Genomic DNA, 144,179 nt, shown 5'->3' with positions numbered 1-144,179 from the left:
TACCAGGTAAAAACCATTGATGGCAGCTGGTAGCATTTGGCATCTACCTGTAAAAATACATAGACAAGGGCTTCTCCTCATATCTCTGGCAGATGCTGGAAGTCATAAAACAATTGCATTCCTTAAGTAATTAATTCACCCTAAAAACAATACAGAATGTTTTCTAGTACAGACATTCTCTCGCTCTCTCTTGCTGCACTGAAAACTGAAAGATACCATCTTTTATGGCCTAGGCATAAAGTAATTTCAGTTATTTTTCCTGAAGTTTGGTGGATTGAAGTTAACCTCCTGTATCCCAGTTTCCACGGTTGAAATATAAAACATTTAAACCGTTACAATAGTGCGTGTATATTTCTGTTCTCTTCCAGTAGGGCACACTGTGGATCCATTTTAAACATAAGCATTTTACAAATACCTTTGCAATACACACAAGTCTGTACAAGCAGTTTGATATACACATGACATACAGCTCCAATACATTTGTAACTCAACATTCTTATATAAATCATTTAGATATTCACCAATGACATATAATTATTTACAAAATTCCAGCTAGCTGTGCTGGCAGTATCTCCTTTCATCACAGTTATTATACACTTCTGAGCAATGAATTTCAGGCCATGACTCTGGCTCCAGGTATTAGTTTGTATCAGGCTGTCTTGGAGAGTATCTGTGTTTTTGGGAGATTATATGAATGTGTCTAGTTTGCAACTGCCTGTTGGTCATCCAGAAGCCAGTGACATTAGAATTTACTTCAGAGAAGATGTCAAAAAGGAGCTGCCCCAGCACCAAGCACTTGCTGACTCTGCAAGTGACTTAACTTTTTGAGACTTCTTGGGACTTATCTGTAAGTCGGTTGATTGTCTAGTGGGTGACGTAGTTAACATCTAATCTAGAGGCAGACTAAAAAATTAAGATGTCAGACCCCGTGTGGGCAGACTCTGGAATTAAATATAAAACAAAAGGATACAGAGTCTAGAAGTGGTGTTAAAATGTAGGAAACATCAAGACATGATGAAATAAACATTTTTTTCAGTCTGTGGGTGCAGTTCTCCTTTAGGTCTAAAGGTTAATGTTTTCTGAAAGGATACAAGGTGTTTTTCACATCTGGGAGAAGAATGAAGACAAGACAAGGATATAAATTAGTGTTAGTAGCAGCACAGGCTAAATCGTGCATCTTAGCATGTTTAACCTTAATGTTAGGTTAAGTTATGCCTGTCTGTGCAGCTGACAATTTGGGACCATTGTTTCTACCATGAGTTGAACTTTATTTGAAGATGTACATAGCTGTGTGTGTTGTTTTAAGTGAAAGGGTTATGGGGTTGTTCTTGGGGAAATTTTTTTTTCAACAGTTTTCATTTAAACAGAAAGTCTTGTAAAACGTGACACAGGTTCACATGGAGATGAGAGCAAACAACTATATAAGATAAACCTGCTAAACATTAGTGGGTGCATGTAACACAAACTGGAAACAGACATTAAAAAAAAGCTGTCATATACAACAGGCGGGAATAATAACTTATGATGACTGCACTAAACATTAATTTTGGAAGGCGAATGGCCTCACAGGTATAGACAAAAAGTACTGAATTATAATAAGAAAAACAGAGTACAAATATCAATGCTACAGGAGACACATCTGGAAGAAGAAAGCATGAAAATTTGAAGTATTTCAGGACATATATTAAGCAGAAAGTACAGTTGTGTAAAATCTTACCATAACAGTAGATGTCCTTGCCTTCACTGCTGCAGTATTCTTAAGTATATGGGATTCCCTGCCACAGAAGCCAGACATCCAGCCAGACTTTCAAAGACTTCTGAATTTAAAAGGTATGCCGAATGTCAGCATACGCACACTGCGTAACATAGGGCATAAAGGTGACATTCAGGCTTACCAAAAATAGAACTGATTGCCCCAGGAGGAACACCAGTCCAAGGAACCCAAGAGGCAATGTGTACATCCTTGAAGGTAAAGAACTAGGGGAATGGAGGGAAGGAGCAAATACTGCAGCAGTGAATGCAAGGACATCTACCATTACAGTAAGACTTTACACAACTTACATTCCCTGATGCAGTATTCTCGACTATATGGGAGAGTGCCAAAGCTAGGGAGGAGGAAGGGGCAGAAGCATCCTGTAAAAAATATGAAGAACTGAACTAGCAAAACCAGCTCTAGTTCTAGAGATACCATCCATCTCGTAGTGCTTGTTAAAGGTATGCACAGAAGTCAAGGTAGCTGCTTCAAGACTAAAACTGGTATCCAACCTTTGAAAAAAAAGCACCAGAAGAAGCCACAACTCTAGAAGAATGAGCCTTAATTGAAAAAGAAGGCTTCTGCCGTAACAAAAATAAATAGCCTTAGTAATCCAAGAAGAAATAGTCTGCTTGGATACAGCAAGCCCCAAAGATCTAGGATGAAAAGAAACAAATAACTGATCAGATTTTCTGATGGAGTTTATTTTCACATGATCAAGGCTAAGTTGCCTATGCATGTCCAAAGTATGCAGCACCTTCTTACGGTCAGTTTGCAGATAGAGGAAAAAAGAAGGCAGATTAATAGACTGATTAAGAGATGGCTCATTAACCACCTCTGGCATAAGAGAAGAGTTAGTATGCAAGGACACTCAAGTCATGAAAATCAAAAAAGGAGGACAAGCCTTAATGGCCTGCAACTCAGAAAACCGTCCGGCAGAAGTAAGTGCTACACAAAAGAATAGTCTTCCAGGAACAATGTTGCAAAAGGAAGCTAAAGCAGCAGGCTCAAAGGCAGCCAAAGTAAACTTTTCAAACAAAATTAAGATTCCAGGGAGGAGTAACAGGATTCCTGGGAAGTCTAATATTAAGAACACCTTTAGGAAATGGTTTCACTTCAAATCTAGCAGCTAAAGGAGGAGAAAAAGGCAGACAAGCAGAGATAGCTGATAGGTGGGCCTCAACAGAAGAGGCCAAACCAGCACTGAGCAACTCACACACAAATAAGACAGAACTAAAGCAGCATCCACTGTAAGTGGGTCCAGGTCAGGACAGAGACACCAAAAATTAAACCTTTTCCACTTAAGTAGGATTTCAGTCGTAGGTCTCCTGGCCTCCTGCAGGACTTGCAGCACATCCTCAGAAAAAAGGTGTATATGAGGAATCAAAATCCTATCACCCACAGTGTCAGCTGAAGCATGGACAGAAGGAGATGGATAAGAGATCCCTTGTCTTGTGTGATTAGATCCATAAAAGGAGGATGGGATTTCCACACCATGAAGTGCCCTTGACAAATAATTGAGAAAACCCAAGAATCCTAAGTGATCTGAAGCCAAACCAGAAGAGAAAGAGAAAGGCAAAGAGAAAGAAGAATGTGGCTGGGAAGGGATAGATAGTCACACAGTGCCTGGTTTGTCCAGAAATAAGAAGTTATGTACTCACCATAACATTCCATATTTGCTGACCATCTCACCTTCATTTATTGCTTGTTGGGTTCGGAACCGAGAATCGGTTCCGACTCGGCCTATACAAAAGCTCAAGTGCTTCCACTGGCTCAAGGCTGTACCCTAGCCCATCATGCTCTGGGAAGAATACTCGGATCTTGTTTGCAAATACTATAACTAGTAGTATCAACATATAACTATGTCCCAATAAAAAAAGAACTAAGGAAGAGATTCAGAGAAACAAAGCCCAATTGGCAACTAACCTCTCGATCCTCCAGGAGCAAAGGCTGTGCGAAGGAGGGTGGGACACCAGAATGAAGGTGAGATGGACAACAAACATGGAACATTATGGTGAGTACATAACTTCTTAATCTTATGTTGTCCTATCTCACCTTTATTCATTGCTGGTTAGGACAGTGCCCCTAGCTCCTTCTTTCTTGGGTGGCTCAAGGGAAAATACTCTTCAGAACAGTGGACCCAAAAGGAGGCCCTGTTCCTGGAGGCCAAATCAACTTTGTAACGAGTAATATAGGTATGAGGCCTTAGCATGTTGCTGCAGCACAAACCGAATCCATGGATAGCCGTGCCCGAAAGGCAGACAAGGTTGCCATCGCTCTTGTGGAATGGCCTTTCATCTTTCCTGGAAGTTCTCTATTCTGAGATGTATATGTGAAGGTTATACAACCACTAAGCCACTTGGAAAGCGTGACCTTCGATACTGGGATGCCCTTCTTTTTATCTGAAAAAAAGATACAAACAGTCGGTCTGATTTCAGGAATTCCTTTGTTTTGTATAGGTAGAAACATAATTGTCTGTGTACATCTATTTGGTGTAGTTTGTACTCTGCCTTGTTGCCATATTTTGGGAAAAAAACAGGCAAGTCAATGGACTGATTCAAATTTGCTTTGGAACATACCATGGGGAGGAATGAAGGGTTAGTTCTCAGGGATACTCTATCTTTGTGGAAAATCAAGTAAGGGGGACATACTGACAAAGCTTGGAGTTCTAATACCAGTCTAGCAGATGGGATGGCTATCAAGAAGGGTGTTTTCCACGTTAGAAACTTTAGTTGACAAGATAATGCAGGTTCAAAGGGAGGAAGGATCAAGGTGGACAACACAAAGTTAAGGTCCCAAGGGGCTGGTGGGTTCTTTCACTGGAGGCCTTAGTAAAAAGATATCTTGCAAAAAAGCTTTACAAAGCCTGTGGGACATTATGTTTAATCCCATTTCTCCAATATGATAGTTTAATATAGTAGCTAACCAAATTCGAATGGTAGCCACTGCTGCATCTTCATCAAAAAGTTTCATTAAGAAGTCTAAGACTGTTGTTACAGGGGCAGTGAAAGGATCAATGTGATTGTTGAGCACCAAACAGAAGAACCTTTTCCATTTACTAGCATACAGTTTTCTGATTGTAGCCTTACGGGACAAAATCAAAATATGTTTCACTGCATGGGAAATATCTGGAAGTCTGGCTAGGAGTGTAAGTGGAGCAGCCAAGCTGTCAGTTTGAGGGTTTGAATTGATGGATGGAGCTTCCTGATGGATGAGTCAGAAAGTCTGGAACTGGGTCCAGAATCCACGGCTCCTCCTGGAGATGGGACCATAGAAAAGGGAACCAAATCTGATGAGGTCAGTATGGGGCAATGAGTATCAAACTGCTCCTCAACATGCTGGCTTTCTGAACGACTTTGGGAATCAAGGGAAAAGGCAGAAAGGCATAGAGAAGGCCCAGGGGGCCAATCGTGTACGAGTGCATCTCTCGGTGACTCCCCTGGCAGGGGGATCAGGGCAAAGTAGCTGCTGCATCTGGCATTCATGGACATGGCAAAGAGGTCGCAGCAAGGCTGGCCCCACTTGTGGAAAATCTGCTATGCAACTTCCTGTTTTAGGGACCACGCACGAGGCATGCATTGCTATCAGAAAACATTGGGAAGAAATTACTCTTTGGGCCTCTCGACATAGGGAATAAGACTTAGTTCCTCCTTGTTTGTTTATATACTACATCACTGACATGTCTGTCTGGATTGCAACTGTTCCTAGTGGAAGGGAGTTCTGGAATGCCTGGAACACCAGATGCACCACTCTCCTCTGTAGGACATTGATATGCAAGTGGTTGTTGCATTCCTGCCAAACACCCTTGGACCGTCTTCCCCAGATAATGCTCCCCACCCCATCTGGGAAGAGTCAGTGGTCGCTGTTGGTTGTGGAAAAATGAACGGTCTGCCTAAATCCACCCGAGTAGAGTGAAGCCATCAGCGTAGATCCCTTTTGCCGGAGTCCATTATGATAATCTTGTCAGACATGAGCAGCTCCGGCATGGACCAATGGGTGAAAAGTAGCCACTGTAGAATCCTCACTTGTAGATGAGCCAAGGGTACAAAGATAATTGCTGCCACCATGGTAACTAAAACTTTCAAAACATTGGCTTGTACTTTTTTCTTCGTTAAGAAGTTTATGACTTGCTGACATAAGGTTTGAACCCTCTCGGGAGGAAGTTTGGCTAACATTTGCCTTGTATTTAAGTCTGCCACTATGAAGACAATATGCTGTGATGGCAACAAGGCAGATTTTTTGAGGTTTATCGTAAGGCCTAGCTGAAAGCAAAGATGAATGGTGGTGCCTCTCGCTGTTAGCAGATGCTCAGTGGTGGCGGTTAGGAGCCAGTCATCTTAAGTACGGAAACACCTGGAATCCTAGACACCTCAAGTGAGCTGTGACTACTGCCATGCATTTGGTGAACACTCTGGGGGCTCTATTGAGACCAAAGGGCAAAGCTTGAAACTGGTAGCGACTGGCTCCTAACCGAAAGCGTAAATGACTCCTGGATCCCATGTCCATCTTTATGTGGTAGTACACATCCTGGAGATCTATCGAGCACATCCAATTGTCCTTCCCCAGAAAGGGGAGTATCGCCTGCAGTGTCACCATCCGGAACTTTGACTTCTGATAGATTTCTTTAATCTGATGAAATCCAGAATGGGCCTCCAGTCCCCTGTCTTTTTTGGAACTAAAAAGAACCTCGAGTAAGTTCCGAATCAAATTTGGTCGGTGGGGACGTCTTGGATAACTCTTTCTAGCAACCTTTGTACTTCTAGGATTGCATGGTCCCTTTGACTGGGTGGAACATCTGGAACTGATTTCTTTTCTAAAGAGGGAGAAGAAAAGTGTATGTAGTAACCTCTGGATATGGTCGCTTGTACCAACTTGTCTCTTATTTTTAGCCAATGACAAGGGCCCATCAAGGAAGGAATCCCCGTTGTCCTGGTTTTGCTGACCCCCCTCTGCCACGTGGTTGGCTTCTTCCATTGTTACTTTCCCCTCTGCCCCTGAGGGAAGAATCACCACGTGCATCCAGGAAGGCTCTCTGGGACTTACGGAACCACACCCCCCCTTCTGGCCTTTGGGATATGGCCTGGGAGGGAGAAACCGACTCAAACAGCTGAAGCCCTGAAAGGTAGATTCAGGTCAGAAAACTGCCCAGCCCAACTCTCCTCCCCGGACCAGACAAGAATGTCGGCTACTAGGCCCCTCAACTGCTGATGGAGCAGAAGAGGTCAGAGCAGTAGTTGGGCCCAATGATCCTGGAGTAGGTCTCCGCAATGATGATTCCGCTACAAAGCGGGTCCAAGTACTCCAGCTCCGAAGCCCCAGAATGGGTTGGAGGAGGAATCTACCAAGGGGAAGAGATGCTAGTCGGCTCCGAATCCCTCTGGGTCGGAGTAGACAACATCTTGGCCAGCGCCAGCCTCCGTAAAAGCCTCTTCATCACTTGCTCCACATCATCGTCTGATAGGCTTCTGGAGGATTGAGAGGATAGAGTCGGAGACCTCACAGGCGGGATCTTAAGACTGGGGAGACCGGTTTCAGTACTGGGGAACGGCTCCAAAACTGAAACTTTGTCAGATCCTACATCACAATTGGAACCGACGAAGTAGATTTCTTGGGCCCGAAAGCCTTCGGGTCCAAAGAAGAGTCCTTAGCCTGTTTTTCTCCCGGCTCAGACATTGAAGGAGCAGTAGAGGTCCTCTTACTTGACTTTTCAGATTGTGGAGGACAGAGATTTCTCAGAAGTTTTTGAGGTACTCAGAGTCTCTTCCAAAGCCTCAGAAAAAGTTTTTTTTAACAAACATCTGACTATGAGCTTGTTCTTTCTTTCCATCAATACCCTAGAACTAAAGGCATGACAGAATTAACAAGACTCCTGAAGGTGGACAGCACCCACGCAATACACACAGCTGGTGTGTCCCATCAGCTATTGAAATTTTTTGAAACCCAAAGGTTTAGTTTCTTTAGGATCCTAGATATCTGTATCAGTATAACACACTAACAGAAAAAACAACCACAAGAAAAAAACTTTTTTTTGTTTTTATATCTAGATACAGTTAACAGGAAACTGACCTTATAACACAAATAAAGAAATAGAGCTACCTTTTAGTTATGTACTTACCATAACTTTAGATGTTTGGGATCCATCTCGCCTACATTCTGTACTGATGGGTTCGGAGCCGATCCTCGGCTCCGACTCGGCACGCTATGCTATAGAGCGAAGTCTCTTATTGGCTGAGCTATTCTATATCCCAGGATGCACCACCACTACTTCCCCAGATCTTGTTTGTCCGCACTCATGCACACACACATAACTGTTTATATAACATTGCCAGATGTTTCAAGATGAAACGATAGTACTCGGACCGTCCGGTCTCTTCTGATCTCCAAGGCAGGGGGAAGGAGGGTGGGTTATTAGGAATGTGAGATGGATCCCAAACATCTAAAGTTATGGTAAGTACATAACTAAAAGATGTTATGTGATCCTATCTCGCCTACATTCTGTACTGATGGGACAGCGTCCCTAGCATCTGATTCCTGGGTGGCTCACTGGAAAACACTCCTGAGAACTGTGGAACCAAATGAAGCTCGCCCCCGAGATGCCACATCCAATTTGTAGTGGGAAATGAAGGTGTGCGGAGAAGACCACGTAGCCACAGCACAAATGTCGCTAATGGCAAGCTTAGAATGGAATGCTATTGAAGTAGCCATAGCTCTTGTAGAGTGAGCTTTGACAGAGGTTGTAAGCTCTTTATTAGAAGAGGAATAAGCCTGACTAATACAGTCCCTGATCCACTTGGCAATAGTGACCTTTGTGATGGCTTTGCCCAATTTATTGTCCGAAAAGGACACAAACAATTGATCTGTTTTCCGTGTTTGTTGGGTCCTATCTAAATAAAAGCGCAATTGCCTGTGAACATCCAATGTGTGGAAGATGTATTCCGCTTTGTTTGAGTACTTTGGGAAGAAAACTGGAAGTTCTAATGACTGTTGTAGGCAAAAACTGGAACAAACTTTAGGGACAAAGGATGGGTTAGGCCTGAGGGATACTCTATCTTTGTGAAAAACCAGGTACGGTGGTTTGACAGATAGAGCTTGAAGCTCTGAAACCCTTCTGGCTGAAGTAATCGTGACCAGAAAGGCAGTTTTCCAAGAAAGAAATTTCAAATCACAGGTTGCTGCTGGTTCGAAGGGGGAGGAGGTTAAGGCACGTAATACCACATCGAGATCCCATGGAGGAGCAGGATGAGAAATCGGAGGTCGTAAAAGCGCAGCACCTTTTATGAAGGTTTTACACAATCTGTTGCTCATCAAAGGTGGGTTTATAGATTCATGAAAATTGGAAATAGCTGCCAATTGGACCTTGATGGTAGAGACTGAAGAACCTTGATTAAATAGGGAAGTTAGAAACTTCAGGACTTCTGACACCGGGACAGTGATGGGATCTAGACCCCGGAGTTGAGCCCAAATAGCAAATCTCTTCCATTTGCTAGTATACAATTTTCTAGTGGCAGACTTGTGGGCCGAGGATAAGATACGTATGACTTCCGGGTCTAAAGTATAATTCCTGACTATAGTCGGAAGAGGAGGAGCCAAGCTGTTAACTTCAAAGAGTGAAGAGACTGATGGAGTTGTCCCGACTGATGAATTAATAGGTCCGAGATCTGACCCAGGAACCATGGACTGTCCAGTGCACATTTCCGAAGATAGGGAAACCATACCTGACAAGGCCAGTAAGGGGCAACTAAAATCATTTTGCTCCCTAAGTGAGTCGCCTTTTGGATCACTCTGGGAAGGAGGGGAACCGGAGGGAAGGCGTATAGCAAGCCGGTGGGCCAAGGATGGGCTAAGGCGTCCATGGGAATCTCCCCCGGAGCTGGAGTGAGAGAGAAGAATTTTCTGCACTTCGCGTTCAGCGAGGTTGCGAAAAGGTCGCAACAAGGAGTTCCCCATCTGCTGAAGATCTGAGTTGCCACTGCATCGTTCAGAGACCACTCATGAGGAGAGAGAATTGTTCTGCTTAGTCTGTCGGCTATCACGTTGGATCTCCCAGGGATACGAGTCGCTACCAGAAAACATCTGGTCGCCACTGCCCATTCCCAAACTCTCATGGCCTCTCTGCAAAGGGGGTAGGATCTGGTCCCTCCTGGCTTGTTCAGATAACAGACTACTGACATGTTGTCGGACTGAATGGCAATTACGCCCTGAGGGAGGTAATCGTGGAGGGCTTGTAGAGATAGAAGCACCGCCCTCATTTCTAGAATGTTGATGTGAAGGAGACTCTCGTCGGAATGCCAATTGCCTTGGACTGACCTGCCCAGGTAATGCCCCCCCACCCCCACCCCGTCTGGGAGGCGTCCATCGTCAATGTGGCCATAGGAGGAGGTGGAACGAAGGGTCGTCCCTGATCCAGATTGGAGGACACCAGCCACCAGCGAAGGTCCCGCTTGCAGGTTTCCGTGATCCGTATGAGGTGACTGAGAGGGAGATCCTGAAAGGACCACTGGGTCGATAGGAGCCACTGGAGAATTCTCATATGCAATCTTGCTAAGGGGACTAGGAGAACAGTGGCCGACATGGAGCCTAATAGCTGCAGGACCATCCTGGCTGGGGCTTTGGATTTGAGAAGCAAGGCTCGGACTTGAGCCTGTATAGTCTGTATCCTTTCTGTAGGAAGATAGACCCGCATTTGGTTTGAGTCTATCTCTACTCTGATGAACCTTATGCGCTGAGATGGCAGCAACACAGACTTTGGCCAATTGAAGGTGATTCCAAGGGAAGTGCCTAGTGATATGGTGGCTGCTAGGTTCTGCAATAGTAGACGCCTGGAGGTGGCAGTTAGGAGCCAGTCGTCCAGATACGGAAACACCTGGAATCCTAGACTCCTCAGGTGAGCAGTCACGACCGCCAAACATTTGGTGAACACCCTGGGGGCTGTGGTGAGACCAAAGGGCAGTGCACAGAACTGAAAATGACCGTCTCCCAGGCTGAAGCGCAAATGTCTCCTGGACGCCTGATCTATCAGGATGTGATAATAGGCGTCCTTGAGATCTATGGAGCACATCCAAACACCTTTCTCCAGCAGTGGGAGAATGGATTGTAAGGTGACCATTCGGAACTTGGACTTCTTGACTGATCGATTTAGGTTGCTGAGATCCAAAATGGGCCTCAAGTCCCCGGTCTTTTTTGGCACCAAAAAGAATCTTGAGTAAGTCCCTAATCCGATCTGGTCTGCGGGGACCGGTTGGATGACTCCTTTTTGAAGCAGCTTTGAGATTTCGAAGGCTGCGATTTCCCGTTGACTGGGTGGCGGGTCCGGGATTTTCCTGGACGGCGGAGGGGGGTGTGAAAAGGGGATGGCGTAACCTCCGGCGATGATTCGAAGCACCCATCGGTCCTGAGTGATACCCTCCCAGGCTTTTAGGTGCCTCGAATGACCCCGACTGGCTCCGGAGCTGCACAGTCGGGCAATCCTTCAGGGATTGTGGAAGGCTGAAGAGCCACGAAAGGACTCGTGGTCTCCAGTGTTGCGGGGGCCTCTGCCGCCTCTGGGACGGCGTCTTCCAGAAAAATTTCCCCTCCTCTGCCTCTAGAAGGGGGATCGTCCTGCTGCGAGGGATAAGACTTCTGGGATTTACGGAACCACATTTTCCCTCCTCTTTTAGCCTTGGGGTAAGGCCGAAGGGAGTGGAAAACCGTGCCCACGGCAGTCAAAGTCTTACCTTCTTGCTCACAGCGGGTCAATGTGTCCTTTACCTTGGGTCCAAACAAAGAGGACCCATCAAAGGGAGCGTCGGCAAAGGAAGACTTAAAGGCTTCCGCAAAATGACACAGGCGGAGCCAGGCTTGCCTCCATAGAGCAACACCCGTACCCGCCGCTTACCGCCCCTCAGCTGCATATGAAATGAGCCTCATGGACGAGTTTGATATCGATGACAGAGTAGCCAACTGAGAGCCAACCGTCTGGGCCAGCTGCTCAGGTAGGTTACCAAAGAGGGTATCTGAAAGCTCCTTGATCAGATCCCTCTGAAGTCTAGTGAAGTGCGTCAAATAGTTCAGGGACCTTAAGGTAAAGGCCGCTGAACTGAGGGTGCGCCTGCATCGGGTCCATGCTCCTAGACTCCTTATTAGGAGGATGGACGGACGTCAAAGCCTCTGCTACATCTTGTTGGGTAGCAGATGCCACCACCAGGGCATCTACAGCCACACCTTTGGTCAGAAACTCCTTCTCTGGGGGTGCTGATAAGAATTTATTTGGGCGAGCCGGCACCGGTTCCACAGAGTCTGGATGCTCCCACGCCCTTCGACAGATCAAATCTAGGAGCTCGAAGGGCGGAGACACCCAGGAGGCAGAGGGCTGAGCCCCGAAGGCCTTGAGGAACACCGACTCGTCAGCGGAAGGGGGTTTGGAATGCCAGCCCCCTCGTTGTTTGAGGGCTTCCAAGATGTCTGCAAAGGAGACATCATCAGAGGACGACTTAGGGGACCCCTTCGCATCATCAAGATCGGTGTCCGACGTGAGAGACTCATCGGGGGAGTCAACGTGCTTCCTCTTGCACAGTCTTTTCCTTGGGGGTTCCTCCGAAGAAGCTTCAGAGGGACCTCCAGGAGGGGGGGGGGGAACACCCCACTGGGGGTGACCTCAGGCCCCGGGGCTCCACTGTCTAGCGACAGGGGGACTACAAAAGACCCAGTCTCCGTGTGTAGGGAAGGTGCCGGTGAGACCGTGGAGGTAGCCAAAGAAGATTTGGCCAAAGCACTCCTCATGGCCCTGAAGGCCGGACCGCCAGAGTCCTGGAAAGGTCCAACCCCCAGGGCCACAACAGTAGACGGCACCCCCGCAGCCGACGCACCGAGAGGAAGGCTCGGAACCGAAAACAATCGGTCCCAAAGCGTCACCCCCAGGGCCGACCGAGGAGGTCCGTGTACCGAACTCCGACCCGAAAGCCGGGGTTGGAGTAAGGGTCGGAGCCGACCCGAAAACCTCCATCGGCTCCACCAGCACCAGCTCCAATGGTGCCGAGGCTGTTGGAGGAGGAACCAGAACTACAGGGTGGGCCATCGGCTCCGAAGCCGATTGGGCTGGAGCTGAAACCAAGATTAAAGAAATTTCTGACAGAAAAAACTCTCAGAAAAAAGCACTTAGCTCAGCCAAGTTCGAGACCACGTCCTAGCTTGTAAGCGGCAAACGAGATCTGGGGAAGTAGTGGTGGTGCATCCTGGGATATAGAATAGCTCAGCCAATAACAGACTTCGCTCTATAGCATAGCGTGCCGAGTCGGAGCCGAGGATCGGCTCTGAACCCATCAGTACAGAATATAGGCGAGATAGGATCACATAACATATAATATTATTATACTAATATAGAAGGAGGTAAGGGGAAAAAAGCCCTCTAAGTTAAACGGGCAGAAAAGAGCCCTCTAACTTAAACGGGCCCAAGGGAGCCCTGTAACTCAGACTACCTGAGGAAGACAAGAAAAAGGAAACTATTTCAAACTCTCTAACTTAAACAAGTTTGCCGGGATAGGGGATAGAAAAAAAAAAAAAAAACAGGTCAAACAGGCCTAGCGGTAGGCAACGGCCACCGGAAAAACAAACAGCAACAATGAGCACCAGATACCAGTCCTAATGGCTAAATATGTTAACTACAATAACAACTATTTTTAAACTAGTTTTTTGATCAACTTAGCAAAAAATATAGAAAAGATGTTTCCACTTAGCCAAGAGCCTGCTTGGAGCACCCTATCTTGTTTAGTGGCAAACGAGATCAGAGTATTCTTCCCAGAGCATGATGGGATACGGTATAGCCTACAGCCTTTGGAAGCTCTCAAGCTTTTATATATGCTAAATCAGAACAGATTCTCAGTTCCAAACCTAACCAGCAATGAAGGCAAGATAGGACAATATAACATGGAAGGTTTTGGAGTCTCCGAAAACTGAGTAGCTTTAGCAGTAGGAGTCCATTTGCCACTCTTCTTACTTTTAGTAGAAGGACGTGACACCCTACGAACAAAGGCAGACTTAGCAGGGTAGTTTCTCTGAAATTTAGGCAAAGGAGAAACAAACAAGGTTAAGTTCCCATAAGGCCTTACCCATGAAGGGACAAACAAACCAGCAGCAGCTTCCCCAAACAAGTTTAGAATCCAGGGGCACATCTATCAATTTAGCTTTAATATCAGGTAGAGGCTGAAGCCTAAGCCAAGAATACTTCCTCATAACTGAACCAAAAACAGCAGCCCTAGAAAAGGCATGCACCACATCACAACTACATTTAATAGAAAAACAACTTAACAGGAAGTCCTTAGCAAGGAAAGAACAAAAGTTTTACCCTCAGAGTCTGAAAAATCAGAAATAAGAAGTTGACAGGCGTTAGAAGAGCCAACATATACCTAGACATATGGGTCTGATAATTAATAGCCCTAAAAGCTAGGATAGCAGAAGTATAAACCTTTTTGCCCAGCCTGTCCATAGTTCTGTTGTCCTTGTCAGAAGGCAATAACTTGGGCAAAGGTAGCAACTGAAACAGCTTATCAGGGGCTACGGACACTGCCAAAGGGTTGGAGCATGGGCATTTATATAAAAAAAGAACAATCCTCAGGAACCCTATAAAACATATCAGGCTTCTTGGGAGCAGGCAGGAGGAGAATCAGGCGTCTGAGAAGCATTGAAGAAAGCATCCAGTAAAGCAGCCATGACAGCAGGAATAGCCACAGGTTTAGGGGAGTCCAACTGCAACAACTCATAGTACCTTTTATAAAGGGACCAGAGTATAAGTTCACCTAACATCCATCATCCTAGAGACAGTGTCCCCAAAGAAAATTTCCTCCAAAGAAACATCAGGACTAATAGATTCCTCCTCCTCTGACCCATAGTCCAAACAAGAAGGAATTTGAGTAGAGTAAGTTAGGGATTCATCAGCAGAATCTGATTCCTCCTCAGAAGAATCCTGGTCTCTAGGCCTTTTAAGAGGAGTAGAGGACCAAGGACGTGCAGGAACCGAAACTCCATTAGGAGGCCTTAAAAATATTAAGGCAGAAAATAACCCCAGAGTTAAAGCCTGCCACTCACTTTGTGGATTCCTAGAAGCAGAAGAAATTTCTTTAATTCTTGTTTTTTTTAAGGGAATGTCCTGAGAAGGCTCAGATCCAGGATGACAGTCGAGAACTGTTGCAGGAACTTCTTCCCCAAATAGAAGTTGAGGAACTGCGTTAGGCCCCTCAGAAAAAATAAATAAATAAATGTGGTTCCCTCTGAATGTCCAAGATGGGTGCCTGCAAATCCTCCAGCTGTCCTGCCAGCTGGATACTCACCGGCCTCCAACACAGTCATGGCAGAGAAACCTGACAACACAGCAGGGCAAGCATCTGGGTTCATAACGGCCTCAGCAGAAACATGCAGAAGCTGGACAGGGAAAGATTCTGATCATACCTTTTTCACCTTTGTCACCAACGGTTGACCCTCAGGGCAGGAGATTCCTTCCATAGTATCTTTAGCAAGATGGTGGTTCACAAGATACAAGGAAAGGGAAGAGACTCTACTGCAAAGGGTTTTCGGAACAAATGCCTGGGAAATAGAACAAGACGTATGGTCATGAGAAGCACCTAAGCAAAAAAAAAAAAAAAAAAAAAAAAAAAAAAAAAGATACTTATTGTGGCGGTCTCTATGGGGAATCTGTCTCCCACACTGGTAGTCACCCTTCCCAGATGACCACCTCAAAAATCACAAACAGAATCCTCAACAGGGAACATATCTTGTAAAAACAACAGGAGTAGGAAGTCTCCGGAGAACAAAAATGCGTTCAACTGACAGAAAACGGATGCAGGTAAACAGACCAATGGTTTAAAAGATACATTCAGACTGGCAACAAAAGTTGTTCTGTTTTTGGTAAGCCTGAACATCACCTTTATGCCATACATTATGCAGGGTGTGTATGGTGATGTTTTGTTGCCATACCTCTTAAATTCAGAGCTCTTTGGAAGACTGGCTGGACGTCAGGCTTCCATGGCAGGGAATCCCATATAGTCATGAGTACTGCAGCAGTGAATGTAAAGATATTAATGACAAATGAAAACAAGAGTACTAATTGCTACAGGAGCTCACAGTGATAGTAATAGTAGATTTGAGGTAGTAATGGACTACTGGCAAGGGAGGTCAATTACACTGGCATGTATTTCTATTCCTGTCATTATGGAGCTTAAGAATTTTTGCAACAGTGAGGATGTAACTGGGGGACCCAGAAGGGAAACTAACAAAAGAGGGTAGATTTCTGAATAAATTTATGAAACTATTTGGTATGAAGGATGTACTTCAGTAGTAGGAACTCAAAATAATTTTCATATTATTCCACAAGGTACAATAACTGTGCTAGACTAGGCAGAAATTATATTATTTCACAGGAATATGTGCATTTACTTGAAAGCTTTGATGTACATCCAACAACTATTGCAGATCATGCACCAATAACAACAAACACAAAAATACATGGTAATGGAGTACAAATGAGACATAGACACCTTCCCCATCTACCTGTTAAAAATAGAAGAATTTAAGGAATTGGTAGTGGAAATTATTACAGCATTATTCAGGAAGATAGAAATGTCTATAGAAGTTATAGCTGGTGAGTGGGATAAGATGAAAATGGAGTTTAAACAGACTATAAATACAAGAAAACGATACAGTTAGGAAGTAACAAGAATTATTTAGAGGGGTCGACAAAGGTTAAAGTATTGCACAATAAGGGGAAACTCACATAACAAGAACAGGCAACAGTGCTAAAGAGAAAATAAGTATATAAACAACATGACTGATTAGAAAGACTGCTGTTAAGAAACTTTTTTGATAACTCCAAAGCACAAAAAAACTCTTGGCACAGTGAGTTGGGCAACAAAGTAGAAGGGGTTGTTGGGAAACCTTGGGAGCCTAGAACAAGAAAAATAACCAGAGATTTGTAAAGGTATTAGAGATATTTTGGAAATGTTAAGAACATTTGTATAAAACAGAGAAAGGTGGAAATAAAGAAAAAATACAAATGGAAATATTTATAAAAGATTCAAGTATGCCAAGGTGAGAAGTAGATGAGGCACAAGAATTAACAGTTAAGAGAGGAAAAGACAAGATAAAGATGGTGATGTATAATCAACCTACAAAGTCTCCAGGAATAGACAATACTCCTGTGGAAGTTTGGAAGCAAGGAGGGAAGAAAGTGAAAGGTCTGGAAGGTTTTGGTTAACAGTATTTTAAAAGGGGAAGCACCATCATCCTGGAAGAAAGCTGTGGTGGCTGTAATACCGACAGACTGTAAAGACACATCAGACCCAGATTCATATAGGCTCATTTCAAGCTTAAACCATGACTATAAAGTGCTTATGTCTATAATAGCTAAAAGAATGACAAAGATATTGCCAAAAATTGATAGATTTGAATCAATGTGGTTCTGTGGAAGGGAAACATACTTGACTACACTAAGTGACCAATGATGATCCAGAGAGAAGCAGAATGTTAAGAAAATTCTGCTGTTGGTAGGTTTTGCTACAGAGAAGGCATTCAGCAGAGTAAGCTGGGATTTTACGAGTAGGGCAATGGAAGCATTTGCATTCCTTGGTGCAATAATAAGGTTAATTATGAGGATATATGGGGGATTGGAGTCAAAACTTAAAGTGGGAGGGTTCTTCTCTGATAAGTTGTGTCTGAACAGAGGAACAAGGTAAAAGTGTCTTTTCCTGTTAACTGCATTGTATTTAGAGCCACTGGCAAAGAAAATAGGAGACTCAAATTCAAAGATGTAATTGGTATGGTTATCAAGAAAAGTTGGTTCTACTTGCAGATGATATTTTATCCCTGATAAAACCAGAAAAGGACATCTCAGTGTTGTGGAACATTCCAATACTGTTTCAAAAATGTTTTGGTATATAAAAGTAATGCAGACAAAACAACAGCTATAGCTGTAAACTATGTACCCCCACACAAATTGGTTCCGCAATACCCATATTTATGGGGACAGGATAAAGTATTTAGGATTATGGCTTAAAAGGATATTGCTAAAGTTGTGTGAAGAGTCTAAACAAAAGACAATACAAAAACTGAGAAACTGGAAACTCTTGTTTAAGGACATGAATAGCAAGATAGAAGCAGTGAAAATGTTTTTAGTCTCTCTAGATTTCTATACAGGTCAGGCATATCTTTATCAACCAGAAGCGGTGGGCAGTAATTAAGAGTTAAAGGATTTTATCTGAGAGAAGAGGGCTGACCCTTCGAACAGAACACTGTGGTTTAAGATTACCTGATTTGAATGGATGTTTTAGAGCTACACACAGTTGAGGCTTATATACATAACATGAGCAGAAAGCTACAATTGAAAGTGGAAATAGATGATGAAGCAAGAGGAAAATTCAAGAAATAAAGAGAGAATGGGATTTTGGATGCAGATCCTTAAGGAAAACAACAGCCATACAAAATAGTATATTCAGAAAGTATTCCAAGAACTAAAACATTGCAAGAATTGAGAATGGAGAGTAAGCCAATAGGGATGACAGCAACTTGGAGTACAGAGAATAGGCAAGAGGGGGCGGAATTTACTGAAGAAAACTGGGAAAGGAACCAAGGTATTGGGAACAAATAACTGAAGATGGAAGGGTAAGAGAATGGGAAAAAGCCAAAAAGATATTCACGACTGCAATTTAGAGAGGACCTTTCCTGGAGTACAGACAAATGAGAAAGAGACAGGGGAATCCTAAGTGAAAGACCTGCTCTGGTAGAGTTTTAGTTGAATGTAGAACAGACGGTGTAAAAAAGGGATAATTAGTAGGGCATATAAAATACTACAGAGTAACTGATGGAATCAGAAGTGGTTAGAAAAGACTGGAAAGAGATTGGATAAGCAATTCACAAGAAAACAATGGTAGGACATATGACTCCCAAATATGCAACAAATTCTGGACGATTTAGAATTTTTGCTTGGAAGTGTTTGCATTGGTATTTTTATATGCAAAGCAGACTCCAAACAATTTTTCCTCAGACTGATGGCAAATGTTAGAGGTATGATAGGGAAGAAAGAGGTAACTGGGAACATGTGCTTTGAGAGTTGTCAGACTTTACATATCCCCCACAGAGTACTCTGCCAGCAATAATGGGTGAGCAAATAGGTATACCCAAGAAACATTTTTTTAGCTGAAATAGAGAATCTGGACTGCCTAGAAAGAGTAACACCTTGCTAAGTTTAATTCTGTTGGCTGCCAAAAAGCAATTACCAAGAAATGTAAATCAAAGTCTAAACCAAATGTATTTGAAGCACTGAATATTACAATAGAGATAAAAGAACTGGAAGTGGGATCTTTAGAAAGGGGTCGGAGCAAACTACATGGAAAAGAGGAAATGTTGGGAAAAATATATGCAAAATAAACCCGCAAAACATTACAGTATGTGTGCAACACAAACGCTGAAACCAGACATTTAAAAAAAAAAAGCTGTTACACATGACAGGTATAATAACACGTTCCATATTATCCTTAAATGTGAATGGTCTCACAAACATACATAAAAAAAGTAGTGAACTATATTAAAAATGCAGAGTGCAAATAGCTGTGACACAGAAGACACATTTGGAGAGAAGATAGTATGTGAATTTGATAAAGAAAGGATTTCAGGGTGGTTATTCATAAGAATATCTGGGACAAAGGGAAGTACTAATTGAGAGAGGAGCTACAGTAGTGATAGAACAGGGGAAAAAAGATGATGGCAGATATGCCATCCTAAGGGGCTACTGGCAAGGGAGGTGGATTACACTGGTATGCATTTATTATTCCACCTAAAACTGCTATAATGGAGTTTAAGAAAATTCTAGCAGAAATAATCAGCTTTCATCAAGTAATATTAACTTATAGGCGGGGACTGGAATTTGATTTGTAACAGTAAAAAAATGAACATCTGGGGGCCCAAGTGGAAATATGTAACAAAAGAAGATAGATTTTTGAAGAAATGTATGAAAATATTTGTCATGGAATATGCAAATTCAGTAGTAGGAGTTTGGAATGAATTTACATATTATTCCCCAAGGTACAAAAACTGGGCTAGGCTAGAGAGAAGTTATATTTCACAGGAACATTTTGCATTTAATTGAAAATCCTGCTATACATCCAATAACCATTTCAGATCACACACCAACAACAACCAAAATAAAAACGCAGGTTAAATGAAATAAAATGTGGCACTGGCACTTCTCCACCTATCTATTAAACACAGTGGAATTTAAGGACCGGTAGTGGAAATTATTTGGGAGTTGCTGGGAAAGATGGACTTTTTTTAATTTAAAAAAGGGAGTGGGACAAAATTAAAATGGAGTTTAAAAATAGGGTTGAAGTAAAAGAGAGAGATATGGTGAAGTAGTAACAAGAATTATTCAGAAGGTCTAACAAATGCAGAATAAGGGAAATCTCAAAGAACAAGACGACAAGCACTTGCAGAGTGCTAAACAGAAAATAACGAAGTACCTTGATAATATGCAGGAGTTTAGAAAGCCTGCTGTTAAGCAACTGTTATTTGATAAAAAAAAAAAATCCAGAGCACAAAAACTTTTAGCACAACTCAGGCAACAGAAAGTCAAAAGGGTTGTCGCCAAGCTTAAGGAGCCTATAACAAGGAAAATAACTAGGGATCATGTAGAAGTACTAGAAATATTTTGGAAATGTTATGAAAATCCGTAAAAAAGCAGAGAAATATGGCAATTAAAAAAAGGTACAAATGAAAATGTTTAGGGAATAATTAAATATGCCAAAGTTACTAACTGAACCTCATCTACCTCTAACAAATTGGTATAGAGGGAGAAGAGATAAAAATGGTGATGTATAACCCAAACTACAGAAAATTCCCCAGGAATAGAAGGTATTCCTGCAGAAACCAGGAGGGAAGAAATGGACAAAGATCTGGAAGGTTATGCTTAACAGTATTTCAAAAAGAAAAGAAGCAATAACAAAAGATAAAAGTGGTGGCTGCAATACCTAAAAATGGTAAAGACCCATTGGATCCAGCTTCATATAGGCCCATTTTGATTCTAAACCATGACTATAAAGTGTTTAAGTCTATAATGGCTAAAGAATGGCAAAGGTGATGCCAACATTGATAGCTATGGATCAATGTGGTTTTGTGGGGCAGAGGCAAACATCTGACAATAACAGAACAGTGATAATCCAGAGGGAGGCAGAATGTAAGACAATGTTAGGTCTTGATGCATTCGACAAAGTAAGTTAGGATTTTATGAGTAATGCAATGGAAGCATTTGTATTCCCTGATAAATTTATAAGGTTCATTAGGAGGATATATGAGGGATCACAACAAAATTTTAACTGGGTGGGTTCCCCCCTCTAATAAATTCGGTCTAAGCAGAGAAACCAGACAGGGGTGTCCAGTTTCCCTTTTGTTATTTGCATTATATTTAGAGCCATTAGCAAAGAAAATAAGGGACTCAAAAATGCAAGGATATAATTGGTATGGTGGTCAAGAAAACATCTGCAAATACACAGTCATCTTTATTTTATACATGATAAAGACAGAAAAGGGCATTTCAGCATCATGGAACATTCTGAGACAGTTTCAAGTCTTTACAGGATACAAAGTTAATGCAGATAAAACAAAGGTAATAGCTGCCAACTATGTACCCACACACAAACTGGTTCAACAATACCCATATTTATGGGGACGTGAAAAAATGGAAATACTTAGGAGTATGGATTGAAAAGTATTCCATTATGGCATCTAAGGATATGTGGGATGAGACTAAACAGAAAACATTGTAAAAATAGAGAAACTGAAAATTCCGTTTTATGGATGTGGGTAGCAAAGAAACAAGCAGAGAAAAAAAAATTTGTTCCTTTGGTTTTATACACAGGTCAGGCATATTTTTCTCAACCAGAGGAGAAGTTCTGGACAGCAATTAATAAACACTTGCAGGATTTTGAGGAGGACATGGCAAGAGTCCTTGCAATAGAACAAGGTGGTTTGGGATTACCTGATTTAAATGGGTATTTCAGAGCTACACAGTTAAGGCTGCTAAAGTGGAAAGGGATGATGATGAAACGGGGAGGAAGTTCAATAAATAAGGAGACACTGGAATTTTGGAAGCAGAATTTTGGCATCAGATCCTTAAGGAGAATAAAACAGTAACCATACAGATTATATTCATAAAGTAGCAGAAATTATATTTTAAGAATTTGGCCAACATCAAGATGGAGAAAGGAGATTCTTTCGATAGGGATGACTGCAATTAAGGATACAGACAAAGGAAAGGTTTATATTATAAGCATGAAAACTGAATCGCGCAAACACGTATAGAGCGAAAACCCAAAACATCGAATTCCAAACATGACAGAACCAACAAACAAATACTGTCACCAACTGTTGTATGCAGGGGGGAAAGCCTCCCTGCACCCCCCACACCCCTCCTACTTAAATATACCAACTCCGAGATCACACTCCACTGAAGCAAAGGGAAGAATTCCCTACGGTGGTTTCCATTCATACCTTCGATATTTTGAAAATTCACTCTATGTGTCGCTCAATACGTGTTCGTGCAAATAATACAGACCCACAAAGGTATTGGGAGCAAATAATTAGAAAGAGAAAGGTAAGAGAATGGGAATGGGCCAAGAATTTACTTGGAGTGCATGCTAGAGACTGCCTTCCCTATCATAAACCGATATCAAAGAACTGATAGAGTATAGGCAAAGTAAAAGAAATATGAGAATTCTAAGTGAAGGACCAGCATTGGTATAGTTTTAATAGAATCTAGAACAAAAGCTGCTGTTAAAAATGGATAATTAATACAACATACAAAATATTGCATGATAACTATAAGAAATCAGAGGAGATTAAAAGGACTGGGAAGACAGAATTGATAAGCAATTCACAAATAAACAATTGGGGGGGGGGGGGCATGCACCAAACTCTAGGAGATTTAGGATCGTTGTTTGGAAGTGTTTGTAAAAGGTATTTTTATACCCCAACTAGACTCCAAAAAATTTTCCCCAGTTATACAGCAAATGCTGGGGGTACGATGGGGAAGAAAGGAGTAAATGGAAACATTTTTTTGGGATGCAATGAGATGGCAATCTTTAACTTAAAAACTCCCTGTAGACTACTCCATCAGAAATACTGGGTCAGCACATTGAAGTAACTAAGGAAATGATTTTTTGAGCTAGGATACAGAATCAAATTGCCTAGACATAGTAAGGCCTTGCTGAGTCTTCTTATGGTGGTTGCCAAAGAAAACAAATACTAGAAAATGGTTATCAAAGTCTAAAACAGTACTAGAAGTAGTGAATATAGTAAGAGATAAAACTGGAAATGGGATTTTTAGAAGAGGGTAGACACAAATTACAGAGAAAAAAATGGGGATTGTGGGAACAATAAATGCAGAATAATGTTTTGGAGGAGTGAGGGTTTAAAGAAGGCAGGATTTGAATGAGCTTTTTAATGTTTAACTGACAAGGACTGGCTAAATTATAAATTATTAATAATGTTTGCTACTAAAATATGTAATATGGTTTGCTTTCACTTATACAAATGGATGATTGCCTACATCATAAGTGATTACAATGTTACTTGGAAAAAAAATACATGCAGAATAATGTTTTGAAGGAGGAATGAGGTTTAAGGGAAGGCAGGAATTGAGCAATTCATGTAACAGTGGATTTATGATAAACGCACATATATTTATATTTGAACATGTTAATGTGGTTGTTTTCTTTTATATAAATGTACGTTTGCCTACATCTTAGGAATAATTCAATTAAGGTGTTTTTAAAAAAAAAAAAGGGCTTCATGTCGACCTCGACGTGCTAACTACACGATTTTCTACCGAGCGGGCATGGTGATCAGACTCAGTAGGCAGGCAGGATCATCATGCACTCAAATTCTGAGTGATACAAATTATTTTAATCACTAGGAAAGTAATCAAATCAGGTTCTCCTATCAGACTGCCCCACAGCAGTCGGTACCAAATTCTATTCCGGTTTCCCTTTATTAAGCAGCCGCCTTATTTTCCCAGTCGCAATTTTCTATCTACCAAATTCACAAATCCCGATGCTTGCAGACACCCATAAAGGGTGTCTGGCACTTCAAACCAGAACAACCCTCACTCTGACTTCAATAAAACTGAGAGAAGGTTCACCACAACATCCTTGTTATGAATACGGAAATTCATCTGCATGGTATTTTGGTACTTCACAGAGGCTCTAAAGTGCAGCTCTGTTACACCTCCACCCTTCTCTCAGGTACTGCTTCATAGACATACAGCACTCTGGTCTGACCCCTTGCTTTATTCAAAGGATCATGCTGAGTCCACAGATTACAAAGCATGAAAGCAATTCAACTACCACTACAAAGTTTCCAATATTTGAATGCAGAACAGCAAGCAGTATCAGCCTTCTAATCCTTAAATTAGAATACACACTCCCAGCGAACTTCTTTAATTCTACTCACAAAACTAATAATGTTGAGATGGCTGTTGATAAAGCATGAAGATTCTTTTCTCAAGGCACTGTAAACAGAGACTATGTACCACTAAGCAGGACTGATATGCAGCAGAAAGACATACCAAAGTCAAATGTAATTAGTTTACACAGGGCCAAAATGGGCTCAAGGCACTGTATGCAGTCCCCTACCCTACTGTGTAGCCACAGTACTCAAGACAAGAGTATAAATGCAAGTGACCCTCTCCCTACTCGTACTGTTCTTAACACTGCAGTGATCCCTTTCATCTGTTAATATGCAGCATAGCTCAAAGAGTTCACAGAACTGAGTAACACATTAGCACTGTTAAAAAATTATTTTGTACAGCAAGAAACCTTTACTGACAATGCAGCTCTCTGTGGTGTAGGTACAACCGCACTTTACATCACCCCGACTCCGTGGACTTTGCACCCACCCATTGGAGATGGCACATCAGATCTCTTCTGTACCATACCAGCACCTAGCTCTGCAATCATGCCTAACAAGTGAAACATTTCCAGGCATGACAGCAGAATACAATGTAGCAGGGAACATCTAGTTAACAAGTTATACAAACTATACCATACTAAACATCTGCAACACAGCAGAGTACAGCAGCATATGGTTGCAAACAGAACTGGGGATGAATTAGGTAGAGATTAGAGAAGCACTTGATATACCAGTGTACAAAGAAAACTCTCATTTGCACAATTCATAAAGAATGGGGATGTTTTATACATTAAAGGCCAGGATCCGTGTCAGAGTCCTGATCCTGAAAGGAGGCATACTGAACAGTGTGCAGACTGCTTTTATTCCTCTGTGCACTACAGTTAGAAATGCTAGGGCACTTCCCATTAGTTCAAATAACAAGGTATTGAAAAGACAACTACCGGGTTACCTGTTACTGCCCTACACTCTTTGCAACAGTTAAACATAAAAGAGAGGCCATCAGATTAATGCCTACCACCCCCCCCCCCCAATTATCTTATAAGCTATTAAATCCTTTAACTACTCCTTTTGCTTGCAAAACTAGTTACTTTGGAAACAGAAGTCATTACTTAAAAAAAAAAAAAAATTGACGTTAAATGGAAATCTACTTTCCTAAGAGGCTCATAATGACACAAATTACAAGAAATTCAAATCCAAGCTCCAATCACACCTAGCTAACACAAGCTAATATGTACAATTTTCACTGCTATGAGGATAATGGCTGAATTTATTATAAAAAAAGTGTAGCGACACTTGCAAATACCATCAACTGTGTACAACAAGAATAGTCAACATATGCAGAGTCAACTTTCAGGGTCTACAGGAGAATAGCGATGTTATTCATTTGTTAAAGTAAAACCACCTTAGAACTTAAAAAAAAAAAACATTTTTCACTCTGTTTTCTGAGCAATTTAAACACTTCAAAATCAATGAGTACTTCTTATAGAATCATAATACTTTTTTCATAAAATGGCTGCCAATGGGGCTTGACACATCAATGTGATCTTGCCTTTCACCCTTCTTCAAGCCTCTCTTTACCATAATCCATTTCAAATTGTTTTATAGGAGTCGTGCTAGGGAAAAGTAAGTAGTGATGTATTCCCATGCTATTGACATGTACGGGATTAGTGGCAGTCATTGTCATCTTGTATACCCTCTGTAACAGGACTGCTTCTTTTATTTTCTGAATGGCTGTCATTTGTGTGCGTCTCAGAAATTGTTTTACAGCACAAGTTATACAGCTGCAACTAAAAATAGCTAAACTGCAGGCCTTCATTCAAAGCATCTTTTTGTAGTCCAAGATGAACTGACAGCCCCGTGCACACACTTTTCCTAAGGTGTGAAAACTGTCACAGCAATGAAGGATCCTTGCAGTTTCATGTGCAAGTGACAGACAGGATTTGAAAGTAATTTGCTCTTTTGATATTAGTCTACTTATCAACTGATTTGTTAATGTATAATGCAATCATTCTAAAGCAAAACTGACTCATTTATAATGACAAAAGTACTACTTATGCTCTGAGCTCTGTACTTAGAGGTTACTCTTTGGACTTTAGCAGGAAACCACACTCCTGATGGTTGCAACCATTAGTGAACTGAGGGATGCAGCAGCTTATTCCAGTTCCATTAATTGAACTTGTGATGTCAAGTAAGCACAGAGGAAATTTGGCTCCCAATGTAGGAGTACATGGTTTGAATCTCATTTCCCTGTTATGTGACCTTGAGCAAGTCACTTAACCAGACAGTGCTCTGCGACTAGTGGGAAATTTGCCAGTGGTTTCCTTTTATTAAGTACACATCACAACTATTACAGTACTGTTTCTATGTTGGACTTCTGCTGTCTGTTATTAGCTGTGGGTTTCAATAAATGTCCAAAGAAATTCATAGCTTTTCACTGCATGTTAACTTTTTCTGTAATGCTACGTTTTCCCCAGTCATTACTGCAGTGGTGATGTGTTTAATGCATCAAACAGTCCTTTCTGCAATGTGTTTTCCTGCTTCATTTTCAACTCACTTCCCACAGTTGACTATACCACATTATATTATCTAGGATAGTCTCTTGCTAAGGTATTCTTTTCCATTTGTCATCAGTGTATGTTTTGTCTTTTGCATCGTTTTCCCCAGGTTACTATCTGCCAAGCAGTTCTGTAATCACCACATGAGAAATTCTGTGCACAGCTACTTTAGCAATGCTTACTGCTGTTTAAGAAGGCACTTACCACTCATCAATACATCACTCTACCCCTGGCAAACTCAACAACTGTCACTATATAATGCTTATGTATTTTATGACCCATTACATGGTTTCTTTCACTTTGACACATCTTGACATGTGCTGCAAGTATTTCTTACCTCAATCGGTGCAAGTTGATAAAAAAATAAGGTTGGCCATAATTTGATGAATAATAGATGGCTGTCCTTACTTTAATGTAAGTGCATTATTTTTCTCAAATAACATGGCTGACTCATACTTTCTTCAAAAACATATGCTAGAACTGCCGCACAACCATTTTCAGTACAATGGTTCAGTGACCAATATGAGCACAGAAAATGCCAATAAGACAAGCACAACATGGCTGTCAAATAAAGATGCTCCACTCAATAGGTTACACACATCTGCATTTTCCCTTGTACAATGTTAAAAAGGAATGACATAAATGTAAGAATGTCTACTCATCATCTATTTCTCTCCATCCATTGCACAGCCTCAGGAAGTATGGTGTGTTAATAATGCACTTAATATTTGCAAAAAGCATTGTAGTATACTTTGGCACCCCATTTTCTCCCATTTTTCCCCAGTGTTGCACAGGAACTGTGGTTATCACCTTGACCCCCGTCTTTTACTCACTTCAGCCACATCTTGTCTGCTCTTTGTGTTGTGCTTTTAGTCTTCCCGTTCGTTTCATATGTTAATTGTTTTCCATATACAGCACTGCTTACCATATTTACATACATAATGCATGGATGCCACAATCAATGGCCCTAAGGTTAATAAACTGATTAAAGAAAAAATATGGAGCATATGAGACTTGGGAGACAAAAAATTGAAAGGTGAATATTTAATACAGCACACAGTGATTTAAACTGTAGACTCATTTAAGGAACTAGGTATATGGGTAGGTCCAACTAAGATTTTTTTTAATCATATCAACCAACTGATTAATGAGTTATAGAACTATATATTGTATAAAAATATTTATAAAGTGTAGGAAACAAAAAATGATGAAGCCACTGTTGGTTAGTTACATTAGACCCAAGCTTGAGTATGGGATAACACTATGGAAGCCCTATAAGAAAACGAGCAAGAGAAAACAGCGGAAATATACCAAGGGCATCCATGGATGCGAAAATTTACGTTATTATTAAATACTACAACATCTCAACTTGTACAGTGTCTCTTATAGATATCTAAAAGGAGATCTTATTCAGGTATACATTAAAGCAATAGTTTAGATATTTTTAAGAACAGCCTGGACACTCATTATCAGAACAAGTGTTTTGGCAATCTAGAAGTGCATTAAATGCCCATTCTTGAAATATTTGTATGTATGTATATATGATTTACCTTTGTCAGTATTTCACTCTCTCTTTGCTTGGTAGTTAAGCTACACTCTACCTCACCTGTTCTGATTATGTGTATATTGTACATGGAGCTGAAAATAAGTGACCTATTTAGTGTTTCAATAACATATGATTTCAGACTAAAGTGGAAACAGAACTAGCAGGACCTATTTCATACATGTGTGCCTGAAACTTCAGACCATCACTCCCATTGTTTATTTACCAGGAAAGTCTGACCAGAAGGAGGTCACATGAAGCCATAAAATAACTTGTTATAAACTGTATCAGTATACTGAGTTAATAGGGTTGCCATCTGTCTCACTTCCTGCGGAGAATTCCAGATTTGGACAGTTCTATACTCGGGGGGGGGGGGGGCATGAAAATGGTAAATGTGCTGATACTTTACATGAATTACAAGAAAAGTATTTTCTAATTTGGCTCTAAATATCACAAATATCTTTGATGTAACATTTAAGTCATCTTAATATATAAGCAACCAAACATTTAAAGTTTAAAGCTTAGCATTTCAGTATTGTGATGCCCACTATGCAAGTGTGTCAGAAGACGTGATAAAGTACAGTTTTGTACCTACCATAAATGTAGATGTTCGAGGATTCCATTGCTGCAGTCCTGACTATTGGGGTATAGTCCGCGTCCAGTCGGCCCGAATACCAGAGTATAAGGCTGACGTCGGTCAGGGCGCATTAGACTGACGTCAGTACGTCAGGGTACTAATGCGCATGACCGACGTCATATCCTCAGTCTTTTCTTGCCCCAGATGTCAGAAGACCCTAAAAAGACAAGTCCCAAAACAACCTGCACCAAAAACATGCACAATATATACAACCATATATATACAAAAATATAAGCATGTAAACTCACCTACACAACCACCCCTAAATACAGAGGGAAGGAGGGAGGTAAATTGGACTGCAGCAATGGAATCCTCGAACATCTACATTTATGGTAGGTACAAAACTGTACTATGTTCTTCGTCTTCCATTGCTGCAGTCCTGACTATTGGGTAGAATCCCAAAGCAGAGGTAAGGGAGGCTGGCAAATTATAAAGCAGTAGGAGCTGACAACATGCCTTGTAAAACAGCTGTGGCAAAACCAGCCCTAGACTTAGAGTAGATAGGAAGGTGATAATGCCTAGAGAAAGTATGCACTGAACTCCAAGTAGCTGCTTCCAGAATATCCTTAGTTGCCACCCCTTAGAAATGCTGTTGAAGTGGCAGTAGCCCTAGTGGAATGAGGCCTAATCCCAGCTGGAATCTCCTTGCCATGATGGGAATAACAAAATGCAATGCAAAAGCCAATCCACCTAGAAATAGTTTGTTTTGACACAGGCTTGCCCTGAGAACTCAAAGCAAAAGAAACAAACAACTGCTGAGACTGCCTAAAATCCTTAGTCCTGCTTAAATAATAACGCAATTGCCTGTGTACATCTAAAGTGTGCAAAATCTTTTCCCCTTTATTTTGAGGATCTGCAAACAACGTAGGCAAATGAATAGTTTGGTTTAAAGCCACACTAGAAACCACCTTAGGCATAAAAGAAGGATTAGTGCGTAATGATACCCTATCCTTATGGAAAATCAAAAGGGCTCTACTGCCATAAGGGCCTGCAACTCAGACACCCTTCTTGCAGAAGTAATAGCCAACAGAAAAGCAGTCTTCCATGACAAATATTTCAATTCAGCAGTAGCTGCAGGCTCAAAAGGTTGTAGAGTAAGTTTTTCCAACACAAAATTGAGATCCCAAGCAGGAGTAGGAGCTCTACGTGGGGGTCTGATATTCTTTGCCCCTCTAAGAAACTGCTTGAACAAAGGATGCGAAAACAAAGGTGGGTCACAATCATAGTGAGCTGAAATTGCTGCAGCATGAATCTTTATGGAAGAGAAGGACAAACCTTTGTCCAATAATTCAGTAAGATATTGAAGAGCCACACTCAAATTAGGCTCTGAAATCTCCAAATTCTTTGCTGTACTCCAAAATAAAAATCTCTTCCATTTTTCTGCGTACACTCTCCTTGTACTAGGTCTTCTAGCTTCCATAATCACATTTAAAACTTGCTGAGGAAGTTGAGACCTGCTGTGTTTCAACACAGAATATGCCAGGCTGTTAGATGAAGAGAGTGAAGCTTGACATTGAGCAGATGACCGTCCTGCTGAGATAACAGATGAGGAATCAGAGGTAAAGGCCATGGAGGCTTCTTTACCAGACTCCGTAGTAGTGGGTACCAGTGTTGCCGAGGCCAATCTGGAGCTATCAAAATCATCCTTGGCCTGTCTTGTCTGACCTTTAATAGTACCTTTGGAAGAAGAGGTAGAGGTGGAAAGGCATACACATGAAGGTTTTTCCAACTGAAAGACAGAGCATCCACTTTCCAAGCTGTGTGATGAAACCCCTTTGTGCAATACTTTGGCAGCTGGTGGTTTAGTGGAGAAGCGAACAGATCTATGTCTGGAGTTCCCCATGACACTGTCAGTTTCTGAAATACATGAAGATCCAGTTTCCACTCGTGGGGATCCATGATTTGTCTGCTTAACACATCTGCTAAGGAGTTCTGTGCTCCTGGCAGAAACCTTGCCTGAAGAGTTAGTTGCAAGCTTAGCGCAGTCTCCCATAAAATCATTGCTTGCCTGCATAGAGGATAAGAATGTGTTCCCCCTTGCTTGTTGATGTACCACATGACAGTTGTGTTGTCTGTTAGAATCAACACCTGCCCTGGAAGAAGTAACTCCTTGAAAGCCATTAATGCAAACTGGACTGCTAACATCTCCTTCATGTTGATATGTAGATGCTGTAGTCTGGCAGGCCACTTGTCTTGTATCCACTTTCCATTTAGATGAGCTCCCCAAGCAATGTCCGAGGCATCTGTCGTTAGAATCTGACTTGCCTCTGGCCGGGTCACAGAGAGTCCCTTGTTTAGGTGACATTCCTGAGCCCACCACAAAAATTCCTTTTGAATGCAAGGTATTATTTGAATGACAGTGTCCAAATCCTGGCAGTGCTGTGTCCATACATTTTGAGATACCATTGTAGCTTCCTCATATGCAGTTTGGCATTGGGAAGCACCAGAATACAAGATGCCATGAACCCTAATGCTTGAAGGACTGTCCTTGCAGTCAGCACGGACTGATGAGATAGTTGATGGAAGTAAAGTGACAGACTCTTTTGTTTGTCCGGGGTTAAAAAGGCCATCTGGGCTGCTGTATTCAGTCTTACACCCAGAAAGCACATGTCTTGAGAGGGTACTAGACTGGACTTTATTTCGTTCACAGAATACCCTAGGCATCTTAGCACTGCTATAACATATTCCAGATGCTGTAGAAGATCCTCCTTTTCTTGAACCAGAATCAGGCAGTCGTCCAAGTAAGGATAGATTTGAATTCCTTGAAGCCTGAAGTAAGCTATCACTGGAGCCAGAACCTTTGTGAATACTCTGGGCGCAGTAGATAAGCCAAAGGGCAATGCAGAGAACTGATAATGAGAATTCCTAGCTCGAAACCGCAGATACTTTCTGCAACTTAGCCTTATAGGCACATGAAGGTAAGCTTCCTTGAGATCTAAAGTTACCATCCAGTGATCTTTGCCCAGCAGAGGTAAAAGCTGTTGTAACGTCAACATCTTGAACTTGGGAATGTCCAAAAACGTGTTGAGGAGAGATAAATCCAAAATTGGTCTCCACGTGTTCCCCTTCTTTGGTACAAGGAACAGGCGAGAATAAAATCCTAGGCCCCTCTCTGACACAGGGACTGGCTGAATGGCCCCTATGTGAAGTAACTGTAAAACTTGCTTGTGAGCCTCTTTTCTTTGTAGAGGAGGAACGTCTGGCATGCCTTTGAAAGGGGCATTGTATGGAAATAAAATCTGTAACCGTGGTGAATGATATCCAGCACCCATTTGTCTTGAGTAATTAAATCCCAATTTTCTTTGAAAAGAGACAGTCTTCCCCCCAAAGGAGCTGCCAGACGTGAATCTGCTGGCAGCTGAAGAAACAGGTCATTGGGTCTGTTTACGAAAGGACTGACCCCTGCCCTCACCAGAAGTCTGAGCAGGTGAACTCCCTGTTCTAGGCCTAAAAGAACTTTGAGCCCTGCCCCTACCACGTCTAGACCTACCCCTAGACTGAGAATCATAAGCAGGATATGTCCACCCCTTAGCAGGCCAATTTCTACTAAACTTCGGTGGCTGCACCTGCAAAAAATCTTTAACAGTTTGCATAGACTTAGCTTTGTCCTCCATTTTCTTTAAAACAGCTTCCACAGGCGAACCAAACAACACATCAGACTGTAAAGGAGCATCCAAAATCCTTGTCTTAACATGCTCAGCTAAATTCTGATCCTTCAACCAGGCATGCCTGCGAAGAACAGAGCTGGTAGCAGCCACCCTCGAGGAGGCCTGTACAGCATCAAAACCACATTGCAAAGAATGCTTACCCACTTGTTCGGACACATGAACCAAATCCAGCAACTCTTTACACTCAATACCTTCCGCCAAAGCATCCACCTTAGATTTCAATTGTGAAAGAAGGTAATTCTGATATTTTAACATGTGAAACTGACAATTCAAAGCTCTCATGGCTAGAGTGGAAGAAGTATACACTTTCTTTCCCCACCTATCCAAAGCCCTAGCCTCTTTATCAGTGGGGACAGGATTTTTAACCACAGAAGCTTTTACACCCTTAGGCCCCTGGGAAATAGTTTCTGGGTCCGCCCTAGGACTCCTAAACAAATATTTATGAGCTTGGGCACCCTATAATACCTATCAGGCTTAACAGGAGCAGGAGGCAAAGAGTCAGGGTTCAGGGAAGCCTCTGCAAAACATCTTCCACCACATTCAACACAGGAGGAATAGCTAAAGGCCTATGCTGGGGTAAAACAAGAACTCCCTAAGCCTTTTCCTGGAGTCAGAGTAATCCTGGCCTTCCCATTTAAAGTGCTCCCTCATGGAATGCAAAGTCTCTGAAAATGAGAAATCCTCAGGTGGAGACACTGTAGGAGTGGAATCATCCACATCAGAATCAGAATAGGTAGGATACTCCTGCAAATCTTCCACAGAAGATTCTGAAGCCTCAGAACACTGTTCAAAACTCTCAAACTCAGATTCCACCCTAGGCCTCTTATCAGGCGGGGGCATAGAACCCCTAATCATAGTAATCAAATCTTCTGCCATCTTAAGCATATGTTTCTTAGGTACAGAACCAGAAATGGTAGGAGAAGCCCCCACTGAAGCTGAAGTAGGCCTACCTCTCATAGAAGTTTTGGTAACAGAAGGAGAGGCCCTAACTACCTTGGGAAGAGAGGGAAGAACAGTCACCTGAGAAGCCCCTCAGCCTGGCCTACCTCCTGAGAAGGCACATCCTGTAAGAGTATAGTTTCTGCCTGGGACTCCATGGAAACTCCTGGCAAAACCTCCGGCTCCACTGAGCCTTCCAAAGAACCGACGTCCGGGACTGCCGGTTCCTCACCCCTAGGCTTCACTGTTTTATCCTTGCGCTTCTTGGATGAAGCGGGCGTCGGAGCATCCGACGGCATATTATAATTGCAACGCTTTCAAACACTAACCTAGCACAATCTAGCCTCCTCTTAATAGTGCGCTTGTTAAATCTAGCACAAGAGCGGCAACCAACAACGACGTGCTCAGGCCCTAAACAAGGTATACACAATGTATGATAATCCCTATGCGGTATCTGTTTGCCACAAGAAATACAGTTATTCACTTTTTCTGACATCCGGTTAAATACTGAGGCAAGCAAAACCAAAATGTTCCCCAACGGGGTTACTTAGCCAACTCTGTTTCGGTCTGAAACTCCGGTTTCGGAAAATCTCAGAACGCCAACCTGCACTCGCAAAATTGCTTCTGCATCGGACCATGCGGCAAAAAAGACTGAGGATATGACGTCGGTCATGCGCATTAGTACCCTGACGTACTGACGTCAGTCTAATGCGCCCTGACCGACGTCAGCCTTATACTCTGGTATTCGGGCCGACTGGACGTGGACTATACCCCAATAGTCAGGACTGCAGCAATGGAAGACGAAGAACATCTGCTTTTGAATAATTGAGTGATCCAATTGCTTTGTTTAGCTATGAAGAGCATGGCTACAATGGATGCAGCTGTGAATCACTGTAAGTTTTCTTTGTCTCTGCAATAAAGAGAGTGGAAAACACATTCCTACTTCTGTCTTTTTTTATAACACTTGCTGAGCTCCTGACATCAGCAGGACTAATTACCCATATAGAAAGATTATCAGCAGTACCCGACAGTGTAAACTACAGATTTCTTTGTGTCGGTAGTATGTCATGCAGGCAGAGACAAATTCCTGTGCAAGACATGTGAGAATTTAAGCTTAAAAAAATGTGGGTGGCTTTGCCTTCCTTTGATTTCAAGGCAAAAAAAAAAAAAATGAAATAAAAAGTGCAGGCAGGTTTCTGGAACCTGCACAATAGTGGAACCATACTGTACAGAGAAAAACAACCTAAGGAGTGAGTTAAACTGCGAGAGAAGGTGGAGTTTTCCTTTAACCAAGAAAGACAACAGGACACAAGTGCGACTTTTCAGGAGCAATGGTTATTATACTTCCTAAAAGTCGCACAGTTTGCAAATGAAAATTGGGTGAGGGGGTGATCAAACCCAGGACTATAGAATTAAACTCATTATCCACTCATAGCCTTACCCCTCTAGGCTAAACTGCCAGATAAGTACTTTTGTATGATGTTTAATGATAACTAACCTATCACCTTCTCGGGATTTCTTTTATAAATAGTGCTGTTGGATTGGCATAGCAAATAGCATTGTTGCCTCACAGCAAGAAGTTCCCTGGTTCAATTGTCAATGGGGTGCCTTCTGTGTGGTCTACATGTCCTCCTTGTGTTCACATGGATTTCCTCTGGGTGCTCTGGTTTCCTCCCACATTCCAAAGGCATGCAGTAGGTGGGCTGGACACACTAAATTTGCCACAAGTGTGAATGTGTGTGCAAATGTGGTGTGGAAGAACTACCGTGGCAGGGCTAGCCACCCAATGGTGTAAACCCTGGCTCTAGATTATTGTTACTGGTAAAGTGGTACACTGACCCATGTGGAAAAATGGGAAAAGGTAGTTGTGGATAGATGGAGTCTTGACAATGCTGTCCAATGTAGATTTGATATCTGCCAAACTGGTTTATATATCCAAATTATAAATGACACCTTGCAAATGTCTTAACTGTTTTTTTCTAGCCCTTGCTCCTAGTTCATGGTAGAAAAGGGCCTTTAGACCAGTTTATTTATTCAGCTAATCAAACAAGCAAGTATGCATGCAAATAAGGTCAACAGTCATATCCTCCTCACAAAGAAGAAAATCAAGTTCACAAAATGTGAAATCAGATGGCACACTGAATTTTAGATTAGTTTTGCCCCTTTATCCTCTGTGTGTCCACGTGTTCATTTCACCAGTCTGAATTACCACAGTATCTTTATATTCAATAGCAAGTTTTAAACACGAGGACTATTTGGCAGTGTGGGAGGACACTTAAATCCTATTGTTTTGCCAAGGAGGATCTGCACTTGTTCCCTCTAGACTTTTCAAATATTTGCTAAAACACTGTTCTCCCCATAGAGTTATTTTATTTTTAGGCTATGCCAAATTGACAAACCTTCCAATATAGCAAAATCTACCCAAGAAAATCTAAAGGTGTTATTGCTCAATGGCAGGAGTCTGAACAAGGAGCTCCACTCCCTCCAGGCTCTACTTGCCTTGGATAACGTGGACATCTGTGCAGCTGCAGTTACAGGAACACTGTTTAAAGCCACAGACAGTACTACATATTTAGACCAGCAACTATACAGAGACTGAATGTGAAGGTGTCAATCTACATCAATAACAAGCACACCTAACAGGATAATGCACTGGAGCCCCTCTACATCCAGATTATCATAGAAAAAGTCCCATACCATATCTCAGCAAGCTACAGGTCAACCTCTATGTCTCATGAAAACCATTGCTCATACTTAGACCTACTAGAGACACTCACCATTCAACCATAAGCCATACTCATCTGGGACTTTAATTATTCCTCTATAAAGCAGGAATCCTACAGAACTGCAAATTTGCAGGCACAGAGATTGCTATACTTTATCAACACAAACATCCTAGACCAGTTTGTACCTCTAGTAGACATATGCACTAACACACTGGACACAACACTCAAATACAGAAGAAAGCCCCCCCTCGCCCACTCCCAGTGTTCTGGCATTTCAGGTAAGGTCAATCTCCTTCAAAATAAGAGTCAATTGTGTAACTGCAGCACACCTTGTAACAGCTAGAAACAACTACAAGGCAAACTACCTTTTATTAAGTGATAACTTGTAAAAAGTTCATGCCAATCCAAACCCAGAGAACAGCAGCCTATACAGAATCATTCACAGAAGCTCTGTAAAACTATGTCAATAATTGCGCAGAGGCTGCTGTACCTACAAGAAGTAACCCCAAAACTAACAAAAAAACAAACTACCCTGGCGGAATCAAAAATTAAACAGGTTGTACATCAAAAGAAAAAGTCATTGCTAAAATTAGGAAGTGTAACACCAAAAAAAAGGTAAAACCTCTCTCAAACTGAATAGACCACTAATTAAGTCCAACAAAGCAAATTTTAAGATATGGACAATCTTCCAGGCCAAGGGAAACTGTGAGGTCTTAATTAGCCAAGTCCAAAATCTCAAAGGTAGTACACAACAGTGTGCCAAACCAATGGCAAATAGAGCAATGTTCACAGAACTGGAAGATACAGAATAGTCTGGCTGCAAAATTCAGCTCCAACTTTAACCCCCTTGAAAAGGCTTAACAGCATGCAAATGGAAGACTGCAACAGCCATCCCTCTGCACAACAGCTGATCATCAATAGATCCTAAAAATTACAGACCCATTAGTCTGACTAGTCTCACATGTAAAGCCATGGAAATGATTAACAATGACATGGGAAACCTTCCGACACAGGACCCAACCCACTTTGGTTTCATTCAAGTTATGCCTACTGAACCTGGTGGACTTGAGGTCACCAAGGCAATGAATGAGGACAAAATGGTGCATACTGCCTACCTTGACTTATCGAAGGTACTTGATACAATACCCTACGTGGGCAATGTAAACAACCTCACAGAATTAGGAACAGATCCCCAAGTAACTCACTGGATAGCCAGCTGGCTCACAGACAGGACCCAAATAGATAGGATTGGACAGACCACATCCACAAAGGGGCCAGTCACCAGTGGAGTCTCCCAGGTATCTGTGTTGGGTTCAGTCTTCTTTGGCATCTAGGTTTCAGAAATCAAGGCATAAATCAAGAGCCTCTGGCTTACCAAATTTACAGAGGATTGCCTGCTAGGAGCAAATCATACAAACTCCCCAAGATACTAACATTTTACATGAGGTCTAACACAGACAAATGACAAGTGCCAAAGCCATGGCTTAAATCCAATGCCAAGAAATGCATAACAGTACCTTTTGGGAAGTCAGCCTACCAGAGAAACTACCTCATTGAAAAACACCCCATATAATTTGGCTTTCAACCAGCATGTTTCCAAGGTTGTAAAAAATCATTCTATGTCACTCAACTTACAAGTAAAGGCATGGCATCAAGGTCCAGGTAAGTCATCATGCCACTGTATTCAGCACTCACACCCTTCATTGAGTGCAACTCCCCCTTTGGTATGCACCCGATCAGGCAATATGCAACAGGAGCATCCACAGAGGTTACCTACAAAAAGAATAGAGAGAGTGAAAACACTATGTTTCTATGCAGATCACCTCAAAGCACTAACTCTACACTCAGTTTCCTACATGCTGCTGAGAGGAGGAGATTTATGTCTGGCTTGCAAGGTATCCTTTGATCCTGCTCTGATGGACCTTTTGGATATCCACAAAATAAATAATGCCAAAACTACCAGTTCTAATGATTGAAACTTTGCTTGCAACTTAAAAATGGCATGTTGGAAGGACAAGTATATATCTCAAAGAATCCCCATTCTCCGGAATAGGCTTCCCATCCACGGGAAGCAGAGCCCTTCCCTAACCCTATTCAAGTGCAATCTAGATCAGTGGATGGGAATCAGAAATCCACCACTGGTATGACACCTATAACTCTGATAGACACAGGCTGTGATTAAAGTATGGCCTAACATACACCCCTTAAAATAATTTGTAAGGAGCAATAACTTGTAAGATGCATTTTGGTTGCATGACTAGGCTTAGAAAGGCACCAGTGGTCGTTAGCCTAATATACACCTATGAAATCAGAAAAGACAGCCTAGAACCTGAACAGTAGGTGGAAGGGCAGGTGAGGACTGTACTGCCAGGTGATGATGGGGAGGGAGAACAAAAGTTAGCTATGCAGGAGACAATACTACAAGAAGACAGACAATAAGGAAAGCAGACAATGAGGGTTTAAATGGGGGGGGGGGCTGGACAGAACAGGTAAAAGAGCTTGAAGAAGAGTATGTAAGGGATGGGAATGCATTCAATATATCAGAAGGAATGAGGCAGACAGGACCAAAAGTCAGGAGGACTGGGAGTAGCAAAGATGGAAAAGGCATACAGGAAGAGTAGACAAGTGGGACAGGAACTGAAGTAGGCAAGAGTCAGTATGGGGAGTGAGAAGAGGTTTTTGGTGACCACAGATTCAATCAACAAAGGGATTAACAGTCTTTGCAATGGAAAGAGCGGATACTAAATTATAATGAAACCAGTTTCAGGACTCGGACTTAATATATGATAAGGCGATAAAGGTGGATGATGCATACTGTGGTGCATTTGGGAACTAGTGACCTATCCAATAAGATAGTTGATGTGGTAGCAAACAGGGCCAGGGAAGTGGCAGAAAGATGCCAACAATGGGGTGGGAAAGAAAATTCTCAGAAGCATTACCTGAGCCAGCATCTTAAGAGAGAGGTTTATGGAGTATAATGACTAGCTGTGGCACAGGACAAGGGTTTGGGACCAGTATAGGAAGATAGAGCAATCTGGTACACAGACCACCCTTGCATCAGGAACAGTCTCGATCTTTGGACAGTGATGCTCAGAGCTAGGTTAGAAAAGGTGCATCACAATGATTGCAGCTTTAAAATAAGATGAAAGGGGAAGGAAGTCATGGATTCAAAAAAGGAGATCAGATTCCCTAGTAGAAAGAATGGAAAAAGGGACACAGAAAAGAATAGAAGAGCAACTAAGAGCACGAGTGGAAAGTATTACTATACCATGTATAAAGCATGTATGGAAAGATGGCAGAACCATAGGCAAAGATGCAAGAAGTCTGGCAAATATTGCTAGTACCAGAACAAAATGGGTCACTGAAAGGAGGACAGAACATGAAGATGCCATGGAGGAATGACAGAGAAGTCCACTATGAAAGTGAAGTAGCTACCTATATAAAGGAGAATGTTAATGAAGAGGCAAGGGAACAGATAGTGTCAGAAACCAAGTTAACTGCCTTGGCAGTTGCACAGGAAGGGGAGGAATACTGGATGACAGCTAGGGTGCACGAAACTGGACAGAGAATAAAGGAGTGGCATTGGAAGATGATGGTAACAGTCATGGAGGAGGATCTGAAGCTTCCAGAAGTATGCCAGCAGAGTCAAAGCTCCACGGAAAGCAAGCAGTGGGGTTAACGGACGTCTTAGACCTTGAGTGATTTAACAGTTGGCACAGGACTGTCCAAAAAAATAAAATAAAATTTGGACCCGGAACTAAGTGGAGAGGGTAAGGCACATCCAGGTAAAGATGCAGGTTATATCAGAAGTCTACATGATAAATAGACAAAGTGTATTTATGTAAGATCTATATTCTGAAAGAATTTTCTAGAAGCAAGTTTTTATAAGACAAGATGCCAATAACTGTAGCCAAGTAATTAGCTTTAAAACTATACAATCATATACAACACAATCTACAATTCATTTTTGTTGAATGTTTATTTGTAAAATGGAATGAAGTGTGGTTTAGTTTACTGAAAAGTCCATTTTAATAAACATCCATTTTTGTTAGTGATTTGCCAAACAGGCAAGTGAGGTTTGTATTAGGGACGAGTATGGGAGTAAGTGTATTTGCAAATAAGGTTTAGAGTAGGGGTTAGGTAAGGGGATAGATACGACTGTAAGAGTACATCTGGGTTAGAGTAAGGGCTGGATAAGGGAATAGATGATGTGTTGTGTGTGACAGAACCTATCTTGTGCGGTGGTAGTGTTACAGAAAGGGTTATTTTAAGAAGCTGTGGGGTCAGAACTTGGCACACACACATTAAGGTTGTGCAGGGTGAGAAAGACAACTTGCCTTCCATAACAAATCAGGTCTGAATTTTGTGCTAGGGACTTAAAGATGGCAAAATAAAATGGTTTTCTTTTTGCAACTTTTTTGTAAGTGGAGTGTTTTGGGTAGTCAATAATGTAAATGATGACAGGCTTGTTCTTATTTGCACTGATCCTTCGCTCTATACTCATTTTCATGTTGACCAAAAGTAGTTCAGAATAATGTCACTAGACTCCAATCTAGACATGTTCTCTCACACGTGGTAGCATGTGTCGAGCTACACCAATTTCTTAAAATTAGCCATATTACTATAAACTGCACATTTCCTGTGCTATTTACATCACATTTACTTTTTGTATATTTTTAAAGACACACTCAATAGTGTAACTTTTTCAGTCCTTAGAATCATATTCAGTTTTGGAAAAGTCGATACAACTGTCTATACAGACAACTAAACATAACTTTTTATACTGGACGTTTGTGGTCTTGCTTTTTAGGACACTTCTTGCTTCACTATTCAATAATGTCACTTAGACTAACAGCAGCAGCAGAACTGTTTCTGCAACTCAAACCATAAATGGTTAAAAAAAAAACTGTTCCCTTTTTTCTTGTTTGTGGGGGGGATAAAATCTGGCTGTGACACTTCTGGTTACTCTTCCTCCTGAAACTTTTACTTGAATGCATTTGTCTTTACTTCAAAGTTTTAATTTTGGAGACAGTACGATAAATTACTTCAACCACATGAATTGCTTACTTTACTATAAACTAAACACAAAAAATTCATTTACAGAAACGTTTAAATCAAAACTATTTAAATAAAACAATCAAACTACAAGAAAACATTTGTAGTAAATATTATACACTGCTAATAAAGATTAATGAATTATCAGAAAGGAGGAGACTCTGCTTTCTTCCAGTTCTTTGTGATGACGATTTCTTGCTACAAAAAAAACACACCATAAAAGGATGCCTCCGAGATGTACACAATCTCTGCATCCTTCAGAATTTTAAGAAGTGACTTGTAGCTTGCATCCTCTGACCCAGTCACTGATGGATTTACCTTATGCCAGAGAGTCAAACAGCATCAGAAATACTCTATCTGGGGAGCTAAACTTCAACAACAACAACATAATGGTTTGGAGGGACAGGTATATCTCACACACCCAATCCACATAAAACAAAGTTAATTCCTGTCCATTTTCAATGGCAACTTAAACCTGTAGATAGGAGACAAAAAATTTACCCCAGGACTGCCCCCTATACTACTAATATACAGAGGTAGCTCCTAAATGCTTTATCCCGCGTATGGTTCTCCCAAATGATATATGTTCCCAGTTATTCTTGTTAGGGGTTTTGACCATGGGCTGTGTAAGACCAGTATATAGTTATTTCATGCATAAAAAAAGGAAACTGGCTAGGCTTAAAATAGCCCACAAAGGTAGCTACCATAGGACTTAACTCTGAATCTATAAAATTCAGTACACATAAAGTTAACCTCCATTTATCCCATGGTCTTACATTTGTAAAGCAATTCTAGGCTTAATATAAGATTCCATTAGTTAGATTTACATAATGTTCTGGGATGAGCAAAGAAACAGTTTAATTTTACTACCCAAGGTATATATTTTCTCATTGTGATGAAAAATAGCCTACCTTCACAATTGTCAGTGGTGCAACAGGTTAACACACTTGCCTTTGGTGCAGAAAACTGTGGGTTCTATTCCCACACTAGGCAGACTGACTGCAGAGCAGTATATACAGGAGGCACTCCACTAGTGAGTGTGTCTTTCAGATAGGACATTACACCAAAGCGTCATCTGCCCAAGTTGGTAGTAGCTCAAATGGATGCAAAAGATGTCATGGCACCTATCAGAGAGGAAGTTCCCTGATGGCCTGGTCAAATCTCCCCCAACAGTACAAATACCACCTCGGGTTTCCCATGAAAGTGTCTGCTAGCCTACTAGGATTATCCAGTTAACAAAAGATAAATATTTAAAAAAAAAAAAAAAAAAGTAAAAAAATCAATTAGAAAACAAATTTGTAAACTATATACTGGGATTATTTATAGTTATGAATTGCGAATCTGAATTATGCCTCGATATACCATCTGGTTGCTTCCTGTTTATGCCAACATTTATTTATTTAGTATAGCTAGCTTTTCTTCAACTATTAGTTTAAATTTCTATTAAATCTTAAATTATGAATTATCACCACTGAAATAGTAGAGAGAAGATCACCTGGAAATGTTAAGTATTTTTCTTCAGAGATTAAAAATCCAAGTTTATATAAAAAAAAACACAAACTCAAGACTACACAACGTCCACTGGTCATTATAAATTATAGAGTGAATCATGGCCTTGATCCTGGCTACAGACCTGATGATATGATCGTACAGGCCTGTATCTCTGTTAAAAAGTATAGAACTACAATCAGCAGGGTCTTTTAATCTTGTTTTAAAACAGAACATTTGTGCAACTGAGGAGCAATTTGTTATTTAATAATATTCTACAAGATGTGTTTAGCTATATTAAGGATTTTCCAAGGTAGAAATTTATATTTTTCTGAGACCATGCAATCTACCCACAACAGTCGTATTATATTTTAGATTTTTTATTCGTTCTCTAATTTGAAGCATTGTGATGCAGCTGCTCAAAAGAGTACTGTTATTCTCAGTAAGTATTTATTAATATTACTATCAATAAAAGTATCTCATGTTCATTTAGGTCAGGTGATTTTATTTTATAGACAATTTCAAAATTACATTTAAATTACACTATTCCCGGATTTAATATGTTTTTGCTTACAATTTGGATATTTTTACTAGCATTTTAATGCTTAGGGAGATACAAAAATAGAAAAAAAACACAACATAAAAGAGCTTGTTTATCACTATGGCCTTATTATGACCATTAATTTGATTAAACATTTTTTGTTTAATAATGAATATTTAAATTTACTTGAATTGCCTAAATGCACTTTAGCTTTTACTAAAATTATTTTTTCAAAATTTCTACAAGACCTACCATTTGCGTTTAAACTATACAAATAGTATTTTAAAGACTCCCATAAACATAATATATTAATTCCCAACTCATCATGTAAGAGAATTTTTGTTAAGAATCAATTCCTAGAAGTCAAATGTTTTACTGAAGAGCATATACCAAGCAAAATTATTACTTGCATTAAATTTTAAAACTTAAAAGTGTTATGGCTAGAAATGAGACAATAATGTTAAATAAGTCAACTTTATACATCAAACTTAAGGAGAAAAAAAATACTTTTTTAGTACCCTAATGTAAATGAGAAAAAAATAGATTTTTCATCCTTGCATTCTAGAATGCATTTAACAGTTTTTTTTTTACTCAATCTTTGCTACCATTCACAAATTCCAACATTGGCTAACAAGTACATTTTATTTTTAATTCTAAAACATTCAATGAAAGTAGACCGTGATTAAGTATATAACAATTGTGACATAATACAGCCTTCCTTTTCTATAAAGCCTATTCTTTTTAGGAAGACAATTATAACATGTCATACCTCAAACTAGTTTACCTAATCAAAATGTTCTTCCATTAAGGGGGTTCTTGTAAAACATCACATTATGTATCTTGAAATATTTAAAAAGTCTACTTTTCTGGTCAATATTTAAGGATACAAATGACAGGGAAGTAAACATGATTAAAATAGAAAATTGTGTTCTGAACAACTGCATACAACACTCAAAAGAATAAAATATAGCACATATTAACAAGTAACTCACTGATGCAAATGCAAGAAATGAAAGAAGTGCAAGAGATATTACATACAGTGGATATAAAAAGTTTACACACCCCTGTTAAAATGCCAGGTTTTTGTGATAAAAAAAAAAAAAGACCACAATAAATCATTTCAAAACTTTTCCCATCTTTAATGTCACCTATAACCTGTACAATTCAACTGAAAAATAAATCTGTTAGGGGAAAAATATAAAAAATAAATGTACAATAAGCTGGTTGCATAAGTGTGCACACCCTTAAAAGAATACTTTCTTGAAGCACCTTCTGATTTAATTACAACATTCAGTCTTCTTGGGTACACATCTGACATCAATTAAAGAGACTCTGATTAACCCCAAATAAAATTCAGCTTTCCTAGTAGGATTTTCCTGACATTTACACAGTTGCTTGCTACAGCAAAAGTCATGGTTTGCAGAGAGCTTGCAAAGCATCAAAAGGATCTCATTGTTGAAAGGTATCAGTCAGGAGAAGGGGTGCAAATGAATTTCCACAGCAAACACAGTGAAGACTGTCATCAAAAAGTGGAGAAAATATGGGATAACAGTGACATTACAAAGAACTGGACGTCCCTCCAAAATTGATGAAAAGCAAGACGAAAACTGGTCAGGGAGGCTGCCAAGAGACCTACAACACTGAAGGAGATGCAGAAATTTCTGGCAAGTACTGGTCGTGTACTACATGTGGCAACAATCTTCTGTATTCTCCATATGTCTGGGCTATGGGGTAGGATTGCAAGACAGAAGCCTTTTCTTACAGAGAAAAACATCCAGGCCTGACTAAAATTTGCAAAATACACATCTCCTAAAAGCATGTGGGAAAATGTGTTACGGTCTGATGACACCAAGGTTGAACATATTGGCCACAATTCCAAAAGGTACATTTGAAGCAAAAACACTTCACATCATCAGAAGACCACCATCCTCATGTTGAAGCATGGTGGTGGTAGCATCATGCTTTGGGGTTGCTTTTCTTCAGCTGGAACTGGGGCTTTAGTCAAGGTGGAGGGAATTATGAACATTCCCAAATACCAGTCACTTTTGGCCCAAAACCTTCAGGCATCTGCTAGAAAGATGGAGAAGAGGAGAAATGTCACCTTTCAACACAACAATGACCCCAAGCATACATCCAAATCAACAAAAGGATGGCTTCACCAGAAGAAAATTAAAAGTTTTGGAATGGCCCAGCCAGAGCCTAGACCTAAATCAAATACAAAATCTGTGGGATGACCTGAAGAGGGCTGTGCGCAAGAGAAGCCCTCACAATCTGACACATCTGGAGCGCTTTTGCAAGGAAGAGTGGGCAAATATTGCCAATCAAGACGTGCCATGCCAAGAAGACTGAATACAACAAAGTACTAGTTTAAGGGTATGCACACTTGTGCAACCAGCTTACTGTACATTTTTTATATTTTTCCCAAACAGATTTGTTTTTCAATTGAATTGCATAGGTTATAGGTCACATTAAAGGTGGGAAAAGTGTGGTCTCATTTTTTATAAAAATATCACAAAAACCTGGCATTTTAACAGGGGTGTGTAAACTTTTTATATCCACTGTAAATGTGAATTTTGATTAAGTAAAACACAGTTGTATGAGTAAACTGACCACTGCTGCAGTAGCCTTAGCTACATATGTTATATCCTGCTAAGGATATAACAGCCAGCCAGCTTCCAAAGCTTCAGGGAAATTTCTATGCTCTCAAGCAAGATGAGTTGACTAAAGGACAAGTTTGGCCACCAAGCCATTCAGACCTTTCTGCCACAGGGAGAGAGAGAGGCTGAGCCCTGAAATGACAATGCTAGGAAGAACAGAACACAAAGAACCACATCCTGACACAAACACCAAAGATTCTGGGGGATGGAAGGAGGAAGTGGCTACTGCAGCAGTAATCATTCGAACAGCTACTGTTACAGTAAGTTTACTTACATAACTGTACTATGTTCATTACACTGATCACTATTAAAGTAGCCTTAAGCTACATCGGTACAGTACCCTAGCTTACTACATTTGGGAGGTAGGAGAACAATAATCCAGGAGCCCCTGGAAAATTGACCTTGCAAAGCCTGATTCAGACCTACAGAAGGAATACAGCTTTTAGTGTTTTGTAAAAATATGTACAGAGGACCAAGTTGCATCTTCTAAAACACTTCTAGAATCCAACCCTTTCTAAAAAGCCACAGCTGAAGCTAAGACCCTGGTTGGGTGGATCTTTTTGTAAGGTAATAACCCTAGACAATCATTTGGAAATAGTGTGTATTGATACACAATTTCTTTCTTATTAACTTCACAAGAAAAGAAGGGCAGAATACCCAAAGATCTAAAAGATTTAGTACTGTTAAGATAGTAACAGAGTTGGTCAGTGGACATCCAAGGTATGCAGTTTCCTTCCTTGTTTTTAAGATCAGAACAAATAATGGGAGATTGGGCAGTCTGCCTTCAAGTAAATTTAGATACCACTTTAGGCTCAAGATAGATTAGCTCTGGAAAAAAAAAAAAAAAACTCTGGAAAATGAGATAGGGTTGACTCACTACAAGAGGTTGCAACTTAGATGTTTTTGCACAGGTCACAGCAATCAGTACAACGGTTTTCCATGATAAGAACTTAAAGTCAGCCAGACTAGCTGGTTCAGATGGAGCTAGTGTTAGCTTCTCCAGCACAAAATTAAAGATGCTAAGATGAGGCCACTGCTTTTTCTTGGGGACATCATAAGTAAAATCCCTTTCAGAAACGTTTTTACATGAGAGAAAGGCTCAACAGAGAAAGATCCATGGGTAGACATACTGAAATGGCCAATAAACTAACCTTAATGGAAGAATAAGAAAGGCCACAGAAAAGTAACACACAAATATTGTGAAACCAGAGAACCAGCCTTGAATGGGTGCTGGTTATGCTGCTGTTGGCACCAACTAATAAACTTTTTCATTTACTAATATGATTTTCTAGTAGCAGGCTTTGTCCCCATTAGTACCTGCTGCACATCCTCAATAAGCAGGTGCTTAAAGGAAAATAAGACTATATCATCCAGGCAGTCAGTTGAAGTTTATTGGGGTTGGAGTGTTTGTCAAAAAGTCACTGATCTTGTGTGAGTAGATCCATTCCATGAGAAAGCTTGTGGTAACTGCCCCTGGCCATTTCCAAAATAAAGAAGGGAGAACCACTGCAGCCTGGACCAGAAAGGGAGTCACAACAACAATCTTAGTGGATTCCTTTTGAATCTTCAGAAGTATCCTGGATGTCATGGAAAGGGTAGAAAAGCATACAGGAATATATTTTTTTAACAAAAAGAAAAGACATCTGCCTTCAATGCCTTCTAGCATGGAGTTCTGGAGATAATCTTGCTAGCCGATTATTTAAACAGGAGGCATACGAGTCTACTAGGGAGCACCACACTGATGGATTAAATCTTGGAATCCCGCAACCTACTTTGCAAAAGCCAAACAAAGTAAACACACCTTGGAGCACTAAAGGCAGCTTTTACCACTATAAAAGTACTGTATGTAAACAAAGTAAAGCTGTGCCACCACAGTGAAGGTTTAAAAGTTAGTTTAATAGACTCAAACAAAATCTACAAAAGCTGCAAAAACTCAGAGTGAAAATACAAGAGGATAAGCGCCTTCAGCAGTTACCTTCTTCAGATCCTGTTTTGTTAGCAGAAACATCCTGTTTTAAAGATAACGATCTGTCAACCTCACAGTCATCTCAAAAGTCTCTGTCCCTTGAACAAAGGCTTTAAAATGGAATATGCCGTTCAAGGCAGGCAACTTGTCAGCTTTTAAGTCCGCAATCCATCCAGTCTCAACTTCTGTTCTGTTGAATAGATGCCCTCCTCCTAAACTTTTTTCAGTTACTTCCAAAGCCATGAAAAGAAAACTTGTGATCAGGGTATTTGGCAATATGTTGAGACAAAGCATTAGTTCTGTTGTGTAATCTAATGTCACTCAAGTGACGCAGATTTCATTCCTTGAAGGGTCTGTTGGTCTTCCAACAAACTCCATTACACAAACAGCAGGTGGCAACATGTATAACATTTTTAGTGTTAAAATCCACATACATTCTGAGCCTCTATGTTTACAAGGTAATTGAATCCTTGAATAAATTGCTGCAATTTATGGAGGCGCAAGCTCTGCATTTCCTACAGGGAAATGTACCATATCTTGGAAAACAGCTCTGCTCCTAACAATAACTTCTGCAAGACTAGTTTCAGAGCTACAAGCACTCATGGCTGTGGAACCTTTTATCATTTTTTATCCGGACAGTCTCTCCCTGAGGACAAACCCAACATTTATGCTCTTACCCAAACCATTCATCTGCCAACTTTTTATCCGAATCCACAGAACAAGGGGGAAAGAATTCTGCATTCGTTGGATGTACACAGACAGCTTAGATTCTACTTGGACAGAACCAAAGTTTTCAGAAAGAGCAATTACTAGTGGCATATGCTGCAGGATCACAAGGAAAGGCCATCTCAAAGCAGACCATTTCAAAGTGGATAGGCCAGTGCATTTGTTTCTGCTACTTGTACCATGGCAAGCCAGTGCCTAAGGGCATTAGGTCACATTCCACCAGAGCTGCAGCCACTTCAGCAGCCTCTCTCAGGAGAGTACCAACCAAGGACATTTTAGAGGCAGCTACTTGGAGTTCAATTTTCTTTATAGATATAAATTTTGGCTACCCTTTTTAGGGGGCACCTGATATCTGGGGCAAGAAAAACTGAAGAAAATGGCGTCGGCTGCTTCTTTTATACCCCTGGCGACCTGACGTCAGGGAAGGGGCGACAGCAGCCGACGCAGGACCCAAGACTTTGGAATTCAGGCCGACTGAGGGCAACCTGCCAGCAGGATTCCTGGATGAAGTAGGTCCTTGAAGGCTGTCAGGGCATTTGGAACAGCTAGCATCTCTTTTTGATTGATATGTAGATGCATTTGGTTTGAGGTCCATGTGCAATGAATGCATCTTCCTGCCATGTGGGCCCCCCAGGCATAATCTGATGCATCCGTTGTTGGTGTCTGCCTGGCTGGGGGTAATGTGGATGGCTGTCCCTTATTTTGGTGACAAGCCTTTGCCCATCGAAACTTCCGGAGTTCACAAAAAGCACTGCAACAGTAGTCGGATGGCTATCCAACAACATTATATAATTAAATCTGCGTCCAAAATAGCTTAATGCAAAATTGTTCCGACACTTAATACTGCATTGGTTAAATCTAGCACAAAACCGACAACTTGAAACGTCATGGTCAGGGCCTAGGCAAGGAATACAGTAAGAATGAAAGTCCTTATGAGGTATTTACTTCCCATAACAAATACAATTATTAACTTTTTCCGACATCGGTCTGGAGCAAGAAAAAAAGTTTCCCCAATGGGGTACTTAGCTTTTAATGAAGACTTCGGATCTGAAACTCGAACACGAAAATCTCAGGAGTCAGCCGACCAGCACTTGCTAACTGCTTCTGCTTCGGGCACCGCGCGGCAAGAAAGACTAAAGAAAATGGCATCGGCTGCTTCTTTTATACCCCTGACGTCATGGAAGGGGCGACAGCAGCCGACGCAGGACCCAAGACTTTGGAATTCAGGCCGACTGAGGGCAACCTGCCAGAAGGATTACCCAAATGTAATGACTGCAACAGTGAAACACGAAGAACATCTTCCAGGTCCTCCCAAAAACCTCACATACCTGTTGATAACAATTACTGAATGTAAGCAAGCATCTCAGCCCCCCAGTTTCACTAATTCCTTGGGGGTTCAGTTCAGTTCATCCTCCTCATCTCTCTCTCCATCCAAAAATAAGGCTGAAATCTCATATTTCTTAAACACTTGTTGTCCAGAACTCTTTCTAGATTTCCCTCTTTTTATATCCACATTTGTGGAAACGTTAAATCAAGTAGTTCATCTCTTCCTTGTATGTGTTCTCACTGGTACAAAGTCTAGATGTTCTAAAAGCTGACCTTAAATGACGTGGATAAACACATCTAGGGTGCATGTTAGTCCTATGTAACAAATGATTTTTCCAGCAATCATTCCAATGCATTTCAGCAACGAGATTGCCATCCATTCCATACTGTAATGCAACATCTAGAAAATATATCTTCTGTCTAGAACTATGAACTTTAAACTCAAGAAAGGATGCAGTTTTGCCAAGATATTCAATAAAATTAGAAAGTTGTTGTTCATTCCCTGATCATGTATAATGCCCGATATCTGGATGAAAAGTAATGATATGATAAAGCAACTTTAAATGAGGAGGAAGTAGTAATAGATTGTGAAGGGACATCATTTTGAAATTAGGCACCATCAGAAACCGGTCTAAGAAGAAAGATCCAGAACTGGTGTCCAAGCATAATTTTTGTTTGGCACTAAAAGCCACCCTTAAAACAAAAACTATTCTAGCACTCCCTGGAACAGCATATAATGGGCAGGTGGAAATAAGAGTCTGTTATGGTGAATGAGGAATAATCTCCTAGCAAGGAGGAATATCCTCTTGCTGTCATCTACAACCTTGATAATCTTCAGAACATATCTGTCTGAGACTATCACTTGCCAAAGAGGAAAAAATGGATGCACGCACACAGACAGACACACATGCACACAGACAAACACCAGGAAATTCCTTCTGTAACAGCTCAAAATTTTCTGAGGGACTGAGAAACCTTAATGTACTCCCACTGATAACACTGGCACATTCTGGAAATAGTCTCAGAGAGACAGGCACTCCAAAGGCAGAAACAGATCTCCTCAGAGTCGGTCAGAAAATGCAGAAAAAAAAAGTTTATCCATCTTTCTGTCCATATTCAGAATCATGAATCTCTTCAGGAAAGGAGATATCCTTCATTATTTTACCAGAAAGGAATAAAGAAGGATCAAACATCTGAATACAACCCCATGCCAGACCAAGTAAACTACTCCTGTCTAAGGAAATATAAGTAGAAGTTGATAAACGTTTAGTTTTCTGTTCCTTTTTGACAGAAAAAAATGGGGTCAACAGTGTTCTAAATGGCAGCACTAGCTTCCCCAGTGGCACAACATTCTGGCAAAACAGGGAAGCCTTACCTGTTCCTCTCCTAGGACCAACAAGAGTGTCGCTCTCTCTTGTCCACTGAGGGCACCCCAACAGCTGCAAAGGATGTAGCTAACCCCTATTCCATAGTAGCTGTAGGTGCCACAGCAGTGGGATCAGAGATAAGAGATTAGTGGTCTGAGATGCAACAAAATGGCTACAACAGTCACCAACATGCAGCTGAGGCAAAAGGTTAGCCTGCTGTGGTGGCAAAAGCTGTATATTTAAACTTTCTTTTTGTGGTCGAAAGGAGAACAAACCTTGGGACAGATGGTTGTTCAATGGTCAAGCCAAAAATGCTGCCTCTTTCCCAGGAACAAAAAAGGCAGCAAAAGCCAGTAAAAATCCAACGTCTTTAAAAAAAGAAGTTATGCACTCACCATAACGTTCCATCCGAGTAGTTCTACTTCATTTTTCTGCAACCTATGGGTATACGGATCCGTATCGGATCAGAGCCGGCAACTTTTTTTCTAGCATCTGCTCCAAGCTCCGAGCTCCTCCCCTTACCCATAATGCCCTACCATCTCCTATCTTCCCTCAGATAGAGTTTGCTGCAACTAGAAACATAAGCAACTCAACCCAATAAACCAAACCTGAAAAGACAGGACACAGTCCGGGGGACAGAGGGAGGGATGTTGCCGAAAAATGAAGTATAACTACTCAGATGGAACGTTATGGTGAGTACATAAAATGAAGTTAACTACTTTATAAGAAGTTATCTGCAACCTGTGGGACAGTCCCCAGCTACTCCAATCCTAGGAGGCCCTTATGGAAGGATATTCCTGAGCACTGCAGAGCCAAAGGATATTCTACCCCTCAAAATCAGATCTAATTTGTAATGGGAAATGAAGGTATGTGAACTGGCCCAAGTCGCTGCTGCACAAATATCATCCAAAGGCACCCTAGACCAAAAGGCAGCAGAAATCGCCATGGACCTGGTAGAGTGAGCCTTAACAATACCAGGAGGAGATAAACCTTTTGCTTTGTAGGCATGTGAAATACAAAGAGTGATCCATCTGGCCAAAGAAACTTTAGAAATGGCTTTTCCCATAAATGCTTTGGAAAAGGAAACAAACAATTGGTCAGTCTTGCGGAAAGACTGCATTCTATGAAGATAAAAACAAAGCGGTCTATGAACATCTAACAAATGGAGTTTGTATTCACCTTTATTTTGGAAGTTAGGAAAGAAAACGGGCAGATTAATGGACTGGTTTATGTTTGCTTCAGATGCCACTTTAGGTAAGAAGGAAGGGTTAGTACGGAGGGAGACCCTATCCTTATAGAAGACCAAATACGGAGGCATGGCAGACCGAGCTTGAAACTCAGAAACCATCCTAGCAGATGTAATGGCGACTAGGAAAGCGGTCTTCCAAGACAAAAATTTCAAGTCCACCGAAGCTGCAGGTTCAAAAGGAGGAGCCACCAATGCCTGTAAAACAAAAGTAAGGTCCCAAGGAGGCACGGAATCCTTGACAGGTGGACATAACAGAAAAGTACCTTTAAAAAAAGCCTTACACAGCCTAGAGGAGGCTAAGGCCATGTTGTCTTCACCAATGTGAAAACTGGAAATGGCTGCCAATTGTACTTTCACTGTGGAGGAACTAGCTCCTTGCTGAAAGATACCAGACAGGAAATCCAACACCGCTGGAACGGGGGCTGTAAAGGGATCTATTTTTCTCTGTGAGGCCCAAATGGAAAAGCGCTTCCATTTACTGCAATAAAGTTTCCTAGTGAAGTCTTTAAGAGAAGCCACCAGAATGGATTTTACTGGGGATGAAAGACCGGGAGTCCTGGCAATTAACAGAACTGGAGCAACCAGGGTGTCAGCTTGAGGCTGCCCAGATCGGGCGGACATGCCCCCGACAAATGGGAGATAAAATCCGGGCAGGGATCCAAAACCCACGGGGGAGCTAAGAGATGAGACCAAAGGAATGGGAACCAAACCAGACGAGGCCAGAACAGGACAATGAGGATCACTTTGCACCGTATTCAGCAAGCTTACTGAAGAAACTTCAGAATGAGTGGCAATGGTGGATAAGCATATAGAAGCCCGGGGAGCCAAGCATGGACTAGAGCATCTCTGGGGACTTTCCCTGGTGAGGGAATCAGAGCGAAGAACTCGCTGCACTTCGCGTTGGAAGGAGATGCGAAGAGATCGCAGCAAGGCTGACCCCATGCAAGGAAGATCTCCTTCACTACTGACTGTTTCAGAGACCACTCGTATGGCATCAGAATGGCCCGACTCAATCTGTCCGCTAAAATGCTGCAGCACCCCGGGATGTGCATTGCTATCAGAAACTGACCGGTGGAAATCACCCATTCCCACACTCTCATGGCCTCGCGACATAGGGGGTAGGAACTGGTTCACCCCTGCTTGTTGACATACCAGACAACCGACATGTTGTCTGACTGAATTGCAATCAATCCAAGAGGGAGGACTGTGTGAAAGGCTTCCAATGCTAAAAGCACTGCTCTCATCTCTAGAACATTTATGTGCGACTTGGTCTCTGACTGGGACCATGTGCCTTGGACTGTCCTTCCCAAACAGTGCCCCCCCCCCCACCTGGGTTGGGAGGCGTCTGTGGTCACTGTGGCTTGGAGTGGAGATGACGCGAAGGGGCGTCCTTTTGATATCTCCGGTGAACTGAAACACCAAAGAAGAGACGTCCTGCAGATGTGACTGATCTTGATCGGAAATTCCATGGGTAGGTCTAGCCAACACCACTGAACAGCCAGAGTCCATTGAAGAACCCGCATGTGAAGGCGCTCACAATGGAGAATCAATATGGCGGCAGCCATGGAGCTCAGAGCCCAGAGTACCTCGCTCGCCTTTGGAGACTTGGAGTTCGCTATCTGAGCTATGTGGCACCTGAGGTGTAGGATCCTGTCTGGAGTTAGGAATACCTTCATCTGTAAAGTGTTTAGCCGTGCCCCAATGAAGTCTATAACTTTTACTGGTTGCAATTGGGATTTGTGAACACTGACTAATTCACAGTAGATCTGCCAACCAAATGAAATAATCTTGGGCCAGACACAAAGCGATGCTTGCTGGGCGCAGCAAAGAGCCAGTCGTCCAGGTATGGAAACACGTGAATACCCTGAAGCCTCAGGTGAGCCGCTACAACTGCCATTACCTTGGTGAACACCCTGGGGGCTGTGGTGAGACCAAAGGGTAGGGCTCTGAAGTGAAAATGACTGGCTCCCAGCTGGAAGTGCAGAAACCTCCAGGAGCTTCTGTGTATTTTGATGTGGTAGTAAGCTTCCTGGAGGTCTAACGAGCACATGCAGTCGCACTCTCAGAGATAAGGTAGAATGACTGTAGGGTGACCACCCGGAATTTCTGTTTGGCTATCGATAAGTTTAATGTTGACAGGTCTAGAATAGGCCTGAGGTCCTCTGTCTTTTTTGGCACCAAAAAGAACCTTGAGTAGACGCCTAATCCAGACTGATCGGGGGGGGCTGTTCGATGGCTCATTTGAGAAGCAGCTTTGAAACCTCTAGAGCGGCGGCCTCCCTGTGAGCAGGTGGAACATCCGGGAGATGTTCTGTAATATTTGGAGGGGCAACAAATGGGATAGAGTAACCTCTAGATATTATCTGTAAAACCCAGCGATCTAACGTAATGGACTCCCATGCCGCTGGGTGCAAGGACAATTGTCCCCCCGACTGCCTCCAGACAGTCAGGCAACCCCTCAGGGCTGCTGACTGGGTCTATCAGAAAAAGGTTCCTTACACCCAAAATTCCTGGGACCCCCTCTACCTCTGAGTCGGCATCAATCCTGTCCCCCTCTGCCTCTGTGGGAATAGTTGTCCTGAGAATCCCAGGAAAACTGAGATTTTCAGAACCACATCTTCTTCTGCCCTCGGATTCCTAGAGAAGGACCGCTAATAGTTAGAGAAGCAGACTCCAATGGCAGACAAAGTCTTCCCGTCCTTTTCGCTCTGGACAAGTGTGTCACGTACCGTCTTCCCAAAAAGGGAAGAACCATCGTAGGAAGAGTTGATAAATGACACCTTGAAAGGGTCCGCGAACTGACACAACCTAAGCCAGGCATGACGCCTCATGGCTATGCCTGCCCTAGATGCTCCTTCCATGGCATGGGAAAGGAGTCGCATCAACATGTTTGAGACAGACTTCAGAGTAGACATTCTCGCCGAGAACAACTGTCTGTCCTGCGGCGATAAAGACTCTGGGGGGGGGGGGCGACTCAGTGAATTCCGAAGTAAGGTCTCGCAGAAGCCGAAATCACATGTGCCAAATAATTCAGCGCACGGATGAAAAAGGTCGCTGAGGAATAGACGCGCTTCCCAAACATATCCACCGACCTGGACTCCTTGTCTGGAGGGTGGACTGAGGAACTCTCCTGTGCCAGTTCCGTCTTTGTGGCTGCTGCAACCAAAATAGCATCAACTGGGCCTCCTTTCGACCAAGGTTGTCTGTCGGAAGGGGGAGATAAAACCTTGCCAGGGCATTTGGGGATGGGCTCTACAGTATCAGGCTCCTTCCATGCCCTCGTGGTGATGAGGTCCACCAAGGGGTCCACTGATGGGGACACCCAGGAAGTAGATGGGCCCATGCCAAAGGCCTCCAGGAACACTGACTCATCCCCAGAAGGTTTTGGGGCTGACCAACCTCCCCTCTGGTGGAGGATCTCCATAATTTCTCCAAAGGAGACCTCTTCGGGAGGTGACCTGGGGGAACCTTCTCCTAAGTCAGTGTCCGTAGTGAGGGACTCGGGGGAGTCCAAGTGCCTCCTTTTACACTTGCTCTTATGGTGACCCTCTTCAGTGGGACTTTCAGAAGGGGATTCATGAGCCGCAGGGGGTTCCTCAGGGAAATTAACCTGGGGATCCTGTGGCACGGGCTGTTCTGAGACAGGATGAAGGGAGTCGTTGCCAAATCCAGGGGGGCCTGGGTGGTATCCGAGGGGATGGACTGGGGTCTCAATCCCTGGGAGAGAACCCTCTCTACCACTTCGAAGGCCGAGGGAGAAGCCCTCCCCAGATCCGAAGTGGGGACCGGAGCCGAAGCCAGGGTAGTCCAAGGTCATGGATCGGATCTGAAAAGGTCATACCCGAAGAATCCATCCCCCCGGGTCCAACTCCCTGTCCACGGCTCAGAGAGTCACTCGGATCCGAACAAGTCGGACCATAGGAACTCAAGGTAACAGCCGGAGTAGACGTTGGAGGAACCATCAGCGCCAAGCAAAAAACCTCTGATCCAAGAGCCCCGAAGCATGGATCGGGGAAGGAGAGATGGGGCAGAAGAGGAGGCATGGAGGTCCCCCCTCCAGAGGGAGAAGGGCCTGGCAAGACTCCCATATGAATTTGGGTCTGAATGAACCTCATCATCATCCTGTCCATGTCCGATAGGCTCCGAGTTGACCTCGAAGAGGCCACCGACTCGGATCTGGCTGGTCTGCGCAATGGGGAGGAATTCCTCGAGTCCGAATGTTCCAACGGCTCCGGTGAGAAACAAGGAGACCAGAGCCATGGAGAAACAGGTCTCATGGTCTTAGAAGGGGGACTGAGAAAGAGCTGTCTGGGGATCTCTTACGATGTCTGTCCTTCCTCTTTTCCCTATCCTCTGTGTGCCTTTCTATCTTTGTCAGCCACGTTGACTGAAGATTTGTCTAAGACCCATCACCAGAAGAAGGAGGAGGTTGAATCCCTGTCTGGGTGGGAGGTGGAACACTACAGACAGAGGCAGATAGCACACTGAGTGGACAAATGTGCCAATCCCAAGCAAATTACACACAGAGAGTGTGACCATCAGCCAGGGAGAGCTTATGGCCACACTATACATTTTTTGAAAGCAGGCTTCGGCTTATCAGTCATAGTCCTGCACCACAAAGTACAAAACACTACCTACCAGAAAAACCACACACAAAACATAGGCAGGGGAAGGGCAGGCCTAACTACTAGTACTATAAACAAAAAAAAAAAAAAATTTTGTAAACACCTAAGAACAAGCGAGGGGAGGAAGGGAAAACATTCACTCAAACACATACACTAGATACCAGAAAGAATACCACTTACTATCCCTGACCTCAGAGCAAAGGAGACCACAATGCACACTACTGACGCGTCAAATGAGATCTGAGGGAAGATAGGAGATGGTAGGGCATTATGGGTAAGGGGAGGAGCTTGGAGCAGATGCTAGAAAAAAAGTTGCCGGCTCGGATCCGATACGGATCCTTATACCCACAGGTTGCAGATAAAATGAAGTTAATTCAGATGTAACTTTTTTCTCAAAAAAGTAAAAAAAAAAAAAACATTTTTAAATACTGTAAACAACTTTTAAACAAATAAAAAAAAACACGCCATTTAAAAATACAATACAGTCTCAACAGTCCCTTAAAACAAACTCCTAGTTTTAAAACTTTTTCCTGAAGAGTAAATTATGAATAATCAACAAAGAATGGAATGGATGGTTTGTTCCCCAAAGAGAACTTATCTACCAGCAAATGAACAGCACAAGCCAACAGTCAATCTTCAAAAGCCTCAAAGGAGCATACTCTTTGGCATCAGTAAAGCTGAAGGGCTTTGCACCCAAAGTTGCCTTAAGTCAGCTCAACTTGAAATTGCCCGACAGTTTGGGTGTGAGGAAGGTGCTCTTATGCTTTGCAAGCTGCTGGGCTGTTGCATCTTTGGCAGGTTATAACCCATATCATGAAGGTTATTACAGCAGTGATCAATGTGATGAATATCCACACTTTATCTTGGCAGTACATTACAAAGATAAGGGACAGGATTTGGGAGTCTAGGAAAATATTGCATCATGTGCAGTCCTTATGATAATGGTATGGATCTTAACCGTTCCTGCACCTGGGGCTCTTTCACATCAGCTATACTATTTTAGGATGCATGCCTAGTGCTGATTTTTAATGTGCAACAGCAGTTATGAAGACTTTCCTGTCAGAGAATTTATTACTACCAACACTTTGCTCACCTAAATTCACTTGCTTTTCTTTCAAATTAAAGAAAATATTGTTTATCAGCTTACATATTATATATACATCCACTTTTATTTCATATAATAATTTCTGGGGCTAAATGACAAACTGCCATTGTTTTGTTTCTTTGATGCCAGAGAACTCTGCAGAGCTGCAGATGGCAGTTTTCAAAAAGAAACTGCCACACCAACCTTTTCACCAAACCGCTGAACTGTTTTTTAGTTGGTTGATTTTTCCTGAAGTAATGTGCCTTGAATGTTGGGAAACGTGCGTGAATTTATCTAAACTAGTGGTAAGTTTAGTGTGCTTAATGTTATAAAAATCTTTAGCTTTAGTAAAACAAGGATGATTTGAAATGTAAAGGGCAGGGGATCAACATGAAAAAGGTACAGGTTTGTATGGCAAGGAAGCAGCCTTAAATATATGCCATGAAAATCAAAGCAATGATCAACAGTATAGAGTGCAAACACAAACAGTTTACGAGGAGATAGAACTATGAGAATACGAGTTATTAATGGACGTCATTAGGTATTAAGACAAAAGGAGGGGCAGGTGTGGGAGACAGAGAATGACCAGACTTGGGGATGGATACTCATTTATGCAGAAGCGGCAAACATAGCAATGGTTGACAGATAGGTAGCAAACAGCAGCAGGGAAAAGAAAAGTTCTCCAACCCTTGAGGGGGAAACAATTTTTATATACATAGTTCTGAATGTCTGAGGGAGTTGGAAAGTTTGCAAATAGTTTAGGGGTGTTCTATATGGAGTGGAGAAAGTGAGAAGTAGGAAGAAGCCAAGGGTGGCCTCAGAGAAGTAGGGGAGCATATACAGGAGACTGTGGGCATCAAGTTGGAATATCAATGGTTTGACACACCCAGTGAAGAGGGAGAGTTTCAGTATATTAGGAGGGTAGGAGTAGACATTGTAATATTGGATAAGACATTCAGAAAGGGAAGAGCACCAGAAATCAAGCAAAGCAGGATTCAAAGTATTAGCAAAGTCAGAGTGGAGAAGAACAGGGATAGTACTGCTGGGTAGGAAAGTGTTAAATGAATGAGAGTGATGAGAATATAATGGATGAGAAAGGATGCGTGGCTGGGGTTAAAGTTAGGATATTTCTAGAAAAATATGACTTTACTGATACCACCCAAATCACAGCCATGATAAGGACAGTGCTGGAGAAGGCAATTTGAGGCATGAGGGGATGTGTTTAAAAAAGGGAGACTGGAATAGTGTGTTGGGTAGAGATGAGGTGAGTGGGAGACCTATGGCACAATGGTCAGGTAGAAAAGGAATTTTTTTATACAAATTTGTAAGCCATAGGATGGCTAGACTGCTGGAAGAATAGGCAGAATATGGAAGGAGAGGAGGAATTTAGTCACTACTCATCATGTGAGGAGGAGTGGTCAAGGACTGATGAGGGTTTTTTGAACAGAGAGACTAGAGAGTCTAAGAAGGGTGTGTGAACCAGACAATTTTATCAGATCATTCAGTCCTACAAATGGAGATTAGACATTAATAAGGCATTGGAGGTTCCCAGGGTACTTACTCAATGTTAAAGAAAGAAACTGGGTGTCAACGATGATTAGGAAGATGATGGGGAGGGAGAGAGTGGAGTGGAGATTTGGTGCAAGGAGGAAATCAGAAAGGAAATAAAGTATACCAGGAAAGACATGGAGAATAGAAAGGGATGAAGTCAGCTTAACAGGGAGTTATAAGAATTACAGGAGAGAAGAGAGGTAGACACAGACAGGGAAAGGGAACTTAAAGATGGGAGCAAGAGATGAATAAAAGATTGCAGTTTAGGATAAAAGTACAGTTGTACAACTTGGGTTTACCAATAACAGTAAATGCTCAAATTCTTCACTGCTTCACTGCAGCAGTGAAGAATTTGAGCATTTACTGTTATGTATCACATCACTGTGGTATTATCATGTAAAATGGACTTGGTTCCCAAACATGATACAGAGCCTTTATGGGATGAATCACAACCAACATTTCTCTGACATTTATGTGCTTTCATTTGTCCAAACTGTCCCATGGCTCCTTGAAGTTAGACTCCCACAGAAAACTGCACTCTATGCAAAAGCCAGGTGTGATGCATGGAATTTGAAAATCTACAGGGTGCAAATGCTGAGACCATATGTTTTTGAGGAACCAACTAAAATTTCTCATGAACAGTCTTTCAAGTGGTATCATGGAGAATCAAAGAAGCCATAAATAAGTCTTAGTATCCTGAAGAATTTTTTAGCTAAAGCTTGTGGCAGAAAACTCAGGAATACTCCCCAATGTAAATTCACCTTGTCTTAAGGTAGAAATACTTTCTGCATGTGTTTGTATCTATAGAACACCCTACAAACACAATCCTGTGTGAACAGAGTGATGAAGTAAGTGAGGATTTCTGCACGTTTATGTGAAACCCCAGATGAGTTATGCAGAAGTAAAGTACTACTGGCATCTAGGAAAAGACCATGCAGAGAAAAATGTCATCCAAATGAGGAAAAATGTGTATACTATACAGTCTACCATGGGCTACCATTAAGGCTACACACTTTGTAAATATCCTTGGCATAATAGATAGCCCAAAGGGTAGAGCAGAGAGCTAAAAATGGGACTCGGACACAATCTTCAGTATTTCCTGAAGGTATGTGCAAAAGGAACATGATGGTAAACATCCTTGTCCTTTGAAAGTGATAAAATGTTTGGAAGGGAAGAATTTGAAAACTTGAAAAATCCTGGAGACACCCTTCATCAGTTTAACCATCTCATCCCACTGTGAGAACCTGTACAGAAGCAGGCCCAAATAAAACCTTTGTATCTAGAGGGGAACTCAACTTTTCAGAGGCATTAGAGTCTAAAATGTTTTTGTTACACACACAGATAAATCTACTCAAGACAGTAATTGAAGTAGAAGTTCTGGAAAAAGTATCACCACAATCGTACATACTTTTAATGGCACACTTAGAAAAGTGAGACATGTTTGACACAATCTGATTCATATAGCACCTATCTTCAGTGGTCAGAGAAGCAGACAATTCTCCTTAACTGTTGGCACATGTAAAAGAAACTTCCACAAACAGCCCTAGTAATTCAGGATTCTGGAGGCTAAAGTAGAAGAAAAGTTTCTTACCCTATCTGCCCAGCCATTCACCTTCCTTATCCTCTGTAACTGGATTGGATGGGATATTTATTAGCTTGATAAACTCTATATAGTTTGTCCACTTTCTTGGGAGCTGATGAAACAGAATCTGGAACATTACTGACCGCTTTAAAAGGAGCTCCCAAATATGTCAAAATAGGAGGAATGGGTGCAGTACTAGGGGTTCCCGTTTCCTGTTCAAATAAATCATAATACTTGCCCAACTCAGGGAAATATCCATTTGTTCCAAAGAAAATGTTTTCCTTAGTCTGGACATAGTCTCAGCATATCAGAATTTACCTGCACAACTTCAGGAGTCCTCCTTACACAAGATGGATGGTTCTCCCATGCTGAAGCAAGACACTGTTTTAACCGTCTTTCTAATTGGGTACATTGGGAAAAGTAGTAGTAAGACCATAAATATTCATGTTGTACCTGGGGAAGAAACCTGGTTGCTGGTAAGGTATGCTTATAGGAATCTGTTGGAAGACAGACCTACTGGACTCAAATCATTTAACTGACTTGAATGTGACAAACAGCTTCTGTGACCTACATAACTGGACTTGGAAAACTAAGTTTTCTATACTACACAAACTTGACAGAATGCAGCCACGGCTTCTCACAGACAAAGATGTTATCATACCTATTAGGTTACTGAACAACAACACTTATGCCTTACTCTTGAACAGTCACTCAGTTTTACAATTCATACTGATAACACCTCCAAAGTACTCTCAACTAAATCTCAGTTACAAGCCATCACATCCAATACTTGCCAGCAAAACCCCTACAGCTAAACTGTACTAATGCCAAAATTAGAATATGGTTTGCTATTATCATGTCTTCACTATGTACAATACTCAAACATTACAGATAGTTGAAAGATTTGCCTTTCTAGCAACACAGTTTAGGTTGATAAATCTTTCAATATTACATTTTGTGGTTTGAATGACTGCAGAGTTACAATCTAATACAGAAGCAATAATTTGGTAAAGGGCACTCAATTTTGGGGATTAATATGTTAATGGTGATGGCTTTAACAACTGAAGTAAGAAGATACAAGATTGCTGCAATCGATTTTTAGTTTGGGAGCCAAATATTTGTGGCTTTTTTTTTTTACCTTACCTGAATTTGGGGACTGATCTTGTTCTTGCTGGATATCTTTTGGTGACATAAGAGACCATGTTGTCACTGGCATTGCCACAAGTGTTAATGCACATCCTTTTAGATGACCTTTCATTCCACATCTTTTGTTTAACTATGTACACTTTTCTGGCTTTGAAGAATATAACATATTTTAATGTTTACGTAACATTAGTAAGTAATAGTGGCTAAAATGATTTTTTTTTTTGGCTGAATTGATCTTTAATTATTATATGCCAATCAATTATGGACATTTCTATTACCGAGGGAAGGTCTTTGAATGGCAATGCCTGTGAACATCTTACAAAGATACCTGTAACGCAGGATGATTGAAAGGAGGATAAAAAGAAGTTATGTACTCACCATAACGTTCCATCTGAGTGGATAACTTCATTTGTCTGCAACCTGTGGGTATCAGATTCGACCACGGATCTGAGCCGGCAGCTTTACCTAGCTAAAAGATCCGAGCTCCTAGCTCCTCCCCTTACCCAATCCCCTGCCACACATCCCCCATCCTCAGATCGAGCCTGCCACACATCCCCCATCCTCAGATCGAGTTTGCCTATAAAGACTCCACAAGACCCTCGAAAGAGGCCAGTAACCTACTTGCCTAACAAAAAGGACAGTCCTATACATGGTTAAGGAGCACAAAACTGGTTAGGGGCAATGGAGGGGAGGGTTGGTTGCAGACAAATGAAGTTATCCACTCAGATGGAACGTTATGGGGAGTACATAACTTCTTTATCTGAAGTGGTTAACTTAATTTGGTCTGCAACCTGTGGAACAGAGTCCCCAGCTACCTAGAAACCTTGGACGGCCCTCAAGGAAGAATATGCCGGAGCACCGCGGAGCCAAAAGAAGCCCTACTCCTGGAAATCATATCCAATTAAAAATGGGAAATGAAAGTATGAGAGGAGGGCCAAGTAGCTGCTGAACATATGTCGTCTATAGGGACTCTAGACCAGAACGCTGCAGAGGTAGCTACGGATCGGGTTGAATGAGCATGGATTCCCCAAAGGTACCAATTTGTTCGAAGCTAAACAGGCCTGAATGATGCACTGTGAAATCCAGCTGGCTAATGTCACTTTGGTAATAGGTTTACCCAAAGAAGGCTTGGCAAAGGACACAAACAATTTATCAGATTTGAGGTTAGTTGTTGTCCTGTGCAAATAAAAACGCAGTTGTCTATGCACATCCAATTTGTGTAATGTGTATTCTCCTTTGTTCTGGAAATTGGGGAAAAACACTGGCAGATTAATAGAATGATTAATATTCGATTCAGAGGCTACTTTAGGGAGGAAAGAGAATTAGTCCCGAGAGAAACTCTGTCCTTATGAAAAACTGGGTAAGGAGGTTTCATACAGAGGGCTTGAAGCTCAGAGACTCTCCTGGCCGAAGTTATTGCAACCAGGAAGGCTGTTTTCCAAGATAAAAATTTCAACTGAGCATAAGCGGCCGGTTCGAAAGGAGGGCCCGTCAAAGCCTGTAGGACCAATGTTAAGTCCCATGGTTGGACCGCAGACTTAACTGGCGGCTTCAACAGAAAGGCACCTTTTAAAAAGGTTTTGCAAATCCTGGTGGAAGCCAGAGACCCTACATCATCCCCAACATGAAAATGAGATATGGCTGCCAACTGTACTTTAACTGTAGATGCATTGGCTCCCTGATGAAAGATATGGGACAGAATATCAAGAATCATCGGAATAGGGACAGTAAAAGGGTCAAAGCCCCTGTTTTTGGCCCAAATGGAAAAAACTTTCCATTTACTACTGTAGATTTTTCTGGTATAAGGTTTGTGTGCTGCTACCAGAATAGCTTTCACTGGTGACGAGATACCGGGAGTCCTTGCTATCAGCGGAACTGGATCAACCAACCCGGGAGCTTGAGGTCGCCCAGGTTTGGGGGTTGTAATCCCACAGGATGAGAAATAAGATCTGGAATGGGATCTAAGATCCAAGGAGGAACTACACTGAGACCGCAGGTAACGGAAACAGATCTGGCAGGGCCAGAATGGGGTTATGAGAATTATCTTGCTCCCCAATCGATGGGCTTTCTGCAGGAACTTCGTCATGAGTGGAAGCGGGGGATAAGCATAAAGGAGACCGGGGGGCCAAGCATGAACCAGTGTGATCGCAGCAAGGTAGACCCCATTTGAGAAAGATCTGTTTCACTACTAACGGGTTTAGAGACCACTCGTACGGTGTGAGGATCAAGCAACTTAGCTTGCCTGCTAGGATGTTGGTTGCCCGGAATGTGCATTGCTACCAGAAAGCAGTTGGTGGAGATCGCCCATTCCCAAACTCTCATGACCTCTCGGCAAAGGAGATAAGATCTGGTTCCTCCCTGTTTATGTACCAGACTACAGCCATGTTATCTGAATTGCAATAGATCCTGGAGGAAGGTCTTGTAGAGCTTGCAACGCCAGAAGCACCGCCCTCATCTCCAGGACAGAGATATGCAGAACGGTCTCCGAGGGAGCCCACGTGCCTTGGACGGTTCTGCCCATAGCATGCCCCCCCACCCGAGGAGAGAAGCGTCTGTGGTCAACGTGGCTTGGGGCTGAGGCATGACAAACTGTCTCCCCTCTCGCAGCTCCTGAGAGTGCAGCCACCAGAGAAGGGAGTCCTTGCAAACCCTGCTCAAGGGAATCGGGGTGTTCAAGAGGTGCAACAGAAGTGACCATTGGACCTGCGGAGTCCACTGAAGAATTCTCATGTGCAGCCGCGCAAAGGGCGACAGACAGATGGCTGCCGCCATGGAGCCCAAAGCTCTCCGCAGGTGGGGCTGGGGACTGGAGAATTGCCAAAACATAAAGTGACAATCTGTGCAACCCGTCTGATGTTAGAAAGGCCTTGGAGTGGCGTGCATCTATCTTGGCCCCTATAAATTCCAGAACTTGCACCGGATGAAGGAACAATTTTTGAAGGTTCACAGTAATACCCAGACGCTGAGTAAGAGCCATGGTATAATCCCTGGCCAAGCAGAGCTAATGCCTGGTGGAGGCAGTGAGGAGCCAGTCGTCCAGGTACGAAAAGACCCGAATGCCCTGAAGTCTCAGGTGGGCTGCGACCACTGCCATGACCTTGGTGAACACCCTGGGGGCTGAGGTGAGGCCGAACGGAAGAGCCCTGAACTGATAGTGACTGGCTCCCAGCCGAAAGTGGAGCAACCTCCTGGATCGTCTGTCCATCAGAATGTGGTAGTATGCATCCTTGAGGTCTATGGAGCACATCCAGTCATTCTCCCGTAGGAAGGGGAGAATAGACTGTAGAGTGACCATCTGGAACTTCTCTTTGGGAATGAACAGGTTTAGAGATGAGAGGTCTAAGATAGGCCTCAGTTCCCCAGTCTTTTTTGGCACTAAAAAGAACCTGGAGTCATTTCCCAATCCGGACTGGCCTAGGGGGGCGTGCTGGATAGCTGGCTCTTTTTTCCAATAGCTTCGAAATTTGATCGGGTGGGACATCGGGGAGACGTTTCATAGGAGGGGAAGACTCAGAAAAGGAATGGAATAACCTCTGGATATAATTCGGAGCACCCACCGGTCCGTAGTAATGGACTCCCATGTTTGGAGGTGCCCTGACAGACGCACCCCCGACTGCCTCCAGAGAGGGACAGTCGGGTAAGCCCTCAGGGCTGTTGTGCAGGCCTCTCCGAGAAAGGTTCCCGGGACCCGAGATTTATCGCCCCCCCCCTCTGCCTCTGGGCCGGCGTCCACCTTGTCCTCCTCTGCCTCTGAAGGACGAGGGGTCCGAAGCGGGACAGGACTGCTGTGATTTCCAGAACCGCATCTTCTTTTGTCCCCTCTGGTTCCTCGAGAAGGACCGTTGGGGATTAGAGAAGTGAATCCCGATGGCAGACAGCGTCTTCCTGTCTTTTTTGCTTTAGACCAGCGTGTCGCAGACGGTCTTGCCAAAGAGCGTACAACTGTCAAAGGACGCGTTCGAAGGACACCTTGAAGGATTCCGCAAAATCGCAAAGGCGGAGCCAGGCATGGCGCCACAGAGCGATGCCTGCTCCGCTGGCTCTAGCCGCTCCTTCCGTGGCATGGGAGAGTAGCCGCATAGATGTGTTAGTAATAGATTTCAGAGTGGCCATGCGAGTCAAGAAGGTGCGTTTGTCCTCGGCTGCCATGGACTCCGGGGGGGCTCCAGCGTATTCCTTGATCAAGTCTCGTTGGAGCCTAATGACGTGTGCCACATAGTTCAGCGCCCTTACCGAGAAGGTAGCTGAAGCAAACATCCACTTTCCAATGCGGTCCAATGTCCAAGATTCCTTATCTGGAGGGTGGACCAAGGAACTCTCCTGCGTTAGTTCCTTCTTGGTGGCAGCCGCCACCACCATGGCATCCACAGGAGAACCTTTAGACCAAGCCAGCCTATCAGAAGGGGGACTAAGCATCTTGTCTGGCTTTCTGGGAATTGGCTCCACGGTGTCAGGCTCCTTCCAAGCCCTGGTGGTAATTAAGTCCACCAGGGGGTCAGCCGGGGGGGACACCCAAGAAGTAGATGGGCCTGCATCGAACGCGTCCAGAAACAGACTCATCCGAGGAAGGTTTTTGGGCAGACCACCCTCCTCTGATTCACAACATCTCCATGATGTTTCCAAAGGAGACATCCTCAGGGGGTGACCTTGGGGAACCTTCCCCTTCCTCCAAATCTGTGTCCTATGTTAGGGACTCAGGGGAGTCCAGGTGCCTTCTTTTGCACTTCCGTTTGTGTGGAACCTCCTCGGTGGGGCTATTCAAGGAGGGCTCACCCACGGGGTCTTGTTCCTCTAAGGGAACCAACTGGAGCGCAGATGCAGGCTGTCCCTGTAGCCGGATGACAGAACCAACTGGAGCACCGATACAGGCTGTCCCTGTGGCCGGATGACGGAGGACAGGCCCAAATGCGCAGGGGTGACAGATGGATCCGCAGCCCAGACTGGAGATCTGGAAGTCCGACAGCACCCTCTCCACTACATCAAACACAGAGGGTGAACCGCTCTCCCCTGGCTCCAAGAGCAGCCCCCTTGGCTCTGATGCAGGGATCGGCATCTGAGCCGAAGCGGTCGGACCAGAGAGGGAAGTGTGCTCCGACCTAAACTGCGCCGAAGACAGTCCCCCCCCACGGATCAGACACTCAGCCCTGGACCCCCGGAGAGCTAGGATCCGACACGCTCGAGGGCATAGTCGGCAAAGTAACCAAGATTGTCGGCGTCAACGGATCCCCGGGTCCAAAACAGCACGGATCCAAAGACTCTGAAACCAGAGAAGGAACAATCGGGGTAAAGAAAGGGACCGAGCTCCCGCCCTCCGGGGGGGGGGCCTGGAGCACCCCCATCTGCATTTGAGCCTGCAGGAAACAACGCATCATCCAGTCCAAATCAGCATCGGTCAGGCTTTTGGTGGATCTGGAGGGCCGCCTCAAGGGAAACCGGTACCTCCTCTTCCAGCTCCGGAGAAAAGCAAGGGGAACTGAGCAGAGAATGAGGAGAACTAGAAGCCCTCTTAGTGGGACAAGCTACCTTAGTTAGCAGGACCGAGGGATGAGACTCAGCCCGCCTTTTATGCCTGTGCCGGTCCTGATCTCTCCTCTTTAGAAGAGGAAGAAGACAGTCCCCCTCACCCCGAGAAGCAGAGGGAGCTTGATTCCCCAACAAGGGAGGGGGATAGGAAGGCACGGAGGTCGCAGCCGTGACCGGTGCCTTAGAGGGAGAGGAGGAAGAATCCGGAGGCAACAATCCCGCCAGGATTAGCTTGTTCCTCCTATCCCGGACAGCCCTGGGGTTGAAAGCCGCACAAACCTGGCAGCTGGTAGATAAATGGGCCACCCCCCAGGGCAAACAACACACAGTGTGTGTGGCCATCGGCTGGAGACAGCTTATGGCCACACTCAGTGCATTTATAAAAAATGGCTTTAGGCCCTTCAGCCATCACACTACACACACACACACACACACACACACACACACACACACACACACACTGGGAGAGGGATGAATCATAAATTTGAAGAAAATTTACCACAAAAAAAGTATACTAGTCAGTAAAGGAGACTAGACAGTACACACACACCAAAGAAGATTAGAAAAAAACGATTTTAAAAGTTTTTTATATAACTAGAAATCTCTCACCCACGCCCAAGAGCTCGTCTCTAGAAGCTGCAGCAAACTAGATCTGAGGATGGGGGATGTGTGGCAGGGGATTATGGGTAAGGGGAGGAGCTAGGAGCTCAGATCTTTTAGCTAGGTAAAGCTGCCGGCTCGGATCAGAGGTCAGATCCGATACCCACAGGTTGCAGACCAAATGAAGTTAACCACTTCAGATTGAAAGTTTCTGGACACTGGACACCAAGGATCCATAGTGAAGTACTTTTACATCACACAGGTACGAAATTTACAAACTAGTCAAGCCTGATGCACATGTGGGGATATGATCTGGCTTAGTTGATGCAGTAATTATAGCAGGGCATAGTTGAATTTTGCAGCAAAGGTACAGTTAGTGAATTAGTGAAAGCTAAAACAGCTGTGGTTAACATCCCTTACGGGGATTAAGTTTTAGAAGCCCAAACTGAATTTCATGCAGTAGGTTTTCTGGTATATCTGTTAAGGATGGGGGCAATGCAGTTTTACACAAGCACTTACTGCTACCATAAAGTAGCTAGTCCACAGGGGTGAGTCATAGTGTTGGTGAGTTGCCAATTAATACAGGGACATTAATTCTCTAGCAATCAGAACTCCTCTTCCTGCACATGGACTTGGTCCATCACCTTTAAAACTGGCAACTTTTTTTTTTTTAAATCTACCCTAGCGTTTACAGTATTTCATTTATAACAGGTGCTTCCCAAGTCGGTATGTGCTACAGTCAACCTTTTAAGTGAAATGCTGGCAAAGCTTCCCTTATATTTGGTTAAGAATAAACTGGTGGTTGTCACCATTGAAGTGACACCCTGATACCCATGTAAATAAAATGGGGACAGTTGCCTCCTTAATACAATATGCAGAGGACTCTACACTCGTATGTGCATTAGATAACCTGGCACATCTCCACAGAAATTACTCAGGAAGCTTTAACAGCCACTGAAACATGGTTGTGTAACTCAACTCTGTCCACCCCAAAAAATACTACTTTTATCTCAAAGTCCCTCTCTCATAAAATGAGAGGTCTTTTTGCTTTTCCCGGTTAGGGTTGCCACAGCTGAACTCCGGTCTGTTCATGATTGGCAGTGACTTTTTACGGTGCAGAGTTGCCAGCCCTATGCCCAACCTTCAAGGAAGGCACACCCATTCACGCACCTACCTACATGTCTTTAAATGTTATATGACTGCGGGGAGGACATGCGGACTCCACACAGAAAGAAAATGAAATTCAAAATCCTCTCTCAATACCACCACAGAGGTCACCTCAACAGCAAGTTAGGAGATGATCATAAATTCGACTTGCATATGCAAAATTGCATTAAACATTCACAAAAAAATAGGGGTGCTATACAGAGCCGAAAATTCACTCACTAAAGCAACTAAAACTACACTTGCACTACTTGCCACCTCCCCTCACTACTTTATAGCACCACCATCCTTAGGCATAAAAAAAAAAAAATCAAAACATGAACAATGCTACAATAAAGTGGCTAAATTTGCAGCAAAGCAAATACCCTTTCAGAGCCCACCACTTTATAGCGCTAGAAGCCTAAACTGGTTAAAGCTACCCCATCAACTAACATATACAGAAATTCTTATCACATATAAAATTATTCCACATCACTCTGCTTGTCCAGAACTAAATATCATTTTACACAAATGTTCCCACTCTGTCATTACGGTCCAATAACCAAAAACTCTGCTAGGTTTGGGAGGGTGGCCTAATGGTAAAGGTGTTTGCCTTACAAACACAAGGTGCAGGGTTTGAGTCTCACACGGGATAATTGTCTAGGCTTAAAATGGCTCGCAAGGGCAGTTAGCTTAGTACTAATCTATGAAACTATCCACAAACCTATCAAATCTGCTGGGCATGGTCTGTAGGTTGCCAAGGCCCGAAACTCCTTACCTGTATCCATCAGATCAATACCCTTCCTGCAGTCCTTTAAAACCATTCTGAAAGAGTTCTAAACAAAATCCAGCTCTGCCCTTGCTCAGCCCTAGGATAAACTATATATTTAAATATGAATAAATACTTACTCATACCTTATACCTCTTTACTACTCCTTCACTCACTTCCTTACTTCAATTTCTCTTCCCTGACTATCTGAATATGCCTGAACCCTGTTTTCTCCCACTTGATATTGCAATTCCTGTTTATATTATACTACTTTACCTTTTTCTCTAAGCTGTCTCAAATCTAAATATTACACCACTTTCATATTAAGATGTAGCTATCTAGTAAATCTTGGGGATAATGTAAAAAAATTTAGGTTAAGACTAATCTTCCGTGTAAGACTAGATTAGTCTTAAACGGAAACGCCAGTCTAAGAGTATGATGGCAGCACGCCATGCATATTAATGAGGGTGGGCTGCCTCACCGCGCTAACCAGCACAACGTTGAGCAAAGTCAGCTAAACACGGCCACACCTCCTTTACTGTACCTTAACCATTCAGGTCTGGCCAGTAGGAAAATAAAAAGCAGTGACAAGGCTCTAACTCAGGATACTGTGCAGTATAGACACAGTACATAACCACTAAGCCATGACAGCATTTCACAACTATGCACTTTCAACATACACATATTTATCAAAAGAATATTAAACATTGCCAACATCAGCTAAGCAGGTGTGCCTACAGCTGAGTTTTTTTCAAAACTGGCCAATCACAAATAAGTGCGGGAAATGAGGCATATTTAAGCTCCACAGGCGAGAATACTTGCCATAACTGGTTGTAGCTCCCTTCTGCAGTCAGCATGGCCAGTGTTGGAGAAGGCACTCTATTTCGAGCACAAAGCCGAGGCATTGAGGAGACCAAAGTAATGGTTTGGCTCCTTGTCCATAATCATGAGGAAAGACTCCTGCAGGGCCAGTACCAGGGCACCCAATAAGGAGGATCAACTGGACCAGTGGATCCAGGAGTCCCGTGCGATGCCTAATGCCCCAGTACTGAGTAAGTAGCCATTTTATTAAGTAGTTAAGAACTGCTATGCTTGTTTATACTATGGATAGGTATGTCTCAATATCACTGCATTTACTTCACAGCTGCAGGTGTCCGGGCTATGAATCAGCAAGCCCATGAAGATAGGTTGCAAAGGCTGCGTCATCAGGCAGGTTAGTAATTATTCTGCATCTACTGTTATATAAAATAAATGAGAGTGCCTTCAAAGTGTTTTAACCCAATAAATAAAGGTGTAATAATCCTTTAATAAATGCATAATTCCTGGAGTGTGTCAGTGTCATTTTCTTTGATAAGTTGTTGTACTGTTGCATTTTACAAACAGTACTGTTGTATTAAGCAGTGTTAACCCACACTTTGGTAGGCCCATAAAACGTGGATGAAAGGAGTGCCAGTAGCTTTTATGCATATTTACAGCCCTCAGCTGTTGGTTCATGCCCAGCACATACAGGTTAATCTGGCAAGGGAGTAGCTTGGTATTGTGTTCCCCAGAAATGTAGGGAGCTGTTAACATATAACTGATACCACCTGAACAGATCTAGATAATTATATGAAAGTAGAGCTGTCAGTGTACCATCTTAGCAGTAGTGTGTGTGAGCAACTCTCAAAATATGTAGCAGTAACATCTGCATCTTGAACAGTTTGTATGCAAGATACAGCTCATGTATATACAATGATCTTGCAAAATCCAGTTGCACAATAGGACGACATTGGGTACTGTAATAATACACGTAAGGGACATATAACTGCAGTCAATAGGAATGTAGTGAAAACTAGGATATACAAGTTATTAATTGAGCTATCCTTTTCCACCCTACTGTATGTGCATAAAACATGCACTTCCACACCTCAAATCGGTATGACTAATCTCAAAACATTTGTTGGGACATATGTCCTATTGGTTTAAAAATATTTGCATTTATTTCTATGCATGTGCCCTGTTAAAATACCACAATATTGGTGGCTTGTTGCCATCAATTCAACCTGCATGCTGTTGTAATGTCCACTGTTGTTCTATATATGCATGCGTTATGCTTGCTTTTCAACTGTTGAAAATCTGGTGTGTTGGGTTAATGGGAATACTTCTGCATGCTGTTATAACTAATTGGGAATGCTGTTGACTGTTACTAACCCATATCTTTATTAAACCTTCCAAAACATAGTTCGTATGGGAAGGCCAGTCCCAACAGACCCACCTGTCCCACCTCAGCTGGCCATGGCACCAGCAGGTCTGGTGCCCAGCCTGGAACCTCCTCCTCCACTGGCCCTGTGCCACCTTTGGGTGGAAGCACTGCAGGGGATGGGGCTCGCCCCCCCCCCATGCAAGCGTGGGCAGAGGGCCATCTATCACCCTTCTAACAGTCCGGGCTGTGGTGCGTAAAGAGATTGAACGTTCTGTTGCAGAACCTCTACACCAGCTTGAGGCACGAGTGGCGCAGCTCCCGGGTCAGCCTGCCCCTCCTACAAAGCTCCCAGCACAGTCACCCTCTTACAACTGCTTAAAAGTACTTTAGTCACTCTGTATGCGAGGGCCCTTGTTCTACTCAGGAGCAAAATAAAACACTATACACACTGAGCAGAGTGGATAAGAGTTGAGTTGTTAACCGCAGCTGTCAGCTGAGATATACAAGTATCCTGTTTTTTTTTAATTATTTATACAGATTTTAACAATTAATATATAGCACTTTGTCTGCTTTTTAGTCTTAGAGTGTAGTTTATTGCTATTAACTAATCTGCACAAGTAACTGATTTGTCTGCAGTTAAAAGCATTCTGTATTTCTGTTTGTGGCTTTCTCTAGTGCTACTGGCTGTAGGCTATTGTTTCTATCTGAAGCCTCTCTAACTTGGCTATATTGTGTTAATAGCCTGCTGAGTGGGGGCTGGTTCTTTTGTGTTCTTGTAAAGAAAAAAAAAAAAGTTGTTGTTCTGGTATTTAAGCCCTAACTTTGATAGGGTTTCTGTCTATACACACTGAGCAGAGTGGATAAGAGTTGTTGACCACAGCTGTCAGCTGAGATATACAAGTATCCTGTTTTTTCAATTATTTATACAGATTGTTTTTAACAATTAATATATAGCACTTTTATTGTCTGCTTTTTAGTCTTAGAGTGTATTTTATTGCTGTTAACTAATCTGCACAAGTAACTGATTTGTCTGCAGTTAAAAGCATTCTGTATCTTTACAAATATTTATCTGTTTGCGACTTTCTTTAGTGCTACTGGCTGTAGGCTATTGTCCCCACCCTCCAGCCCAGTTGGTGTTTTACTCTTATACTTGGTGGCTTTGCAGTTGCCCACCCCTACTGTAAATCTGATCTGTGACACTCCTCCCAGTCTAGTGTCATTAGCTCATTCTACCTAGTACAGAGAGAACATATGATAAGGCCTTCTGTTTCTCCTTTTTCCCTTTCCAAAAAAAAAAAAAAAAAATTTTTTTTTTGCCTGAACCTCCTGGTGTTCTGACTGTGCTTCTCAAACATTTTGGAAATATAGAGTATATTTCAGAGCATTTATTATAACTATAATTGCCTTAATATTGCTACAACTCAAGAGCTTCAGGTTGCACTGCATCTTAAGAGTTTGTGTGTTTTAGCTGCTTTTCTGTATATATAGACTTCTCTGTTTCTTTAACTAAATAAGCTCTGCAAAGTTGTTTTATTGCATTCCTGCCTGTATTTCTGAGTTTTTTTGCACTTTTAAAGTTTGTTTTTGCTTAGTTTAACTGGTAGGCTACACACTCAAGTACACTAGCCGAATTAAAGCATTTACTGTGTTTCTGTACCTAATTTCTGCTACTTTGTAAAAAAAAAAAAAAAAAAAAAAATCCTTGTTTCCCGCCATTACTGAACTAGAATAGTCCAGTCTTCAGGTATTGCTGATCTCTGGGCTGTGTCATAGTTCCCATGTTGCCCATATCCTTATTTGGATAGGAGGAAGCTTCTTTGTTCACCAGTGAGAGTGGGGAGCTCTGAGCAGCCTATCTGTCCCTTGAGGAGTGGTTCCAGCCCAGTGACCTGTAGCTTATTGGCCGTTTTGGGCCATTTCCTCTCTCTTTCTAACCCCCTGCTTTAAAGCCAGCTTTAGCACGCTTTTGCGCTTGTAATTTAAAGTTTGTTCTGGTTGTTGCATTTATCTGTTGAGGCTACACACTCGTGTGCTAGCCTGGGTTACATATTTATTGCATTTTCCTGCTGTTTGTTGCAAAAAAGAAAAAAAAAAAGTTATCCTTGTTTCCCATCTTTCCTGACCTAGAGTAGTCCAAATACAGGTTTTGCTGTATTCTGGACTTTTGGAAAGTTCCTGTGTTGCCCATTTCCTTTTTGGATAAAGGGAGGCTTCTTTGTTCACCCGTGGCAGTGGGGAGCTTAGAGCAGCCTATCCCTGGAGGAGTGATCCCAGCAAAAGAATAGGGTAGTCTATTGGCCGTTTTGGGCCAATTTGTAGCTCAAGTCCCCCTGTATAAAACCCGCTGTAGCGCGATTTTGCCCATAGCGCAGCGCCGCTTAATTGAGTTTAAACCATTCTTGGCTCCACAAAGACTGCTCTTCACTTTTTCCCTTAGAACTGATCTAGTTCTCATAATAAAACACCCTATTCCCACTCTAAAGCCTGGCACGTGCTCACTAAAGCAATTATATAAAAGTCAGCACTAACAAATTAAAAGCACTACACCCTCACAAACTCCCCTTGAGTACTTTGTTCCCCATTGGCCCTTTTTTTCAATTATAAAGGAAATCCCAATACTATTCTAGCATGTCCAAAGGACAGTTGTCAATCTCCTCTCCGGTCCAGCTGGTGAATCTGGGAATCTTGAGGCAATGTTACAACTGCCTCATGTACACAGACAACCCTCTCCTCCTCCCAACAAATTCCAACACATGTGAGAGATGCAACCATATAGCCAAACTGGAGGCTAAGCTCTCTCAACTCAGTACTGGCGTAACCAGTCAGGAGGAGAAGGAAACCACACTCACTACAATTTCAGTCTCACATAGACCTACCAAGACAGCAAACCAAACACATAAACACACAAAAACATACTCGGAGGCTCTAAATAAAAATCTGCCTAAGCAGCAGAGACCTTCAAAGCAGACACCCAAGCAATCGTTACCCCAAAACAAAACACGTGCAACACATAGCTCACAAAGCCAGTGTGCCGAACAGTCTCAGCCCTTAAGGCTAAACACACCCAATACACTTGTAATAGGTGACTATCGTCAGGCACACTGACGTCCCACTCACAAGGCTGAACAAGGAGAAGGTCATGGTGAGCTGCCCGTCAGGCGCTAGGATCCACCACATAACACAAGCACTCAGGTCACTCCAAAGCAAGTACAAATAGGACTCGGTCATTGTCCATGCTGGTGTGAATGACTCGAGACGTACCTCCCTGGACTGCATGAAGAGAGACAGAGGAACTCTCTGAGCATGTAGCCCAGGCCGGTATGACCCTGACCTTGAGTAGCATCTTACCCTCACCAAGAATGATGCCACAATATGAAGACAAGATGATCAATTTCAACAATTGGCTTAAGTACTGGTGTCACTCAAAGGGGATCCAATGCCTGTCTGCCTGGGATGACATGCTCGACAAGCCACGATGCCTCGCTAGGGACGGCTTGCACCTGTCACCCCTGGGATTTTGGATATTGGCAAAGGCTCTTGCCACCCCAATAGTGCCTTTTTTAGGCAAGGCTCAAAAGACAAACCCACCTCCATAGGTATCACAAGGGATAAGAAACTAAGAGTAATGCTACTCAATGCCAGAAGTCTAAACCTCAAGATGCACGCACTCGAAACTCTCCTTAGCATGGAGAGCATCGATATCTGTGCAGCAACAGAAACCTGGTTCAAGGCTCCCGAGAGCACCCCAGAACTACCAGGTTATACCAAGTACCATGTTTTTCAGCCCCAAAACTTGGACCAAACCACAAAAGGAGGGGGAGTATCAATATTCGTCAAAGATCCATTTAAAGAATAACAAGGACATAATCATTAAACAGGCCGATAAGGGTGGGGCGACTGTCCTTATGGACAGAAGTTATTATATGAATAAATTAATTTATTTTCTTTCTGATACTAACACATTCAAAAAAGTGACCTTTCTTGAAGTCAAAAATCATATAACACAAGTGAATATGGTTATCTATGATATGCAGCTGAATAATGACATCTCAATAGACTTGTTTAATTATTTCTCTACTCCATGTCCCAAAATTCCACAAATATATGGAATACCGAAGATACACAAATCCCTGGACGATCCACCACTGAGACCTATTGTCTCAGGTAAAGGGTGGATAACTGAACCTATATCTAAATATTTACAAATAATACTGGCTGATATGTTACCCTAAGTGTGAAAGTATAATAAAAGATAGTACGCACTTTCTGAAAAAACTAAAAGTATGGTACAGCAATGCTTCTAATGACTATATTTTTGTAACTTTGGATATAGAGTCTTTATTTACTGTTATTCCCATTGATTATGGTGTAGAAGCAATAAGAAGACTACTATTGTGTAATTCGACTAAACAACCATGTGAAGTGGAGAATATATGTTCACTTTTACATTTGGTATTAACAAATAACATCTTTATTTTTGACATCCCATATAAACAGCTAACAGGAGTTGCTATGGGGACGTCTGTTGCAAACACTTTTGCGAATTTGGTATTGTTTCGCTGGGAGAAAGAATACATCCTAAATCATAGCAATGCACTGAACAGGCATGTGAAAAGTTATGTCAGATTTGTAGATGATTGTTTTTTTATATGGGATGGCACAGAAGAAGAACTCCATGCATTTACAACATATATTAATAATACAACAAGCTTTTTTAGATTCAAAATGAGTTTTTCACCAAGTGAGATGGTATTTTTGGATGTAAAATTGTATAAGAAGAATAATAAAATACAAACAATGGTGCATAAAAAAGATGTACACACAATAAGATATTTAGAAAGTACTAGTATGCACCCACCACATGTATTCAAGGGCATAATGAAGTCGCAGCTGATTAGAGTGAGTAGGCCAACAACAGAAGAACAAGTATATATGAATGAGATAGCAGTCATGAAAATAGAATTTATGAAAAGTGGATATGCAGAATACCTTATTAATAGAAATATTGAATTGGTCACACAGGGTAGAAATAATGATTATAAACCTATATTTTCAAGCTGTATGATTGATGATGAACATGAATTATCTACATCTACAACAAGGAAAGATACAACTATAAGATATATAACTACATATTCTGGATATACAAATCAAATATGCAAATTAATTGAGAAAAACTGGCCAATTTTGATGGCTATGCCAGAACTTAATCTCTTAGCAGGGTCTAAACCAAGTTTTGCATATAGAAACCATCAGGCTCTAAAGAATATGCTGTGTTATAAGGATTTTGTAAAACAACAAAGCCCAATACATAATAAAATAGGGACTTATAAATGCTATAATTGCACATGCTGTGGGGATATTTTAGAAGTAGATTGTTACTTTAAGCATCCGGTCACTAATAGGAAATTTCAGTTCTATTGTAGTGCTAACTGTAACACTACGAAACTGGTGTATCTTGCTACTTCTACGTTATGTCAGGCGTTCTATGTTGGGAAGACTATACGAAGGCTTAAAGATCGTATTATAGAGCACAGATCAGAAATAAACAGGCAGGTACACACCAATGCTTTGTTTAAACATATACTAGAATTTAACACACATAGTTTCAAATTTAGATGTATTGATACAGTAGAAGTGGGTATGAGGGGGGGTGATGTTAACAACCTTTTGGAACTAAGGGAGTTAGAGTGGATAATTAGGTTGCAAGCAGACACCACTCCTGGTTTAAATAATGCTACCAGCATAAAACCTGTATTAGTAAAGCGACAAATGAATAATTTATAATAGGTTAGATTAGTACTTTTATAGTTTTGTGATGAGCTGATAAACCAGGTTTTTGATGTAAAGCACTGTGTTTTAAAACTGTTATATTGTTTAATATATATGTTTTTTATAATGAATTATATGAGATGATTTTTTGAAATTTTTTTATTGGTTGGTTTGGTCATGTGATTTTAATTGTTCCCTCTATTTAAATGTGAAGAAATGAGAACTATGTATGCTGATGAAGGGTTGAGAGCCCGAAAGCTTCATTAAAAGTCTAGCGTTTCTGAGACTTGTGTGTTTTTGATTTAAAGAAACCCTAGATACCACCTTTGGCATAAAAGTAGGATTGGTCCTTAATGAAACCCTGTCTCTATGAAGAATAATAAAGGGTGGTATTGCCATTAGGGCCTGTAGCTCCGAAACCCTTCTTGTTGAGGTAATTGCCAACAGGAAAGCTGTCTTCCATGAGAGAAATTGCAAGTCAACTGAAGCTGCTGGCTCAAATGGAGGTAGAGTCAGTTTTTCTACGACAAAATTGAGGTCCCAGGCTGGTACTGGGGCCTTTCTTGGTGGCTTAATGTTCTTGATTCCCCTGAGGAGTTGCCTTAGTAAGGGGTGAGAAAAAACAGGAGGATCAGTGTTGTATCTAGCTGAAATAGCAGATGCATGTATCTTTATGGAAGAATATGAGAGGCCGTTCTTTAGCATATCTGCCAAATATTCCAAGATGAGTGGGATGTTCAACAATGATGCATCATGTCCCTTGCTGGTATTCCAATTGCTGAATCTTTTCCACTTTGCTAAGTAGACCTTTCTGGTGGATGGTCTTCGAGCCTCTGTTAGTATCCGCTGAACTTCCTTGGAGAGATAAGCTGAAGTTATTTATGGGATCTCCCAGGCTGTTAGCTGCAGTGTCTGAAGATTTGGATGCAGTGTTTCGAAATTGTGTTGAGTCAAAAGTAGAGGCCACTGGGGGAGGGCCCACCTCCTGGTGTGACATATGCTCCGTAGTAGTGGGTACCAGTGTTGTCTTGGCCAGTCCGGAGCTATTATGATTCCCTTGGGCTTCTCTGCTTTGATCTTTAGTAATACTGAGGTCATCAGTGGCAGAGGTGGGAATGTGTAGATTGCTAGGGAGTTCCAGTTGAATGAGAGGGCATCTATTTTCCAAGCTTTTGGATGGTATGTCCTTGTGCAAAATTTTGGTAGAAGATGGTTGAGGTGAGAGGCAAATAGGTCCACTTCTGGCTTGCCCCATGTCGAAGTGAGTTGTCTGAAGGCCTTCGGATGTAACCTCCACTCGTGTGGATCTGTGAAATTCCTGCTTAGGCTGTCCGCCAACACATTGTCTTTTCCTGGAACAAACTGGGATTGTAACTGGATGTTTAGGCTCAGTGATTTCTCCCAAAGCTGCATTGTCAGTCTGCAAAGGGGGTAAGAGTGGGTGCCCCCCTGCTTGTTTATGTACCACATCACAGTGGTGTTGTCTGTCCGCATCATTAAATGGCCTTGCTGGAGTTGGTGTTGAAAGGCCTCGATGGCATGCATTACTGCCAGCATTTCCTTTTGGTTTATATGCAGATGTGTTTCCTTTGGAGACCATTGTCCTTGTATACACCTGCCTTCCATGTGCGCCCCCCATCCAAGGTCTGAGGCGTCTGTAGTCATGGTATGTGTTATCTGTAGTTTTTTGAATGACATACCTGTGTTTGCCTGGATCACCGAGGACCACCATAGGAATTCCTTTTGTAGGCATGGAATGAGTGGTATGATTGTCTCCAAGTTGTTGCTGTGTTGAGACCAAATGCTTTTTAGGTACCATTGAATCTTTCTCATGTGTAGTCTTGCTAATGGAACCAGGAGAATGCAGGATGCCATGTAACCCAGGGCCTGTAGGAATCTCCTTGCAGTCATCTGGGTGAGTTTTGCTAAACCTTTGAAGTAATGAGTTAACTTCTCTTGCTTGTCTTTTGTCAGGTAAGCCATCTGAGAGGCTGTGTCTAGTTTGGCTCCTAAGAAGATTATTTGCTGGGATGGCTGCAGTCTTGACTTTTGAAAGTTGACTGTGTATCCCAGAGCTTGAAGTAATCGTATGACATAATCCAGGTTTTTTGTCAACATCAATTTGTCATCTGCTTGTATGAGGCAGTCGTCCAGGTACGGGTAAATTTGTATACCCTGGAGCCTGCAATGAGCAATTACTGAAGCCAGGCATTTTGTAAATACTCTGGGCGCAGTAGATAAGCCAAATGGCAATGCTGAGAATTGATAATGCTCTGGCCCTGCAAGAAATCTGAGGTATCTTCTGCAGACAACCTAAAGAATGGTTAGAATCAGGGTGCTTGAACATCTTAAAGATATAAGAAATGTCAACCTTTCCAGTCCTGTGGCTAAGCATTTCATTGATCATCATGGGGGGTGTGGTGATAGTTTAACATTCAATGTATTAGGAAAACCTTTTATTTCTAGAGGAGATGATGTTGTAGGTAAACTTTTGGAACTAGAGACTAGAATGATTATTAAATTCAACACTTTGAAGCCTTATGGGTTGAATCAGGAACTGGCTTTATAATATATTCTAATATCAAATATCAAGCATATTTATTTATATATTTATATTTATTTCATATATTTATAATGTTTATATTTAGTTATGTATAATAATATTTATTTAAACTATCATAAGCTGCTATAATTATTGTTGGATTTAATTGTTTTAAGTGAAGTTTGTTTAAAACACTTGAAAATACTTTGAAAGTATGTATATATTCTGTTTGAGAGATCACTTTAAGGTGAAATTTACTTCTTAATAGAAATTGCATCATTTGATTAATTGAATAATTGATGTTTAAATGGTATATAAGGCTGATGCTGAATTCTATTGAACTGTGATCCTTTGAAGGCGAATTGCCGAGGTACCAGATCGTTCATTAAATTTTCCAGTGGAAGAAGCTACTTTGTGTGTATTTTTCATTTGGTCTACTCGTATGTTGCAGTTGTTGCTGAGTTTTGGGTGAATTCTACTGGTATTTGCTTTTCTATTTCACCTGAAATGTCGTCTCGTAATGCGGGCTCTGAACAGAGCCGTATGGTTGATTTATTTTTGTTCAAAGATATTCTTACAGAACGTGATAAAAAGTATTCTAGTTCTGACCCCTGGAATATTGGGGGAAGTAACTTTGCTGCAGACGAACGCTTTGCTGAATTAAACAAATTAATGTCCAAAGAAGCCACTTTATATTTTGATACGCGCTTACTTGAAAAATATATTAGTTTGGACATTACCCCTCGGGGGTTGCGCATTGAGAAGTTACCAGCAACGCCATTTAGTGAGGATGAGTCTGATTTACTTAATGAATGGAAGAAAGTTTCCCTTTCATGCACTGTTGGTTGGCTTAACATTTTGATTAAGCGTAATGTGAGATCGCAAGAAAAAGTCAAAAAAGAAATCATGTCATTGCAAGAGGGCTTGATGTCTGAGCCAAATTACGGAATGCAAATGCTGGTGATTAATGACAAAATACAGAAACTTGAGAATGACATTGTATCCAGAAAAAGAAACAAGCTTGTTCGTGACCTTAAAGATTACGAGACAGGCATTTTGTTTAATTGGCAGCGTGAAGGCACGAGTAACACACGTAATAAATCAAGGGGCAGGAGTTGGAGCAGCGGCTCTAAACGGAGAGGTGTGTCAGCTTCATCAGTGTCTTCCGGAGAGGGGAATTCGATTAAGAATGTTTCTTTTGCAAGGACTGTAACACACAGTAGGGTTCCTGACAGAGAAAACCAACTTGCTAATGATGACTTTTCTGATACCAACGTGAACTTTCGAAATGATACGGCCAACGGTAGTTTGTCTATTAATGACAATATGCTCAGGGTTCTGAATAAGGGCAGCAAGTTTGTACCTACTTTTTTCCCTTCTTTAGCTGACATCTATTTTGAGGTCAGAAGTTTTGTTAGAAAACTGTTATTAAGGGTATTTTTGCAAAAATCAATGAAACAAGTATGCCTGAATTGTGCAATGATGAGCAAGAAATCTCTAGTGATTCTGATTTAGATGACAGTTTGTTAAATCTTTCAGTTTACAATTATGAATGGGATGAAAATAACATCAGTGATGAATATTTCTCCTCTGTAGATAATACTAACTCTGTTAGGAATAGTGATGATGTTTCCTTTTACACTGGTTATGGTAAATTATCCTTTCCTATTTTGAAACATGCTGATAGTAAAAAATTTTTTCCACACATTGCAGTGCCTGCAATTTCCACTTTTCAAAAGGTTCTCTTTAAAGAATTAGAATTTTCTTTTCTGAAGTTTTGCAGAGAAAAAAGGCAATATAATTTATGTAAGGATGAATGGTATGCCTTACAAGAATTGAAAAAATGTAAGAAGGATTATATATTTAAATGTGCCGATAAAGGCGGAAACTGAGTAATCATGGACAAAATAAATTATTGTTCCATGGTGGGGAAGTTGTTATCTAATTCTGATGAATATAAGAGGCTGAAGAATGATCCTACCCTGACATATAATAGTGATTTGTTATTCATTTTGGAAAAAGGTGAACGTTTGGGGTTTTTGTCACAGAATAATGTTAAAAAATTGTATATTCGTCAACCTACTGTGCCTATTTTATATGCTTTACCCAAAGTTCACAAAAATTTGTCAGAACCACCTGGTACGCCCATCATATCTGGGATTGGTTCTTTTCTTGAAAATGTTAATTTGTTATTGGATTTTCAGTTGAAGGATTATTTGAAGAGAGTAGTGGCTCACATTAAGGACACACAGGACTTAATCATATCTCTGGTTTAGAATGGAAACATGAGTATCACTGGGTCACTATTGATGTTAAATCCCTCTATACCAATATTGACAAACAGTAGGGACTTGAATCTGTTTAACATATGCTGGGTGAAGGTCCTAAAACGTCTTTTTTGATTTATTTGTGGGAATTTTGTCTCACACACAGTTATTTTTGTTTTAATAATGAATTCTTCTTACAAATCAAAGGCACTGCAATGGGTGCGGCATATGCGCCATCATATGCCATTATTTACATGGATTTTTTTGAAAGAAAGTTCATACATTTGAGTGATTTTTTCAAAAATAATGTGATTATGTATAAACGATATATAGATGATTTAATTTTCATCTGTAAAGGGGAAATTTGCGAGTTTTTAGATTTTTTTACTATATTGAATGATAATGAACATAAATTACAATTTTCCTATGAGTTCAACAGGAGTGAGATTAATTTTCTTAACTTAACTCTTTTTGAAATGGACAATAAAATACATTTCAGACCTTATAGGAAACAAACATCAGTCAATATGTTTTTACATTCTACTAGCATGCATCCCCAGCATTTGATTAATGCTTTGCCTTCAGGGGAATTTCAAAGAATTCGTAGTCATACGAGTGTTAAAGAAGAGCTGGATAAGGAATTGAATATAGTATTTTCCAGGTTGTTGGAAAGGGGATATGATTATGATCACCTATTACGGTGTCGTGATGGACAGGCAAGCGAGTACACTAGAGCTTTGAGTCTAGTAGAAGATACCAAACATTTAGTTATTAATAATGTTGCTGAGAAAACTGATGTTGAGAAAGTATTTTTTGTAATGAAATTCACCCCTTTTTATAAAATAATGACTTCTACTATTAGAAAATTTTGGTATTTAATTTGTCAGGATGAAGGAATTGGCAAGTTGTTTCCCAATACTATTAATTTTTCTTTTAAAAGGGGAAAGAATTTAAAAGAAATTTTGAATTTCAATCTTAATTCCAGACAAAGGGGTTATACATTTTCTAGCAGAACTGGCACCTTTGCATGTGGATCTTGTAGTGTTTGTTCTAGGGTTTTGAATGTAGATAGGTTTAATAATATCAAACATAATCATAGGGAATATTTTAACTGCAGGTCAACATGTGTAGTGTATATTTTGGGGTGTTCTTGTTCTAATGTTTGGTATGTTGGACAAACCAAAAGAATGGTTAGAATCAGGGTGCTTGAACATCTTAAAGATATAAAAGAAATGTCAAACCTTTCCAGTCCTGTGGCTAAGCATTTCATTGATCATCATGGGGGGTGTGGTGATAGTTTAACATTCAATGTATTAGGAAAACCTTTTATTTCTAGAGGAGATGATGTTGTAGGTAAACTTTTGGAACTAGAGACTAGAATGATTATTAAATTCAACACTTTGAAGCCTTATGGGTTGAATCAGGAACTGGCTTTATAATATATTCTAATATCAAATATCAAGCATATTTATTTATATATTTATATCATATATTTATAATGTTTATATTTAGTTATTTATGTATAATAATATTTATTTAAACTATCATAAGCTGCTATAATTATTGTTGGATTTAATTGTTTTTAAGTGAAGTTTGTTTAAAACACTTTAAAATACTTTGAAAGTATGTATATATTCTGTTTGAGAGATCACTTTAAGGTGAAATTTACTTAATAGAAATTGCATCATTTGATTAATTGAATAATTGGTTTAAATGGTATAGAAGGCTGATGCTGAATTCTATTGAACTGTGATCCTTTGAAGGCGAATTGCCGAGGTACCAGATCGTTCATTAAATTTTCCAGTGGAAGAAGCTACTTTGTGTGTATTTATCTTCTGCAGCTGTGTCTGATAGGGACATGCAGGTATGCCTCCTTGAGGTCCAGAGTAATCAGCCACGACCCCTTGCCCAGCATGGGAAGGAGTTGCTGTAGAGTCAGCATTTTGAACTTTGGTACTATGAGAAATGTGTTTAATGCGGACAAGTCCAGTATTGGTCTCCATTGAGATTCTTTTCTTGGAACAAGGAACAGTCTTGAGTAAAACCCCTGGTCTTGTTCTTGTTGTGGAACTCTTTCCATTGCTTTCATTCGAGTCAGCAGAGTGATTTGCTTGATAGCCTCTGCCTTCTGATTTTGTGGTAGGTTTGGCATGCCTTGTTTTCTTGGTAAGGTATGAAAATGAAACCTGTACCCTCGGTCTATAATGTCCAAAATCCATTTGTCTTTTGTCAGTTTGTGCCAGTTTTCTGCAAACAGAGATAATTTCCTGCCCAAGGGAGCTTCTAGTTGTTCCCTGGTAGGCGGTAGTAGAGGAAAGTCATCGAGATTGTGGTTGTGGGGCAGGTGAAACCCCTGCGTCACTTCTTTGGTTTCCTGGCTGCCATAGTCATCCCCTGTAAGGGCCTCTGTATTGGCCTCTTCCTCGGCCACGTCTGTTCTTATCCCTTTGAAACTTTTCTGGATTAGGAAAGGACCAGTTTTTTGAAGGCCAATTCCTACTGAATCTGGGGGGTTGAACCTGGAGGAAATCTTCCACAGTCTGAACTGATTTTGCTTTTTCTTCGATGGTCTTTAACACATCCTTAGCATTTGCACCAAAAAGCTTGTTCTTTTCCAAAGGTGCATCCAGAAGTTTTGCTTTTACATGATCTGGTAGAGGTTGATCTTTTAACCAAGCATGTCTACGAATGACTGCCCCTGTCATAGCTGCCCTACATGAAGCTTCCAGTGCATCATATCCACACTGCAGGAAGTGATTGCTTACTTGCCGAGTGTTATGTACAGCTTCCTGCAAAGTCTTCCTGTCTAAAGGATCAGTAGTGGCTAATGTTTTTTGTAAATCTTCTAACAGATAATCCTGATATTGTAACATATGAAAAAGGCAATTTAAAGCTCTCATAGATAAGGTAGTGGATGTGTAAACCTTTTTGCCCCATCTCTCTAATGACCTAGCTTCCCTGTTGGAGGGCAAAGGATTTTTTGAGGTGGAGGCTGAAACTCCTTTAGGCCCCTGTGAAATAGTTTCCAAATCAGCAGAATGGGCCCTGAATAAATGGGAATGAGTTTCTGGGACCCTGTAATACCGGTCTGGCTTGGCTGGAGCAGGAGGAAGAGAATCAGGGGTAGCACTAGAGTCAGAATACAAATCATCCAGAACATCAAGTACAGGAGGAATAGCTAAGGGCCTGTGCTGAGGCTTCTTAAGGAAAGTCCTAAGGCGTTTCCTAGAATCAGAATATTCCTGACCTTGCCACTTGAAATGTTCCCTCATGGTGTGCAGAACTTCCCCAAAAAAAAAATGTCCTCAGGAGGGGAGGCCGAGGGGATGGAATCTTCTGCATCCGAGTCCTCATAGGTCTGGAAGAGCTCTTCCTGGCTATCTGAGTGGACAGAGCCCTCAGAATCATCATCTGAAGGAGTAGGATCAGAGGGTTCAACCCGGGGCCTTTTATCAGGAGGAGGCTGGGATCCTCTCTCAGGATGGGCCTGTGAACCTCTAAATCATGGAAATCAAATCAGCAGCCATGGACATAATTTGTGTCTCTGGAGTCGGCTGAGGTAAGGATTTAGAAGTAATATGCTTTGTTTTGCTGGCTGCCTTAGCCCTAGTGTAGGCCTTAATAGACATGGCCATAGGGGGCCTGGCAGCTCCACGTGCAGGAGTGACCTTGTCTACAGCAATGGTCTCGGGCATTTCCTCGGTTTCGGTATCCGGAGGAAAATCTATAACTGGCGGAGTAATGTCTGGAATCGGAGTCGTCGGTAATGCGGTGTCTTCGGTTCGGAGCAGTGGAGAGACCGTCTCAGAGGGAACCAGAGCACTCGCACTAGGTTTTGGCGTGGAGTCGGTGGTAGACGCGGGCCGAGGATGTCGGTCCTGGTCTTTTCGCTTTTTGGGAGTTTGCGGTCGGAAGATCCGACAGCATGGTGTAAGCAAAATTGTCGCCGAAATAATCTTCAGCGAACTCCGCCCGGCGCCTGAGAGTGCGCTTGTTGAAGCGAGCACAGGCTACACAGGCCGAGACGTCGTGGTCTGGGCCCAGGCAAGGGAGGCAGTAAGAGTGGAAATCCTTATGAGGTATTTGTTTACCACAAGAAAGACAATTGTTAACTTTTTCAGTAATTTCTGACATCGGCTGAGGCAAGAAAAGGTCCCCAATGGGGTACTTAGCTTTTTTGATGACTTCGGTATCGTAGAATACAGGAGCTGACCGACCGGCACTTGCGAACTGCTTCTGCTTCGGGCACCGCGCGGCAAGAAAGACTGAAGAAAATGGCGTCGGCTGATGCTTATGTACTCCAGCCGCTCTGACGTCGGAGAGAAATGCGACATCAGCCGACGTCGGACCCAGACTTTGGAATCCGGCCGACCGAGGGCTGCCTGAGGCAGGACAACCCACATGTTGACTGCAGTTGCATTCTTGAAGGACAGCCTATGAACCTGTCAGTCTCGAACCCCAGACCTTGTACACACTACACAACATGAAGTACCACTAAGCCACGGTAGATATACAACAAGTTGGTGCTGAAATAAACATATCATGCATCAGAATGAGTGAATGTAAAGGAAAAATAGGAATGCCATACCATACAACTTGTTCTGCGGATCTTTACCAACAGTTGTTGTGGGATTGCATTACATGACTGTGATAAGAGAAGCAGTCATTCTAGCAGGAAATAATGTTACACCATCACTTTACAACTCCACACAGTATCACAGCAGGACAAACACTGGCATATCTGTTTAGGGCAGAGGCCAGATGTCCCTGATTTTGACAAAAAATGTAGCTCTGTCCCTCTGAATCCCTCCTAAAACTAATGACTTTGGCCAGAAAGGTGGTGAATTGCACTTAATGAATAATGACAATAATTAAGAGTTAAGACACTTCTTTTACTTCAGAAAAGGTGTATTAATTCATATGCTCTGATTCTCTCAATGTTTCAACTTAATGGCACTAACATTTTAAAGGCGTCCCTGACTTTTTCTTTACTTTTCCTTGAGTCTGTTCAAATATGTACCCGAGTGTTTGAGAGGTCTGGCAGAGGAAGAAACACAAAGGCATATCAGCCTTTCTGCTGTTACACACTGTGCAAATAACTTTGGAAGGAGTTTCGGAAGCATATTCTTATGTAGGAATACAACACTGAAACACAAATTGATGTAGCCATGTACTGGTAGCAACCAACTGTAACAATGCCATTGCTCTATTGCTGAAAAGACCTGTGTGGTGCACGGACAAAAAACAGGCTATTCTCTGGCTACCATGTGGATAGGTCCACAGTTGGGAGTTATGCAGACAGACTACTTGCCTTGATAAACTAACATGTACACAGCAACCCTGTAAGTCCAGCAAGATAAAATCCACCCAATAATACTTACGCTCTCTGTACTTCTGCACCCCTACCCAAATGTAGAATATACCTGTGTGTGCAAGGTCTACCAAGGATGCAGGTAAGCATACTCACATTACTGACATGTGTCCAGTTTTTCTGCGCAGTTTGTGCTAATGTCATCAACACTAAAAAAGTACAAACTGTTTAGAACGGAGTAAATGAATATTCACAGTATAGCAGTTCACAAACAATTATTGTGCCAAAGGAATGTATCTCAATAACTAGCTTTGTATGGCAGTTACTTGTTAAAGTTGAAAATAAAGTACTTCTTTCCATGTATCTTGGGGTAGCATTTTTAGGGGCGAGTACATTTCTACACTGACAAGTGGGTACCTAATGGTCTGAGTATAAAATGTAAATCTCTGGCTACACCCCTGGCTTCTGATATAAGAACCATACCAACCTTCTGTCTTAAACAATGATGTCCACAGCAAACAAGGATGATTTCCATCTTGGAAAGCTGAAAGGGCCACACCTACCACAGTTAGCAATTTATAGTACTGGGGTGCTATGACAGTGATTACTGCAATTACTACACAGCAGGCTGCATGCAATTAGCAAGTCATGGCCACTAACTGGTGCAGAGGCCATCACATGCTCATGTGCAAATACCTACAAAAGCAGGCTGCAATCTCTGCCAACAAACTCAATCACTCTATTGCAGAGACTGACAGAGAGAGAGAGAGAGAGAGAGAGAGAAGAAAAAAGAAAAATAAATATTACCAAATCATACAAAGGAAAGGTATGTGACACATATGTATTTACTGGCATGTAGTAGATGTTATTGAAGAATAGTCTACATAATGTGAACCATTCATATGTGGCAGCAGTACTTAGTTATGCATAGATGTTCTGCTTAACTACTGCTATGGACAATACCGTGTGTACCTGTGGACAGTGGGACATACCTGTGAAATGTGTAGCTCAGCATTAAATGTCAAAGATCTGATCCATGCTACATGTGTTCTGTACAGGAGTGTGGCCAATGGCTGTTGGGGGGATTAGCACTGACCTTATATAAACATGGGTGTGACAGAACACATGCATGATAGTTATATTAAAGTGTAGCTTAGTATTGGCAACTGCTGTAGCAGTCTAGTATGCTTATCTAGCATTTGTAGCCATATATACCCCCTAATGTTAGTGTGTGTTCACATGTGACACCTGTTTGTGTTGCAGCAAGGCCCAACAGTTCAGCTGTGAGGTCCAGGGACTTACAACAGTGTGGACCTTGTGTGTGTGTGTATGCCACACATACGGAGAAATATATATGTGTCTTATATATTCACATCTGTATATGGGCATAGAGCAGGGGACATATTGCAACTGTTTGTGAAGGGTGGAGATATACATGTTGGTGAAGGTTAGCATGCGCATATTTGTATGTAGGTTTTAGTGTCTGACAAACAAAACAGCATACAGTGCTGGTATAGGACATGTGGTGGTTAAACACTATGGGTGGTTTGTTCAGTTTGTAATGTTGAAGCCAGTGAGGCCTGCTAAAGCTACCTGGGCTGTGAACACCTTCAATGCATTTATCCCAAGACTGTACGATTTTATTACATTACTGTAAACCTCATTCTTTGTATAATTGATATTCTCACTATGAAAGGTGAAATGTATATGTGCCTACATATACATGTACACCAATGGATATATATATATATATATATATATAATACATACACACACACTCATACACATGTGTTTGTGAATACGTCAAAGATATGTATCTGTGGGATAGCTTAGTGGGAAACTGTTTATGTCATGGTATTATGGGTCCTTGCTTTGATCCTAGCAAAAGCTGTATATTCTGTTGCTAGGCAGAAAAAATGCTATTGCATACAGTGCGATTAAGTCCCTTGGTTTTAACTAAGGTGCGTCATTGGAGGCTAAAGCACTACATCTATGATTATTGATCGGTACTGATGCTGAATCCAAATCCTGTGTGTACTGTAGTACTACTTGAAGCTCTGAGCCTGTACAGCAAAGTATGGTGTATGTCCACATTGCTTGCATCCACTGTTTAGTGTGGTCCCTGAATTCATCACAGATTACATTTCTAAAGATCAAGGTTGTGTAAGTACTGACACACAGTACTGTATAGTACACACTGAAAGCTTACCTAGGTTGTCATACCTTTGTGTACTGTAATTATGTCTGATGTGTGTGGGTATGTCTGTAACATGTCCTTTGACATGTGTGGTAAAACATACAACTGCGTATCTAGCAACATTCATAGTGTACTACAGCAGTATGCAAAGTACAGTTGAGTACACTTACCATAAATGTAGATGTTAGAGTGTCTTCACTGTTGCAGTCATGACTGTAGGGTTCTCCCCTGCCGGCAGGCAGTCCTCGGTCGGCCAGAATCCCAAAGTCTGGGTCCGGCGTCAGCTGTTCAGCCATGCTCCCTAACGTCAGAGCGCAGGAGTACAACCGATGCCAGGTTCTCCAGTTTTTCTTGCCCCAGATGTCAGGAGTCCCAAAATGAAAAAGGTCCCAAAACCTTTGCAAATACACCTCAGAAGAATGGAGGAAAAAAGGAACCACACAAAAGTAAAAATAAGAGGGGACAGGAGGGAGGGCAACCCAGACTGCAACAGTGAAGACACTCCAACATCTACATTTATGTAGAGTGTACACAACTGTACTATGTTCATCATGTTTCACTGTTGCAGTCATGACTGTAGGGTAGAATCCCAAAGCAGAATAAAAGGGAGGTGGTCATGAAGAAGGGGCGGCTAAAAGGCCCTGCAAGACTGCAGAAGCAAAGCCTGCCCTAGACTTAGAGTAGAGAGGTAGATTGTAGTGCTTTGAAAAAGTATGCACTGAACTCCAAGTTGCAGCTTCCAAAATGTCTTTGGTAGGAACTCCCCTGAGGAAGGCAGCGGATGTGGCAGCAGCTCTGGTGAAATGAGTACGTATACTCCCTGGGATTTGCTTTCCATGGTGTGAATAACAAAATCTGATTCCATGAGCAATCCATTTAGAAATGGTCTGTTTTGAAATGGCTTTACCTTGGGAACTTGAAGCATAAGAAACAAACAATTGCTCTGATTTTCTGATGTCCTTGGTTCTGTCCAGGTAAAAACGTAGTTGTCTGTGTACATCCAAGAAATGTAAGATCCTTTCCCCCTTATTTTGAGGAGTAGGGAAAAAAGTTGGCAAGTGAATAGTTTGATTTAAAGCCACTTTGGAAACCACCTTAGGCATGAAAGTAGGATTAGTCCTTAAAGACACCCTATCTTGATGAAAAATAATATAAGGTTCTACAGCCATAAGAGCCTGCAACTCTGAAATTCTCCTGGCAGAGGTCAGAGCTAAGAGGATGTCTGTTTTCCAAGATAAAAACTTGATGTCAGAAGAGGCAGCAGGCTCAAAAGGAGGTAAGGTGAGCTTTTCCAAAACATAGTTGAGATCCCAAACAGGAATGGGAGGAGATCTAGGAGGTCTTAAGTTCTTAGCTCCTCTCCATGAGCTGGTGGGAAAAGATTGGAGGATCTGTATTATAATGAGCGGAAACAGCAGAGGCATGTATCTTAATGGAAGAGAAAGAGAGACCCTTATGTAAGAGATCTGTCAGGTAAAGTAAAATCAAAGGAATGTTAGGAAGAAGAGGATTAGAATCCTGAGCCTGCATCCAGAACAAAATCTTTTCCATTTTCCTGCATAAGATTTTCTAGTGATAGGACGTCTGGCTTCTAAAATGACATCCATAACCTGCTTGGGTAGGAGAGAATGTATCAAAGACCCTGGATTAACCAGACCGCCAGGCTGAGAGTTCTGACATGGGAGTGTAGAACCTGACCCTGGTGCTGGGACAGAAGATTCGGAGTCTGTGGCAAAACCCAAGGGGGCTCCAGACATAGGTTTTTCAGAGTTGGGTACCAAAACTGTCGAGGCCAATTTGGGGCCAACAAGATTATCATCTTGGGCTTGTCCTGTTTGATCTTTAATAATACCCGTGGAAGAAGAGGAAGAGGTGGACAGGCATATCCCGAGAGATTTCTCCAACTGAATGATAGTGCATCCACTTTCCAAGCTAGTTCGTGGAAAGTCCTGGTGCAAAAATTCTGTAGTTGATGATTGAGGTGGGATGCAGAGAGGTCTATGTGAGGACATCCCCAGACTGCTGTTATCATCCTGAATATTTCGGTGTCCAGCATCCACTCGTGTGGGTCCGAAAGGTTTCTGCTCAGACTGTCTGCCAGGAAGTTTTGCTTCCCTGGTAGAAACTGAGCTTGAAGGTCCAGACTGCAAGCTAGAGCTGTGTTCCATAGATCCATGGCTAGTCTGCAAAGGGGGTATGGAATGAGATCCCCCTTACTTGTTTATGTACCACATAACTGTGGTGTTGTCTGTCCGTATCAGTAGTCGTCCTGGTTGTGGAAGATTCCTAAAGACCAACAGAGCTTTATGAACGGCTAACATTTCCTTTAAATTGATATGCAGGTGCTTCTGATCCTTTGTCCAAAGGCCCTGCAGACAGTTGCCCTGAAAATGGGCTCCCCATGCATAATCCGTGGTTAGTATCGGAGTGGCCGGAGGCAGACAGAAGGGTTTTCCTTTGTTTAGAGTGCATGCTTTGGACCACCAAAGGAATTCCTTTTGAAGACGAGGCAGGACGGAGATCAGTGTGTCTAAACTGTGGCAATGCTGCGACCATACACTTTTTAGGTACCACTGTATTTTCCTCATATGTAGCCTTGCATATGGTATGAGAAGGATGCAGGAGGCCATGTAACCCAAAGCCTGCAGGAATCTCCTTGCAGATAAGCAGAGTTAAAGTTGCCAAGGTTTTGAAAGTTAGAGCCAGCTGTAACTGTTTTTCATGTGTCAGAAATGCCATCTGGGTTTTTGTGTTTAGAGAAGCACCCAGAAAAATTATCTGTTGTGAGGGTGTCAAATTTGACTTTGTTTACAGTGAATCCCAGGAACTTGAGAAGATTTTGAACAAACTGTAGATGCTGTAGTAAGACATCCTTGCTGTCTGCCTGAATCAGACAGTCGTCCAGATAAGGGTAGATTTGAATTCCCTTGAGTCTGCAATAAGCTACTACTGGAGCCAGGCATTTGGTGAAGACCCTGGGCGCAGTAGACAATCCAAAGGGCAGTGCAGAGAATTGAAAGTGCCTCGATCCGGCCTTGAACCCGAGGTATTTTCTGCGCTCCTGCCTGATGGGAATGTGTAAATATGCCTCCTTTAAATCCAAAGTTACCATCCATGCATTTTTGGTCAGCATTGGAAGCAGCTGCTGTAGTTTTATCTTGAATTTTGGTATCCCTAGAAAAGTGTTCAAGACTGACAGATCCAGAATGGGTCTCCACGAATTTGGTTTCCTGGGGACTAGAAAGAGCCTTGAATAAAAGCCTTGTCCCATCTCTGAAAGTGGAACTACTTCTATGGCTTTCATAGCCAAAAGAGCTTCCACCTGGTTTAAGGCCTCTGTCCATTGATGTTTTGGAAGATCTGGCCATCCGCTTGGCCTTGGAAGGGTATGAAAATGGAATTTGAAACCTCTTGAAACTACATCCAGAACCCACTTGTCTTGGGTTATATGGAGTCCAATTTAGGTGAAAGAGAAAGTTTTCCTCCGAGAGGGGCTTCCAGGCAAGAAGTTCCTGTAGCCCAACAGAGGGAGTCATTGAGTCAGTTTCCTATGAGCTTGCGACCTGTCCTCTCCTCCCCTAGGGGTGGAAGCAGTCCACTGTCTTGGTCTATAAGAGGCTTGTGTTTGAGGCCTTCCTCGTGAGCATCTGTATCTACCCCTCTGATGCCTGTCTGAATTGGGAAAGGACCAATTTTTCGTAGGCCAATTCCTACTAAATCTGGGTGGCTGTACTTGTAAGGAATCTTTAATTGTTTGCATGGATTAAGCCTTATCCTCCATCTTTTTAATCACCTCTTCAGCTTTAGATCCAAACAAAACATTATGCTGAACAGGAGCATCCAATAATTTAGCTTTTACTTGATCCGGCAAATTTTGTTCCTTTAACCATGCATGCCTTCTAATTACTGTACCAGAGGCAGCAGCCCTACAGGAAGCCTCCAAGGCATCAAAACCACAGTGTAAACCATGCTTCCCAACTTGTTCGGAAGCATGCATTAAATCATGCAATTCCTTATCTGCACAGGCGGAAATGGAAGTTAGCTTTTGTTTCAAAACAGACAGGAGAAATTGCTGGTATTTCAGCATATGAAACTGACAGTTTAAAGCCCTAATAGATAAAGTAGCAGAAGTGTACACTTTTTTGCCCCATCTTTCTAAAGATCTGGAACCCTTCTCAGTGGGAATGGGGTTCTTAGCAGAAGCGGCCTTAACTCCCTTAGTACCCTGAGAAATGGTTTCAGGGTCAGCAGTAGGGTTCTTGTATAAAAACTGGTGGGAATCAGGAATCTTGTAATATCCGTCAGGCTTAACAGGAGCTGGAGGAAAAGAGTCAGGGGTTAAGTTAGCCTCCGAAAAAGCATCATCCACAATATCCAAAACAGGAGGAATAGCCAGGGGTCTATGTTGGGGAAAAAGAAGAAAATCCCCTAGTCTTTTCTTAGAGATTCTGAATACTCCTGTCCTTCCCAGTGAAAATGTTCACTCATTTCATGCAAAGTTTCCCCAAAAGAGAAATCCTCAGGGGGGAGAAGCTTAAGGAATGGATTCCTCAGGATCAGAATCCTCATAAGGAGGGAAAGAATAATCCTGGTCAGAAGAAGGAACTGAAGAAACAGAAGCCTGATCAGAGGAGTCATAATAAACTTCCTGCCTTGGCCTTTTATCTGGAGGGGGATGTGAACCCCTAATCATAGTGAGTAAGTCCTCCGCCATCTTAAGTAAATGTTTGTGACTTGGGAGCCGGATCAGAAGAGGCCTGTGTTGCAGTCTTTGATTTGGAAGAAGTCTTTGCCTTTGTCTTTGCCTTTATTAGAAGCTGAGTAGGCCTGAAAACCCCTTCAGAAGCCGGTACCTGCACAGCGGCTCCGGACCCCTCCGAAGGAGCATTGTCCGAAGGTCCTGCAACAGAAGCCTCCCTGACGACGGCCGAACCTGAAGCTGGCTCTGCTTGTACAATATAGTCAGATTTGGTCCCCGAAGGCCTGTCTTTGTCCTTGCGTCATTTGTGAACTCCGGTAGCCGGAACCGTATCAGACGACATTTTGTAATTAAAACGCCTACCGAAGTAATGAAATGCAAAATCGTACCTTTCTTTAATTGTACATTGATTGAATCTAGCACAAAACTGACAACTAGCTACGTCGTGGTCAGGGCCTAAGCAAGGAATACAGTAAGAATGAAAATCCTTATGAGGTATTTGCTTCCCACATGAAATACAATTATTAACTTTTTCTGACATCGGACTGGAGCAAGAAAAAAGTTTCCCCAATGGGGTACTTAGTTTTGAGTAGGAGAAGAAAGTCTTCGGACTGAAGATTTTCAGAAAAGTTTGTCAGGAGTCAGCCAACCGGCACTTGCGAACTGCTATCACCGCATGGCAAGAAAGACTGGAGAACATGGCGTCGGCTGTCAGCTTTGTACTCCTGGCGCTCTGACGTCAGGCAGCATGGCTGAACAGCAGATGCCGGACCCAGACTTTGGGATTCTGGCTGACCGAGGACTGCCTGCCGGCAGGGGAGAACCCTACAGTCATGACTGCAACAGTGAAACACGATGAACATCCTATATTCCCAACTGTGCACATACTTTGGACATGGGTTTGCCATTAACAAGTTGTGTGGTATAATAGTAATACATTTACTGGACCTTACACTCATTGTGATGAATGATACATTTCTTTTACACATCAGATTGATGTACATCTGCTGTGGCTAGGTGGTGCATCGTGTTACATACAGTGTGCCAGGTACTCTTGTATAGTCTTGTATAGGGATTTTATTTTGTTGCTGTGCAGAACATGGTTCATTAGATTGAGAGTGAGCCAGGCACTTCCAAGTCATCGTGGGGTGAACAGTGATAAGTGGCAGTTGAAGTGTTCCACTCTCGGTTAGCTAACAGGTTGCTATATATGGCAGTTCAGTGATATCTGTACTGTATAATGTTAAATGTGCCATATGACTTGCTCAGACATTTTCGTATTTGTCTTTTCCAGGGATCATGGCACATCGCAGGAACCCCAGTTACAGTAGTGCTGAAGATGACATAATTACTACCAGTATGATTCAGCACTACAGTCTCATGTTCTCACAAGCCAGCCAGGACCAGCAGGAGCGTACTGCAATGTGGCAAGATGTTGCCGCAGGGTAAATGAAGTAGGCCTGCATATACGGACAGATGAGCAGGTACGCCAACATTGCAGTTCAGACATGTCCGTCAGTGTGCTGCTGATGTGCAGAGACAACAGCTTGCAACAGGAGGTGATGTTAATATCCATCCCCCCGCCTCACCAGAGTGGAGGAGCTGCTCCTGAGCCTGGTGGCACCTGCCCAACAACAGACATACAGCATGATGGAGGTCGGAGCCACCCAGCAAGCACACATGGAGCATGCAGGTAACATGGCATATCTGTAGACTACTGTTATCTGTATTGGTAGATCATGCATATGTGAGATGTGGAGTGTGTTGTTTAAAGATGTGGAGCCCGTTGTTGTGCAATACTGATCATTTGGAACATAATCTGTAGCCCTGTGAATGTAAACTGTTGTTGTACTGTAAGATTGCAAACACAAAGTAGCAATGCCACAGTTGTGGCCACTGACAAACGGTCTCATCTCTATGTAGGTCCCTCTGGGGTGACATCAAGGCAGCAGACAGATGCTGGTGAGTGTTCTACATTTATTATTGTAAATAAAAAGTGCATGTCATAGTTAAGGTGTAGGCCATGTACACATGTAACACACCTACCCATAACGCATGCTGTGCATGTTTGGTGTAAAACCACACACATCTCGCTCATGTGATTAGCTGCCTCAAGCACATTCAATACCCAGACCATCTCAAATAAATGTGGCTAGACTGTAGTAACCATTGGATAGGCACAGTTGATACTCAACATGCACTACACATCTATGTCATACACAGAGCATTTTAACATGCTACACATAAAGGATTCCCAAACCCTCTGTAAAGACACACTCCAGTATCCAAAATCTCATCCACACATTACACATAATATACCCGAGGGGTAGAGGCCTATCCTGGGGCATTTAAACACACTACACATTCATGTCAGGGAATGCTCCTTATCGGCCTCCTTACAAACTCATGTAACAGCCGGTTGTGAAATGGTGAATGTAGACGAGGTAGTACAGTTCCGGTACAGCATGAGTAGTGCTGGTTTGGGAAACATTTGTAGCCTTGAGTGACCACATGATGCTTCAGGATGATGGCCTATGGTACTATACCCAATCCAGTTATTGTAACCACAGTACTACACATAGCTTCCATTGCTATACACCTTAATGTTGCGTGTGTGCACACATATGCACCTCTAAACAATATGCAAACCAATCAACATTTGCACAACCGACACATATATGCCTTGTGATGCTAGTGAGTGGCTAGGTCATATAACACACATTGGGTATGTGTAGTGTTTAAATACGCAATTGTGTTTTAGCATGCCATGTCATGGATGACACTGGTATGTCCACAATATGATCTACACTCACCATAAGTACCGTACATTGGTTATGTGGCCAAATGGTATTCCATCAATTATCCATGCACCACTGATGATGTGTGAATACTCAATGCATGTGCTAAAAAGGTGTCTACAATTATTTGCTAAAGACACAGAGGCTGTAAATCAGCATTGGATACCTATCTGATACACAGATACACATCCAGCCATGGTATGTACACCTGTTTGTTATGGTGCACAGTACATTACAGAGTTTTGAATACCTGCACAGCAATGTTGTGTCCATGTATGCATTGTGTTCCAGGGGGAGGCCCATCACCTAATAACAAAACACATGCATCAAAGTCATGTATACTGTTAGTAACAAGGACTGTCTTGCAATACATGATCTTGAGCAACACATGTTCTGCATGCTGACGTGTGATATGACTGTTTTGCTTGTGATACTGTACCCCACCATCAGCTGCTATTGTGTATGTTCTGAGATTGCTGGTGTTGTGTGCGTGTGTGCTTTAGGGAGTGTATTTTTGTATGTGTGCATGTGCTCTAACATCATGTTCAGGTCTCAGTGTGATATCTGTTTTCCTCTCACAGGTGCAGAGGTGGGGCTGGTTCAGTACAGCAGGGAACCTGATGTCACTGAGACAGACAGTGATCATGAGGATAGGTGTGTTGAGGCACAGGCAGGTTTGTCAGGGTCTGTTGTTGGGCCACCAATTTACAGTACACAAGTCTCCACCCCATCCATGCACACAGTCATACTGCCTGTACATCCATCATCACCATTGCCCTTAGCTGAGGGACAATGTATGGTTGACACTGGCCAGGACCGCGTGGTATGTATGGCACATGTATCAGGATACAGCAGCCATAGCCAGATATCTGGAACAGTACCACATAGGCAGATGCCCAGGGTTCTCATCAGAGCACTGCTGGTGATCATGCCCCTGGCAGACGTGCCACACCTTTCTACCACACGCATGTTCCAGGCTGTCATGGAGGCACAGACACGAATGGAGCGTTACACCAGACAGGGACTAAGGGCACAGAGGGCTCATAACACCTCTGTAAATGGCAGTATCAGTGACCTATCAGGTGCCATACGTAATTACACTGAGGTTATTGATAGACATTGGATGTCCTCCACAATGTCATGTCCATGTGTCAGGACAGTGCGGGATGGTTGAGATGTGGACGTATGCCAGCAACATCAGCAGCTGGAGGTCGCCATGGACATCCAGCAAGTCACAGCTGCTCCCATAGTGCCAGTACCTGCCTCAGCAATGTTTGGGGGGGGCTGTCCATAGACCATCCTAAAAGACCACGTGGCTCTGGCCAGTCCCAGCAAGGACCTGGATCCAGTGGACCTATGTCAACCTCTTCGGATAGTACCCAGTCTGGATTAGTACCGGACAATGCCTGTAGCACCCCTGCCAGGCACAGGTTACGTATCCGTGGCCAGAGACTGATTTGTAAAGCCTGCCAGGTACAATCTGTAGCCATCTCATAAATCCCTGTATATGGCAGCCACATGGTGGAACTGTGTGCATGCAGACACACACAAACCAGAAACCTAGGGCAAACACATAGCCGCACACATTACATCAACATTGGCCCATAACGGTACTCATGGCCCTCACACACATCGATTGTATGGCTCAGTGTAGGCCTCTGGCAAACCAACAACACACCTTGTGCATATGATGAATGCAGTGCTACCTCCTGTCATCTGTAACATTGATGCAGGAACAGGCGAACATGGTGCTGATGCACAGGGTGGCTTTATAGTATAGCAATGGTTGAATGTGTAAAGTGTAATGATATCCTTGAAGGTGTAGCTGAGCAAGCATGATGCATTAAAGCTGTAATTAGCAATGTTGTATTGTTTCCACCAGTGTTTATTCCAATTGTGTTTTGTATGCCCATGTGCCACTTGGCTGATGTGTGTAGTTGTGTCAGCATGTGTTATACAGTGGACAGTAAGTGTGGGGTGTATGCAGCACAGGTCTGCAGGGGTACATTTGTGAACATGGTGGAGGTGCACTGTCTGCATGTATGTGCATATTGGACACATGGGCAGGGTGACATGCCCTGTATTGGCCAGTATCAACACTCCATACTTTCTATTGGTGGCCAGTATGCATTGTACTACACACATTTTGGAACTTGAGTACACATGTGTGTGTATGACACAGGTTGACACTGTGCTGTGGGTGATGCTGCTGCTGTTGTCATTGGTTTGCATTACTAAGGTTAACACCGTCCCAGCTGCGTAATCCTTTATTAATGCACACTGTTCACCTACAGGGTTGCATAGACTGTGCTATCAAACACAAGAAATTCTCACTTATACAGTAAAAGTGCATTAGTCTCATGGACCCCTGCCATAAACTAAATATGTAATAGAAGGTGTGAAGTTGTACCGAACATCAGTTACATACCAAGAAGGGATAACTTCTCTGGTCTGTATCATTGGGAAAATACAATCCCTCAAATAAACATACAAGGCAAGCTTCAAAATACAAAATCAGCAAAATAACGATGGAAACAAAATTCCAACCAAACACAAAATCTAAGTTGAGCAAAGCGGAGCCAAAGGCTGATAGAACGTACCACTTCTTTATTGCACAAATCCAAACACTCAACAGCACATTAACGCTTTACAGAAATAAGCGGCGTTTTCGTTTCGAATGACTTCTTCAGATGAACAGAATGCATATCATACAACACTCCCAGCTTTATATATAGTCAAGTTAATTAACTAAAATTATTCAATAAACCAATGAAGTAATTGAGTAATTAATATTACCAATCTTTTTCTTTTTACATACTTAAAAAACCTAACCTAAAAGGCTCCATATTTTGTTAAAAACAATCCTAAAAATACTATATCCTAAATATTATTAATCTTCCTAATGCATATTAAAACCACATAAATACTCTTGTAATACTCTTACTAATTAATAATAACATCTTCAGTTTCCTAATACATATTAAAACCACATAAAAACTCTTATAATACTCTTACTAGTTAAATAATAAGTTTATAATAGTAACATTTTCAATTTAATACATCAAAAATAAGTCAGTGAGAATAACAGTTTATATCAATATTGGGTGCTAACCATGAAGGAATAAAGGAAAAATTACAAACAGGAATCATTAAACAAAATTCACATCATTTGAGCACCTAAAGTTTTGCTGCTCTCATCTTTAACACTGGGGCAAGGGAAACCATATCATTTAAGCCTGGTGGTTTATTAGCTTCCAGGGATAATTGCCACACCAATTCTTTATATTCTATATAAGTTTCCCATAAACCTCCCCTTACGTCCTTTTCCACTACTTCTAAAACAAAAAAATTAAAATTTGATTCCAGACAACAAATTTTATGTCTGTAAAGTGCATTAGTAGTGCATTTTGTTCTTACTTCATAATTATGCTCATATATTCTGTTTTTCAGTTTTCTTTCTGATTTTCCCACATAAAACGCATCACAGTGGTCACATAACCCTATGTAAACTATCCCACTGGTTTCACACACAGACATAAAATTTGTTGTCCGGAATCAAATTTTAATTTTTTTGTTTTAGAAGTACTGGAAAAGGACGTAAGGGGAGGTTTATGGGAAACTTCTATAGAATATAAAGAATTGGTGTGGCAATTATCCCTGGAAGCTAATAAACCACCAGGCTTAAATGATATGGTTTCCCTTGCCCCAGTGTTAAAGATGAGAGCAGCAAAACTTTAGGTGCTCAAATGATGTGAATTTTGTTTAATGATTCCTGTTTGTAATTTTTCCTTTATTCCTTCATGGTTAACACCCAATATTGATATAAACTGTTATTCTCACTGACTTATTTTTGATGTATTAAATTGAAAATGTTATTATTATAAACTTATTATTTAACTAGTAAGAGTACTATAAGAGTTTTATGTGGTTTTAATATGTATTAGGAAACTGAAGTTATTAATTAGTAAGAGTATTACAAGAGTATTTATGTGGTTTTAATATGTATTAGGAAGATTAATAATATTTAGGATATAGTATTTTTAGGATTGTTTTTAACAAAATATGGAGCCTTTTAGGTTAGGTTTTTTAAGTATGTAAAAAGAAAAAGATTGGTAAAATTAATTACTTCATTGGTTTATTGAATAATTTTAGATAATTAACTTGACTATATATAAAGCTGGGAGTGTTGTACGATATGCATTCTGTTCATCTGAAGTCATTCGAAACGAAAACGCTGGTTGTTTCTGTAAAGCGTTAATGTGCTGTCGAGTGTTTGGATTTGTGCAATAAAGAAGTGGTACATTCTATCAGCCTTTGGCTCTGCTTTGCTCAACTTGGATTTTGTGTTCAAAATACAAAATGGCAAGGATTCCAAAGACAACACTAAAGCTTTCTTCAGTGTTGTTCAAAATCTACAGAGGAAATCTCAGATTGTATCCATTTACATTAACTGTGACCCAAAGTACACTTATCTGACATCACCAATTCCTTGTCAAGACAGTTTGAATGCGGATTTCACCACCCTGTCATTACACAAGGGCCACATTTCCAGACCTAAAGAATGTAAAACCTGATGATTCAGACGCTTTAGTTAAACATCTCTAACAAAAGTACACACCACAGTGGCAATAGTACTGGACAGTGTCCCTGGCTGTGTCATAGACAAGCTGACATATGAAGTCACCACTCACCTAAACACTCTGTCCAGATGCAGCCTCTATACAGGTTACATACTTGTGGAATGACACACGGTAATAGTGTTTACAGTCCACAAGGGTTGAGCTACGTTGTCTTCTCCTTTCGGATGCTCCCATTAGGGGTCGCCACAGCACATAATTTCTTCCTGCCCTCTGCATCTTGCACTATCACACCATCCACCTGCATGCCCTCTCTCACCACAGCCATAAACCTCATCTTAGGCATTCCTCTTTCCTTGTTATCTGGCGACTTCATCCTTAGCATCTATTTCACAATATACTCTGCATCCCTCCTCAGCACATGTACAAACCAACTTAATCCTGCCTATCTGGCATGGTACTAACCTTCAAACCTAGCCTGACCCACTAATATACTTATTCTTAAACCTGTCCACCCTCATCACACCCAGTGCAAATGTTAACATAAATTGATTATGGGTAGAACTACAACAGGTCCTGGAAACTCTCACCCTATAAGCCAGACCAATGTTATCTGGAAGGCTATGGAGCACAGCATTATGGAACTCATTAACAGAGACATTATGAACCTGCAAACACTGCACCATACCTACTTAGGTTCTCTAAAGGCCAGATCATGGCTCCTACACCTAGTAGAGACTTTAAGCCAGTCAACAAGGCTATAGGTGAGGCAGGGGAGGTCAACACAGCCAAGCTATAGCTCACCAGCAATTCATACCCATCCCACATACTGGTATTATACATAACTCAACAGACTGACCATAAACAATTGTTAGATGATGGCTTGACAACTGACGCACAGATGTGGGACACACAGTAATATTTGCAGCCTCCATGTACTATTCTATGCCAGAAACAAGTGGTATTCACCTGCACTCAGTCCTGGGACCACTCCTGTTTGGCATATAGCTTTGTTAGGTACAAGCAAACACAGTAGGGATATGTCTGTCATGTCTGACTATGAATACTGTGGGCTATACTTTATTCTCCAGATGACACACATCCTCTAAAAGGGTATCATACAGATACCTGTTGTCAAACTCATGCTGTAAAGCTATAAGCCAAAGAAAGCATAGTTATCCACTTTTAGAAAACAAAAGTATCCCCAGAGTACCACATAGGTAGTAGCCCCCAAAATGTTGAACAGGTACTAATGTACATAGAGCCATGTGTTAAGTCATCTCTCCTTTGATACTCACATTACCAAAGGGTTTTGGAAATCCCTCTGTGGAGCACATAAGCAATAAAGGGTTTGCATGCAGATCCACAGAGGTTGTTGCACACCTATAATGATTAGTCATCTTTGCCAGACTTTGCTTGCTTTGGAACATGTTTCAAATATACATCAAAGATTAAACCCTCACTCACACTCCTCAATAGAGACCGTGATGAGTGGATGTGAAACGGAAGACATAGCCCAGGGATCACTGCAGTGGCTAAGCTCGTCACAAGCATACAGAAGTGACTTAAAGTCTGGAAAGTGCCAGCACGCTCTGGCAAAGATAATAGATGTGTTCATGGAGAAAGCAGAGTACCCACCTATGAAATACGTGGTCACATATGTATATAGATTTGCCCCACAGCTACTTTACATGTGTAATGCGCATACAGTTGTCATTGTGATATGTCATACACTAGAAAAATCAAAACCCACTCCACATTGGCTAACGGTGTTACACACCTGGAGCACACACACACAGTCAGCAAGTGCGAAATTCAAACTCTTTCCTAACTACATTAGGATACTACAGCAGTATGCATTTACATGACACGCTATACACATTACTGGAATTTCACCTTTCCACAGGTATATTTGTAGGATGGTGACATCATGAGACTTGACAAAGATGAGTATACCACTTTTAAGGGATGTGAGTGGTCTCCAAAAAGATTGCTCTCTCCCCAAGGAGACAGAGGCACGCACACAGTTGGCAAGTGCGGTGTTCTTAATCCAAACTAAGTACGTCTTTACACTTCAGCAAGCAATATGGAGTTACAGGGTGCAATACAGACATTACTTGCTGACAGTTTGCACAAAGTTTTTTCACATTTGCTAACCTCAGCAGGCTTATCATACAAGGTGTATTGTGAGTATATTGTATGCATAGGCCATGAGCATATCATATATGGGTTGATGCACCACATGCTGGCACATACGGGGTCAAACCGGTGGCTAAGCTCAGTCAACCCAATACTGGACAATACAGTCAAGAGGAGAAGGGTCATACAACCAGAACACTGACAGTCTCACATAGACCTGCAATATAAGCACCAGCAAAATACACACAAATACACATTACCATACTCTGAGAATACAAATATTAATCTGAAAAAGAGTGTGTCCTCCTAAGCAGACAAGCAAGCAACATGCACCTCAAGTACACGCCAGAAGACACATAATACACCAAAGCAGTGTGCCTCACAACAGGCCCCAAGGCAAAACAACATACCCAACACACTAGTAACAGGTGACTCCATAGCCAGGCACACAGATGTTCCACTCAATCGGCTGGATAAGGGGAAGGTTACTGTCAGTTGTCTGTCAGGTGCTATGATCTGCCACATAACACAAGCACTTAAATCACTCCACAACAGGTACATATAGGACATGTTCTTTGTACATGTCAGTGTGAATGATCCGAGACATACCTCCCAGGACAACATGACAAGAGATATATAGTAGCTCTATGATCATGTAGCCCAGGCTGGTATTACCCTAACCTCGAGTAGCATCTTACCTTCACCTACATGATATTGCAATATAACAGAAAGATGATAAACTTCAACAACTGGCTGAGCTTCTGGTGTCATTCAAAGGGGATCCAGTCTCTGTCTGCCTGTGAAGACATGATAGACGAGCATTGTTGCTTCGCTACAGATGGTTTGCAACTGTCACCCCCTATGCTTCTGAATACTGGCCAAGGCTCTTGCTGTCCCCATATTACCTTTTTTAGACAAGGTTCATAGGTAGGTACTAGGCTATCAGCCCTGTGGCCTATACAAGCCCAGCCAAAAAGGTACCCTGGCTTCTGCCACCCAAGAAATTAATTTTCCTGTGCCACTGTCAAGCAGAGACACAGAAGTGATCCCCAGGGTGAGTTTCCTATTTCCCATCCAATCAAGACTTTTCTTGTAGAGTGCTAATGAGGAGCTTTGCTTGATATAGATAGGTAGTTTATTCCAGAGTAGGTGAAGTCTCTGGGGCAGGAATCTATCCCTCCGGCTTGTTCTGTTTATTGTGGTGACCAGGTTTAGGACCCTAGAGCGTGTAGGTTCATAGGTAGGTACTAGGCTATCTGCCCAAGGGCATTTATAAGCCTAGCCAGAATGTGTTGGCTTTTGCTTCTCTTTTAAATTGGTTTCCTGGGCTTCTGTCTAGCAGGGCCACTGAAGTGATCCCAGGGGTAAATTTACCATTTCCCATCCACTCGTCAAGATTTCTCTTGGAGAGTCTGCGAGGGGCTCTGCCCAACATCAACTGGAATTCTATTCCAGAGCGAGGGAAGTTTCTGGGACAGGAATCTATCCCTCCAGCACATCCTGTTTATTGCTTTGCTGAGGTTTGATTCACTGGAGCGTGTGGCTCTAAGATTTGTTTTTCTTGAGGTGGAGCATGCCCATTAATTCCGGGTTGGACATGGCCTTATAAGTCAGGCATAGATCACCTCTGAGCAGGCAGTAAGCAACCGGGTAGAGCTGGACTTTCCTTAGTCGAGCTGTAAAGGGCATCTCTGAGGCCTATGATCCTCTTGAAGTACTTCTGTGATCTTACCAGCTTTTGTATGTGCCAATTAAGGTACATACCAAATGGGGCATGGTACTCTATTATGGGCCTAATGAGCGATGAGTAGAGGGGCACAATGACCTCTCGATCTAGAGGTGAACCCTTTTGTGATTAGGCGGGCTACATAGAAGGACTATCTAACCACTTTGGCAATGGGATTATCAAAGGAGAGGTTACTATCTACCTGGGACCCCAATTACATTTTCTGTACCTAGTGGATTACCACCTATGTGGTAATTCGTGGGCACTTTGTTTTTTGTTTTTTTTTTTCAAAGGGGATGACTATGCATTTTTGGCATTCAGCTTGAGGCCATGGTTTTGATACCAGGTATCAGTCTCTGTAAGACCCTTCTGGAGGATGTCTGTCAGCCGGAGAGTAGATTATGGCCCCCAGTTTTGCAGTCATCTGTGAACTTGGTCAGCCATAGTCCTCCCGTGCTTGCCTGTACCTCAGAGAAGTACATACTGAACAGGAGGGGTCCCAGGACCGAGACCTGTGGGATGCCACTTGTGACTGGTTTAGAGTCTAACATGGCACCCGCAACTCTGACCATGTGTGTTTTATCCGTGAGTCAGTTGGCCACTGTGACATAGGGGTTAATGTTCAAGCTGGTAAGCTAGTCTATGATGCCAGAGTGGGGAATGGTGTCGAAGGCCTTAGTGAGGTCCAGGTAGGCTGTGTGGACTACCTTCCCTTCATCGATGGCCTTGGTAACAGTTTCAAAAGTCAACTAGGTTTAGGAGACAGGATCTGCCTTTAACAAAGCCGAATTGGGTAGGGTCCAGTGTCTGGAGGTTCCCAATGTCTCTGTTTAGGAGTTCCATGATAATTTGCTCCATAGCTTTGCAGCCCAGGCTGGTCAGGCTTATAGGGCAATAGTTCCCAGGTTCTGTTGTAGCACCACCTTTGTGGAGCGGGATGACTGTTGCTGTATGCCGTTCTTTGGGTACATAGCCTGTGGTAAGGCAGAGTCTGAACAGTGAATTTAGGTGAGGGTTTAGTTAATTTTGGAGCTCGTGTAAGACTCAGCCTGGGACACCATCCGGTCCCATTGATGCTGTGTTCTTAGCTTTGGAGAGGGCTGTTTTTACATGCATGTCCGTGATGTCTGGGGCTCTGCATTCTTCTGGGATGGACACAGGCCCTTTTGGGGGTGGGGGAGTGAAGTTTGCACTAAACTTGTCCGCCAGGATGTTGGCAATGTCAGTTGGTTCAGTGTATTTTTTGCCATTTTGCAGTAGCTCAAAGCATATCTGAGTTTCCACCTAAATGTTTGATATAGCTAAAGGCTTTGTGGTTATCTTTAGAATCCTTGGCAATTTTTCTTTAGAAACTGGCCTTGGATGACTATGAGCGATCGTAGTTTCTTGCTAATAATGATCAGTGATGCCTTTCCTTTTTGGAATTTTGCTCTGTCATGTAGTAGTTTCCTCCTCCTATTGTATAGCTTATTTATGGCCATGGACCACCAGACTGGTTTCCTCTTTTTGGAGGAGTGAGTTTTGCTTTTATTCTGGATGGCTCGATCCATGCATCCCTGTAGATGCTCATATAATGCACTTGTAAAGGATTCTGCAGATTGGATAGCATTATCCTGTAGCAAGGAGGCTTTGAAACTTTCCACTTCGGTCTTGAGAAGTGTGAAGTTTGCTGTTGAAAAGTTTTTCACAGTGGTTTCCTTGACTGGGGGGTGGGGTCGGGATGTGGATGTCCAGTGTGATTACTTTATGATCTGATCTTACCAGTGAGGGGTTTACCTCTGGTGTGGAACACTGATCCCCCATGTTGGTGATGATCAGGTCCAGTATGTTGTCACCTCTAGTGGGCATGGTGACCAGCTGTTCCAGGGCGTTGAGTTTATAAACTCTAGGAAGCATTGGGCAAAGGAGTTTGTACTTGAGTAATTCTCCCAGTCAATGTTTGGGTAGTTGAAATCTCCTAATATCATGGTGTTTGGTAGGACCTTTATATTTTCCAGTGTTCTCAGGAATGCTGAGCGAGGGTCCTGAGACAAGGTAGGTGATCTGTAGCAGGCTACGATCCGATAAGCAGCTTTGCCCACAGTTAGCTGCACTTGGATGGTCTCCAAGGCTTCGTGCTGTGCCACTAACCTGGAGGTGCGGGTATCCTTTATGAAAATGGATGCACCCCCTCCTTTTGTATTTAGGTCCGGGTTTTGGGGCCGAAGCTCAGAGAGATTGGGATTTCTTTAAGTGGAGTATGTCCAACAGCTCTGTGTTTGACATAGCTTTGTATGTTAGGCAGAGATCACCTCCGAGTAGGCGATATGCGACAGTAAAGCTAGAGTGATTTGAGACGGTCTGTGAAGGCCATGTATTTGAGGCTGCTAATCCTCTTTGTGAGGTATTTCTGCGGGCTTTCCAATTGTTGCAGAGGTCTTGTGAGGTACATACCAAAAGGGGCATTGTACTCTATAATGGATCTAATGTGTGATGAGTAGGGGGAAACAATGACCTCTTTTTCTACATGAGAAACCTTTTGTGATGGTGTGCCACGTAGAAGGATTTCCTGACTACTGTGGTGACGTGATTATCAAAGGAGAGTCTACTGACCACCTGTGTCCCAAGTTCTCTTATCACACTTTCAGTGTTAAGTATACTACCGCCTATGTTGTAGTTCATGGGTACAGAGTTTTTACCAAAGGGGATGACAATGCACTTTTTAGCATGGAGCTTGAGGCCATGGCTTTGACGCCAGGCATCTGTTTTCAGTGAGGCCCTTTTGTAGGATGTACACATATAGTTAGGAGTTTCAGTTATGGCTCCTAATTTGCAGTCATCTGGGAACTTCATTAGCCAAAGACCTTCTGTATTTGGTATCTACTTCCCTGAAGTACAGGACACAGGACTGAACCCTGTGGTACTCCACTTGTCTGAAGTCCGACTTGAGTCTGCTACTTTCACAGTGTGGGTTCCGTCAGTGAGCCAGATGGCAACCCATCTTGTGACATAGGGATTTGTACCTAGTTTAGTGAGTTTATCTATAATTCCAGAGGGGGGGGATGGTGTCAAAAGCCTTGGCAAGATCTAGATAGGCTGTGTGAACCACCTTACCCTTGTCTATGGCTTTGGTGACTGCTTCAAAGAAGTCCATCAGGTTTAGGAGACATGATCTGCCTTTTACAAACCCAAAATGGCTGTAGTCCAGAGTTTGGAGATTACCAATATCTTTGTTTATAAGTTTCATGGCCTTGCAGACCAGGCTCATCAGGCTAATGGGGCGCTGGTTCCCGGGGTCCTTGGTGGCTCCCCCCTTGTGTAGTGGGATAACAGTCGTAGTGCACTACTCAGCAGGCACAAAGCCTGAAGTGAGGCTATGACTGAACATGATACTTAGGTGTGGTGCCAGTTCGTTCTGTAATTCATGTAGAATGCAGCCTGGGATGTTATCTGGTTCCATGGATGCTGTATTCCTGGCTTTGGAGAGTGGTTTTTACCTGTGCAGCCATGATAACAGCAACTTTGCATTCTTCTGGTATCGAGATGGGCTCTTTCATGGGTGAGACAGGGGTAAAGTTAGCACTGATCCCATCTGCCAGGATGTTGGCAATATCAGTTGGGTCTGTATATTTAGTGGCATTGTGCTGTAACTCAGACCAGATCCGAGTGTTGCCATTGAGATTCTTGACAGCTATATAATGCTTTGTGGTTGCCTTCAGAATCAGTGGCGATTTTGTTTTCGTAACTAGCTTTGGAGGATTTTATCAGGGATCGCAGCTTCTTAGGAGGCTGACCAGGGTGCTCCTCCACTCATGGGTTTTACCCCTCTTTTGCAACAGTTTCTTCCTTCGGTTGTGCAGTTTGCTTATGGCAGGGGACCACCAGATTGCCTTTTTCTTGGAGGATAGCGTCTTGGTTCTGTTTGGGATAGCACAATCCATGCACTCATGTAAGTGCTTATAAAGTGTAATCGTGTAGGATTCAGTAGTCGTAACTGCACTGTCCATCTGCATGGGTGTCCTGAAGTTCACCACTTCTGTCTTGAGAATCATGAAGTGGTCTTTGAAGATCTTTAACATGGTTTCCTTAATGGGGGTGGGGGCAGAATGTGGATATGTAGGGTAATTAGCTTATGGTCAGATCAGACCAAGGAGGCGTTGACTTCAGGTGTGGAACAAGACAACAGGACAAACCAAACCCCGTAACCAACACAAATAACCATAAAGTGAGCTAAATGCTACTCATTGCCAGAAGTCTCAGCCTCCAGATGTACACACTTGAGGCACTTCTCAGTATGGAGAATACCGATATCTGTGTAGTAACAGAAACACAATTCAAGGCTCCAGAGAGCACACCAGCACTACCAGGATATTACTCATTCCATACCTTCCAGCATCAGAACCTGGATCATAGCACATAGGGTGGGGATGTATCCATATTCATCAAGGATACCTACACCTCTCTCTACATGCTCTCTATAGGATATGTACCCATAGAATGTTGCACAGCAACGTTCTTCCCACTCCACAGGGGTGGGGCCACAAATGACCCTTGGCATTCACGCTCTACGAACCTGACAAGTCTAATCTGCAAGGCAATGGAGCCAATCATAATGGAAGTCAACAATAAAGACATTGGTAAACTTCACACAGTTGAGCACACCCAGTTTGGCTTAGTCAAATGCAGATCACGCCTCCTGAACTGGGTGGATTTCTTTGAGACAGTTTCCCAGGCTACAGATGATTGAAATGAGCTCCACACAGCCTACCTATACCTCGCTAAGGCCTTTGATACCATTCCCCAGTCAGGTATAGATGAACTCACCAACCAGGGCATGAATCCATACATCACAAGATTGATTTCAAACTGGCTCACAGATAGATCCCACAAATTAAGAGTTGCTGGCTACATGTCAGACTCTGCACCTGGTGCCCCCCAGGGGTCAGTCCTGGGGTCCCTCCTGTCTGGTATAGACTTCTCAAAAGTGCATGCCAACACAGGAGGGTTGTGTTGTGGTTGACTAAGTTTGCTGGGAACTGTAAAGTGTTTGCCATAACAGATTCCCCGGATGACAAATATTCGCCAGAAGGGACTCTTGACAGATGTGTGCTGTCAGAATCATGGCCTCACACTCAATGTGGAAGAATGCACAGTAATCCCCTTTGGTGAAAACAAAGTACCCACAAACTACCACACAGGTGTTACCCCTTAAAACTGACAAGGTAATAGGGGATCTGAGGACGCAAGTAGATAGTCATCGTTCCTTTGACAACCATGTTGCCAAAGTAATTGTTGATTAGGTGGGCCACATAGGATTTCCCAAAGAGTTTGCATCAGGATCAAAAGGAGGTAGTGGTGGCCCTCTACTCTTAAGTCATCAGACCCATCATAGAGTACAATGCACCATTTTGAATGTACTCAAGTAAGCATATCCAGCAGCTGTAGAGACCACAGAGGTACCTCACCAAGAGGATTACTGGCCTCATACAGTTGTGTTATGCAACACAACTGGTAAAACTAAATCTGTTCTCCGTTGCGTACCACCTACTCAGAGGCACACACTGCCTAACATACTGAGCCATGTCCAACACAATTGTTGAACATGCTCTATCTATGGATAACAAAATTATGTCACACTACACACTCCAGAGATATGAACCTCATCCCAACAATGAATACAACATGCTGGTGGGATAGAGTACCATCCCAGACACTTGCCTTACTGTGGAACAGAGTCCCAATGTACATCAGACAGAGCCCCTCATTGACACTCTTCAATAAGAACCTTGATGAGTGGATGGGAAACTGACAATTCACGCCAGGCAACACATCAGCAGCCCCACTAGAAAGGGGCTTAGGGTACTAACTATTAGAACTAGGGCTTGGGAGACTACCCAATGGGGTGGTGAAAGCTGCACAACTTGCCTAGGCTAATATATGCCTTCGTGAAGATAGTCTACTACATACCTATGAACCTGTGTGACAGGTACATGTCTACAGATAGTAGATGTGTACTTCATTGTACAGTCATGTTGTACAGCAGGCACATGGACCACATACACTATAATACTTACAGATACTGGTGGTTGTTATGTACAGTGGGCGAGATGTGCACCTCATGTCTTTTGTGCCATTGGGATAAGTGCTAGGTGGAACAGTCCTGGATGACTCCCTGTCATGGTCACCCTCTTACACACATCTCTGCCCATCCATCTTTGGCTTATACTGTGTTCCCCAGATATATGTACATAGGTAGGTAATGGGCTATCTACCTGAAGGCATATATTAGTATGGCCAGTGTGTGCAGCTATCACCACACATGGGGTTAGTTCCCTAGGCCTCTGTGTAGTAGAGCTGAAGAAGTGATCCATGGTGTGACAGTTCAGTTTCACATACACTCATCAAGGCTCCTCTGGAAGAGTGTCAATTAGGGACTCTGCTTAATGTAGGTTGGGAGCCTGTTCCAAAGCAAGGAAAGTCTGTGAGTTAGTAATATATCCCTCCAACATGTTCTATTTATTGTTGTGATGATGTATCCCTAGAGCATGTGGCACAGTGAGCTTCGGTTTACTTCAGATAGCGCATGTACATCAGTTCTGCATTGGACATGGACCTGTCTGTTGGGCAGAGATCGCCCGAGTAGACAGTATGCAACAGAGTACAGATCGAGTTAAATTCAGTCTTGTTGCATGGGGCAACTGTATGAGGCCAATAATCCTCAAAGTACTTCAGTGGTCTTTCCAGCTGCTGAAGGTGCCTAGTCAGATTCATCGCAAGTGTGCCATGATGCTCTCTGATGGGTCTGATGACGGATGAGTAGAGGGAACCTCCTTTGACCTACATGCAAAGACCTTGGCAACTTGTGGGAACACGCAGCATGATTTTCTAACCACTTTGTGAATGCGTTTCTGGAAGTAGAGGACTATCCACATGTGTCCATAGATCCCTTATCTCCATATTTAGGGCGTTGGCACCTATGTGGTATTTGTATGACTGTAGCTCAAGGCCATAATTTAAGACACCACATCCGAGACCCTTTTTAAGGATGTCTCTGTTGTCCCAAACACTGATTATGACAACTTTTTTGCAGTCATCCACAAACTTTGCTAAACATAGCCCTCGTGTATTTGACTATTTCTGAAAAGTAAACACCAGACAGGAGGGGTCCCAGGACTGAGCCATGGGTGACAGCAGTTGTTACCAGCTTGAACAGGAGACCACAATTCTTACCTTGTGGGATCTAATCGGTGCCCCAGTTGGCAATCCATTAGATGACATATATGTGTTTATGCACAGGTTGTTGATTTTGTGGATATGACGTGTGTGGGATGTTGGAAAAGGGCTTTTCAAGGTCTATGTAGGCCGTGTGGAGCTCATTTCATTGATGTATGTCCTGGGTGACTGCCTTGAAAACTGTCTAGCAGGTTTAGGAACCATGATTTGCCCCTGACCAAACCAAAATGGGTAGGGTTGGGTGTTTGCAGGCTCCTAATAGCTCTGTTTATGAGTTCTATAGTGATGGACTCCATGGCCTTGCAGATCAGGCTTATAAGAGCTATAGTTCCCATGGTCTGTTGTGCACCAACACTTGTGGAGTGTGCCAAATGTTGCTGTAACCCATTCAACAGTTTCATATCCTGTACAGAGGGAGAGTCAGACTGTTCAGGTGCAGGGTCAGTTTTGGAGTTCACATTTGACACAGCCAGGGAAACCATGTCATCCCATAGACGCAGTGTTTTCAGGTTTGGATAGAGCGGTTTAACCATTGTATATGTGATTTCTGGGTTTTCACAATCTCCAGCTATGGTAATGGGTCCATTTGTCATTGAGAGGGGGGTAAATATGTATGAACCTGTCTGACAAGATGTTGGCAATGTCAGTCATGTACATGTATTCATTTACACTTTGCACTGACTCAGAACATACGAGTTTACATTGATATTTATGACATAGCAAAATAATACTTCATGGTTCTCTATGGACTCTTTGGCATTTTTTTTGCCAGAACATGGCTTGGATAATGTTAGGAGTGCTCATTGTTTCTTGATGATACTGATCAGAGATTTATTGATGATCTTTGCATTTTCACTTTCTTTGAACAACTTAAGTACTTGTAGTACATAGTTTGATTATGACAGGGGTCCAATATATTATATGGGTCTGTTTTCATATCATTGTGTGCGCAAGGCAGGATTGGTGAATAGTGACAAGTGTCTGGAGTAAGAACTGCAACTGCCAGATGTGTGGCCCACTGCTGTACTCAGACATGGCCTAAGTGTGTGAACATGCCCAGTATAACCTTTCAGTATGTTGCTGATTGAAATTTGCTAAATTTGTGTGTGAACATGCCCACTATGGACATATATACTATATGTGTGTGAAAAATCAAGTTGTTTTTTTTACTTCAGGGCTCACCTTTGTGTTGTACATTGACAGGAAGCACACTGTGCCTGCAGGGCTTCCATGAGTCAATTTGCATAGACTTATCAACATTTCTACATACAGGGGGGACAGCTATTTGTACATTTCTACCTGGGGGGCACACCTGATTGTTACTGTGGGTGTACATAGGATGAGGGGTACACCTGACACTTACACACATTTGCTAGGCCTGCACTGCTATGTCAGGTACTCCATTTCAGTCTGTACTGTTGCCTATCGTACTGGCTTGAGGCATACCACTGTACTACAGACCTTAGCTTCCAATTACATGCATATTAGTTTGTGATGTCATAGCCTACCCAACCCACATCACACTGCCTGGCCTGCTGTTATCTGTCTTCATAGGCCTGGGGGGAGGTTACTAATATGCCTCTTCAAAGCACATGATAGAGCATTTGTTTGCGTTTATCTGCAATTGTCCTGCTGGCTATGACTGTTAGGTATGTGACCCCCCCCCCCCCAACTGGTATGTGAGTGACTTAAGTTGCGTCTGTGCCAGTGAAATGTTGTCATGGCTTAGTGGTTCAGTACTGACACTATAGTGCACAGTATCTAGAGTTCAAGCCCTGTCATTGCTTTTTAATTTTCCTGCTGGGCAAACCGGATTGGTTAAGGAACAGTAAAGCAGGTGTGAGTGTGTTTACCTGACTTTGCCCAACACTGCCAGACTTTGGCCAACATTGCCCGACGTTGTGCTGGTTAGTGCAGTGCACAGCTATGTGCAATTGTATTTAAATATGCTCAATACTGGTAAAATTTGTTTAGCAGTGCTTTATATTGCTTAAAACAGGGACTCATGCCTCAGGTGGTGCTACAGGGATGCCTATGTCGGATGCACACATTACACTCCCTATACATGTTTGAAAACAGGTAGTGTCAAGTTCAGCATCCCTTTTACTGTATGAGAGAGACAGACAGAGGTGTCATTTCCAGGGTTCCTACTGAGTTAGTGTATGCGCTGTGCGTTGCCTCTTTGCCAAGGTCAGGGCATACCTGGCACACCTTCTGCCTACTGGGGCAGGCTCAGATTGTTCCTCCTCTGAGTCACGCTGTGCCTGTGCAGGTCTTGGCAATGGTGGGGGCAATGTGTTTGGCCCTGCCCCATGTTGTTCCTGCTGCAGCTGTTTACGCAGGATCATATTGTGTAGCATGGCACATACCATGACAATTTGGGTACATGTAGTTGGCGAGTACTGCAAGGCTCCACCAGATGTGTCCAGGCACCGGAACCATGACCTGAGCATCCCAAACACATGCTCAATTATGTTTGTTTGTGTGCTTCATTATGGAGTTCTTGTTTGGGTGTGTGCATTTCTCATGGGTGTCATCAGCCATGGCTTCAGTGCATATCCAGCATCCCCCACTAGGTGACCAACAGGGATGTCCCCATTGGCAAATCTCTGGTATAGCTGTGTCAGATGCCAGATGTGGGAATCGTGATAACTTCCAGGGCAGCCAGCACACACATTCATTATTATGCCCTGGGCATCGCACACGACCTGGCAGTTGGAGGGGAGACCCTTGCGGTTGATGTAGACCCTACCCCGCTCACCGGGTGGTGCTTTGATGTGTATGTGCATGCAGTCTATTGCACCCACTACCTCAGGGTATTCTGCTATTTGGTGGAAAAGATGCATATTGCTGGCCAATGCCTCATGGGAATTGGGGAAATATACGTGCTCACCGACATGAGCTGACACGGCATCCGGAACTTCAACTGTATGCATCCTTTATTTGGAGCGGTCATAGCTCCGTTTAGCTATTTGCAGAACGGTACTCCGTTACAAACGGAGTACATTTCTGCAGATAACATTGACCTTCTACGGACAGGTTAGTGTTTCCTGGATTGCAAATTTACCTCATTTGCATAGCTTTCAGCAGCAAATGAGGTAATTTGCATACCATGACACTGTCCGTTCAAGACTAGCTTTAGCAGCTCTCGTGCACGCCCCTGCTGGCTGTACCTGGATCGCACGGCAGACATATTGCCTCCGTGAGCTCCTACATTCTTCTTGCACTCCATGCAAGCTTTCGTAAATCCGGCCCCATGTCTAATTCAATTTAATTGCTTGAACTGTAGATTTTTATTGTAATATTTTTAAAGATTATACAATTGTTGTTCTTAAAATGTTTTTGTAATACTTTGTAGCTTTTCTCCCAGGGCTTCTGCTGAAAATAAGCACATACTCAGTGTCAAATGTCAAATTAATATTTCTTTTCAAAGTAAACAGAAAATATCAAGGATGGTCAGTGTATGTTCACCTACCGAAACAAGAAAACTACTACTGTAAAACCTAGGGTGCCCTCAATAAAAACAAAACAATCTGTTTGACAAGTATAAGAAACTACATATTTTTTAATCTAGGCAGTGAGTAAGGAAAAACGACAGTGTATATGTAGCTCAAAAATAGGGCAGGGAGTGCTGTAAAAATGTAAGGTACATTAAAGACAAAATTACCAATTAAAATAATATGTGCTGCTATTAACTTAATTTAAAAAACCCTAGAGTTTGTTAAAAAAATCTAAATATGTGTCACTTTATTTTTATTTGGTTACAACTTTGTTTTGAACCTTAACTGTTAAAAAGACTACAGCCAGTTCATGTAATAGCCAAGAAAACAAACAGAACTGCAAGTCTTACAAGACGTGCTAATACAGTGCAACCAGATGCCGATACAAGAGAACTGAATACACAGAACTTAGGCAACATTGACAGTAACCAAATTAATAGTCAATTATTGCTATTGTAGTGCTGAGGCTTAATTGCTATCTAGGTGCAACAGAAAGCCCAGTGCATACTGTACCTTAAAAATCACAACACAGAAAAATGAAGCACAATGAACAGGTAAGCAACAGTAACATACAGCATAACTACAGCATTTAATATTAACCTTTTCACATATTTTGTGCAACAATAGAATACACAAACAGGGAAGGAGCAGGAAACTCTGGCAGCTCTTAACAGTCAATGTTGTGGAGTGACAGGCCAGTGACTTGCCATATGAGAGAGCAATGGATGACATGATGTAGCTGAAGAGTATGTCACAGGAAGAAGTTTTAGAACTTTTTGTAAAATGCCAGCAGGAAACAGAGAACAAAGACTGTGCCCTCCGTTTAGAAGAAAATGATTTAAGAGAAGAGTTGCTTGCTTTAACGGAGATGGATGAACATTACGATCAATGAAAAATAGATTACATAAGTCAATAAAAACGCAAAAAGTTAGAAAGTTGATGAAAGAGATGAACACAGTAATCAAGACTATTAGAAATTCATGTGATATAACAGAAGTTAATAGTAATTTAGCTGCATAGTAATATATCCTAACAGATGAAGTCTTGACACAACAAAAAGAGCAATAATGGAAAGGAAGGGAAGAAAGCATATGCCATCATGGAAGCATCAAGTACAGAATATATATTAAGCAATTAAGACAAGAAGCATCATTGTTAAGAGTACGGAAGAGGGAACAGATCAACAAAAAGTACTTAGAAAGACAAATGTGATGAAAGCAAAGCACAATATCAGAACAGACCAGGATCCATCATACACTACTGCAACTAATAAAACTAAAAATACCACAGGTAGAAAAACTTGAGATACTCAAATACCACACATGCACTGTACTGAAGCAGCTACAGAGACTAATAGCAGAAACAACAATGCTAAACAAGGGCAAACCGAACGCTTGGGAAAGGTAAAACACTAGGTGTCGAGTTACAATTTTTTCAGTTTCAATGGCTGGGTTTACTACAAACAGACGTGGGAAAGCCATGCCCACCTAATCTGGCCAATATAGCCTTAGGCAAGTGGAAGGAGGAATTTGCACTGCAGAGTGAATACAGGAGTTTTATGACTGGCTACCTTCGCTTTACTGACAATGTATTCATAGTCTGTCAAAGTGAGAAATCTAAACTCACTGAGTTTATCCATTATATCAATAACTCCACCTCCTTCCTGAAATTTACCACTTCCTTGCTATGATGGTCAGTACTAATAAAGACAGAGGAAAAATTAATTAGTAACATACAGGAAAACAAATTCATCCCATACCTTTCGGCCACCTAACCCAGAACGAAGCACTAAAGGCGGAGGCGTGTCCATATTCATTAAGGATATCCACACCTCCAGGCCAGTTGCACAGCATAATCCAGAGATTATCCAAGTGCAACTAACTCTGGGTAAGACCGCAATCCAAATTGTAGCTTGCTACAAACCCCCCACCATGCCCCAGGATTCCCACTCCATTTCTTGATACACTGGAAAGTATTAGGGTACAACCCAACACCCTAATAATGGGTGATTTCAACTACCCCACCATTAACTGGGAAAACTAGTCATGTACCAACTCTTTTGCTCAACGTTTTCTAGAATTCATAAATTCCAATGCCTTGGATCAACTTATTCACACCCCCACCAGGGGCAGCAATATCCTAGACCTGGTCATTACCAACATGGGAAACCGGTGTTCCACACCAGAGGTCAATTCCTCATTGGTCAGATCTGACTACAAGCTAAATCAGCCTAGACATCCACATCCAAACCCCACCCCCAATTACAATCGTAAAAACCTTCTCCAAAGCCAACTTCACACTTCTTACGACAAAAGTGGCAAACTTCATGACACCCATGCAAGCGGACAATAGAGGTACGACTGCTGAATCCTAGACAAATGCACTTTATAAGCACTTACACGAGTGCATGGATCATGCTATCCCTAACAGAACCAAGATGTTATCTTCCAGAAAAAGGAAGCCAATCTGGTGGTCCTCTGCCATAAACAAACTCTACAATAGAAGAAAGAAACTGTTGCAAAAGAGTAAAATCCCATGACTGGAGAAACTCCCTGATCAACCTCAGTAAGAAGCTGAGATCCCTCATAAAATCCTCCAAAGCTAGTTACGAAAACAAAATTGCCACAGACTCTAAAGACAACCACAAAGCATTCTATAGCTATGTTAAGAATCTCAATGGGAACACTCAGATCTGCTCCGAGTTACAGCACAATGGCACTAAATATACAGAACCAACTGATATTGCCAACATCCTAGCAGATAGGTTCAGTGCTAACTTTACTCCCCTCTCACCCCCTAGAGGGCCCATCTCTATATTGGAAGAATGCAAAGTTCCTATAATCACGGCTGCACAGGTAAAAAACACTCTCCAAAGCCAAGAACACAGCATCCATGGGACTAGACAATATCCCAGGCTGCGTTCTACACGAACTACAGAATGAACTGGCACCCTAAGTACCATGTTCAATCATGGCCTCACCTCAGGCTTTGTACCCACTTAATGGCGCACCACGACGGTTATCCCACTCCACAAAGGGGGAGCCACGACGGACCCTGGGAACTACAACCCCATTAGCCTGACGAGCCTGGTCTGCAAGGCCATGGAACGTATCATCATGGAACTCAACCTAAGACATTGGTAATCTCCAAACTCTGGACCCTACCCAGTTTGGATTTGTAAAAGGCAGATCACATCTCCTAAACCTGATAGACTTCTTTGAAGCAGTCACCAAAGCCATAGATGAGGGAAAAATGGTTCACACAGCTTATCTAGATCTCGCCAAGGCTTTCAACACCATCCCCCACTCTGGAATTATAGATAAGCTCACTAAACTAGGTATAAATCCCCGTGTCACAAGATGGGTTGCCAACTGGCTCACAGACAGAACCCACACTGTGAAAGTAGCGGATTCCAAATCCGACTTCAGACCAGTAACAAGTGGAGTACCACACGGTTCAGTCCTGGGTCCTCTCCCGTTTGGTATCTACTTCTCCGAAGTGCAAGCTAACACAGAAGGTCTTTGGCTAACAAAGTTTGCAGATGACTGCAAACTAGGAGCCATAATCGAAACTCCTAACTATGTGGACAAACTACAAAAGGGCCTCACTGAGACAGATACCTGGTGTCAAAGATATGCCCTGAAGCTCAATGCCAAAAAGTGTATTGTCATCCCCTTTGGTAAAAACTCTGTACCCATGAACTACCACATAGCTGGTAGTCTACTTAATGCCGAAAATGTGATGAGACCTTGGGACACAGGTGGACAGTAGTCTCTCCTTTGATAATCACATTGCCACAGTGGTCAGGAAATCCTTCTACATGGCTCATCTCATCACAAAAGGATTCTCATCTAGAAAAAAAAAAAAAAAAAAAAAAAAAAAGAGGTCATTGTTCCCCTCTACTCATCACTCATTAGACCCATTATAGAGTACAACACCCCTTTTGGTATGTACCTCAAGACATCTACAACTGGAAAGACCACAGAAATACCTCACAAAGAGGATTACTGGCCTCAAACAGATTCCCTATGCAGACAGTCTCAAAACACTACAGCTTTACTCCATCGCATATCGCCTACTCAGGGGTGATCTCTGCCCAACATACAAAGCTGTGTCAAACCCAGAGCTGTTGGACATGCTCCACTTAAAGAAATCCCAATCCCTCCAAGCTACACGCTCTAGGGACCTAAACCATGTCACCACAATAAACAGAACATGCTGGAGGGATAGATTCCTGTCCTAGAGACTTCACATACTCTGGAACAGACTACCTATGTCAAACAGAGCTCCCCAATTAGCACTCCAAGAAAAATATTGACGATTGGATGGGAAATGGGAAATTCACCCCAGGGATCACTGCTGCGGCTCTGCTCGACAGGGGCACAGGAAAATAATTTTCTTGGGTGGCGAAAGCCAGGGTACATTTTTTGGCTAGGCTTAAATAGGCCCTAGGGGCAATAGCCTAGTACCTACCTATGAACTACTTAAGTCACAGAGAAAGCAAGCATCCAGTAAAAACTAAGCACAATGTAATACCACTATACTTCTCCACCCATTTCCTCTGTCTACTGCTCATCTTACAACCCAAACTTTCCTTGCAAAACACATGCTCCTACTACTCACACTCCTAACTACCCTGCTCTCGTCTACCAACATAGCATCCTACCACAACCTTCAAATTTTAAATCTACAAAACATAAACAAAAGTATACAACCCACTAACACCTAATCTACACTCATATCATCTCAGCTGTTTAACAACTCAAATATCGAATACTTCACACTAAAAGTACTCTACCACACAAACTACCCACTTCCTCTACCGCAAACACACCAAACTATTACCCAAACTCTTCCATCTATTCTTATACAATCTCTCACTGCTCAACCTAACACACCCAAATCCTGGGCCAAACCATCAGACACACAAAGCACAGCCAACAAACTTCTCCTCCACTCATAACCCAATCTTTCCAGCATATAGCTCCTCCAACCTAATAATAATTAGCCTGAACCTCAAAAAAAAAAGTGTTCTAAATAAAATACCAGAATTTTAAGCCACCCTGACACTATACTCCCCCGACATTTTAGTTCTAATCGAAACCTGGCTTAAGAACCTCACAAAGGACAGCGAATCCATACCCCAAGGACAACATCTACAGACAGAAAAGCCAAATAAAGCATGGTGGCAGCATAGCCATTGTATATAAATAACAACCTTACCCTACAACACAGACAGCTATCCAACCCTTTCCTCAGATTCAGAAATACTAGTTTCATGTCTCCACCTAAACACAAATAAGCTTACAATAGCTCACACCATTCTTCTCTAACCCAACTGCCCACCCCTCAAGAATCTAGTACAGCCATACTCACCGACCACTGCGATCCTCTGATAAACTGTTAAGTCACCAAAGCAAACAATAGCTTCAGAGACTCTGTTCTCACACCACATAGCAAAAGTCTGGAATGAAATACCCCAGCTTATACGAAACTCTGCCACATCATCCAATTTCAAACTCTATCTCAAGGAGCACCTAAAAAAAAAAAATTGCCTCTGCTCCAATCCTGAGTAATCTTCACTCCATCCTAATTACACTTAGTGTCCTTAAGCACCCCACACACACCAATCACCATCAATGGAGTCCAGTATTTAAATCTATACAATCTGACGTTTAATAGCCTAACCATGCTCAACTTCAAGACTGTATTTTTTTTGTTCTTGTATCAATGTTATACAAACGTTCATATGTAGGTACTAGGCTATCTGCCAGAGGGCATTTATAAGCCTAGCCAGAGTGTGCCAGCTTTCGCCGCCCCATTGATTAATTAACTGATCCTCTATCAAGCAGAGCCAATGAAGTGATCCCAGGTGTGTATTTTCTGTTACCCATCCACTCGTCAAGATTTCTCTTGAAGAGTGTTAGTGAGGGGCTCTGCCAGATCTAATTTGGAATTTTGTTCCAAAGCATGGGGGGTCTCGGACAGGAATCTATCCCTCCAGCACATTCTATTTAATGTTGTGGCGAGGTTAGCTCACTAGAACGCGTGGCTGGCAGTGACTTGGATTTCTTTAGGTGGAGCATGTCCATCAATTCTGAGTTGGACATGGCTTTGTAAGTCAGACAGAGATCACCTGTGTAAGCGATATGCTATGGAGTACAGCCAGAGTTTTTCAGTCAGGCTGCATAGGACATATGTTTGAGACCAGTAATCCTCTTGGCGAGGTACTTTTGTGGTCTTTCCAGCTGTTGGAAGTGTCTTGTGAGGTAGATCCCAAATGCAGCATTGTACTCTACTTGTCATTCATTAGACCCATCATAGAGTACTATAACCTCTTTATTTCTAGACGCGAACCCTTTAGTAATTAGATGGGCCACATAGGACTTCCCAACTACTTTGGCAATATGATTTTCAAAGGAGAGATTACTATCTACCTGGGTCCCCAGATTGCTTACCACCTCTTCTGTATTAAAGGGGGCTGCCACCTATGTGGTAATAAGTGGGTGTTTTGTTTTTCCCCAAACGGGATGACTATGCATTTTTTTGGCAATTAGCTTGAGGCCATGACTTGGACACCAGGTGTCAGTCTCAGTAACGCCCTTTTGGAGGATGTCCGTGTCAGCCGGAGAGTCAATTATGGCACCAAGTTTGCAGTCATCGGCAAACTTGGTTAGCCACAGTACTCCTGTGTTTGCCTATACTTCTGAGAAGTATATGCCGTACAGTAGGGGTCCCAGGACCGAGCCTTGCGGGACACCACTTGTGACTGGTTTAGAGTCGGACCTGGAGCCCGCTATTCTTACCGTGTGATTTGTCTGTAAGCCAGTTGGCAACCCATCTCGTGACGTAGGGGTTTATGTTCAGGCTGGTGAGTTTTTCTGTAGTACCCGAGTGGGGAATGGTGTCAAAAGCCTTGGCAACGTCAAGGTAGGCTGTGTGAACCACCTTTCCCTCGTCTATAGCCTTGGTGACTGTCTCGAAGAAGTCAACCAGGTTTAGTAGGCATGCTCTGTCCTTAAAGCTGACCTGGGTTGGGTCAAGTGTTTGGAGGTTCCCAATGTCTTTGTTAATGGGTTCCATGACGATGCGCTACATAGTCTTGCAGACCAGGCTAGTCAGGCTTATGGGGAGATAGTTACCAGGGTCAGTTGTGGCCCCTCCTTTGTGGAGAGGAATAACCGCTGCTGTGCACCATTCTATGGGCACGTAGCCTGTGGAAAGGCTGAGGTTGAACAGCGTGTTTAGGTGGGGGTGTTAGTTTTTTCTGTAGTTCGTAGAAAACGCAGCCTGGGACACCATCTGGTCCCATTAACGCTGTGTTTTTGGCTTTTGAAAGGGCTGTTTTCACCTGTGCGTCTGATTTTTGGGACGCTACACTTTCCTGGTATTGTTGTGGGCCCTTTTGGAGGGGAGAGGGAGGTGTTGGCAATATCAGTAGGTTCAGTATATTTTGTGCTATTTTGCACTAGTTCAGTGCACATCGGTGAGTTGCCACTTAGATTCCTAACATAGCTAAGGAAGGCTTTGTGGTTATCTTTTGAATCCTTGGCTATTTTTCTTTCGAAGTTAGCCTTGGATGATTTCATGAGGGACCTCAGTTTCTTACCGATACTGATCAGGGATGCCTTTCCTTCTTGGGATTTGCTTTTTTTCTGAACTAGTTTCCTCCTCCTATTGTATAGCCTGCTTATTGCAGGGGTCCACCAAACTGGTTTCCTTCCCTTAGAGTAGTGAGTCTTGGTTTTGCTAGGGGTGGCACGATCCATGCATCCTTGTAGGTACTCAAGAGTGCATTTGTAAAGGTTTCTGCATCTTGGGCAGCATTATTCTTTAGCTTGGGGGGATCTGAAACTTACCACCTCTGTCTTAATTAAGGTGAAGTTTGCTTTAGAAAAGTATTTTACTGTGGTTTCCTTAGTTGGGGGTGGTGGTGGGGTGTGGACATCCAGAGTGATTAGTTTATGGTCTGATATAACCAGTGACTGGTTGACCTCCGGTGTGGAACACCCGTCGCCCATGTTGGTGATGACCAGGTCCAATACGTTTTCACCTCTGGTAGGAGAGTTTACCAGCCGATCCAGTGCATTTGTGTTTATGAATTCCAAGAAGCGCTGGGCCTGGGAATTTGTACTCTAGTAGTTTTCCCAGTGAATGGTAGGGTAATTGAAATTGCCCAATATCAGGGTGTTTGGTAGGACCTTAATGTTTTCCAGTGTCTCCAGAAAGGTGAAGTGGTGGTCCTGGGTCATGGAGGGTTATCTGTAGCAGGCCACAATTTGCATTGCAGATTTGCCCGATGTTAGTTGCACATGGATGATCTCAGAGGTATCATGCCGTGTCACTAACCTGGAAGTGTAGGTATCCTTGAGGAATATGGATACACCCCTTCCTTTTGTGTTTCAGTCCGTGTTCTGTGGCCGAAATGTGTGGTATGAGTTGTAGTCCGGTTAGTGCTGGGGTGCTCTCTGGAACCTTGAACCAGGTTGCAGTTACTGCACAGATGTCGACGTTCTCCATACCGAGGAGTGCTTAGAGTGTGTGCATTTTGAGATTTTAAACTCCTGGCATTGAGTAGCACAATCCTCAGTTTTTTTGTTAATTGTGCTGTTTACGGAGGTGGGTTTGATTTTGAGCCTTGCCTAAAAAAGGCACTATGGGGGCAGCAAGAGCCTTGGCCAGTATTCGAAAGCCTAGGGGTGAAAGGTGCATGCCATCTCTTGTGAAGCAACACAGCTTGTCGAGCATGTCGTCCCAGGCTGACTGGCACTGGATCCCCTTTGAATGACACCAGAAGTTTAGCCAATTGTTGAAATCAATCATTTTTTCTTTATACTGAGGTATCATTCTTGGTGAGGGCAGGTTGCTACTCAGGGTCTTACCAGCCTGGGCTGCATGATCAGAGAGCTCTTCCATGTAGTCCAGGGAGGTACGCCTCAGGTCATTCACACCAACATGAACGGAGTCATATTTGTACTTGTTCTGGAGTGACTCGAGTACTTGTGTTATGTGGTGGATTCTGGCTCCTGACAGGCAGCTAACAGTAACCTTCTGCTTGTCCAGCCTAGTGAGTGGGACGTCAGTGTGCCTGACTATAGAGTCACCTATTACTAGTGCGTTAGGTATGTTATTTCACCTTAAGGGCTGTGACTGTGCGGCACACTGATTTTGTGTTTTGTGTGTTGTCTGGCTTGTGATGGAAGTGCAGGTTGTTTGGGTGTCTGCTTTGGAGGTCTCCGATGCTTTTGTAGGTTTTTATTTAGAGCCTCAGAGTAAGAGTATTTATGTGTATTTTTTCCTAGTGCTTTTTAGTAAGTCTGTGTGCGGCTGGAGCTGTGTTCCAAGTGTTGACTGTCTGTTCCAGTCTTGGGTGGAGACAGCTTTTCCAGTTTGGCTGTATAATTGCATCTCTTGCATATGTTAGTGTTTTGTGGTAGGAGAAGAGGGTCATCAGTGTACATGAGGCAGTTGTAACATTGCCTCAGGATACCAAGATTCACCAGCTGGACTGCAAAGTGCACCTGAAGTTGCCCTTTGGTCATGCCTGAATAGTAGGGTGAGCTGCTTAGTCGCTTGATTGGTGAGGGGTGAATAAAGAGCCTTGCCCTGCTGGGCAATCAGTGTCAGGGTATATTAGTGCTTGCTATTAGGTCTGAGCAAGTGCTGGGCTGCAAGATGCTTTTTGACTGCTTAGGTTGAGAGTCAAGACTAGTTTCAAGGGAAAAACTGAAGAGAAGACTTAATGGAGCCGGGAATAAATTTAACCGTAGCTAACTGGCACTGCCCGGTGAGCAAAACCGTGCAAATGTGGTTTTTATAGTAGGGAAATGAAAGAGAAATTAGTGCAAAATGGCCACTACTAACTTCTGGGCTGGAACCACTCCTCCAGGGACAGATGGGTTGCTCAAAGCTCCCCTCTCTCGCAGGTTAACAGAGAAACTTCCTTCTATCCAAGTAAGGTATGGGCAAACTCAGAAACTAGTATCACAGCCCTGAATTCAGCACTAGCCTGAAAACTGGACTATACTAGCTTAGAAAGGTGGGAAACTAAGAAATTTTTTGAAAAGATAATGCAAAAACTGTAAATAATACACTTAAAACAGCTTTAAATGTCTACAAACGATCAGAAAAGGCTGACGCACTTTAGTGTGTAGCCTACGACACTTAAATTTAAACAAAAAACTTTTTAAAAGTGCAGGCAGTCAAACAAGTACAATATGTGAAAAAAACAAGCTTTTAAATCACAATAAATGCTGGAAAATCTGTGTTTATGTGGAAAACAGTTAAATACAGCAAGAAAGCACAGAAAACTAATACTTAATCACTCCAAAGTCTCTCTTCTAAGCTAGAAGGTTTGTATCAGTTTACGTATCCTTCAAATTACTTGGCTTGTGTTTACAGCTATGGAACATGTACTATACTAAATTTGTGAACTTTGTTAAGATGACCAATATGGATAATATTATCCTATGCCAAACAAAAAAAATAAAAATAAAAAAAACAAAACAACTTTTGTTACCAATTCATACATATGTATTTCTCGCTGTATAACTGTGGAGCTTATTTCCTCGGGCCTTCACTGAAAAATGGTCACTGGTCCAGTCAGATTGTCCCAGTAAATAAATGTAAAATAAATAAAGTCACAAGGCTACAGATTAGCATGCATTACCACAGAGTTGGCCCCTTTTCTCAAAAATATGAAAGATCATGAAAATTAATTCATATCCTCTGGTTAAGAAATCAACATGTTACTTATGATCCTAAATCCCATTAGAGATTCTAAAATTATAGTCATGTACTTACCATAACTTGGCATCTGTGTTATCTGTAGTCACCATTTATCATGTTAGGGTCTTGGATCCGATATCGGATCCAAGCCGGCATACTCAAAAACACAGCTTAGCTCAAGCTCCTCTCCTCCCATAATGCTCTGCTGCCCTACACTCCCTCAGATCAAGTTTGCCTAAGGAAGGAAGGAAGACAGATAAATCATAGTAACCAAACAGAACATCCAAATCCAACCAATCTTCCAGGCAGGGGGCTGGAGGGGTGGGGATTGTGATGAATGGGAACTACAGGTAACACAGATGCCAAGTACATAACTATAAATCTGATGTTATCTAGTCACCATTCCTCACGTTAGGGTCAGAGTCCCCAGCTACCCAAATCCTGTGAAGTCTCAAGGAAGAACATGCCGAAGAACTGTGGAGCCACATGAAGTCCTTCCTCTGGAAATCAAATCCAACTTATAGTGGGAAACAAACGTGTGGGGAGAAAACCACGTTATTGCTGCAAAAATGTCATCTAAAGACTATCTGCAAAGGCAATAGAAGTAGAAACTGCCCTGGTCGAAAGCCCTTGCTGGTGTAGCTAAGGAAATACCGGAAGTGATAAGTGAGCAAGAGAATGCAGGAGAGCATGCTGAGATACAGAGGCAGCGCCAGCAGGTTAGGGACATGATTATAGTAGATACTGAGCAAGCTGCTGACAAGGAAGTTTTTGTAACAGTGAACAAGAGAGCTGCTAGACCTAAAACACCTCAAAACAAACCCAGGAAGAGATGCCATTCACAATACTTCAAGGGAACAGTTTATTGAAAAATCCGTTACCTATAAGGAAACGATCAAGGAGCCGTATAAAGGAGGGCAGAATTTAGCACCTGAACAGTGTGAACGACCCAGTAGGGAAAGGGAAGAACTGGAAACGACACAATCGGGTTCAGTAATAAATATTTCTTCTGTTTTACTGTCTGAGGCACATATGTGGTTACTGGCTAAAGGTTTAAACTTTATACCTTCTCAGAAAGCAAACATGGTTGACAGAGAATTGAAATTGTTTGGTAGAAAGCTTACCCTGCATAATATGTTTAAAAGCAATAATTACTGTTATGAAGTTTAAAAAACCAAGCACATACATCCCCCCACCACATTCTATTATAGAAACTTTCCTAGAAGTAAGTGAAAATGAGATTAGGGAAGTATTCTGTAATGGTACTAAAAACAACTATATTTTAAACATGCCTCGAATGGAATATCAGGCCCTGCATGAATTAAAGGAAATGTCATGCACAGAAATTAGACCCACTGACAAAGGTGGGGGGGGTGTAGTATTAGATAGAGATCTACATATACAACAAATGTGGAGTCTTTTAAAGGATACACATATATTTCTATTTCTAGAAGCGCTGTGAAAGGGATTATTGATTAATACATCAAACACCAAAAATGAAATTTTATTACAGGTATGATACGAGAACATTTGTTTAAATATTTTACTGTTTAATATCCATTGGTAGCAAACATGTATGGTCTACCTAAAATACATAAACATTCTACCATACCACCAATGCGACCAATAGTTTCTAGTAGAGGCTGGGCTACGGAGCCCCTTCTCTATATTTGTTGAAAAAAACCTGCACCCTTTTCTTGAAAGTTGTAATACTGTGCTTAGAGACACAAAGATGTTCATGCAGAATGTATATTCTAAAATGTCAAATATACAAGGTGAATACATGTTTGTGGCCTTAGACATTGAATCGCTCTTTAAAGCGATACCAAATACTTGGGGCATAGATAACATAAGAACATTGCCTGGTGTCAGAGACATAGCCTCAAGCTCAATGCCAAAAAGTGCAGTGTCATCCCCTTTGGTAAAAACTCTGTACCCATGAACTGCCACATAGGCAGCAATCTACAACACCGAATGCGTGATAAGAGACCTTGGGACCCAGGTGGACAGTAGTCTCTCCTTTGATAGTCACATCGCCACAGTAGTCGGGAGTCCTTCAAAGTGGCACACATCATAAAAAGGTCTCATCCAGGAAAAAAAAAGGTCATTGTTCCCCTTTACTTGTCACTCAGACCCATTATAGAGTACAACGCCACTTTTGGAATGTACCTCACAAGACATTTGCAGCAGCTGGAAAGGCCACAGAAGTACCTCACAAAGAGGATTACTGGCCTCAAACAAATGCCCTACACCGACTGCCTCAAAAAACAACAGCTTTACTCCGTAGCATATTGCCTACTCCGAGGTGATCTCTGCCTAACATATAAAGCTATGTCAAACCCAGAGCTGTTGGACATGCTACACCTAAAGAAATCCCAATCCCTCAAGCTACACGCACTAGGGACCTAAACCTGGTCAGCACAATAAACAGGACATGCTGGAGGGATAGATTCCTGTCCCAGAGACTTCCTATACTCTGGAACAAGCTACCCATCTATGTCAAGCAAAGTTCTTCATTAGCACTCCAAGAAAAATCTTGATGAGTGGATGGGAAATAGGAAATGCACCCCGGAGATCACTTCTGTCTGCTGGACAGTGGCACAGGAAAATAACTTTCTTGGGTGGCATAAGCTATGGTACCGTGCTGGCTAGGCTTATGTAGGCCCTTGGGCAGATAGCCTAGTACCTACCTATGAACATTTCTGACCCAAAAAGGTATAAACTCTAATAAAAAGTTAGGCTATTATGTGCATTATTAGAAATTATTTTGGAGAATAATGCGTTTTACCTTTGATAATGAATTCTTTCTACAAAAGGTTGGCGTAGCTATGGGCATACCTTATGCCAGCTGCGCCAACCTGGTCCTGGCACATAATGAAATTCTCCGAAACGGCAACTATAAAGATTACATAAAATTGTACGTTAGTTTCATGGATATTTTATGCTATGGAATAATATGGATGACATTTTATGCTATGGAATAATACAGAAGAGAAATTAAAGGAATTTATTATACATTTACATCAAACCACCAATTAAATTATTTTGGAGAATAATGTTTTACCTTTGATAATGAATTCTTTTAACAAAAGGCTGGTGCAGCTATGGGCATACCTTGTGCCAACAGCTATGCCAACCTGGTCCTGGCACATTGGGAAATCAATGAAATTCTCCGAAATGACAACTATAAAAGATTCCATAAAATGGTATGCTCGTTTCGTGGATGACATTTTTATGCTATGGAATAATACAGAAGAGAAATTAAAGGAATTTATTATATTTCCATTAAACCACCAATTAGAATTAGAATCTAGCCTATACAGAAAACCCATGAGAAAGAACAACTTGTTACATAATAAGAGCATGCATCCTAACCACGTAACACGCAATGTATTTAAGGGACAAGTATATAGAGTCATGCACTTGTACAATGATGATTCACAACTTAAACTAGCTCTGCTTGACCTGAAACAGGAATTCCTCAATAGAGGTTATAAAGAAATAGCCAGATAATTGCTAAGTAATGCATGGGCTCATAGGACTACTATATACAAATCATATTATGGTGAACGTGAAGAAACAAAATAATACGAGGTTAGAAACAGATAATTGTACTATTAACTCTGAGTAACATTACTATATTCCAATGACATAGGCACTTTCTGCACTACAATAAAAAGAAATTTGAATATTTTGGAGTACTACAGATGAACTGAAGGATGAATTAACTCAACCAAGTTTTTCTTTTTATTAATAACAAGTCACTGAAGAGACGTGTGTTATAAAGCCAACAGTGATAAGATATTTATATATTCTGACAGGGTAGGCACATACTCCTGTAGAAATTGCCTAGCATGTAAACACATTTTTAGTGGCAGTCACTTTACACACTACCAACTAGATGTAAGGATATAATTTAATTTTTATGCAGACTGCACAAGAAACATTATTTTAGTTTCTGTACTGTATGCTGTGTGTTTTATATAAGGAAGGTGAATCGTAGCTTTAAATACTGGAGCACTTTAGGGATATTAAAAACAAGAACACAGAAAGTGCATTAGCACAACATTTCATGGAAAAGGGTATGAACATGTCTAAATTCTTTGTTCTGGAAGTTACACATGAGAAAATGAGAGAAGGAGACAAAGAACATTACAGAAGCAAATGAACAAAGATGGATAATGTTCTTTACTATTTAAATCAGGTAGTTTGCCTGCTTTAAAGTTTCCCTTAAACCTTTCTTAAAAGCACATGCACTTGAGCACTGAAAATAATTTAAATTTAACCCTGTGTTTTAGAAGGTTTATTATTATTGTGTTTTTTGTGTGTGTATACACTTAATTCTTATTGAATAGGTTGCTTAAAGTTGTGATTGGTTAACCATAGTATTTAAACGGCTTGCTGTACTGTATGCACTTAAGTGTGATGAAGCGGTCAGGTGTACCACAAAAGCACTCACTTTTTATTAAATCTTTGATATTATTAAATCAGGAAATTTTTATTGTCAGCAGCTGTGAGTGACTGGGGTTTTTGCTTGCAATGACTCATTTTATTTCTCCGGTCACTATTTTGGTACTTGGACTTTATAATTTTTTTCATACTAGCTAAGGAAGTACCTTCTGAAAAATATATACAGGAAATACATTGCAAAATCCAACGGGAAATCGTGTCTTTCAAAATACCCCTGCCTTTTCTATTAACAGAGAAGGCAACAAATAGTTGGTCTGAGCACCTAAATTCTCGCGTTCGATGTAAATAAAAGCGAAGTGGACGATGAACGTGTGTACAAAATATATTCCCCTTTATTGGAATAGTTAGGGGAAAATACTGGTAAGTGAATACATTGGTTGATATTCGCTGGTAAGGCCACTTTAGGCATGAAGGGTGGATCAGGTTTTAGAGACACACTGTAATTGTGGAAAATTAAATAGGGTGGCTTGACAGTAAGAGCTTGCAACTCTGAGACTCTCTTTGCCGAAGTAATTTTACTAAAAAGGCAGTCTTCCAGGAGAGAAATTTAATATCATACGAAGCCGCTGGTTCAAAGGGAGGTTTTGTTAAAGCCCGTAGTACCAAAGTCAAATCCCATGGAGGAAAAGAATGTTTAACAGGAGGCCTCAATAGAAAAATCCCTTTTAAAAAGACCTTACACAGGCGTGCAGAAAAAGGTCGAATCACTCCCAAGGTGAAAATTCAAAATCGCTGCCAACTATACCTTGACAGTGGAAAAACACTCTCCTTTAGAGAGAGAAGTCAAGAAGAGAAGTATTTTGGGAATAGGGGCAGAGAAAGGGTCTACATTCTTATTCTTCGCCCAAACCGAAAACCTCTTCCATTTACTGGAATAAACTTTTCTGGTAGAAGACCTCGGGGAAGCAAGAATAGTCTCCTTCATGGGTGAAGCTAGCCTGGACTTAGCCAAAATCACTGTAAGTGGACAAACCACGCCGTCAGACGTAGGGTCTGAAGATTTGGTAGAGGTAGGAGAGAAGGATGCGATAGCAGATCCGGAATTGGATCAAGCACCCAGGGTGGATGCCTCAAATGAGACCGTAGAAGGGGGAAACACACCTGCCAAGGCCAAAAGGGGGCAAGGAGGATCAGCTGACTCTTGAGGAGTCAGACTTTCTGAAGTACACTGGGAATTAGGGGTAATGGAGGAAAGGCATACGGGAGACCCGGAGGCCCATCGTGGGAGAGCACGTCCCTGGGGGATTCCTTCTCTGGGGGGGAATCAATGCAAAGAAGTTGTTGCATTTGTGGTCGAGAGGAGATGCAAACAGATCGCAGCTCGGATAACCCCACTGACGGAAGATCTGTTGAGCCACCACTGGATTGAGGGACCACTCGTGAGGAGTCAATATAGCTCCACTCAATTTGTTTGCCAACACGTTGGATGCTCTGGGAATGTGCGCTGCAATGAGAAAGCTCCCCGTGGCCATTGCCCACTCCCAAACCCTCATGGCCTCGCGACATAGCAAACATATGCCCCCTTGCTTGTTTATATACCACAAAACAGCCATGTTGTCTGATAGAGCCACAATTGTCCCCTGAGGGAAGGGCAGTCTTGAAAAGGTTTGCAACAATAAAAAGGACTGCTCTCATCTCCAGAACATTGACTGCAGTTTGGTCTCTCGGGGCGACCAAGTCCCCTGGACTGTGTCTCTGGAAATGCCCCCTCACCCCAGGAGGGAAGCGTCCAAGGTGACTGTCGCCACAGGAGTAGGAGGAACAGAGTGCCTTATGAATTCCAGTTTTTGTGTTGGGAGTCAGGGAGGATTTTGCAATGTTCACCGTGATCCCCAGGTGATGGAACAGGGAGAGAACATAGTGAATATTGTCCAGTAGTAGATGCCTTGTGGGGGCCGTCAGGGGGCCAATTGTCCAAATAGGGAAAATCTTGGATTCCCTGCAGCCGGAAGGGAGCTGCTACCACCGCCATACATTAGGTGAACACCCGGGGGGCTGAGGTGAGACTAAAGGGCAGGGTCCGGAACTGGAAATGATAGACTCCCAAGCGAAAGCGGAGAAACCTCCTGGACCGTTGATCCACTCTTACATGGTAGTATGCCATTCTTACATGGTAGTACGCATCCTGGAGGTCCACTGAGCACATCCAGTAGTTGCTGTGCAAAAGAAGCACAATCAACTGCACAGTGACCATCCAAAACTTCAACTTCTGCACGAATTGGTTCATGTGACTGAGATTCAAAATAGGACATAGGTCCCCTTTCTTTAGAGCCAAAAAGAAGTGGGAATAAGTTCTGGGTCCTCTCTGTCCTGCAGCGACCTGATGGAGGGCTTGTTTTTGAAAAAGGCTTATGACCTCCTTTCAGGCTGCCTCTTCTTGATTAGGTGGCACATCTGGAAGAGGACTATTTTGGGGGGATTTCCAAAAAGGGAATGCAATAAACCCTGGATATAATTGCTAGCACCTACTGATAGTTTGTAATACTTGCCCCGGCTAGCGGGTGCAGCGAAAACAGACCCTCCCCCCCCGTCTGCCTCCAGAGAAGAACACAGTCAGGCATAGCTTCAGAGATGCTGTAAAGGTTTCTCAGAGAAGGGCTCCCTGGAACCTTGGTTTTGCGGGCCTCCTCTGCCCCTGGGGCAAAGTCTACCATTGAAACCTCTTCCCAGTCCCCTAGAAGAGGAATCCTTCTGAACATCCTGAAAGGGAGACTGTGCCTTCCTGAACCACATTTTCTTACTCCCCTTCTGGGTCTTGGAAAAGGACCTCCAAGGAGCAGAAAACCTGATCCCAAAGGCCAACAAGGTCTTCCCTTCCTGTTCACTGCGGGTCAAAGTGCTTTCACAGTGGGACCAAAGAAACTGGAACCATCAAAGGCGGCGTTAACAAAGGAAATCTTGAAGGCCTCTGCAAACCTGCTCAAGCGGAGCCAGGCATGATGCCTAATAGCGATACCAGAGCCTGCAGCCCGTGAGGACTCTTCCGCAGTATTGGAAATGAGTCTCATGAATGAATTTGCAACTGAATGAAGGGTTGACAGCTTTGGAGAAATAGCCTTTAATTCCTCCTCGGACACAGACCCAGAGAGGGATAAAGACAGTTCTTTTACCAAATCCCTCTGGAGATGGGTGAAATGTGCAAGGTAATTTAGTGCTTGCAGACTGAAAGCAGCCGAAGCGAATGCGTCTATATCATAACATCAGACTGCCGAAACTAGAATTCGGTATTGTGGGTTATACCCCCTGCTAAATATATATTCCAACTCCCGAGATCGCGCTACAGTGAGGAAACGGCAAATATTCCAATCTCTGTACTGCGATCTCAAAAACGGACCCTCAACATTTTGGCACTTCGCTGTTGCACCATTCGACATTTTTATTTTTCGATAACATGATATAGCTCCGAAGTGAACACCCGCTTTCCAAATCTGTCCATAGCCCTCGACTCATGACTGGGCGAAGGAGAGAAGAACTCTGCTCTGCCAATTCCTTTCTGGTGGCAGCGGCCACCACAATAGCATCAACCGGGACCGCTTTGGACCAAAAAGTTCTGTTGGAGGGCTCAAAATTTGTCTACTTCCTTGGGCACTGGCTCCACAGTATCTGGCTCCTTCCAAGCCCTGCTGGCCACAAACTCAATGAGAGGATCAGCAAGGGGGGACACCTAGGAAGTAACTTTCCATACCAAAAGCCTCCAGGAATATGACTGGAATATGGTTTCCTCCAAGGATGGGATTTGGGTAGACCAACCGCCTTTGACCTTGAGGATCTCTAGTAGGTCTCCAAAGGAGACTTCCTCTGGTGGAGATCTTGGGGACCCGTTCCCCTCATCAGCATCCATATCCTCGGTAAGAGACCCCATAGGGGAGTCGAGATGTCTCCTCTTACAAAGCCCTCTTCCTGGGAACTTCCTCCACCGGGGAACACTGAGAAGAGGAGGGGACCCCTGTGGGGAGGATATTCCCCTCGAGACCAATTCAGACGGGCTGACCTGGAGCAGGATGAGACAAGCCACTCAAAAACTGGGGCGGAGTAGGAGAACTGTGCATAGGAGAGGCAGCTCTGACAGCAGAGAAGGATCTTTTGACAGCCCGGAAAGACTAGAAGAGGGTCCATCCCACTCTCCCACTGATAAAACCCAGGCCGAAGAAAGGGTGGGCCCCCCCCTCCCCCAGTCCCGCCACTCCACCGGACAGCACTGGACCAGAACTGTCAAAGGCAGAGGTGCCCAGGGGAAGAGACCGGTCCGAAAAGCCCAGACCCAAATCCAATCCCATGAACCCCAGCTCGGGGGGAACAGAAACAGCATCATCCACTGATCCCATCAAGGAAGGGCCCGAATAGGGTCCTAAAGCTCCCCTGGCCTCCACCCCACTCAACAGTCCCGGAGAAACCAAGCCATTGGTCGGATGAGGAGCGATTGAAGGGGGAGTGAGAGATTGGATCCCTGACCTATAGGCTGGGGAATCCAAAAGCCCAAAATCCATCTGAGCTTTCAGGAAGGCTCGCATCATCCTGTCAATATCCATAGGGCGGACATTCCTGGAAGATCGGGAGGAGATGGAGGGCCTACTAGGAAAGTCGTGCTTGGAGCTCCAGTGTCTTCACTTACATTCCCTGAAAGAGACCTAGCTGTAGAAGACAACTGCTTAGGGGGCAAAAGGATCCAAGGGAAGATCCTTCACTACTGTAGGCTCTGGCACGACTCTCAGATCCGACCGGATCAGAGCTCAAAGGATCCTAGGAAATATTTCTAGACTCCCTCAGATCCAAAAGGGTCAGATCCGAAGGTATGGTGCCTCCCCTCTGATCTGAAGGTCACTGGATCCAGTGGAAGACAAAAAGTTACCGGATCCGAGGGCTTAGGGTCCGGGCCTTTGGATCCAAGAATACACTCCCTGGACGACCTGGGACCCGAAGATATTGGATCCAAACCTGCCCTGACTGGAGACGCATCCAAGGACCTAGGATCCGACAGTCTGGGATGCTTGGTCAGGGCCTCAACAGAAGGCCTTGGCCAGAGAAGCAGTGAACAAGAGCCCTCCTTTGACCAAACCCTTAATTAAAAGCTTTTTGCGAAAGTCAATCAAAACCCTCGGGTTGAATGTAGCACAAATGCCGCATTCCACCTCCAGGTGGTCGCTGCCAAGACAGTAAAGGCACTCCTCGTGCGAGTCGGAAATAGGCATTTTTCCGCCCACAAGAGGAGTACCTTTTAAAACCTAAAAAGGTACTTCTGACATGGCTGAACCGTAAAACCCGAAGTCCTCAAACATTCCAAGGTTCGAAAGCCTATAATCTGTCCAAAACAGTCACACACACACACTTACTAAAAAAAACCCTCACACACCACAAAACAACTAGGCCAAATACAAAACCCAGAGGAAAAAAAAGAACCTAAATAAGGTTAAGACTTGACCAGGAGGGGATAGGTAAGAGGTGGAAAACTACCCAATAACAAACTCAAGGAACAAGAAAATTCAATAATCTGTGCTAAATACACTTACTCTAACAGGAGCTGAGCAATCTGTGTCTGACTGAGCGGCAAAATGAGATCTGAGGGAGTGTAGGGCAGCAGAACATTATGGGAGGGGAGGAGCTTGAGCCAAGCTGTGTTCTGAGGAGCTTGAGCTAAGCTGTGTTCCGAGTATGCCAGCTCGGATGTGATATCTGATCCACAACTCTAACGTGAGGAATGGTGAATAGATATCAGATCCAACAATGACTCTGTGTGTAATAGGACTTTGTTAGAATTATGCAATGGGAACACCCTAACCCAAAGGAATAGAAAAATAAGTACAGTTCCATTGTAACTTACACCTGGCATGTCAATACAATTAAAGCCATTATTAATGAGAACTGGGCCATCCTCACTATCAGCAACTTGTAAGAGTTTTAAGAGATAACCCTCCTTTTGTATAAAAAAAGATCAGCAGCATACATAACTAGATGGAAAAGAAAATTAACGAACACCAGGATAACATGAACACTAAAATCTGTAGGCCACTTGCACTTTCTGTGAATGCTTTGAGTACGACTCATTTGAGTTCCCCAGATGGTGAAATCTTCAGTACGTGGTAACCAATACTGAAAAAGTTGTATATATGGCCATGTGTAATGACTGCACTGCATTTTGTGTGGGCAAGACTATGAATAAACCAAACAGGAGGATTTCTTGTCATCATTCTGACATCAGACGCAAATGCCAAAGGAATGCATTATCCAAACATTTATTAGAACACTCCAGACATTCTGGTTTTAAATTCATCATTCTGGGCTGTGTGGAGATGGTACTATTACTCTATTAAGAGTGTGCTGAATTTACATAAGCTGCCACACATCTGTAAAGTTTTTTGGGGGGAAATTTTTTTTGAGGAATATTTTTATGTACTAACAATATATCAATTAATAAAAAAAATGAATAGAACATGCATAAATATATATGTGCTTAGTTGCTTTAACCTCAGTTCTGCTTCAGTTACATTTATTGCATCACACAAGATTTAAACGGAAAATTCAAAACACAATTTTTCATGCCACTATTACTATGTAGCATTGGTGGACGCTCATGCACACACCTGCACACTTTATACCTTACTAGTTTGCCTCATCCGCTGCTCTCTCTATTTTTGTGTTTTTTTTTTTCCCCACTATCATGTTTTTGGGGCTTTAAACATGAAAACTGTCACTTTTTTGGCAAAGCACTGGCATTTTTTCTGAGCTGTTAACTTACTTTTTATGCACACTAATACATATGGATGGATATTTACTATAGATCATTAGACAGATATAGTTTTATAATTATAGTTTTCCAGTATGATTATGTTTATGGTTAGATAACGGTGTTTTTTTCTTGAGTTTAGTTCTTGTCACAAGACCTGATGAAGGCTTTATTGAATTAGTTAGCCAAAAGACTTTAGTTACAAGTCTTTTTATGTTTATGTTATGCTTTTCTTAATACCCGATCTTGGAATGTGGGATGCAAATAAATAGGTTTCCTTAACTAGGCTTTAGTTTGAACTAATTAGCAGTGTTTGAGGGTGGGTACTTGCTTGTTTTAAAATGCACTTCTACAGTTTGCCATGAATAGGCTGGTTTAAAATTAAACAGTCTATATTATATAGTCGAAGCTTCAAAATTTCGAACCCATGTTCGACAGCATATGAGCAAAACTTGAATCTTCAAATGTATAACAAAAACGTAAAAAAAACCCCCCAAAAAAAAAAACACACTTACCTTAATGCTCTGAGCAGGGGGGGCAAGCCCCCCTGTACCCCCCCCCCACACTTAAATATACCAACTCAGAGACCACACCAGTGCAGAAAAGGGAAATTTTCCAATTTTGCGCATACGGAGCAGTTGCCTTTCACCTTCGAACTTTTCAAAGTTCGATCATATGGTGTCTACCATATGACATTCGAACTCTGAAACGTTAGATAATTTAATAGGGACCCATTAAACAGTACTTCTATTTCCTCACCTACTTAAAAGTATATAAAAGCGGATATATGTTTAACATTAAGATATTTCTGACTTTGTTACAAAGGATTGTCTGTGAAGAATAAAGGCTTGTTGCTTTAAAATATTACCTGGTTTTCATGATTTGTGGAAATTATTATAGTTTATCAATGAAGTTTTAAGACCACTAGTTTCTGTGTTTTTTAAATATAAAAGGAAAAGTACAAAATAAGCAATTCATTGATGACCCAAAAAAAATGTTTTACAGAGAATCGGGAAACAAAGCAAAAGAAACCGGAAAAACCAACAAAACGAAGGAGAGACATTTTCGTGAAATAGAACAAAGATGCTGAATGGATAGTAGTAGTAGTAAAAGAAACAAGAAGTTCAAATGTACAGGATATGAAACAGGATAAGCAACGGACAGAGAAATGGAAGCAAAATTAAGAAAAGTTCCTAACTGGAAAACTCCAGGCCCAGATGCAGTACCTAACTTTTGTTTAGAAGTATTAACATCATTACACAAACATTTAAGAACTACTTACATGTGCATCCTGAACAGACACAAACACAGTTAAGAAAAATGATACTCCTCAAAAGTGAACCTGCAAGCTATACCAAAAAACTAAAGATCAATAACTTGCCTTCTGACAATGTATAAACTATATACTGGAATTTATGCCAACACAGTTTATAGTAATTTTGATGAAAACTTAAAATCATGGCAACAAAACAAAAGGGTAATAAAAGACAGTCATATGAAACGGAAGATAATCTGTTGCTAAAGTCATAATGGAGAATTGTAAAAAAGGAAGAATTTAAGTATGGAATGGAGACATTATAAAACAGCATCATTAGACAGCAGCCTACACTCATGGATAAAGGAGTGCTTGCAGATGTTTAGAGAATGTCTGAACTGTAGATCACACCCCAATTAGAGGATGAAGGCTCTCCAGCAGGGTGTTAAACTACCAGTTAATGGTCACTGAAAATCAAGTCTGCCACTTCACAGCAGCATATCAAGCTACTCTGGAGCTCTGACTGAAAATGTAAAGCTTTTGCTGTTTAGCGATGCAAACTAAATAAACAATACAAAAAAACCTGCGCGTCAGTTAACGTGTGTGCATGTGTACGTTTTTGTTTCTGTGTTTGTGTGTCTGAGCGTATGCATGGTTGTAGGCATGAAAGTGAGGTGTATGTATATGTGTGTGTGTGTGTGTGTGGGGGGGGGGGGGGGGGAGAAAGAGAGAGAGAGATTGATCGATTGAGCAGTGGCTGCAGCAGTTAAGAGGTCTGTGTACCGCTCAACCTCTTAACTCAAGATATCTGGATGGAGCCTAAAACAAAGGGGGAACAAAGGCTCAAAATAAGAGCATATGTTAAAGACTTTATCAGAAAGCTGTTTAAATAATGTGCGTTAATTGCCCTTCAGAAAATGCATGCTTTGTGTATGACAGAGTGAGACTGATGGCCAGTGGTGGCAGCATTAAAGAGGTTTGCATACCTCTCAACCTCTTAGCTCAAGAAATCTGGATAAAGCTAGAAATAAAGAAGGAAACAAAGGCTCAAAAATAGGAACAGATTTTAAATGTTGTTCTTATAAAATTACAAAGTAGCTTGAATAACAGGATTTGTGTTGACATGAATTTTCTGAAGTAAATAAAGTTCAAAAGTCAAATGTATGTCATTACTTAGTGACTTCAATCTCCAATCATTGGCAATAAACCACACATTTAGGAGTAAGGGACCAAAAAATATCTAGAAAGTTTTAAAGGATATACTATGGATGTAAAATGCTTCCTCAAACACCATTTACATATACTACAGCAACTCTGAAACATTAGGTGGAGGAACTATTTTACACCAAAAATATATAGAAAATCCTATACTAATAAAAAATAAAACAATTTTAGAGAGTTCATTCCCTAGGCTCAATAATGACCTCCACAGTGGGTGTAACTGTGGAAATAATGCCCTTCCAGGGATGTAGATGCCTGGCTTCAGAACACCCTGGATGGGAGTTATTTCCTAAGCAACACACACTCTGTTGAGCATTACTGCTTGTATAAATGCACACCCTACATTGATCAATTACATTACAGTGACAAACAAAGAAACACTTTGCAGCCAAGCCACGATAAAGGACAAATTATCTCAGGGATCAAAATTTAAAGGAGGGATATTCCAGACTGACTGTCACTGCTGCTCATTTGTCTTCCCCTTAACCCACTAAACTGTCTACTTAATAGATTAGATCATGGTTACAATTTGGCTCCCAGAAAACCACCAAGTAAGACTTTTATTTTTGTGGACAATTTAAAGAAAGGGGAGGGATAAAAAAGTAGTATGAAGAAATGAAAGCACAACTGCAAGTGGACAAAACTCCGACAATATAAGAAGGTAATTTGGTATTGTTAAATGTGGAAAAGCAACATTTAAATCAGGAAAATTGCAGCACCAAAAAAATGAGTCTAGGACAGGAATATGATAAGAAAGGAACTTGAGGGGCACATATAAATATTTGGGAAGTGATTAAGGATAAAAAATAGAACATTAACAAATGCGAACAAAATTCAGTAAGGAATATTTTAAAAGACTAAAATTAATACGGAGGACAGACAGACATTTAAGAACAAAGTCCAAGCTATACACCAGTTTGTTTTTCCTGCTCTAGCTTAGAGTTTTGGGTGATTAGGTACAGAAGGTACTGGATCACTTTAACAAGAAAAATACTTTATGCTCAAGTAATACATAAAAATCAGTGTACACCAAGTTTATATATTCCTCGTCCTGAAGAGGGAAGGTATTGACCACTGTCACAAAAGGAAATACTGCCAGCCCAGCTATCTGGAATTTTTTAAATAATTACATGTTATTTCTGAATATTAATATGATTTATACAGAAGTGTGACAAAGAGATACTACCAGCACAGCTACATGGAATTTTATAAATATAGCTAATGGCATTTGTGAATATCAGCAGAATGCAATTGCTTGTGTTACCACTATATTAGAACTGTATGTTGTCTGTATATGAAGCTGCTGGTACAGAAGTGCACGTGTGTGTGTGTAAATAAAGTACTGAGCTTAAGAACGTGTCCACAGTGTACCTACTGGGAAAGAACAGAAATGTATATAATCCACTGTACCTGTGTAAATGTATATATTTTAACAGTGGGAACAACATAGAGAGTTACAAACCTTCAAGAAAATACTTGAAATTAAATGGTTTTACAATTGTGATATAAAAGTTAGTTTTAATGCAGCAAAGAGACCGATGTCTAGAACTAAGGAGCCTTCTGCATTGTACTGCAAGTGTTTTATGTCTTCTAGCGGCTGCAAACATTTGAAGACTATGTATTTTCACAGGGAGATGCTAGATGCTGCATCAGTGGGAGTTGTTTGTGAAGTGAAGTCGGATGACAAAAAGGTGATGCCATGCTGCAAGTATCCCAGCAGCAATTTTTCAGATATTAATTTAAGAACTCTGAGGGGGGTGGCATTTTGTATTTGTCTTTGACCTGACAACATCCAGACACCACATCTGCACATGCATTGTTGTAAGTTAACTAGAGTACAGCAATGTCTCTTAGATTCAGTTAGGAACATAAAAAAGATTAGTTTAGATGTTTTTTGTATTTGAGACTGTCCTGCAATGTTTTAAATATTTCCTGTGATTTTGAACTTTGATGTCACTGTGAATGCATAGTGTTGTTTTGTTCTTTTATTTATTTTTAAATATACTTAAACCTTTCAATCATGGCTGGTCTGTTTAGAGAGATATGCAAGCACTCTAAAAGCTTGAATATATTTGGTGACCCTGTACAAGCCACTCCTAATAGCCTGGCTCTTGGTCAAACTACCATTTGGATTAATAGTAACATTACACAGCAAGATTGCACACCCTTTGCCAAGGGCCTTAAAGTAGCTGATAAGAAGTGGCTGGTGACAGAGGAAAAC

The sequence above is a fragment of the Protopterus annectens genome, chromosome 2.part1, assembly GCF_019279795.1.
Source record: "Protopterus annectens isolate FY-2018-M chromosome 2.part1, PAN1.0, whole genome shotgun sequence".
Taxonomy (NCBI): domain Eukaryota; kingdom Metazoa; phylum Chordata; order Ceratodontiformes; family Protopteridae; genus Protopterus; species Protopterus annectens.
This window is presented reverse-complemented; position numbering follows the sequence as displayed.